At 43.1% G+C, this 142,427-nt stretch overlaps 5 protein-coding genes across 6 annotated transcripts in view; 3 read left to right on the top strand and 2 right to left on the bottom strand.

Annotated features, from left to right (window-relative positions):
* Nucleotides 1-48,414: 48,414 nt before the first annotated feature.
* khdrbs2 (KH domain containing, RNA binding, signal transduction associated 2) lies at nucleotides 48,415-84,289 on the bottom strand (the record flags this gene model as incomplete). Its single annotated transcript, XM_083658280.1, has 9 exons — nucleotides 48,415-48,506; nucleotides 50,699-50,757; nucleotides 52,112-52,194; nucleotides 58,410-58,554; nucleotides 59,647-59,777; nucleotides 66,723-66,869; nucleotides 69,261-69,377; nucleotides 75,103-75,230; nucleotides 84,199-84,289. The coding sequence occupies 9 exons, from the start codon at nucleotides 84,287-84,289 to the stop codon at nucleotides 48,415-48,417; spliced, it is 993 nt and encodes a 330-aa protein (XP_083514406.1).
* A 9,561-nt stretch (nucleotides 84,290-93,850) lies between these two features.
* On the top strand, nucleotides 93,851-100,315 carry LOC310796044 (isoaspartyl peptidase/L-asparaginase; the record flags this gene model as incomplete). The annotated part of the gene is made up of 6 exons (XM_083658200.1): nucleotides 93,851-94,037; nucleotides 95,424-95,566; nucleotides 96,670-96,833; nucleotides 97,421-97,539; nucleotides 99,038-99,148; nucleotides 100,107-100,315. The coding sequence occupies 6 exons, from the start codon at nucleotides 93,851-93,853 to the stop codon at nucleotides 100,313-100,315; spliced, it is 933 nt and encodes a 310-aa protein (XP_083514326.1).
* Nucleotides 100,316-103,279: 2,964 nt separating this feature from the next.
* LOC310796132 (uncharacterized protein) lies at nucleotides 103,280-108,045 on the top strand (the record flags this gene model as incomplete). The annotated part of the gene is made up of 5 exons (XM_083658279.1): nucleotides 103,280-103,394; nucleotides 105,074-105,335; nucleotides 107,171-107,296; nucleotides 107,655-107,984; nucleotides 108,041-108,045. The coding sequence occupies exons 2-5, from the start codon at nucleotides 105,098-105,100 to the stop codon at nucleotides 108,043-108,045; spliced, it is 699 nt and encodes a 232-aa protein (XP_083514405.1). The 5' UTR covers nucleotides 103,280-103,394; nucleotides 105,074-105,097.
* On the top strand, nucleotides 107,983-120,297 carry phf3 (PHD finger protein 3). Of its 2 annotated transcripts, none has more exons than XM_083657991.1 (13): nucleotides 107,983-109,005; nucleotides 111,236-112,124; nucleotides 112,537-112,588; nucleotides 113,152-113,272; nucleotides 114,145-114,301; nucleotides 114,394-114,510; nucleotides 114,741-114,863; nucleotides 114,958-115,099; nucleotides 115,818-116,010; nucleotides 116,101-116,245; nucleotides 116,341-116,430; nucleotides 117,506-117,701; nucleotides 117,797-120,297. In XM_083657991.1, the coding sequence occupies exons 1-13, from the start codon at nucleotides 108,065-108,067 to the stop codon at nucleotides 119,785-119,787; spliced, it is 5,157 nt and encodes a 1,718-aa protein (XP_083514117.1). In that variant the 5' UTR covers nucleotides 107,983-108,064; the 3' UTR covers nucleotides 119,788-120,297. The 2 variants fall into 2 exon arrangements, with proteins under 2 accessions (XP_083514117.1, XP_083514116.1); XM_083657990.1 differs by having other exon boundaries at nucleotides 114,741-114,869.
* A 6,962-nt stretch (nucleotides 120,298-127,259) lies between these two features.
* The window catches only part of eys (eyes shut homolog), a gene marked incomplete at both ends in the record, with an annotated part of 311,891 nt that continues 296,723 nt past the window's right edge, over nucleotides 127,260-142,427 (bottom strand). The window contains 6 exons of the mRNA XM_083658278.1: nucleotides 127,260-128,455; nucleotides 129,864-130,025; nucleotides 130,512-130,684; nucleotides 131,754-131,916; nucleotides 137,305-137,449; nucleotides 139,931-140,097. Of these exons, the coding sequence (XP_083514404.1) occupies nucleotides 127,260-128,455; nucleotides 129,864-130,025; nucleotides 130,512-130,684; nucleotides 131,754-131,916; nucleotides 137,305-137,449; nucleotides 139,931-140,097 (2,006 nt within the window). The remainder of the gene's footprint in view (nucleotides 128,456-129,863; nucleotides 130,026-130,511; nucleotides 130,685-131,753; nucleotides 131,917-137,304; nucleotides 137,450-139,930; nucleotides 140,098-142,427) is intronic.

Genomic DNA, 142,427 nt, shown 5'->3' with positions numbered 1-142,427 from the left:
ACTTGATGTCATTAGATAGAAGCTTTTTCCTTCGGGGAGATCATTTGCAGTTGAAAAAAGGTAATCAATCAATATTTTTAAAATTGCAATAATATCGTATCCTGATGTAAGTATTGTGATAAAGTAGCTGTGTGTGTGTGTGTGTGTGTGTGTGTGTGTGTGTGTGTGTGTGTGTGTGCGCGCGCATGTACCTGTGCAGCTCCTCCTTGCTGGAGTGCAGCGCCTCCTCCAGGCGGAGCTTGTCCTTCCTCAGAGCCTCGCCTTCCTTCCTGCTCTGATCCAAGTTGGTCGTGCGCCGGGCCAGCCTCTCCCGCAGCTCCTCCACCACTTTCTCCACCTCAGGCAATCTCCTCTCCAGTCGCTCCCTGTCCCCAATCTGCCGGCTCAGCTTCTTCAGCTGATCTTGCAGATCCTGGAGGGGGGTGAGAATGGCAATACTGTTACACAGAAGTTCATATTTTAATTTGAGTATATTTCAGAGAGTGTGGTGCTCCTCTGCCCGCTGAGGGAGATGTCAAGCTACAGAGTATATAGATGTCAATATACTGTAATGCATGAAGTGACTTTTTTCTTCAATGACTGTTCGAAGGGATTCTGACTTTCTGCAAGCAGAATAATGGTGTGGGCAGATTGAGCACACTCAAAGAGTGAGGATTAGCATCTAGCATAGCGTTACACTGGCATAGTGAATGTGCAGGTGACTTGCCTGCTCGTATTTCTGCAGTTGGGCTTTGTGCGCGGCCTCTCTAGCCTTGGCCACAGCGTCATTGCTGTGAATCTGACGACACAGCTCTGAAATCTGCACAACAGAAGAAGGACAGACGGCTTCGTGTGAGACACGCCTAACACAGAATCATAGTGACGGCACAGTAGGGTCACAGCAAACAATATTTGCTGCCGTGATAAATCAAACCACAGGATAGGTTATTATCTCAATTGCTCTAAAGTCAACAATGAGTGAAACGAGTTGTGTTGTTTTAAGCTCACCTCTTTGTCCTTTTCCTGGACGAGTTGACCGAGCTCCTGGATGGATCTGCCGCATTTCAGAGCGTTTTCCTTCTGCGTGCTGATCACCTTCTTGTTCTCCTCCAACTTCCCAGTCAGGGTCTGTTTTTTAATGAGTTCATAATTAGCAACTCTTCAATCAAACAAAACTTCAATACTGTGCAATTAAAAAAAATAAAGTTGTCTCTATGTACCGTACCTTGTTCTGGTTCTGGGCTCCCTCCAGTGCTTTCGTCACATTTTCATTGGTGCTTTTTGCCTGGGTGAGCTCATCCTTCAGCTGCTTATTGTCAGACTCCAAACGGCTAAGGTCACTCTGCTTCTTAGCACAAGCACAGAATACATGACAAACAAAAGAAGAAAAAAACATGAGCAAATATCAGCAAGTATGTTTAGTGACACAGGGCGGGAGTGCTATAGTGATCTGTTGTGATTTAATTAAATATTAATTTTTTTATTAATTAAATTAAATATCTGTGTTATGGTCCATTTCACTCCTTTCACTCTTAAACATATGGCATACACACACTCATACTTCTGTACTTCTCTACTACTTAGCTGAGAGACACCGACAAGTTAAAAACACCCCCCCCCCCCCAATAATGAAGGACAACCATGAATAACCATCAAATTCACCTGGCAGAATATTTGAACAGCTGCAGTGACAACATTCTGGTTAGCCTTATATGCATTCCCAGTTAAAGTCACATGTTAGCGAGCGTCAGTCATCTTATGAAACATACGCAGAGATTAAAGAAGGAAACATGCAGATAAGACCAACCTGAGCATCCCTTTGTGCCTTGTTGTCCTTCTCTCTGTCCAGCGCATCCCTCAGTGCCTACAGGGAAGACAGACAGTATCAAAGGTCACTTACTACATAACTATATCAAATCAAGAGTTGATCACTCCTCGTTCTGGGCTCTGGAGTGATGTGTTTTTATGATGCTACTGTATTGATTCAAAGACGGACTCTACAACAAGCAACTATGAACGAGCTAAGAAAAGGAAAGATGTTTAAAAAAGACTGAAGTCCATGTGGTGGCCCTTACTCTCTGGCACCAACATGGCTGATTCTGATTTGTTTTTTTTTCTGGAGCTACTAGCACACTACTAGCTTCCAGCTGCCTTACATTCAGGGCGTTGTCTCCTTTCCTCTTCCTATCCTCCAGTTCACACTCCACTTGGTCCTTTGCCTGCTGCATGTCATCAAGGTCCATCCCCTTCATCTCCAGGAGATGCTTCAGCTTCTGGGCTTCCAGCCTTTTCTTATGGTGTTCAACCTGGAGTTGGGCCAGCACTGCTTGCTTTTCCATCAAAAGAGTGTGGTGCTCCTCCGCTTTCTAAGGGAGATGTCAAGATACAGAGTATATAGATGTCAATATACTGTAATGCATGAAGTGACTTTTTTCTTCAATGACTGTTCGAAGGGATTCCGACTTTCTGCAAGCAGAATAATGGTGTGGGCAGATTGAGCACACTCAAAGAGTGAGGATTAGCATCTAGCATAGCGTTACACTGGCATAGTGAATGTGCAGGTGACTTGCCTGCTGGTATTTCTGCAGTTTGGCTTTGTGCGCGGCCTCTCTAGCCTTGGCCACAGCCTCATGACGACACAGCTCTGAAATCTGCACAACAGAAGAAGGACAGACGGCTTCGTGTGAGACACGCCTAACACAGAATCATAGTGACGGCACAGTAGGGTCACAGCAAACAATATTTGCTGCCGTGATAAATCAAACCACAGGATAGGTTATTATCTCAATTGCTCTAAAGTCAACAATGAGTGAAACAAGTTGTGTTGTTTTAAGCTCACCTCTTTGTCCTTTTCCTGGACGAGTTGACCGAGCTCCTGGATGGATCTGCCGCATTTGAGAGCGTTTTCCTCCTGCGTGCTGATCTCCTTCTTGTTCTCCTCCAACTTCCCAGTCAGGGTCTGTTTTTTAATGAGTTCATAATTAGCAACTCTTCAATCAAACATACTTTCTATACTGTGCAATAAAAATAAAAATAAAGTTGTCTCTATGTACCGTACCTTGTTCTGGTTCTGGGCTCCCTCCAGTGCTTTCGTCACATTTTCATTGGTGCTTTTTGCCTGGGTGAGCTCATCCTTCAGCTGCTTATTGTCAGACTCCAAACGGCTAAGGTCACTCTGCTTCTTAGCACAAGCACAGAATACATGACAAACAAAAGAAGAAAAAAACATGAGCAAATATCAGCAAGTATGTTTAGTGACACAGGCGGGGAGTGCTATAGTGATCTGTTGTGATTTAATTAAAAACATTTTTTTTAATTAATTATGGTCCATTTCACTCCTTTCACTCTTAAACATATGGCATACACACACTCATACTTCTGTACTTCTCTACTACTTAGCTGAGAGACACCGACAAGTTAAAAACACCCCTCCCCTCCCCCAATAGAGGACAACCATGAATAACCATACAATTCACCTGGCCGAATATTTGAACAGCTGCAGTGACAACATTCTGGTTAGCCTTATATGCATTCCCAGTTAAAGTCACATGTTAGCGAGCGTCAGTCATCTTATGAAACATACGCAGAGATTAAAGAAGGAAACATGCAGATAAGACCAACCTGAGCATCCCTTTGTGCCTTGTTGTCCTTCTCTCTGTCCAGCGCATCCCTCAGTGTCTACAGGGAAGACAGACAGTATCAAAGGTCACTTACTACATAACTATATCAAATCAAGAGTTGATCACTCCTCATAAGGTTTGGTGACCACCTACTATTATGCAGTTATTCCTGCAAAACACATATATTTTCAAGTGTATTGAAAATCAATGGTAATGATTAGCTTCACTGAGTCTTGAATATTCACCTGTTCTAAATCGGCGACCTTCTTGGATGTGTCTTGAAGTGCAGCGTCCGCTCTCTGAGCTTGCTCTCTCAGACGCCGGGTTTCTCCCACCTCTCCAGTAAGACTGTCCAATGCTTTCCTGACAACATACACAGACGAAATGAGGTGAGCGTCCAGACACATTTTCACCAGTGTGGTTCCATGACATCTTCCTGCCTTCTGAGACTGTTTGCCTGAATACTACGCAAAGTTCTGTAGTCAAAGCTTTAGAGACTAATGTAACGTTGACATAATTTCTGGGATTTTGGTACCTACCGGGGTATCCTAAGCTTCTATTAAAGGGCTTTGAACAATTATGTTCCCTTCAAAATTCCTTTCTAACAAAAACAAAACCAGGTCCCAATCAATGATACCTCTTGTGTTGAGAGTGGACACATAGTAAGGCAAATACAGGAAGTTGTTACTGTTTTGCTAGACTTAGCAATCACAATTTTCCACTTCTATAACTTTTCCAGGATGTTCATAATCCTATGAACCTTGGTTAGCGGCCTCTGGGTACAAAGTTGCTGCCTACATTCAGGTAGTAAACTAATCATGTTGGTTGCAGGATAACAATAAGATAGTTGATACCGGTCAAATAATACCAAACAAACATGACTATTCATCGCTGTGATGCTAACACTGTTAGTTTCTTGAATATGGTGGGGTTGTATACGATGTATACGACTTACGATGCAGACACCAGTAGTTCATGTTTCCCTGACAGCTCTCTCTTCATGGACTCCACCTCTACCTTCAGCTCAATGTTCTGGGGAGAGACAACAATTCCATTATAGGACAAATACAGGTGTATAGCAAAAACACTGGCACTAGGAATGAAACAAGTTGGACTAGGCACACCTAGTGGTGAACGCAGCTATTTGATTCGCTGACTTTCTCACTTGTTATCTGGTTAAAAATCAGTGAGACACAGGGCAACATTTCAGGCTCTGGCAGCCATGTCAGATAATGTACAGTAGAATGGAAGTGCTCTGGGGCGATAGATTCCCTGCCTATCAACACGAGGGCCGCAGGTTCGCGCCCCCGTGTTACCTCCGGCTTGGTCAGCCGTCCATACAGGCACGATTGGCTGTCTCTCCGGGTGGGAAGCCGGATTAAGGTTATGTGTCCTGGTCGCTGCACTAGTGCCTCCTTTAGTCGGTCGGGGTGCATGTTCAGGGCAGAAGGGAACTGGTGGGAATAGCGCGATCCTCGCACATGTTACATCCTGCCGGTGAAGAAACGGCTGGCAACTGCACATGTCTCGGAGGAAGCATGGTGCTAGTCTACAGCTCTCCCGAGATCGGCAGAGGGTGGAGCAGTGACCAGGGCAGCGGGGGGGGGGGGGGGATTGGCCAAGTACAATAGGGGAGAAAAATCAGGGGGGGATGGGGTTCGGGGGAATGGAAGTGCTCTGAATATACACATATAGACTCAGTGCAAATAGGTGTATTGGCCAGCACGCAAAAAAATATGTGTGTACTACAAAAAGATACAAGTCTTACAATACATTTCACTTCTTTTATCTAAATGGAAAAAAGAGTAGATGAACTTTCCAGGTGAGACAATGAGATTCTCATAAATACTTCTCACCCAAAAAGACAACAATACAATCACAACAATGAAACTGGTTACTGCGGCAACGTACACAAATAAAGGAGAAAAATCAACTGTTCTGAGATCAGCTCTGCAGGCTATGGGTTGAATAACGCCCAGCTGTAGTAACAGCTGGAGTTGTGATGTAATTTATTCCCATTAGGAAACAGTCACATACACATTATATGGCACTGTGAGGCCACATGAATGCATAACAAATCCATAAATAGGAACTAATATACATTTTTGCATACTTAAGTAGTATATACACACCGTTTTGAATATGTCCTCGGTGGAGTCATCACATTCCTGCCCCTTGCGCTCCTCCAAATGGTAGATCCGCAGCTTCAGGTTAAAGTTCTCCTTCTTCAGATCCGTCAATTGCTGTGTGGATAAATGTAACAAAAATATTAAATGTCTTGATTCATTCATAATTAATAACAGGCAACACAAGTTTGTTGAGCTTTGCAATGGACTCATGGCTGTTTCACTCACATCCCAAAATTCCGTCATGGTGAGATGACTGATGGCAGCTTTGATGGGCCACATGTCATCTGGCGGTGGAAAGCGGCCTCTCAGGCGCTTTTCCTTGCTGACTACGGCAGGTATGATGGTTTTATGCAGGATGGGAAGTCGCTGGCTGCCTTTCTGCAAGGCCGCAGGCTTCAACTTGCTGCGGGTCATGACGGGCGCACTAGAGAGAAAAAAATAGGGATGGGAGAAACCACATGGTCATAAGGACTGACAGGGACATTGTTTTCCATCTCCTCCGGTCCCATACTACACAAGTTTAGATGTTGAATAACTCACTCAATATAACAAACAGTTTTAGTATCACTAATGGTTATATTTTGAGAGCAAAATAGACTTGTTTGTGTCTGTTTTCGAATGTGTGTTGTTGTTTTTTTGTTTGGGGGGTGGGGGTTCATTGGCTACAGAGACCCTTTTCACGGGGTCGATTTGATAAACACAGGTGGTGGAAGCTGCACCAAACACAGTACAGTATAGTGTGCACATATGGTAATAGGCTACTAACGTTACGTCATGACAGGCACTGAGATGTCATTTTGGTAGCCTTGACGCGAGACTCAGCCTTGAAGAATGAAGATCGAGTCTTGCATCGAGGCTACCAGTCCCCGGGACCAGCTCCCACACCGTGTGTGTGAGCTGGCTGGGACTCGGGGACTTGTGTGCCTGTGCTCGATCCTTTTCCGCCCCTGGTAGTCCCCGTGACTACCAGGGGCAGGGGGGTTGCGGTGTGCACTCTGGACCGCGCCAAGTGCACACCGGCCCGGCCCACACAAGGCCGGTGGTGGGACTGCCTACACCCACCAAGTTCCCAGTCCCCGGGACCAGCTCCCACACCGGAGTGAACCGGCAGCGGTTCGTCGTCGTGTGACTACTGAAATTAGGCACATATGGTAATAGGCTACTAACGCGTACTAACATGGACGGAAAGAAAACAAGTCCGTTTCAGTGCAACGTTATTTTACATACTAACCGTCGATGTCATTTTGATAGCCTCGATGCGAGACTCAGCCTTGAAGAATGAAGGTCAAGTCTTGCATCGAAGCTAGCATGTTGGCTTGCTGGTTTTTTATCGTTATTTCCATGCTAACATTAGTTAGCATGGAAATAACGATAAAAAACATTAGTTAGCTAGCAACTGGTGATTTTACCTTCTGCTATGTGACCCGGCAGCGGCTGGTCGTCGTGTGACTACTGAAATTACGCACATACGGTAATAGGCTACTAACGTAACATTAGTTAGCTAGCAACTGTTGATTTTACCTTTTGCTGTGTGACTCGTATCTCACGAGGGAATCCATGATACACCGACAACAATTTGTAGCAATGTTTGTAGTTTTTCTCTCTCTGTCTTCTGTCTCTGCGATGCTTCTGTTCTCTCTCCGTCTCTTCTCTCTCTGCGATGCGTCTCTCTTCTATCTCTCCTCTCTCTGCAATGCACACAGCGGGTTCACGCAACCTTTATCGGCTCTGATATGCAAATGTAGAGGCGGGTCATAGCTAACGGCGCTACATTTGAAAAGTCTGTCGACTCCGACCAATCAGCAACGCGTGATTTCTAACCCCACAAAGGATAAGCAATAACCACGCCCTGTGGCGCTGGGATTGGCCAGGAGCATTGAAGCTTGGGACTAAAGCACCTGGGGTTTTTCATCTTTTAAAATAAAGATGTTTAAAAAACTATTGCTTGTTACATTTTCAGTGCTGTACCTTTTCTCTGGGTAAGAATTGAGCTTGAAATTAACGATACATTATATTATATCATATGAGCTATGAACGTGAACACAACACCGTTTATATTATTGCATGTTTTTATTGCACCGGTGTCAGGTCGGAAACGGAAGGAGTGATGACGAGGTATCTTGTAAATTTCATCCATAACAATAACGTGTGTATCGTGTGTTTGTGGCATTGTTTTGTGTAGCTATATGAACAAATAGCAAACTTAGCTATTAGTTGGATGACTGGCACTAATTAGCTAGCGAGTTTAGCTGCTAATAGCACAATAGCATTCACGTTACAGTAGTACTAGACAATAATTAGCCTAACTACATGTCAAGGGAATACAATGCCTAAAATAGTCTGTCGAGTCACAAACAGCAAGCCAAGAGCTACATTTTGTTTATGTGCCAGGAGTCAGGAGAAAATAGTGGAGCCCCACCACGCTCCAGCTTCAGAGAGAAGAAAGCAGATTTGAGTTGAGGTGTCAACTATTACTTCAAGGCAAGGGGGGATTTTCATTCACAACTTTGTAGCCTACTGTTTTGTAACGTTGCTAACTTGCTAACTAGGCCATCTACTGCACAGTCAGTACCCTACCAAGTTAGCTAAGTCCACTCATAGTAGGTTAACTTACATAATATATGATAATGATATAAATACTGATGGTGGCAAGTTGCAACATGGACTCTCCCTACAAAACCACCTGTCCGGGGCCTCGTCCTTTAGCTGCTGCAGGAGGAGGTGTGTGTGTGTGTGTGTGTGTGTGTGTCTGTGTCTGTGGCCTGCACATATTGGTACATTGTAGTTGTTTTATAGGCTACCTACATGACGACACACAAGCAAAGGTACATTTTGAGCCAGTGCCTCTGCTACTATCAGAAAGCCAATTCATGTTTGTGTGTCTTTCCTGGAGACTCTGTATGTCACATGTCGTGTGCGTGCATGTCAAGGAGCCAGGCAGCCCACGTGACCCCCTGGCCTGGTGAGGAAGATGAGCTTGAGGAGGAGGAAGGACTCTGAGCAGGCAGAGCAGGTGCTGAAGGACATGAGTGACATCACACAGGGGGAAGAAGTACTTGGAGGTAAGCACAGCAGGAACCAGAATGCTGCTGGTTCCACTCTCAGACCAGCTAGGATCATTTAGATGGGGAAAGTAACTAGCAACGCAAGCGTAACTGCTGTCTGTCTGAAGCCCCTGGCATATCATATAACGCTAGCTGCTGACAGGTCTGGTAACGTTTCCTCTCATAGTCAAAGGCAGCACAGAGCGCCTGGGCTTTCAGCAGGAGCCTTCCTTGACGAGTCTGTTTGGCGAGTTGGCGTCCTCGTGTTCTTGGCGTGAACCTGCGGCCCGTGACAAGATGTAAGTAGTTTGAACTGTGTATGTGAGTGCTGTTTTTAGTTGCGTTGGGAGGTGCAATGTAAATGTGTCTTGTCCAGTGTTGGGCAAGTTACGTTATAGTGGGCGCATTGACTGCCAGTGGGAGGAGTAGGACAGCCAGCACTGTGTGTGTGTTATTATGTGCCTTAAATGTATCTTTATTGTTGGTCATGCTGGGGGCTGTTGCAATCATACAATGTATTTTAATATATTTCTCTGTGTTGCTGGTAGGGCATAACCTGACGTTGCCAGATGGATGTAAGTTCGTTCACATTTGTTTCACAACCAACAGTTCAGGTTATTCTTTTTTTTATTTTCTTAAGAGAGAAATAAGTTAGTTCAAGAAGGGCCCAGATGGAGCCTGAAAAGGTGTGTCTTTAGTCTTTTCCGAAAGATCAAGTTCTTGATCTAACTTCTTTCTCTTAAAAAAATAAAAAAATATCTAAACTAACCTTAACTTGTACCACTGTTCCTTCAGAAGTTGTAGTTGTCATATAGACTGTGTTACATAGTTGATTGCTCTATTGCTGACAAAATGTGTTATTGTAAGTCGCTTTGGATAAAAGCGTCTGCCAAATGACGTAATGTAATGTAATGTAATGTAATGTATGGAGATCTTGTAAAATTGTGATGGAGAATTTAAAAGCAGTCTCATCTGTGATTACAGCAGAATAAAATGAAGCTAATATCACAATTCATTTTGCCGGCCCATGATACGTTAACCTGGCGAGGCAGCTGGATTCACGCAAGATCATGAGATCATGTCCCTGTCCCATCCTACCATACAGTTCATGAGATCATGTCCCATCCTACCATACAGTCATGTGAAGCAGTTCACTATGTTGCTGTGACCACTCCTTCTTATTGTCCATTTCCATCTCCCCCCGGCCCCTCTTCTCTCAATAGGTTGTGCATCACTGCAGCTCTGTCCTTACTCCTTAAGACAAGTCTCGGTTCTTTCTGTCCCCTCCTGTCTGTCCATCTGTCTGCCATGTGTTGGTCCAGCTCAGAGGGCTCCCTCCTGGACTTGGACTTTGTCCCGTGGAGGCGGGTGGTACCAAAGGACCCGGGCTACGAGCGGGACAGGGAGTCAGGCACCTACACCCCTCACCCGGAGAAGGACGTGCGGTCGGTCACCCTCCTTGCGGTCTGAGTGACCAGTCCTCGCAAGGAGCTGGCCAAGGAGCACAGCGTGAGCGTGGACAACCTGAATGGAGCTGGGCAAGCTGGAGAAGCACCAGCTGAGAGTGGGGAGCATTGGCGAAAGCTACAGGTTAGCTTTTCTCTCTCTGCTCTCTTCTCCCTCTCCTCTCCTCTCCTCTCTTCTCTCTCCTCATCCCTCTCTTCTCTTGCAATGTTTTATTTTTTAATATACTCTTAAGATTGATTTAAGTTGGTTAATTCTGTTCATTGATTGTGGAGCTAGACACATTCTCTTCAAAGTCCTCTGAGACATGTGCTTGTGAATTAGAGCTATACAAATAAAACTGGACTTGACTGCAGGGCCGACAATGACGGCCAGCTGTCCCCGGCCGCCAAGGGCAGCGTGGAGAGCGTGGAGAGGGACGACCAGCCTCCTCTCTCCCCCTCGCCCCCTACAGGTGCCTTCTCCTTCAAGCCCCGCCCCCAACACCCCTCGCCCCCTACAGGTGCCTTCTCCTTCAAGCCCCGCCCCCAACGCCGACAACATCCCACGGCCAAGCTGGCAGCAGCCAAACTGCACCTCAGCAGTCTGTTTGGGCAGGTGAAATGTTTACTTCAGTGTTCAATATTCACCTTAGAGCAGCACTTCAAACCTTTTCACACCAAGGATCCCTAAACTGCCATAAATTAGACCATGGACCCAGTGGTGTAGTGGAGGGTAGACGCAGGTAGACCCACTTATTTTTCAGTCGGCGTTGAGTCTGCCCACTTCTAAATCCACTCTGACGCGTATCCATCCATTCAAGTAGTGTGCTGCAGGTTTTTTTCTCTTTTCTTCCTAAAGGCACGGCCCGCTCCTACTCTGCCTCGATTGGCTAGTAGTACTGGGTGCCTGCTTTGGTTTGTTGGGTGAGCCAATCAGAGGCAGAGTAGGGCGGGTCCTTTCCTTTGCCTTCCTACTAGGATAAAAATGTCGGCTCTCTCTCCTGCGACCTGCCTGCCCCACCTGAGATGAGAAGATGAAGCGAACGCGAGCTACTAACCCTACACTGCCCAAAAGAAAGACTGATGCACATGATGTACAGTAAGTAGAATGTGTGGAATCGTATTTTTATTTATATTTTTTATTTTGGGCTGGGCGATATGGACAAAATCAAATATCACAATATTTTTGACCAAATACATCAATATTGATATTGTGACAATATTGTAGGGATGACTAATTGCTGCTTTCACAAAATATTGACACAATGAGATTTTTGATAAATAATCATTAGTAATGTGGATATAATGACTAAGTGGGTAAAGGCAAATAATAGATACAAACCATGCTGTCGCTTTGTGAGATGGCCTCTAGTTGGTGGTGTTTGGACCTTCAAGCCAATCACGGTGCTTTAAACAAACATGTGACGGCAAACGCCAGTCAAACGGGACACCAAGTGACTTTAAACAAACACACATTCAAATGAGAAGTGTGCAGACAGTTTACTGAGCCGCAGAGCTGAGAGGTTATGTTGTGAAAACTTTGATCAAGAAGAAACTACATTTCCTATTTCCTATTTTCATCCCATTGTGAGTACAATGTGTGCAAGTGAATTCAACTTCTATGAAATAGCTCTGTTATGAGCGAAGCTAGTCCCCTGTTTTTCTGACGTCGACTTTTTCAGACCATGGGGAACCATGTTAAAGTGATGAACATCATAGCGCTTCCCATAGATACACAGTGCAGCCCCCTCCCTCCGCTGCGAGCGGAGACTGTAGGTATCGAAATGCAAATACACCCTTTTCACGGGGGCATTTTGTGTCGAAAAGGCAGGGTAAACAGAGGTGCAAGGAAAACACTAATGAGCGTTTCCAATGTCCATGATTGGAAGTTAAAACTGAATATTGACATCACAACAGTCTAATCCTAATGTTAATTTAAAATGTGATAGTCCTCTAAATCTGGCTTCAAACGGCCACAATTTTTAAAAAATGGGCCTGAGAATGTGGGCTTCTACAAAATATGTCCCCTCCAACTTTGAAATCAAAGCTATGTCCATGGATAATACGAGGGCATTTTGGTAAACAAACCGTGTCACTGGGTGGCAACGGCAATGGAACCCTATGGAGCCTGAGTTTGAGCGTCTGACTAGCCGGCTGACCGTGTTTACAATTTAAAAACTGCGACAGTTCACATCTACACAGTGTTTTACATCAGCCAACACCAGGGTACAGTATAGCATCTACACAGTGTTTTACATCAGCTCCACGGCCTGAGGATTTACGCCACGACAGTGTCCACTGAATGAGCTCAGGGGAGATTTTTCTCTGCTGCTAAAACAAATCAGCGTCTGACCAAATGACTTAATTAAGCTGTGGCCTGGGGAGATGTGGGTTTGGGGTTGACTCTGTTTGTGGGAATGGGCTCTGGTGCGGTTCTGCTGACGCCTGTAGCGGCATCTCACCAACGTAGACCCACCATCAGTTTGGGTCTACGTTTTGTGTGAAGTCAATCGTTTTTGAGAGTTTGGTGCACCTTGGCATTTTGCTGTTTAGAAGAAGTGTGCCACTTCAGATTGAGAGCCCCACCAGTAGTATATGAATCTGGTGCCAAATGCCAACTACAGTCATATTGTACATTTTTAGGTCTTCATACTCACAGAGCCATTGTGACATCGTCAGCATCCCTCCCATGCTTCCCACTGCTGATGTCACTGTTGATGTAATTGATGATGACTCAAGCGACATCACAATTGCTTGTGTGACATCACTGATGACATCACAATAGCTCGAGTGACATCAACCTATCAGCCTAATCTTACAGTATATGTTTTCTTATCTTTTTAAATCTTGCACTGGTGGGCAGGCCAGGAGCTGGCAGTGTTGAGGGAAGATTGATATTATCAGACTGGATAATATGACAGAGAAAGCAGAACCTGATGCCTCTGCCAGTTTGACAGAGACTCATCTCTTACAGTAATAACTAAATATTGTCCTGGACACCCCCCCCAGAGCATCAGATACTACCCACATTTCTATTAAGGTTTTGCATGTCTTGGGGAATGAAATGTCACACTGACCTCTTGTGTTGATATCATGGCATGGCAGTCTAAAAATCATTTTCTAAAGAAAAAGAAATAAACAAACAATTGAATTGCAAAGTTTTTCCACTGCCTCATTTGTACTTCAAGCTGATTCCATGATACAGTAACAGTGGCGGAAGATCATATTGGACATTAAGACCATCAAAACTAAATTTAATTCACTTGAAAGCCCATCACATTGTAAAGTCCTACTGTGAAAACAGCATCACTGCCACTCAGTAATATTGTGTATGTCAACTGTCTTCAGAGGAAATAGTCATGAGTTTAAACCCTGGGTGGTGCAGCTTACTTCCATTGTACCCTGAGGTGCTCAAATGACCAATAGTGTAATTTAGTGAATCTGTATGTCATTGTGATGCTAGAATGAGTATGAAAATGTGCCTATATTAAGATCAAATGAACGTCACAGTGTCCAAATTAGACTTACTGCCAAGTCTCAAGACACTTAGTCACATGATGGCACTATTCTCTGCAAGTGGTGTACGTAAGTTCTACTCCTCAGTGATATCCATTCCTTGCTGCATTCAGCTATATTTATACAGTATATTATTCCTGTGTACATTTTCAGAACTGTCTGGTCAAAGCGACACCGTGGGGCAGGCAGGTGGTGCTGGCAGACTTCGGCCTCTCTAAGGAGGTGGAGGTGGAGTGCTCGTGCAATAAGAGAAAGATGTCCATGGTGGGATCTGCCTACTGGATGGCTCCTGAGATGATGCGAGGAGAACCCTACAAGGTACAACCTCAGGTCACCCTCATCATGAGTGCCATTTTGCATCTCCTGTTGAATTTAAACATATCATTAAATGGTGCTTCCCATCACTCCATGGCATTATCAATATTCTGTTTTAGCAGTGGGGGTTATGTGACAGTAGTGAATTAGTAGTGGAAGTGAAAATGATAGAGTCGTGCTTTTCGAAGGATTTTGACTCTACTCCGACTTACTCCTACATTTACCTCTATTATTTTTAGACATGATAGCAGTGAGCACAATGCTAGTGAATGTGTCTAGCTTTTACTGTGAAACATTCATTCTAAACTTTGCATCTAATAACTTAAAGTCGAGCTGAACCCAAGAATGACTTTTCTTTTCTTTTAGTTCAAATACCTGGGTATGCAGTGCACCTATTTAATAATGTATGCAAAACAAATCACAACAATCTAATTTCTTTCGTTTTTCACACTTTTTCACATCAAAAGTTTGTTTTTCAAGATTTCATTGATAACAGTAATTTACAGTTTGCTGACGTCACCTAGTACTATCAAATTTCTACCCCATATCAACCAATCATTTCACGACATGCAGCTGTCAATCAAATCTTCATTTCAGGATAATTTTCTCTTCCAAATGAAGGGGAAAATGGCGCCTAGTGCCTGTCATCTGGCAGAGTTTCTAGCCCATAAACGAACTACTAACTTGAGCAATTATGCAAACTAAATCAAACGGTAATGTCTAAGAATGCAAAGAAATGTAACTGGCTCGTTAAAACACGCATTCCAGGAATATTATTTACATTTATAACGATAATGGCGTGCGCCTCCGAGCCTGACAGCTTCCCTGGCTGTCAGGGGTCGTCTCTCGGAGATTCCAGGCGGGCGGGCAGCACCTATGGATCGGATTGTCCGCTCGCTCCGCACAAAGCAGCTGGCTCCCTGGTACTCTGCGGATCCCACTCGCGTAGCATGACAACAGGCTGGATCCCACTCGATTTGGGGGTTGTTGTACTGATGAGGCACTCGAGATGCGAGGGAAGTTAATTGTGTATTAAAGTGAGAAATAAAAATCTCAAGATGATACATTTGTGCACAAGAATGTATTATTTAATATCATATGGAAAAAGGGTGACTGATGTACTGAGACTGAGAAATTGAAGTGAAAGCGATGTGACAAGATGCCCCGATCTCCCTTATACCAGATGTGACAGAGTAAGCTAACTCTTTGAAACAATTGGAACCAACTTCGAAATACATATAAACTTAACCCAAAATCTGTTGTTTAACAGTTACAAGATAAGGCACCTCTGCTGCCACTCCTGGAGAATTGTATAATAGCCCAGCTATACGTGTCACTGATCAGTGATGATAGTTTGCTTGTGCCTAATTTCAGATCCATTCATTCTGGAGACCTTCGTTTACTGATCTGCTGGATGAGTTGGAAAACATCGTCCAAATCCTACCTGACTCTGACCTGAGGGCTGAAAGATGAAAACTACGTTGGAAGGAACATTGTAAACTGAAATATAATAATACAAATGTGTCTTGTCTATATTTATAAAACAATGTAAAATAAAAACTATAATATTATGTTAAGTACTTTTTCAGTGTTTTTTGTGCATGGTTGGAAAAAAGGGCTAAATTCTGTGTGTAGAATTGTTGGTAAGCTTCAGCATGGGTTGAGCACCTGTTGTTCTCATAGGTGCCATAGCAGTTTGCACATATCCCCACATGGGATTATTTTGAGTTTATTGGTTTGAAATCAGTCGTCTGCCTCAGCAGCATGAAACCAAGTGGTCCCAAGATTACAATACAGTTCCACTAAGCAGGTTTAATTGAGCTAGATTACCGTGGAAAGTAATGCGTCCAGACTAGCCAGTCTCTAAACTTTGTCACAGCCTCAATGCGATGAGACAAAATATCTCAATGAAAAGTATCCCCACTGTGCCTTAAAGAGGTCTATTTATTTGTGCATTAAACTAAATGCCGTTTTCCTCCAGCAGTCCACTCTTGCTAGCAGCAAAACTGATACTTTGTTTTGTATTACTCATATTTTTTTATTATTATAAACATTTGTTCCTCCTTGAGAGAAGAACACTGAACACACAAATATTCATCCATTTCTTTCCCATGCCCACAATCTACTTGTCAAAATTGTGTGCAGCATAATATTAAGGCCACTCCTATAATTATTTATAGTGCATGGCTTTTATTGTTTGATCAAGAAAAACAACTTGGTGAAGGTTAGGATTTCGTCACGGTAAAGAAAAAAGCTAAAAATTCAAATTTAAGTCATGGTAGAAATGTCCTTTGTAGACACTGGTAATTGAACTTGTGCTTGACATGTACATTTTGTTTCTGCTTGAACCTGCAACTTATTCCACATTTATCTGGCCTTTTGCATCTCACCAGGGAAGGTGTAATGTCCCACTTGCTCCAACACAATCTTACCTTCATCTTCTGTCAGGTGTCTCATCATGTCAATTGAATTGCCAGGTTGTCTCACACTAAGCTAGCCTAATTGCATCCAAATGTGTGGCAAAATGCTAGTCAAGGGTCACTCCACTTTAGTATTCTTGTGATGACTCCCTAGCCTGACTCCGCCAGATGGGGGCGGCATTGTTCCACAAATTCACAATCCCAAATGACTCCCTACTTCTCCCCACAAGGGTTGACACACCATTTGGGACATAGCCCCTTGAGCCCTTGCCAACTGCTTGCCTGCTTTTCTCATCAAGTGTGGGAGCCTGGAGGAAGAGGATTTACAGCTCTGTCAATGGCACACCAAAGACTGATATCAGTCAACAGTTGCTGTCACAGAATGGGGCCACCACAATCCACACATGTCCTCGGACTTTCTCTCCTTTTCTCCTCAGCCCTGCGACTGCAATCAAGCATCTACCTCCAGCTCTCCATATAGTCGTGTGATAGAGCCATTAGCCTACTTCTTGTTATATAAAGTTTTGTAAAGTAAAGTTGATCCTTAGCTTCTTCCCACTCCAGATGATTATCATTTGGTTGTATTGTTTGAAAAATTCTCCAGGTAGCACTATTGTTATCAGTAGCATATAGGACAATCCTGAAAACCCCTGATACCGGTATATACTGTAATGCAGGGGTGTTCCAAGTTTTTTTTAAATGGGGACCAGCTTAGATAATGTGAAAATACGATTATATGATATGATTGGTAGTCCCTGGAGTGCACATAGAAAACTTTGAGGGGATTTATGTGAAAATGATCAGATTAATGTTTTAGTTATGATTGATAATAGAAAATGTACCCAAAATAAATTGATTACATTATAAATACATCAATATAAAAATATATATATAAAAAATGATTAAAAAAAATCCAAACTGAGATACCGGTACCTGTTTTTGCAAATGAATATTTATGAATATTTATTATATATATATATATATATATAGTATAAAATACTGTTTTTAACTTTTTATTTATTCAGGGGAGTCTCACAGAGCAATGCTCTTTTTCAGGAGTGCCTTGTTCACATTCACACACACATTCATAACTGGATGCTGCCCAGTACAACCACAGTCTGATCTGCTGGCCACTGATCAGCTCCACTGGAGCAGTTGGGGTTAATGGCCTTGCCCAAGGGCACCTGAGTGGTGGTAATGAGGGAGGGGTAAGCGCTGCCTTTTCACTTTCCCCACCCAGATTTATCCTGCCGGACTCGGGGTTTGAACCGACGGCCTTCCCGTAACAAGCTTGCTTCTCTAACCTTTAGGCCACCACTGCCCACTACTGTATTGTGTAAGTTGAGAAATAGAGACAGACACTTCTTTACAAGTTGAAGAGCTAAGTAACTCGTTTATTTCAACAGCACCAGCAAAACATGTTGCAGAGCAAAACATATATATCCTTTTTCATGAACATGAACATGACCATATGAATAAATAAAAACATACCACAAATAAAATGTTTTGCAAAAATCAGGGATGCAAAGTAATTGAGTAAAAAAAGGTAAAACACGAAGACACAAAACAACTCAGATCTTAAGTGTCCTATTTTGCAAAACAAACAAGTTTGCATCCACGAACAATAAATGATTAACATGTCACAGTGCAAAACCATTACTTTTGTTTCATGAAGGTGACCAAAATGAACAAACAAAACACATGACCATGAATAAAATGTATTGCAACAATAAGATCAGATGAAAATGAACTTTGAGACATATACAGTACACACACACTCAAATTAAATACTGTAAGTACAGTCTGCAATCTAAAACTGTTTAAGCGTTGGAATGTGTGGCCTCCACAAAGGCTCAATGAAGGCATAAGTTAGGAGGGAAAAAGATAGAACAAGAGCTAATAAAATAGAACCTGGACATCTTGTTCTGTATACTGTGTATACTATACTACAGTATACTATACTATACTGTGTATACTATACAGAATACTAGCCTGTATGTAATGTAACAGTCATGTTGTACATTGTGACAGGAGCAGCATGACATAAGGACCTGTGACCATTTTGGTTTAAAACTGGACAATGAAATGAGGGAGACCAATTTGAGACAAGTCTGCAGGTCATCCAAGACCAAGGAGCAAAATAAAATAACTCATTTTTCCAGCCTCAGTCCACACAGGTGGCATTTTAAAATGTAACCAACTGTTGGGATCTGAGGTTGTACGAGTTATTAACGGATACAAACTTAAGAGCATAAATACAAAGGCAGCCTGCCCAAAATGGCCTTATACATTAAAATATAGCAATGCTGCATCCTGCACATAGCAAGGGAGGACCATCCGACCAGACTGTGATGTACAGTGTGCAATGATGAGTCCTGAAGCCTGAGTTAGACATACATCTCAAAGCTGCATGATAGAGTGGGTCAAGCTTGGCCAAGGAGGTGGGGACATGCAAATCTGTAAATAGTATTAAGATTTCTGTCCAGCCAGAAGCCTATGTATTTATACATATCAACAAACTCAATGGAGACACCTTCAAGTGTATTGATTAGAAGCGAGGGGGCCACAGTGTTACTTTGTGCAAACAACATACTGTAGCCTTAGTTTAGCTTTGAGCTAAAGAGAGCATGCTGCAAACTGGTCCAATCAGATTGGAGGTTGGTAACCGCAGCCTCAAAAGGAAGGAGCAGACGAATACAGGACCATGTCGTCCACGTACATATGATACACAGAATATGTCATAACATCACAAATTCCATTTATATATAACAAAAACAATAGATCTGAATCCAGAATGCATAAGATTGAGTATATTGTCTTTGTTTACGTTGGTCTGACATGCAGGACTCCAGAATCTTCACTACAGCAGATTAGAAATCTGCCTATTTAGTTCTGTAGAGTCGCCACACTTCAAAAGAGGCGTGACAAAGGTTTGTTGGACATGTCAGCTGTTGAAGTATTGACCTCGCCTGTGATTGGCCGACTTGTATAACGGCTTGTAATTTGATTGGCTCTGACAGAGGTGGCCCGGTGCCTCAAGACCGACACCGGCACAGCAGTGGCGGTTAAGGTCTTGAGGCAAGGCGCTGAAGCCATGGAGGACTACAACGCAGAGGTAGTAAAAAGATTTAAGTTAAGTTAAGTTAAAGTTAAGTTAAGGAGATATGGAGTTATGGAGAGCTGTACCACCTGGTCATGTGCCATGAGTGTTTCATTGACAGAGGGCACCCCTTGTCTCGTCAGCATGAGCCTGTATGACGTACTGGATGAGAGGGAAGAGACAAGAGTTGCAGCCCCTCACTCTCTCTCTTTCCAGATCAGGCCCATCGTGGTTCAGCTCCTCCAGGCTCTGGCAGGGCTAAAGTCAATTGGGCTGATCCACGGAGACCTGAAACCAGATACCCACTGCTGAGGCCTGGGTCTGACCTGGTAGCCGGCTGATGCTCAGTGCTGAGGTGTGGCAGATGGCTGGTGCTCAGTGCTGAGGCCTAGGAGCCTGGCCTGGTAGATGGGCTGGTCCTCAGTGCTGAGGCCTAGGAGCCTGGCCTGGTAGATGGGCTGGTGCCCAGTGCTGAGGCCTAGGAGCCTGGCCTGGTAGATGGGCTGGTCCTCAGTGCTGAGGCCTAGGAGATGGGCTGTTAGATGGGCTGGTCCTCAGTGCTGAGGCCTAGGAGCCTGGCCTGGTAGATGGGCTGGTCCTCAGTGCTGAGGCCTAGGAGCCTGACCTGGTAGATGTGCTGGTGCACACTGCTGAGGCCTGGCAGATGGTTGGTGCTCAGAGCTGAGGCCTGGACCTGGCCTGGTATATTGGCCTCAGCTGGGAAGAGGACTGCAGGTCTTCTCACTCATCCCTTGATTGTTGATGGTAGATTGGCACAGATGATTTTGCCTAAACACAAAGAAGGTATTATCAAAGGATTCAGCCAATGGCAAGAGAAACAACTTTCACTATCAAAGTAATGTAATCAAATAAATACTTGTGAAATACAAGGAAATAGCTATAACAAAACTGACACTTACTTCAAACAATGCACAAAAGCAGCCTCGTCCACTGCAGTCCAGGGTACATGAGCTTCACCTAATCACCGGTCCTTTATTGAGCCCAGGTTAGGCTGGCAGAGGCCCAATCAGAGCCCCAGGTGTTGCTGGTTAGGTGAGCTTCTCTGAGGAGGACTGAGCTGGTTAGGTGAGGTTGTCAGTCAAAGGAGGACTGAGCTGGTTAGGTGAGGTTGTCAGTCAGAGGAGGACTGAGCTGGTTAGGTGAGGTTGTCAGTCAAAGGAGGACTGAGCTGGTTAGGTGAGGTTGTCAGTCAGAGGAGGACTGAGCTGGTTAGGTGAGGTTGTCAGTCAGAGGAGGACTGAGCTGGTTAGGTGAGGTTGTCTGTCAGAGGAGGACTGAGCTGGTTAGGTGAGGTTGTCTGTCAGAGGAGGACTGAGCTGGTTAGGTGAGGTGGTCAGAGGAGGACTGAGCTGGTGGGGGGATTTTGTACAGCCGCCCCTCAAATATGGTATCATATTTGACAAAGAAACTAAAACCTAGGTCAGGGTTCGGGAAATCCAGAGTCACCTGTAGGGGGGAGGGGCCGAGGAATGGGCGCCATGGTAGGTAGATGGAGGTGCAGGGGGCACCGGGACTGGAGGTGCAGGTGCACCGGGACTGGAGCTGCGGGGGCCACCAGGACTGGCAGTGCGAGGGGCACCTGGGGTGGAGGAGGTGCAGGGTGCACCTGGAGCTGAGGAGGTGCGGGCGGCACCTACAGCGGAGGAGGCGGTGCAGGGAGCACCTGGGGTGGAGGAGGTGCAGGGTGCACCTGGAGCTGAGGAGGTGCGGGCGGCACCTACAGCGGAGGAGGCGGTGCAAGGAGCACCTGGGGTGGAGGAGGTGCGGGCAGCACCTGGGGCGGAGGAGGTGCACCTGGAGCTGAGGAGGTGTGGGCAGCACCTGGAGCTGAGGAGGTGCACCTGGAGCTGAGGAGGTGCGGGCAGCACCTGGAGCTGAGGAGGTGCACCTGGAGCTGAGGAGGTGCGGGCAGCACCTGGAGCTGAGGAGGTGCAGGGTGCACCTGGAGCTGAGGAGGTGCAGCCTCAGCTCAGTCATCATCCTGGGGAAGGATGCACAGCAGGGCCCTCACCCTGGAGACAACTCGCCTCCACTTCTTAAAAGGTCGGAACCCTGCAAGAAAAGCAATTTGAAGTTTAGTCAAACGAGCACCCTTCTCAACATTAGGACATATAATTTGAAGCAGAAACAACACATCTGAACAGATCACATTTGGCCTTGAATCTTACTTTTTTTCTTGACCTCAGTGATGGGGTCAGCGGTCAACGCCTCCTCAGCTGCCTCAGTGGGAGAGGAAGGCCCGTCAGCTGGGACAGTGCTGGTGTCAGCTGGGACAGTGCTGGTGTCAGCCAGGACAGTGACATCAGCGCTGTCATGTTCCCTGCAAGAAGTACGACAAGCAATCAAACAATCAATACATCAATCAATACATCAATTGATCATCCCTATCATCCTTCACTCCATCCCTCAAACACCTGTCTAACCACTGTCTGTTAACGGTGTTAACACAACACACACACACTGACACACACACACTTACCAAGAGCTGGTGGCGTCCTCCGGGTGCCTCATGGTGAGGAAGATGGACTGCAGAGCGTCGCTGGGCGTGGCTCTCAGCTTCGCGTCCACAGCCATCATGTGCTCCATTAAGGTGAGGAACGCCATGGCTTCCTCCTCCCCGGCTTCCGCTGCCTTTGGGTAGAGCTGCATTTACAAACACAGTCAATGACAGTTCAGTCACATTCACCTCACAGCTCATTTGAAAAGCAGCAAATGAACACTAGATATACAGTATTCATGTCTGTGTGTCTGTCTGTCTAACTGGTAGTCATAACAATTACAATACAAGACTTGTCAAGTGTCAAATGGATCGAAGGTTTAGTCTGTCAGTCTGTCTGTGAGTTTCTCAGTCTGTCTGTGAGTATGTCTGTCAGTCTGTCCTTCCTTCCATTTTGCACTTACAGATTAATTTAAACTATGAAAACCAAATCAATGCTGGTCTTGATATGCGGCTCACATAGCCTACAGAAATACTGGACGACTGGACACAGACACACACTTTTGTTAAGAAAATGGTGTAAGAGAACAGGGAGCACTTACATCACGCAGGCCATGGACGATGAGTGTACGCCTCTCTGTGGACTCGATGCCAGTCAGGGAGGTGTACTCTGCTGGTGTCTAAAGAAACACAGAAAACAGACCTGTGAGAGACTTCTTCACACACGTTTGAATAAAGAAACACAGAACATAAAGACCTATGAGAGACTTCTTCACACACGTTTGAATAAGAAACACAGAAAACATAGACCTGTGAGAGACTCTTCACACACGTTTGAATAAAGAAACACAGAACATAAAGACCTGTGAGAGACTCTTCACACACGTTTGAATAAGAAACACAGAAAACATAGACCTGTGAGAGACTTCTTCACACACGTTTGAATAAAGAAACACAGAACATAAAGACCTGTGAGAGACTCTTCACACACGTTTGAATAAGAAACACAGAAAACATAGACCTGTGAGAGACTTCTTCACACACGTTTGAATAAAGAAACACAGAAAACATAGACCTGTGAGAGACTTCTTCACACACGTTTGAATAAAGAAACACAGAAAACATAGACCTGTGAGAGACTTCTTCACACACGTTTGAATAAAGAAACACAGAAAACATAGACCTGTGAGAGACTTCGTCACACACGTTTGAATAAAGAAACACAGAAAACATAGACCTGTGAGAGACTTCTTCACACACGTTTGAATAAAGAAACACAGAAAACATAGACCTGTGAGAGACTTCGTCACACACGTTTGAATAAAGAAACACAGAAAACATAGACCTGTGAGAGACTTCTTCACACACGTTTGAACAATCTTCAAAGAATTCTGGAAGAAAGAGCCAAAGCAGAGGATGTTACAATACCTTGAGCCTCCACACATCTCCATCCTGTGTGAAGAAGTCCTCTGTGTAGACACCAGCGTCCAACAGGTGCTTCTCAGGAAGCCCCTGCGTCTCTACGATGCAGCGGATCTGGAAACGCAATACAGCATCACATTAGCATAGATGCTACATCACATCTCCATATATGGCTCTGTGGTGCACAATCCAATATAGGTATACAGTATGTTAGTTACTTACAGCATCGTACTCGTGGTCGGCGATGTAGAGGTGGTCGGCCAGGAACATGTAGGCCATGAGGCAGCCCACGCCCCACATGTCCATGGCCTCACTACCCTGTAAGCCCAGGAGAATCTCTGGTGCCCTGAAAGAGGAAGACAAGAGCCAAAGATAAGAAATGTTACAGAGAGACCAAGTAACATCTGACATGGTACTAATGCAGACACAACACCACACTATATCAGCACTAAACAATGACACCCAACTGTGAATTATAGTAAAATTCAAAATGTTTCTTATAAGCTAGAGGAATGATATACTATTCATTGACAGTAGTGCTATGAAACTCTCAATAGAACATTACCTGTAGAACAGAGAGGAGAAGATGTCTCCTGGGCTCACTGCAGAGACGGGGGTGGCCTGGCCAAAGTCAATGAGTTTAACTCTGGGCTGATCCACACCATTCACCAGCATGATGTTATCTGGTTTCAGGTCTCCGTGGATCAGCCCTATTGACTTCAGCCCTGCCAGAGCCTGGAGGAGCTGTACCACGATGGGCCTGACCTGGAAAAGAGTGAGGGGCTGCCACTCTCTCTCTTCCAGTACATCATACAGGCTCATGCTGAGCATTTCAAAGACGAGACAGGGGTGCCCTCTGTCGATGAAATACTCATGGCACATGACCAGGTGGTACAGCTCCCCATCCAAGCTGCCAATGGCCTGCAACATGGCCCGCTGGGGAGAGAAGATGAGAAGATAGCCAGGTTCATTGCAATGTTATTATAACATAATACAGTACGGTATATATAAAGTTAACTGAAATAAAAATGAAAACTAGACTTTAGAAGAAAAAAGCGAAAACTAACTGAAATTATTGTGTACTTACAAACCTATTAAAATATACAGAAAGTCTTTAGTTTTAGTCTTTGTCAAATTGGTCATCATAGTTTATTAGACTGCAATGTTGATACAGCACATACCAGTATGTAAGATGGCTCAGACTGTAACGTTACATAACACAAGATAAATAAGTGTAGCTCAGTTAGCTGTGTTTACATTAACGGCCGTTATGTATTTGGCGGAGTGGGAGACATTCCCCGATAGTGTTGATGACAGGACAGTTTAGACTTGATTCTTCACAGGATAACGCCATGTTTAAGATGTTAGCAGTGTCTGACGCCCGCATTCAAGACAACTCGGACCGCCGTATAATAATAATAAGTTTCAACACCTCCGGCCTGGACAGATTTGCGTTCACGCTGCACCTCCCGCTCGGGGGAAAACCCAAACTGTTGCTATAGCAACCCGCGTTAGCATGGTAGCTACCTACTAGTGAACAATGCTAACCAAACATGCTGAATGTTGAATTTCACACAGAGCGAAACACAGATGACAAACACATATGAAACGTTAACATTACATCATTAAGACCTCAAATTGTGTGTTAAAACGTCAACAAACGTCTTTATAATAATTTTGTGATTATGATTAACGATGCAAGTTGGCCTGAACGACCGTTCAATTCACTTTTTACAGGTCGGAACCCATTTTTTCCAGCGGTCCGAGTTGTCTTGAACAGCTAGCTAACCTAGCTAACCAGCTAGCTAGCTAACTTACATTGAGCTAACACGAACTGATGTAAAAACACACGCACACACACACGCACACCAGCTAATGTTAAACATTTTAACATTCATCATGAGAATTATCGTCGAAGATGATAAAATTATCTCTTAAAATTAACTAGCCTACCTCTGCGTTGTAGTCCTCCAGAGCCTCATCACCCTGCCTCAAGACCTTCACCGCCACTGCTGTGCCGGTGTCGGACTTGAGGCACCGGGCCACCTTGCCGAAGCAGCCCTCCCCCAGCAGGTCCTGAACCACGTAGTCGCATCCGGAGGAGCCTGTCAGCACCTCCGGAATGCTCCACGGACTGTCGGGGGTCCACTCAGCCACCTGCTGAGGGTCAGGTGGGCGTGGGGTGCTGCAGGAGCCCCAGGGACTTTCTGCCTGGATGATGGGCGGAAAGTCGCCTGGTGGCTGGAGACTCGAGTTGGAGGCGCTCGAAGCCTGGCTGCTCCATGACTCATGGCATGAGTCCTCCTCTGCTGGCCAGGCGGGGCCCCAAGGCTCGCCCTCAGGCTCGGCGCCCCAGGGACTTTCTGCCTGGATGATGGGCATAAAGTCTGGTGGCTGGAGGTGAGGTAGGCTCCAGTTGGAGGCGCTCGACCCCTGGCTCCATGAGTCCTCTGATGCGGGGGCCCAAGGCTCGGGGCTCCACGCGAACTGCATTTCCAATGCGCTACTAGTTGTCACATCCATGCTCAATGAAGAACTTGCGAGGAATGACGTCAAGCAGTGTTCAGTTTTTGTTTTGTACACCTGTCAGAGCCAATCAACTTACGAGCCGTAGACAATTCGGCCAATCACAGGCGAAGTCAATATTTCACCAGGACATGCCCTGACATGTTCTTCTTGACATTAATCTGTCTGAATTGAATTATTAACGTTAACACATTTAAATGAACCAAAGTTTTGGCTATCTGCATTTTGTGTGTGTGTGTGTCTTTGACGTACGATCAATAAACAAGCTCACTCAGAGAAAGTTGAACCCACCACAAAAGAAGAAAAGTTGAACGGATGAGTTTTAATTATTTCTTCCGTGTTGATAAATCTAGTGCTGGCTGTGCACGTTAGGCAGAGATTATCCAGCGATTTACCACCGGCGAGAGAAACGTCACAATGTTGGTTGTCAGGTGAGAAGAAGTTAGCATGCTAATGCTATGCTAGTTAGCTAACGATAGTAGCCGCTGGTCTCGGCTAGTGTTTGACGCAGATGAAAAGAACTGAGCTGTGGAAGACGACATTTTTGGGCCATCTTCGGCTGTAAGGTTTAAAATATGACATTTTAAATAAAGCAGCCGCCGGTAACAGATTCCACATCTGTCTATAAGTTAAGGCTGGCTTGACACGGTAAAACGTTCAGGCAACTATTTAGCTAACTTGTCTGTTTACATATATTTAAAGTGTGCCATAAAATTGAGTCGTGGGTGATATATCTCACTGTCGGATATGAGGAAAAACATTGTATATTCGTGTGTGTTTATAATTTATTTTGGCCATTGCTGTAGGCCCTATCTAACGTTAGCTAGCATATGCTAACGTTAACTAGCGTTAGCATATGCTAACGTTTTTTTTTTTTTTTTTTTAATATGCTAACGTTTTTTTTTTTTTATTCAAACAGACAAGTTAATTGAATATTGGAACAGACATGTGCTCATAACAGAAAATAAATTAAGATTGACAAGTATGATGGTACAAATTACAGTCGAGAATCAAGTAGCAATGACAAGAGTGAAAACAAAAACAAAACCTTATGAAATTGGGGGAAGATTTTAACACTCTGGCCTTATGTATATGAAATTTACCATATAAAATCCACAGGTTAACAATGTATTCAATTACACTATTCTCATGATCAAAGTAGGTAATGACATGTATACATTCAATCCTGATGTTATATATTTAGTTTTGCTTAGAATGTAATCCTGCATTTGAGTCCAGAACGCAAGTGAGTGCAAACAATGGTAAAATAAATGAACAAAAGTTTCAGGGTCAACACTGCAAAAATTACATTTGTTATCTACTTCAAAATTTTGATGTGTACTTCTTTAATCTTATTATTGATACAGAATCTATGTGGTGAAAGCCATGCTCTCTGCCAGTCAATGTCAGCAAAAATGCTGTTCCAGTAAGCCTTCCCTCTAGGAGTAATTTTATTTTTTTCATAGAAAATATGCTAACGTTATGCTACGCCAGCTCAGCTAAAGCATGACGTCATGTCAACCCGTGTTAATGGCTTTACAGTTCTAGCTAGCTCTGTCTGTTTAACGTTAGCTGTTATAATGCAGTCTGAACTAACAGTGTTAGCAATTAGCAGACTGTGCTGTTTGTAATGTCTCTGATATGTCTGTGCACATTTCTAGTAGTGTTGTGACGTTCTCGAATGACCCGAATCTATTGAACGGCTCTTTGCTATGAACGAAGGGAACCGAGTCCTACTTGAGAGCCGTTCGTTTTAATGTTGTGCCCAAATTTCACTGCCTGCCGCTCCCCAGCACACACACACACACAGGTTAGACTAAATTCACTGACTAAATAAGCAGATGATATGGTGTCACCTTGTGTAATGTTTACAATGCAGTTTATTGACATTAGGTCTGGAAATACTGTATGAGTAATTTAATGCTGCTGCAGTCCACATAATGCTAAATGAAATAGTGGTGGGTCTAATCAAATCTGATCCAAATCGTACCATATCATTATATTAGTGATTTCTCAGAGAAACAGTAGTGTGCGCCCCATTAAAAAAAAAGGATCTATTTTGAACCGCTCTCAGAAAGGAACGGAGCCATAAGATCCGGCTCCCTTCAAAGAGCCGTAATTCCCATCACTAATTTCTAGCTCTCTATAGCTGTTATTGTGGCCTGTGTACATTAATGCTGATGGATTGTAGCTTCTTATGCAAGCTAGCAAACTGTCACCTTAAATGTGGATTTAAAAAAAGCATATTTCTAGCTCTGTTGTGTCTGAATAGCTCAGTGTTGCGGGTAACGCATTACAAAAGTAACATATTACATGTAATATATTACTTTTAGCAGTAACTCAGTAATATAACTTATTACCAATGATTTCAGGAATATTATACCAGTTAATTTGTCAGTATAGGCTAACACAAGAAATTGGGTTTTTATTAACTATCAATGGTTTTTATGCAAATAACCACTACAGATGACAATAGGATAACATTTTGAATTTTGGGCGGTTTACACTGACTTCAAGACGGTTGAAATTATTTGTCGGGATGGTTCCGGGGGCGGCGATGCAATTCTGCTACTGCTGTTATTTTGGTGAAAGTGATACAAAAGTAGTGTAATAACTAATAAGCAACGAGTTACTCTACACACAGTAATATTATAAAGTAACTTATTACTTTCAAATTAAAGTAACTAGTAATATGTAGTATATTACATTTTGAAAGTAACTTGCCCAATGCAAGCTAGCAAAATTGTTATCATTTTAAGCTCAGAATTGAGTGAATATATTAATATTTCCTCCAATCTCTTGGTTATTCTAATATTATGATGCTTACAGATATGATACATTGCTGCTTTTCAGCTGCAGTCACTCGAGCCACTCCAGCCGAGACTGCTCTGAGCCCAGACGCTGCAGCAGCGCCCCTGCTGGCTGCCCGCAGCATCGCAGACTCAGCCCGTGGACCGGACACAGACTGACACCTAGCGGCAGGTTTGGGGAATTGCGTGAGACAAACCAGGAAGAGTTTTTCACTTCCTTTTGCCAAACCTCCAATATGCATATAAAAGAACAGTGTAGTTTAACCAAGTTCATCACAACACACCATTCAAAATGAAGGAAGGATCGAAGTGATTTCTCTCTCTGAAGCTTATGTTTCCACTCTGGTCTCCACACCGGCCGGCAGCCAATCGTTACCGCCATCACGTCACGGCTGACGGCTTTGCATAAAAGTCCCAGGGTTCCTTACGGCACATACCGGAGCACACGGAACCTAGACTACACGTAACCTGACCCAGGTCAGACCAGGTCAAACCGGGTCAGTCCTCTTCATCAGAGCCAGCCTCTGTGTGCTCCCTCCACTGCCTTCCACTGACCTCACACCATGAGTGTGGCATTATCAGTGTTGGTCAAGTTACTCGGGAAATGTAATTAGTTATTGATTACTCCTTAAAAAGTAGTAAAAGTGACTTTACTGATTACTTTTTTTAAAGTAATTACTGTAGTTACATGACTAGTTATGTTACTAGTAACCTTGTCTTTCTTTGTCCCCCCCCCCCCCCCCCCGCCCCCTTCCCGAAAAAGTGACATACAACCAAACCAGCTCCTTTTACAGCTGAATCCACTTTATTGGAATGAAATACAGGAGTCCACAATCTGCGTAACTGTAAACATAGCAGCCTCTCAAACCTGAAGTGATGGGATACAGTATATAAACAAAGCAAAGCGTTTAGATCTATGCACCTGTCTAGACTATAGACCAGGGATGGGCAACTTTAATGATAGAGAGGGCCACAAAAAAATGTCCTCGCTACCAGAGGGCCAGATTGTGACCATGCGCTTCCACCAGTAGTCTACTGTAACACCATCACTCCCAATTATAGCTACTAATTTGATGAAAAGGACTGGTAATCAAAGTTTATTATACCAACATTTATATTTTTCATATTCAAATTGAGTAATTCTTCCATTCAGATGACACCAGAAACTTTGCTCTAGCTTTAAAACAGCCCGCTACAGCAATTTGATGGGGGTACATCACCCAAATATGTGATATTAATCAGATTAGTAATGTTGCATGTGCAATGTGCATCCTGGATATAGTTTGTTACAACCGCGTTAGCTCAAATGCTAACATTAAACAGTATGTGGATGGACAATGCTAACACCATTAGTGCCATAAAAGTGCCATCATAAAAGCATGAAAACTTTTTTACGCTTATAGTTTCATACATTCAGTGCAAGTCATCATCAGAATAAGGTATGGAAAAACATACACAGTTGATTCCCATTTTAAAGACTGTTCGGTGTGAAATTGATTGTAAATTAAATATCAAATAGAAACAATTTGTAGGGCAGCCTGTGGAGGGCCTTGGTCTTGTTTAATTAGGTTTTTCACTTGTGTGGCAGAGATCATTCTCAAATTCCTGATGTGTAGGCAATGTTCTTTCTCTACAGAAGACGTCTTCTCCCTTCCTCGAGCTGGCAGTTAAGTGGATTCTGTCACACACATTAAAAACAAATCTGCAGCAGAGTGTGACACATCAAAGGGAAAATGGTAGCCAAAGCCCTTGTTAATGGAGGGGATCTGTGGAAGCAGGGAGTGTAGGATGTTAGTGGCACATATAATAATGGCACTGACAATCACCCAGCGGAGTGCCTGTCCTTTCTTCCTGCAGGGGGTGTGGTGAGACGGGCGCGGTGGAGCTTGTTGATGCCTGACACAGTTAGCGCTGCGTTGAACAGAGGGGAGATAGGAATCTGTGAAGAAGCAGTGGAGAGAAATACCTTGGAGTTCCCCTTTGACGTGACAGATTGATGAGCCGCACAGCTCAGAGCCATCCACCAGATTGCCCCGTTGACATTGATAGATAAAAAAGATTTTTTTCCATGCTGATGCTAACGGCTATAGGCTACTGCCCTACAAATCCTAACTGCAGTAACTACACTATGAAACTGAGAAAAATGGCTTTAAAGTTTTTTGACTGTCCAGCCAAATAAGTTATAGGTTGAAAAGTGATAATGCGCTTATTAAATATGTATACATACAGTATTTTTTATGGCTAAAAAACATGATCAATTATTTGACCTATGACCCCAAAAATGCAGATACTGCACTCTATCGGTGTATTCCTTAAACAGATAGCCTATATTTTATTTTTTATTTTATTTAACCTTTATTTAACCAGGTAAGTCATTAAGAACAAATTCTTATTTACAATGGCGACCTGGCAGAAGGCACAGCCTTTTGAGGGATAGGGGGTAGGAGATAAAATAAATACAAAGTTACTTTGAACAACTACGGTATATAGGTAGTACAAATTCAAAGCGCAGTAACTACAGTCTAGTGTCCTTTTCCTGTCTTGTTTTTCATGAGAAAATCATAATCTGTTTTGATTTCGAATTTTCGATACCACATTATATCTGTAATTGTTGTATTGTTTACATGTTTAAAACATTTAAATAGATGAGTAACAGAGAAATTCAGGGAATCCTGATTGGATTGTATAACTACAGAGGGATTCACAGTGAGAAGAACAAAGATTATGCCTTGGCGATTATTATGATGTGAGTAGGTGTACAAGCATTGAAGCCTTCAGGGAGCAGGTAGAAAAGTTACTAGGCTATACAATTACAACATGTCTCATTTTCTATATGAAGGAAACACCCAGGGGGCACAGGGAGAACATGCAGGCTCCACACAGAGGGGCCCTTTGGCGACCCCACCCGGGTGGTGGGCACTCGACATGCGGACGGGCACGCACTCCTTCAGCGCTCATGGCGTCCCAGGTGGGAATCGAACCCAGGACCTTCTAGCTGTGAGCTGACAGCGCTACCACTGCGCGACGGTTCCCCCCTTGGTGTCCTCTTGATGAACACTCCAATCATAGGTATGTTCTTGTCTAAAAAAAAATGCTACTGGTCATGGCTTGTCCTGCAGCTTTCATTTCAGTTGTCTTAACTCATGAGTATATGAGTAACTCTGGCACTTTATAGACATTTATGAGTTGCACCATCAAGGCAAAAATAATTGGGAGACATTTTAAATTGGGACCATAACAAATTAATGAAATCAACTTTTTTTGATGAGACTCGGTGCAGACACTGTGTTGCTGAAATGCATTGGTTTCCAAACCATTGTGTCTATGCATCAAAAAACCGTTTTTTTGGTCTTTTGAGTTCACATACAATATTTGCTATATTAAATCATATGTGTCAATGTGCATTTATTAATATGTCATTTTAGAAATGGAACGATCTGTTGGAGATGGAGAGGGGGAAACAGGGAGCGCACCTCTCACTCAGCTGCATTTAGTTAATCTCTTTCTTGTGGCTTCTCTGCAGCCCTGGGGGAATTGGGGTTTTTCACTACTGACATGCATTTTTCATCTTCACATGCTCTCTCCACTAGCACTCACTAGAGAGAATTGCAATGAGGAGCTTGAAAAACCTGCCCCATGCAGTTTTCCCAAACCCTATAATAGTCTTCCTACATACATAATAGCCATTGCATTTGTATCACAGTAAATATTATATTATATCAGGGGATTAATGGGAGAAATGATCAATCACAGAGTGAGAGGGTTAAAAAATAGGGAAACTCCTGCGAAAATTGTGTTGGCAGGCATGATGTCCAATGTGTGGTCCTTCGCTTACTTGATGTAAGTCAGTATGGCCCTCTGAAGAATTGCCCACCCCTGACCTAATAAAAAAATCTGGCTCCGTCAGATCACTCGCACAGCCCAGGGGCGGCAGACTGATGACATCATCACTGATGACATCACTAATGACATCATCACTGAACTATAGCCTCAGCCTAGGGCAATAAACTTTCAGCCCGATCGCACGTAAAACGGCATAAAAATTGAAACTGAACAAACGGAGAACAGAGTCCACATTGCCAAATTGATATATATAGATAGATAGATAGATGGATGCTTGAAATTAGTGTTAATTTTGGCGACGAAAACTATGACGAAAAATGTTCGTCGACTACCTTTTCCCCCAAGACTTTGCTGAACACAAAGTTAGCTGTTTCATAAACCTTTGTTAACCACAGACATAATTTCAAGCGAAAACCCCGATACAAAAATCCCACTGAATTTTACACATAGAAACCAGGAAGTGCAGGGACTTCTGGTTGAGCCTACAAAAATACATCATTCCTGCTGTACCATTCAAAAGAATGCAGGTTTAAAACACTTCTATATTGGCTTCAATTTTCACAAATGGACCTACCCCCTTTCTATGTAACACATTTATGTGTGATGACTGGTTTACACGTTAGGGCATGGGTGTCAAACATACAGCCCGGGGGCCAGAACCAGCCCCCCAAAGAGTCCAATCCGGCCCACAGGATGACTTTACAAAGTCATCACTAAATGATACACTATTTTCACTACCCTTGATTATAGAGAATTGCAGTTGGCTGAGATAACCATTATGAGAAAATGTGTTCTTAAAACGTACACCTGTCATCTTTTACACTAAAAGAAACTTGAGATGTTATTTATTTTCTTTTTTTAATATTTTCTTTTCAATTTCTCTGAACAATGCACAGACAAGACAAAATGCAGTTTTGTTTCCACAGAGGCAAAAAAGATGCAAACACGACCTTGACAATGAGATGCTGAATCAATAGCTGGCTGTTTTCACGCTGGCTAGACGGATCGGCCTGCCCTCATGAGCAATAGTTGCTGTAGGCAGTTTTGTCACTCAGATCGAATCCAACAATCACACACGTTTCCCTCGGCTGTGAAGGAAATACAATATATAGGTGAAACAAAACTTCCTCCGTGAGCACGTCCCTGACTCTGAATCTTCACAGCTACATTCTAGTAGTCTCTCCTGTCAAGAGGCATTTATCTGACATGACATCTTAACACTGCAAATCACATTGTAGCTACAAAGGCCTGGGCCGGGCTGGTACCTGCGATGCCTTCTTCGTCTTCTACAGCAACTGATGAGGTTCTTAAGCAGATTTGCGTTTGGCTTTTCACTGTGGAATAACCCAAAAGTAGTTTCTATTGTGGAGAGGGATGAAAGACATGAACGGGTTGTAGGTACTGAAGCTGTAATTGGCGGTATGAGATGTCAACAGCATACAGAATGTGAGGGGGGACACTGGAGTGGGTAGTGAAGCTCATTTTCCCCCTTGGCATGGTGCTTTGTTGGCTAGCATTTTATAGTCTGCCTACAGAGAGTTTACAACTTTTCAACAGCTTATTAGTTGACATTCGACAATTCCACTTTTTGGCTTTGTCTGTAGATTTTTATTTTTTTTAATTTTTTTAAGTATGTTTATTCATTTTTTAGCCATCAGAGGGGTAAACAGCCAGCAAAGAATGCAATAACAAATAACATGCCCTCCGTCCCCAGCCACCCACAACACAACACACACAATCTCCACAAAAACAACAGCAAAACACAAAACCAAACACACAAACAAAAACAAACGCACAGAGCACCCACAGCAGGCGTCTGTAGATATTTTAACAGCTTCACAGAGGTGGTCAGGGACACATGAACACCATTTACGCCTGCCATTAAAATGTGTTTTGGGTGATCAGATTGCATAGTGCTTGACCACATTAACCTGATTACATACACGTGGTATTAATAGCTTACCTGATCGGATCTCAATGTGGACACTGCACACATATTAATACCAGCCAGGTGTATGTAATCAGGTTGATGTGGTCAAGCACTATCCCATTGCAATCTGATCGCCCAAAACACTTTTAATGGGTAATGGGTTCTATAGGTAATCTGTTGAACAGTTGAATGTCAAGTAGAGTTCTCAGTTTCAGCCCGAGCCCGAGCGGACCCGACCCAGCCTGGACCCGACCCAGCCCGGCGCGGTCAGGCCCACAATTTTTGCTAATTGGTCGGGTCGGGTTTGAATTTTCAGGGCTGTTGAGAACTCTACTAATAAGCTGTTAAAATGTTATAAATACTCTCTAGACTCTGAGAGTCTGTAGGCAGACTATTCAAATCAATTGTTACCGTGCATGGTTGTGTCAGTCAAGTCAGATTTAGAAAAGGAATAAAGATAAAACAAGAGAGAATAAAAACACCTGAATTTTTTAAATATACATCACAGGTTCACAATCACATTTTGATGAAGCATGAGACTAGAGCTTATGGTTCTCTTGAGCTTGTACTTTGGAGATTCATAGGAAACTTTAAAAAAAGAAAAGAAAAAAGATTGTTGCAATTTCCTATATTAGAAGTAAAAGTGTAGCATTATTTTTTATTATAGATGGTGGTCACTCAGCACATATATGCTGCATCATTTTTCACAAACTGTAGGTACTGTTTTTTTTCTAGTATAAACCACTTCAACAGAGGACAGACAGTCTGCCTACATACAGTATGTGTTCAACCTTACAGCAAGGTAATGGACATCCCATTGTGTTCTGCCATAGACTGACTGTGATCGGCGAGATCGGCGAGTGTCAACAGAGTGAGTCATTCTATCTGAACTGGTTATTGAATGAAATATTAAACTGATGCTCTTGAATACTGTTCAAGTACCGGGGGCGGGTAATTTCATTTTCTTCATTTTAATGTGCTTTGGAGGCCTACTTGTAATTATATAAGCAACAGTCACAGGGAAGAAATGTAGAAACAGACGATGGCACGGCTATACTCGGATTCAAAACGCTTGTCAACAGGATACGTGCTTCATCTCACACATTTCCATGGAGCCGACAATTGACTGTATATTTTAGGACTCATTATATTCTGACCTGTGGCCAGCTGGTGTTATAGCGCCTGTTTGGAGCTGCTGTGCATGTTGAATCATGCAACACTGGTTCTGTTTTAGTCAGATGAAATCAAAGCCAGACAATAGACCCTTTTCACGGGGGCCATTTTGTTGCCGAAAAGGCAGGATAAACACAGGTGCAAGCAACACACTAATGAGGGTTTCCAACTTCCAATCATGGAAGTTGGAAACCCTCATTAGTGTTTTGTTTGCACCTGTGTTTACCCTGCCTTTTCGGCAACAAAATGGCCCTCCAGCTACATATTCAACCAGCCAGTCATTATACAGCCTGCGATTCAAGGTAATATCTTTGCATTTACATCCGGAGATGCTTCTTCTTCATTCACCTTAGGTGAATGGAGCCTTGGCCAGGAGAACTTGATGTCGTCAGACGGTGTCCAGCGGTCATTGGGTGTTTCAACCCTGAACCGCGACACCCTCTCGCTGGTGGGTCGGCAGTGGTGGCCAAATCACTGCCCATCTCCTCCTCATAAACAGACAGTTGTAGAGATAGCAAGTAAAGTGCTTCTGTCCATAAAAACACAATTCATAATCCAAAAGGAAACAAAACTTTAGCAACACCATGAACATTTAAAAAAGCGAATTGAATATATGTTGTTTTTCAAATTCTGATGAACAGAATGGTCATCAAAGACTGACATTGTGAGAAATAATCGTTGTTGCTTTTGGTATGTTTCTATTATTTGTAAGCGTATTTTTCATTTGCAAATAGTGATCTTAAAAATTCACGCAAGCCTACAATTAACACATTCACTGCCAGATGTTTTTTTTTTACTGTAGTTAGTTTCTGCCAGAGGGGTTTTTTGAGGATTCTGGCTCATCTTTCAAGACCCGAGGATTCTTTTCTGCTAAGATTTTGTGAACACACAATATCTCAAAAGAACTAATAGAATGTGTGCTTTCTCTGTCTAAAAGAGTTAGTTTGTAGAGTTAGTAGTTATGTAAGCATTAGCAGTTGAATACAGCATGGTTTTAGCGTCAGAAAAAATATTCAGAGATAAACGGCTTTTTGTGAAATTCGATAGAACAGTCACTTTAACCATTCATTTTTGGCTCTCTCTCTCTCTCTCTCCCTCCCCCTCTCGCTCTCTCTCTCTCTCTCTCTCTCCCTCCCTCTCTCTCTCCCTCCCTCTCTCTCTCTCTCTCTCTCTCTCTCTCCCTCCCTCTCGCTCTCCCTCCCTCTCTCTCTCTCTCCCTCCCTCTCGGGAGGGAGACGCACTAGGTTTAATCCTAGTGAGAGGGGGAGAGGGAGAGAGAGAGAGAGAGAGAGAGAGGGAGGGAGGGAGAGAGAGAGAGCGAGCGAGAGAGAGAGAGAGGGAGAGAGCGAGAGGGAGAGTTGCTTCAACTCCTCCCTCCGTGGGCGTTCTTCTTGGCTGCAGCGGCCGTCACAAGCTTGTCACCAGTCCCAGTGCTTTGCTGCTGTCCTGTGCCTGTCTGCACGGCCGCTGTTTGAGGAAGTCGGGATGGACTCGCTCGCTTCTTGGAGTTTTGGTTGAGAGAAGCTTTTGCGATTCTGGTCATATTTATGCTGCGTGTTTCAAAGTGTGTTCCACCTGTAATCTATTATGTAAATTTGCAATCCCGCATCGCCAGCAATCAGCGCGAAAACGAAAGCGTTTTCCCCCATCCATTTTCATGAGAATGGCTGGGGTGAGAATGGCGTGACAAGTTAAAAAAATGCTTGCCTTCCTCTAGTCAGGAGAGCACTGTTGCCACTTAGTGGGTCGGTGGAATGGGTTGTAAACGTTCGGTGGCTCCAATAATTATATAAGAGATGTAAAAGGGTTAGATGCACATCCCACGGTCAAAAAAAAAAAAATCATTTTTTTGACGACTCAACTCGTCGTTGGCAGTGAACAGCTGGATTGTGTTTGACGACTCAACTCGTTCTTGGCAATTAACGTGTTAATACGTAAAGAAAAATAATCTGGACTCGGTCTTCAAATGTGATCAAGTCAAATTCCTCCTTTTGTAATATGATTACCGTACTCACTATGGCTATTCAAATGAATCTTGAATCTCATGAATGTGCTTTGTCGTGGCACCTTCAAACTACACAAATGTCAAAGTGTCTGGAATGTGTGCTGTACCTTGTAGATTATGTTTGGATTGACAGATTGGGCAGAGTAGCCTACAAACAAAATCCAGGGGCAACTCTCTTTCACAGGACAGGAACCCATCTCTTTAATTGGTCATGTAAATAAACAAAACTGGAGCAGATCCAGGGAGTTCATTCACATTCACATGCGTGTTCCAATATTTTATCCTAAATGATCAAGATCAAGTAGCTAGGATACAACTCTTTTTATTGAAAAATAGGATACAGCTTTATTTATATGTCGATGGTTGTAGCCTGCACACCATATCCTATTCGCTGTTGGTTTGGTTTGGATTGCATTAGTTTAGTTGCCAATATTCTGTATTCATTATTTCTTGTCAATAGTTTTGAGAAAGACTTGTTCGAGTTCACATCTTTACCCAGAGATGTCAAACTTATAGCAATAGAGACAGTCGGCATGTGTCGGAACGCCCACAAAATGTTATACGGCTGGCGCGCGAGTGGGGTAAAACCGTCCATATATCTCAATGGGCTGACTCACCAAAGGAAGGTGCTGCGGCTCTAAACTACAGGTTTGGGGATTCTAGAGCAGAACACAAGGTGTCTATTCAGATGTGCCGTTTACTGTGGTGGTTAAATCCCTGATCGTGTCTGCCTGGGCTGGGCTAGCAGCTAAATTCTAACTTTGCTGAATGGATCGAACGGGGGATTTACCCCACCCTGACCACGCCCCCAGCCAGGCTGAGCCAGCTATCCCAGCGTCTATGACGAGACATCGCCTCAACCTATAGATGTGAATGATCTTTTAGGATAGAGTTTAACATTTTTTGGAGACATTACATTTTGAACTAGAAGAGCGCCGCAGACCTCCGCCAAGGCCAATAGTCCAGTCTGCTATGATATGCAAATTGTGTGAGTCAGATCAGAACCCTGACCCTGACCCGCCCACATCCACCCAGCCACTCCCCCTACCCACCTCTCAAACATCAACTCTCTACGACCTTCCTATCCTAGTCTGGCTTGCCAGGCTATCTCAACACCATCTACCAGCACAGGAGAGAGTCTGGCTCCACTTACCCTCACTCTTTGTTACCTTTACAACCTGCACAATATGTCATATGTGACATCACTGATGATGTCACTGATGATATTATCGGCGGTGTACCGGAATTCAAAAAAAGGTTGGGAACCCCTGCAATAGTGCCAACTGAGCAGATGTATTTGTTTCATGTACTTCATGATTTATTCTTACATTCTTTCATTTTCTCTCAAGTACCCCCCTGTATTACAGTCTACGTATCCTTAGCGATATGCATCGTACCCCAGTTTTGGAAGCACTGGTCTACAGTAAAGCACACAGCCTTCCTGAGTTCGCAGCTCAACCTGCAGCTCAAGGACGCTGACTCTGCACATCACGTCACTTCTTCTTGTTATATTGTATATATTGTAATGTGTTTTATTATCAGGCCTCATTTCCAGTGTGGCTCATCAAGCTGTCTAAACAGAGCTGAGTCTGCTCATGTCTGTGGCTGGGGGAACTGCTGCGTGGTGGAATTATCACCATGCATTGTTTTGCATCATTCAACATTTGTGGTTACACGCCTGTTTCCTGAGCCACTTTGTCTCCTTTGTATTCCCAATAGTTACATCAAATAGTGTCAAGGAAGATAAATGGTATGCTATCCAACCAACAGAGTTTCATTGAACAAACGAATTAAACAGATTTCTAAATCAGTGATTCTCAACCTCTTTAATATCAAGGACTGCTAATTTATTCCAGAGTAAACCCACAAACCCCCTTTTTTTTCCAAATATTTTATTTTGAAATTCAACATTACAACATGGTGCTACCAGGTGCTTGTTTTTGTAAAAGATATTGTGCATGGGATCCCACGCAAGGGGTCCAATGAGAGACCAGACGGGCGAGTCATCCGCTACCTCTAACCTCAGTCACTAGTCATTCTTAACCTCATCAAAGTAGGCCAAAAACGGGTCCCAGATAGTCACAAACCCACATTTGATTAGTCTCTCGGACGGACCCAAATCTGAGAATACGGGTAGATGTCATCGTCCCCCAGAATTCCATGACTGTCTGTATTGTAGGTAGAGCAATAACAGAGAAACTATGATTGTACAGAAAATAAAACACAATGCCTATGTACGTGTGTGTGTGTGTGTGTGTGTGTGTGTGTGTGTGTGTGTGTGTGTGTGTGTGTGTGTGTGTGTGTGTGTGTGTGTGTGTGTGTGTGTGTGTGTGTGTGTGTGTGTGTGTGTGTGTGTGTGTGTGTGAACGTGTGTGTGTGTGTGTGTGTGTGTGTGTGTGAACTATGTGGCTTTTTAATGACTATAAAGTTAAGCAAGTCTTTTTATGGGAGAGCTAATTTCTCCTGTTCTAGTTCTATGGACGGTGAAACACCAAAACAAAATGAACTGCAATGCTCAAATGATCAGGATTCAGAGAAAGAAACAAGCCTCCTTAAATATGCATCCAAAACTGGCTTTCAGTATTCAAATTGAGGGTTTAGAAAAGGGGCAATACGGAGCTATCATACAGTACCAACACATGTGGGAGGCGAGACGAGGTTTGGCAGCATTTGTTTTTCTACACACACCACTAAATTGAATTTGTGAATGCAGTGTTAGGTGAGGATATTTCCCTCTAAAACAATCTGTACCCATAAACAGATGCTGTCATTTCACATCACCGCTGAATTATGTTTTGATACTCAGTGTACATGTAGCTTACACAACCTCTACTTTCAATCATACAACATATTTCTCCAGAGAAAGCTACAACACTGGACAGAATCACATCTACTCCACTAGTGAGTTAAACACGTTGCCAGTTAAAATAACCTGCTGTGTGCACAGAAGATGATTATGGGCACATATTCTAATCGTGTAAAGTAACAGCTAATACATGTCAGCTTCTCCTTACCTCTGAGTAATGTGGCAGAGATCTGTGCCATCATACCTTCTTTTCCCTCCAAGTCCAATTTGAGCTGTGTGCAATGAATAGTACAAGTTCATTTCCATCACAAGACTTTAGGTACGTGGTTGCAAATGCATTCATATTTAATCTCATGATGATGAGTCATCATATTCGTTATCACGACGACGAGGAGTCTAGCTGCTGCAGAAATAAAGTTGCCAAAGATGATGAACTTGGCAAAGGTAGACAATTTGCTGCCCCAGATTTCTGTGTTGCCGCAGGCTGCCCAGAACTGCTTAACGAACGGTGGCTACTTGGTACATCGATATGGACTAATGGCACAGAGATGTCAAAAGACATCTACAAAGCGTTTCAGCACCGCTCGCTCTGACAAGTCCATTTATTGTAAAGGAAACGCAAGAACAACGAGTAATCAGAGATTTATTCTTATCCTTGTGGTAATCTGAATATGAGGGATTTTAGGAACTGGTGCATCCAGATAGCAGGTTCGAGACTTCGGCTGCTCTCCTCTCGGCGGCCGACTTGCTGTGAAAATGGAGGTTCGAGTGCTATTGGCAGCAACACTAATCAGCATCCATGGATTTGATTTGATTTGATTTGATTTTTATTTGTCTCGAACCAACAGATACAGATATCACAATAATTGGATAAAAAAGAATATATATATGTATAAAAAATAAAGAGAAATAACAATCAACAATATCATATAAAGTTTGGTCCCTTATCATATTTAAGGGATGATAATTAAGCCTTCGAATCAGCCATGTTTGGAATGGCTTCACTCAGCACGTTTCATTCAATAAATAGCACATTACTGTAGCTCGACGACATCTAGTCGAAAAGCGTGTTATTCTGAGACATGGCCCGTCTGAATAATGTATGAAAATACAACCTATTTATGGTATCGCTATACGATATATCTATAGCAACCGTCAACAAGCTGAAGGATAACCTGAGCATTTTGCTGTCAAGTTGGCACGGTGATTCTGCATGTGAATGTAAATCTAACCTCAACATTTTTTTTCCCAGACTGTTTGCCATTTCAGACGAAGACGTATCTGGTTTTTCCGGCAGATGTTCGGCGGAGCACAACCTGAGATACCTACCAGCTCATTTGCTCCACACATCCTGACTGATGAGGGACCTCCACACTTCTGATGGGTGAATACAATCCTCAGAGCGTCTCCTGGGAGCGTCTCGCTGTGCCGATGAGCAGCAGCTTTCACAGCTTTGAGAGAGGTTACAGAGTCAGTAGTACAATAATACACATACAGAATTACAACCTAAGAGCATCCATATACTATTGTATTGCACAGAGGGTGGAGAGTCAAAATTAATGAATGAATGAATTTATCTCGAACATAAAAAAACAAAAAAACAACAACAGATAAGTAAACAAACAAAACAAGGAAACATTGTCTGAAAAGGAGTACCGTAGGTAGAAATAAAACGTACATGTATATATTCCTACCCCTTTCTCACTTAACTATTAAATAACTTAAACAGCGTCATAAACCTATTTACAACCAAATATAAATATTGAGATCAGATCACACGACAAAACCATTTGGCAGCGTCAGGTTACAAAACATTAGCTTGTTGAGCATTTCGAGTCACGCTCTTCCTATTGGGGCATCAGCTTTAAAATCCGTTATTCGGTTGTTGATATCTTAGCAATAATGCGGCTAAAATGATCCTTGCAGCTAAGCTAGTACGGAGGGAATACTGTTTCCGGCTTAACTTGCACTCTTTTTCCGGGCGTCTCTCCTTGGTGTATAGCACAGAATCAGATGTGCGAACATCGAACTTACTCGAGGGAGCTTGGCGGAAGAACGATTATTTGTTATATCAATATTTCTTTTTTGTTGTTGCTCAAACCTTATCAGGTAGGCTATTCGTGCATTCCTTTATAACTGGGAACTGGTAATCTTACCGGTTCAAAGTTCATGAGCTGGGACGTGACGTCACTAGAGCTGGTATTTCCCATTCCAAACTCGTAGGAGCCTCAGCAGCCCCGACGTAAAAAATCCAAGATGGCTGATCCGCGCAACAACAGTAGTTATAATCGTATAAATGCTATTTAGCACTTCTGTCTTGTTTGTGTCTCATTAAATCAGCTGTACACACAGCACGGCCTACTTCTATCTGTGAGGACATGAGGCTGCAGTGTTTGTATGCGCAAAATGCCACGAAATGCCTTGTTATCAACTGTTATTGCTAACAATGGCTAGCCTGGCTAGCGAGTGGATCTGACCAGTGAACAGTGAACTTCCCAGCTCAACTTTTCTGCAAATGGAACGCTAACAAAACGGATGTGACGTCATTTAGCCTCCACATCCCAGTTCTTTTGCGATAAAGGAACGCACGATATATGTAGCAATAAGGCCTGTGAGACTGTGATTGGCTGGCTGTGAAGGGGTGTTAACTTCTCAACACCTCTTAGCTGTTGTCAAATCAGTGTGAACCACGGCCTCTTGGGGCTTATTGCTTAATTAACTAGCCAAATGTTCATTCAGTTTAAATATTCAGTTCCTGCAAGTGATAACTATTCCCAATACTATCCAAGTGTATAATTCATCTTTAAATACTAGCCAACAACATTGCACAAACAGACGTTATCTGCAACTAGCCAACTACTGTGCTGTGCTGTGATTCATTCTTTCTAATCTAATGAGCTTGCTGTTTTAGTAAGGCTTTGTGTCCATTGTGTCAACAGATGATTTTTTTTAGCATTAATCTAATTGCATGTTTATACTCCATTGTGTGGTTTCAGACATTTATTAATGTCGACGCTATAAAAACTGAGCACTGTAATACTTGTACTGTAGTTATTGTAAATTAGCTTTCTTGGTCATTTCAATGTGTAGGGCAATGAAAATTACATTTGAATCTCACAATGAGCTTCAACATAGACTGAGTGTTAAACAGAACAGACAGATGGACAAGTTCCTTTGTGAGCAGTAAGTTAGCGTTCAAACACTTAGGCCATGTTCAGACTAGGAGGCCAAATCTGATTGTGAACTTTAGTGACCTATTAATGACTTTATTCAGATTGGTTTTATGAGTCTGGACGCTCCAAGTCTGATTTGTGTCACTTGTCCCAAACCACATATGGAGGTAGTTTCCAATCTGCTTTCGACTGATGTGACTTGAGTGCGGACGTGCAGATCCACCAAATCTGATTTGACCGTCATGATCAAACTCATGATCAAATGCTTCTGCGCAGGAAAACCACGTCACCAAAGTACATATTTACTGATGCCCACGTCGTTACCATAGCAACCAATGCAGATAGGCTGTTTAGGTCTGGACACACAGATCCGACTTGAGAATCAGATTTGTGGCAGTGCGGACACACTCCCAAATCAGATTTGGGAAACCAATCAAGACAATGATGATTAATGACTTTAGCAGCAAATCGAATTTGCCTGTAATGTGAACATGGCCTTAGCTCCCTCTGGTGATTCACATATTATACGTCTAAATCTCTTTAACATGACAAGCAGCTGAAATGAGCATTTGAATTCACTGTTAATTGGTTGGAAACACCAGCCAGTCAGGCAGGCCAGTGTGTGTGTGTGTGTGTGTGTGTGTGTGTGTGTGTGTGTGTGTGTGTGTGTGTGTGTGTGTGTGTGTGTGTGTGTGTGTGTGTGTGTGTGTGTGTGTGTGTGTGTGTGTGTGTGCGTGCGTGCGTGTGCGTGCGTGCACTCACCTGTTGCACTTCTCTGTGAACTGACCACATCACACTACAGTATGCTACATCTGTAAGGAGAAACACAGTGGGGTTACCAACCGGCCAGTCTTGTGCACCATGAATTATAAATAAGTACAAATTGAATTCCAGACAGCATGCAGTGTGGCAGGGCATAGTCATTACATTTCATTACTGTGAAAAAAGTAAACCAATTCACGGTTTTCTAAATATCAGAGGATTTATTGAACAAATTTGGGGTTTCTATTTATATCACTGATGTGATGTTTAGTTTGCCGAACATGGTTTAAATGTGTTTTATTTAACTTTATTATGTCATTGATCACAATTTAGCAGATTTTTTTAGGATCTAGTTAGAAATGATTTTAAATCGACAGGATGGCATTTATTTGGGGTTAAAAAGGAGAGGTTTACTTTTTTAAATGGAAATTAGCATTTGTGATTGTCAAATCAGAATTATTATTAGGGTTACCTGCTTAGTGTTTAGTCTTCCTTTCAGTCCCGTGATCTACATTCTTAATGAGAGCCAGCCTTCAGGTGGACTAATCACAAAAGAGAATTCAAATGGCTAAATGGACTTCAGGCTTGCTATTTAAAGCACGGACAATTACAGAACATATACAGCTTTCTCAGGTTGAATCACAGACATGAACACAAGTGATGAGCAGAGACTGGTGAGCTGCAGATAAAAGAAACTGCAAACTAAGTATGTTGGTTCTCACTCAGTAGTAACATATGATCAGAGTGTGAATATCAGTATCCACATGCTGTCCATTATGATTCAAATATTGAACTATTTAAGGCATTATTATGATAGCATATGGGGACTTCTTACCTCTTTTAACTCCATATCATTCTCAGAGTCATGTTAGTACATCAAGTCAATCAGAATATCTGTTTAATGATGTAGAACTTAAGAGAATAGATTAAGAAAAGCAATTTATTAATCTCGAAACGTAGGTTACAGTATGTCATTATAACCAGAGTTACTTATATGACCACCATCGGAGCCCTCTGGAAGGCTCGCTTGCCTTTAACCAATCCACGTATGACACACTGAACATGTGCATGCACATCAGCCAATTAGCCAATAGGATGACATCAGGTGAAATCTCATACTGGTCAATTCAGCGACACGGTAGAGTGGCAGTGGGCTCTGATGTTTGTCATATAACTCTGGTTATAATGACATAACTTATGTTATATTTTCCAACCATCTTCTGAATCTGAGGAAAGCTGCCGCGATACCAGCATCCAACGACAGCCACCCAAGTGACTAGGACAGGGTCAAAGACTAGGACAGGGTCAAAGACTAGGACAGGGACAAACATTAGGACAGGGTCAAAGACTAGGACAGGGTCAAAGACTAGGACAGGGTCAAAGACTAGGACAGGGACAAAGACTAGGACAGGGACAAAGACTAGGACAGGGACAAAGACTAGGACAGGGACAAAGACTAGGACAGGGTCAAAGACTAGGACAGGGTCAAAGACTAGGACAGGGACAAAGACTAGGACAGGGACAAAGGGCCTCTTGAACATGAACAATGAACACAGAGCCATCTGACTAGGAGGTGGCCAGACAGGCAACACATTGACTGAATGGAACAGGATACCTTCACAGGTCCTGTATACCCGTCCGGAGCACAGAACCAGAGAAGGAACTTGATGTCCCTCAGAAAGAATCTGGCAAGTGTGTTGGGAGAGGACCCCGTATGCAGCTAGCTACCGCCGTAGATAGCTAGTTAGCAGCATCAACATTGGTAGCTTCCTCATTGATGCGACATCTGCACTGGACGGGGGGTAAGCTAGCAGCTAGCTACTGACCCCAGTAGCAAGCTAGCTAGCAGGGTCACCCCAGGCAGATAGCACACCGGCTTGGCTACTGCCGAGGCATCCATGATGGGCTAACCCGTTCCAACCTCAGCCCTCTGGTGCTGGAAGGAGCCCAGCACTCCAAGCAACGGGGAACATGGAGCACAGCGCAGCCTGTACAGATCAGGTCCTCCACAGCGCCAGGCGGCGTGCTGGAGCCCATACTGGAAGCAGGACTAGTGAAGATCCATGAAGTTCAGCAGGTGTTGTTCGACAAAGCCATTCCGGTGCCTGTGAGCAATCGTCAGTGGAGCTAAATTGGTATGAAATTTCAGAGCGCGACCCGCGTATTTATGCGGGTGATGTCATCATAGTGGCTAATCAGCTGTGGTGCATAAACCTATCAGCAGCTGAGGTGCATAAACCTATCAGCTGAGGTGCATAAACCTATCAGCAGCTGAGGTGCATAAACCTATCAGCTGAGGTGCATAAACCTACATGTATGTGGATTAGTTAAAGGCAAGAGAGCCTTCCAAAGGGTGAAGATGGTTGGGAGATATAAGTTTTCCATTATAGTTGAAAGTTATCCAAAAATCAAGCATGATTTAGCAGTAATATAAATGATCTAACATGTTCATTAATCATTTTTGATAGGTTGGTGGGTTTTCTTTATGAAACGATTTAACTGTCACCTGAAACCATGCAGGCAGGCAGGCGTTAAGTGCTGGAAACATGGACTGTAACTCAAAAGCCTTGGACTTTACCGAAATATGTCCGCTTTGTAACAAATTGCAGAAAAATAGCAGTTTATACCTCCATTTCCAGTTTATGACCACCTATTTAGAGTCTTACACATGGAGCTGTGCTGTATGTTGTTTTTATTAAATGCTTTATGTACAAGTACAGATTAAACACAGAACAAAGCACGCATTATAAATGACACACTGTACATTGCTGATTGCTTCCGACCCCAACATAAACCTTTGTTTTGCACGATCATGAGCTAACATCTTCGAATATTTATAATGACATTATAACCTTAGCAAACTTTAGTCTGTAGCATCAACCCAGTTTTTACCGTAATGTCATCAGAGTGTCAAATAGCAATCAAGTTGCTGGGGAGAGAGCGCACACATTTCCATTATGCGTTGGCCGATAAAGCTTGATGACCACTGCATTAAAGGCAATAAATGAAAAGAAATTGGAAATATTACTGCAAAATGGTCTGCATGAGTTTCTATCATCCAGGTTGCCACATTTGATGTGGAACATGTGTTCATTTTCTCTGTGTATTGTTGTAAAACTGAGTCAATCTTGTAATAATAAAAAAAAAAAAGATTAGAGCCCGACCGATATATCGGTCCACCGATATTGGCCGATAACCGATATATCGGTATCGGCCGATATGTCGGCCGATATGCCGATATTTTTTTATTTTGTATTTTTTAAGTTATAGACAGCATGTCGTGTATAGACGGTTTTCACGGAATTGGCTTGCTATGGGAACAGTTTGAACCCCATCTTATTTCCTGTCAGCTATTGCAAACATTGCAACAGGAAGTAAGCTAGGGGCAATTTTGAATGTTTATGTTGTCAAATTAAAAGCGTCTATACCGTATTTGATCTTTTTTCTTAACTCAGTTAAGTTGTTCTGTTTGTGTTTTTGTATTTCTAGTTATTTATCATTATTAAATTCCGAGTTCGGTTTACTGTTTCATTGCATTGATGTCATTTTGGACAATAAAGTTTATTGATAAGCTATAAAATATCCTCCCTATATTACATATCTCAAGTCATGTCAAGTCATATCTTTGTCAAGTGTTTGATATTTGAGGGATCATTGCAAAATAATTGTGTAATATAATGTGTATTATATAATATAAGAATATCGGCCGATATATCGATATCGGAATTTTTTTACTTCCTAATATCGGTATCGGCATCGGCCTCCAAAATCCAGTATCGGTTGGGCTCTAAAAAAGATTTATGTGCTTCATGGGGTTCTTGATCAAAAAAAAGTTCTGAGGGAGACGGATGAACAAATGAAAGGCTGTTACATTATTTTATGAGGAAATAAAAGGTCTTAATTGGTTTCAAGTCGGAGGTCAAAGATTGGGAGCACCTTCAATATCTACCATAGGGATGTTCTCTGTAGCCCCCTCTTGTCAGCCGCAGTGCTGGGGCTTTGAGACTTGGACGGCTAGCTGCCCACTCCTCTGCAAGAAGAGTTAAAAATACACTGGGAGTTGCATAAAGGAATAAGCAGCCTGTGCTTTGGGAAACAGACAGTTCCAGTCAAACCTGAGCACAGGTATATATTCCCCTCTTTTAGCCATATTCCATCTAACTAAGGACGGGCAAAATCAAGAGAGCTAATTCTATCGTAGGTACTACAGAGGCTTCTTGCTCTCTCCACAGAAAATGTATTCGATCTGTACATAAAAATACATAAAAATGGGTTGCTCTGCTGCATGGCACACAAATAAGAACGTGTTTATGGAGCAGAAATCAAATCACTGCCCCCTTGGTTTTGCTTTGGTCTGACCTCAACGCCTCGATGCACAATTCATTGTGCTGAAATTGAATGAGCCTGCAAACCCGCTGCGGCAACCAGCTTATTGCTCTTGTCACATGAAAATCTTGTAACTCCACTTTTGGTGATTTACATGTTTTTACTTGAATGAAAACATTACATATTCCTCTGTGGATTGAGAAAATTCTCAGAGTCCTTGACTTAACAAACCATTTCAAAGAAAGATCACAAATGCATAGTCGTTGATTTAGGAGCAAGGCCGTTTTTCAGTTCCTGGAAAGCTGGCATTTTGGAGATTTTTCAACTGAGAGCAGCATTACTGTATGTGCACAGCAGAGGCAACTCAATTAACCGTAACAGCTTTTCTGGAATACGATCTAAGCCTATGAGGGCATATATCCAAACGACAAAACAAAAGGTAGGATGAGTTGAGTTGTCGATACCCAGAAAGGTAGGAGGAGTTGAGTTGTAGATACCCAGAAAGGTAGGAGGAGTTGAGTTGTAGATACCCAGAAAGGTAGGAGGAGTTGTAGATACCCAGAAAGGTAGGAGGAGTTGTAGATACCCAGAAAGGTAGGGGGAGTTGTAGATACCCAGAAAGGTAGGGGGGGTTGTAGATACCCAGAAAGGTAGGAGGAGTTGTAGATACCCAGAAAGGTAGGAGGAGTTGTAGATACCCAGAAAGGTAGGAGGAGTTGTAGATACCCAGAAAGGTAGGAGGAGTTGTAGATACCCAGAAAGGTAGGGGGAGTTGTAGATACCCAGAAAGGTAGGGGGAGTTGTAGATACCCAGAAAGGTAGGGGGAGTTGTAGATACACAGAAAGGTAGGAGGAGTTAGATACCCAGAAAGGTAGGAGGAGTTAGATACCCAGAAAGGTAGGGGGAGTTGTAGATACCCAGAAAGGTAGGGGGAGTTGTAGATACCCAGAAAGGTAGGGGGAGTTGTAGATACCCAGAAAGGTAGGAGGAGTTAGATACTCAGAAAGGTAGGGGGAGTTGTAGATACCCAGAAAGGTAGGGGGAGTTGTAGATACCCAGAAAGGTAGGGGGAGTTGTAGATACCCAGAAAGGTAGGAGGAGTTGTAGATACCCAGAAAGGTAGGAGGAGTTAGATACCCAGAAAGGTAGGGGGAGTTGTAGATACCCAGAAAGGTAGGGGGAGTTGTAGATACCCAGAAAGGTAGGGGGAGTTGTAGATACCCAGAAAGGTAGGAGGAGTTGTAGATACCCAGAAAGGTAGGAGGAGTTAGATACCCAGAAAGGTAGGGGGAGTTGTAGATACCCAGAAAGGTAGGGGGAGTTGTAGGTACCCAGAAAGGTAGGGGGAGTTGTAGATACCCAGAAAGGTAGGGGGAGTTGTAGATACCCAGAAAGGTAGGAGTTAGATACCCAGAAAGGTAGGGGGAGTTGTAGATACCCAGAAAGGTAGGGGGAGTTGCAGATACCCAGAAAGGTAGGAGGAGTTGAGTTGTAGATACCCAGAAAGTTAGAGGGAGTTGTAGATACCCAGAAAGGTAGGAGGAGTTGTAGATACCCAGAAAGGTAGGAGGAGTTAGATACCCAGAAAGGTAGGGGGAGTTGTAGATACCCAGAAAGGTAGGGGGAGTTGTAGATACCCAGAAAGGTAGGGCGTTAGTGGTCATTCTTTCACACTGAATTGGTTGCAGATAATGCTGGGAAATAAGCGAGTCCCAAAAATACACTGATGGCCGTAGATACAGTACACAGTACAGACATCAAATGTCGAACCTTCACAAAGAATAATGTTAATGACACTTTTGACAGTATTCAATGGAGAGTGAGATAAATGTGGTGGTAATTTTGAGCTACACAATTTTTTAAGTATAAGCTAATAAAAACAAACAAAACCTCACCATAGTTGTTGTAGGCTTCATCACTGGTTCCATGTCCATATTCGTAATATTCTGAAATGCTAAAACAGACAGAGTCAAAATTCTGGAAAAGGAGCCACATTATTTGTATTTCTTTTTGATTCCTTTTTTTATTTATCAAAATATTGGGGCAAAATAATTTAATAACTAAAACATTCAAAGGGTAAATTGAGGGTTTTTACAACTTTTTAGAAACCCAATGATCGCTATAACCAACATAGCTAGATTAACTGAGAGACCTAAAGGCAATTTTGAGAGTTTTCCAGTTGACTTGCACTAGAATTGCTAACAAATGCTAACAAACAAATGCTAAGAATTCAAAGTGATAATAGCCTTATCTCAAAAAGTAAATTCCCCTTTATTGTTAAGAATGGCTGATAGATTAATATTAATTAATCACTTCAAATGATTAGTAAGATCATTCATTGGACCTCTTACAAGCTCTATTCTAAAGCATGTTGGTCAGAATGAAAATCTGATGATCTTGGATAGACTCAAACTAAAAGGCTACGTTCACACAGCCATCCTTAGTGCTTGAATCTGACTTGTTGCTCACATCTGATTTTTTTGTGTGGCTGTTCACACAGACTTTTTAAAAGTGGCCCATATCCGACTCCAGTGTGAACAGGTCGCAGACCTGAAGTGACCGGCATACACAGAAGAACAACTATAACGTCACACGCAGCACACTGCTGTTCTACGTAAACCCGGAAGAAGACAGCAGTAAACATGGTGGTAGCTGACGATGTTGTTTCATCTGTTGTTTACGGTTTAATTTACAAGTTATTGTGCAGTGGAAGCCAGTGAATAGAGGAGCAGATGATAGCGAGGAGGAGGAGAAAGAGAGACAAAATTTTAATGATGGCATTTTGTGGAGCAATAGCTGCTACTTCTTGCTAATACTTATAAGGTCTAAAACCTCACTTTCCCTCCACTGATTAGCTCCCTCACAGCTGTCCTCCATGTTTGTAATCACAATCTGCCCACTTGGTCCTCCCTCCTCCCGCCAGCACAGATTAGTGACGAATGTCGCTCTGGAATGACGTAAAAGTCACATTGAAGCATTAAGTCAGATATGGGCCAGATGTCTGTTCACACCGGAGTCACATTCAAAAACATCAGATTCAAATCTGATGTTTTTCCACATTTGAAAGTAGCCCAGGTCGTGTTTAAAAAAGTAACTTTCAATGTGACTTGTACTGTTCACACAGTCATGTAAAAGACTGACCTGAGTCACTTAGGGGGGAAAAGATTAGATTCAAGCACTAAGGATGGCTGTGTGAACGACGTAGCGTGACTCAAAAAGCAATTTGTTTGTCTCCAGTATTTGCCTATGTCACCAGAATGCCTTTTTAAGGATCAAACATGCATTTATGTATCTACGGTAAATCTCACCTATTTGACTGGTTGCTGTAGTTATCCTCATAGGCATCGTAACTCTCGTCATCGTACTCTTCATCGTATCCGTCATCGTAGCCCTGCGAACAACAGAGTTGACAGTGTGAGGTTGACTCCTCCCCCCCCCCCCTCTCTCTCTCTCTGCAGTCTAATTGTTTAAATAATCAATGCTTTGCTCCACAGGGGAGTTATTACACGGCCGTGATGGGAGAGAGGGAACGTGAAACAACACAGATTCATGTCAAACGGAGAGTATTGATTCAGGTTCGGCGGGCCGAGAACACGTTTTACCAGCGGGGGCCTAATTGACGTCTTCCGAGCCTTTGGCTTTGATCCAACTCAAATATAGATTTCGACTATTGATAAGCAGCTACTGAGGAAAGCAGCACAAACTGTGAGCGAGCAACGAATGCTCAATAACAATAAAATGGCAACACCAACATGAGGGAGGTGCAGCATCACGTATGCATGGTGTATTGTAGACGGTCATGCAATTGTTTTGGTAACCCTTTATTTTACAGGTCCCTAACTAGATTATGAACTACATGTGAACTACAATGTAATTAATGTGTAATTACATTGGTGTTCATTTTAAGCACTGTGGATTCTTACTGTCTCCACACAGGCCGGTCTGGAGTCCCCTGTGATTGTGATACAATGAGGATATTGTGGATTTCCAGCCCAGTGCTCCTCCTATTAAACAATCTAGTTGAAGTGTGTCATACATCTGTTTTAATAAACAGGAGAGTTCTGCACAGAGAATTTCCATAATGAATTTAACAGAATGTGAACTCAGCAGTGTATGTGATCCTATTGTTATGAAGCAATTAGTGCAGATGCGCATGTCATCTTTTAAGCTGTGCTCCAGCTCGTTAAATCTCAGCCAGGTAGATTTCATCAAATAATAAAGAGATGAGACGGCCGGGGGATTATTATCTTTTCTGCTTTTTCCACTGCAGATAGATTCAACTTTCTTTTTTCTTCAAAGCCTCCCAAAGCTCTGTGCTGCTTAATCACATTATGGTCTGTATGCTGCAGGGCTCAAGTATAAAACCAAGCAAAGCCTTTCATTTTTTATGCTAGCCATTTGTACAATTCATGGGGTGCTGTCAGGGACAGAGTTTCTATAACATTCTCAGTTTCCCCAACTTTTATCATGCGCTTTGGCTTTTCATTAAAATAAATAAAGATAAGATTTGATCTTGGGAAAAAATATCAGAGACATTAAGCTGTAGGCCAGGGATACTCAACTTGCTTTGCCCGGGGGCCACTTTCGTGAAATGATAGAAGCCCAGGGGCCAGTTAATAAATAAGCAATATACATTTTTCTGTAGCGGATTGTAGGTTTTTGGGGTGTCAGCCGGAGTTTAGTCTGACAATGTTGTGCACACCGATTAGTTAGTTAGGTTAAGTTAGTTAGGTTAAGTACATACATAAGTGCCTGGGTAGCGAGCAGACGTCAGTATTTGACAATTTAGCAGCTAAATCATAGATTATTGAAAGATATTCCATATTCCAGACTGAAATGCTACAACAGAAGTGGAGTATTGGCCAGAATGGCATGAACCTTTTGGACACTTATTCAGCGGGTATCTTGCATGTTGCGTTCAGGTGCACTGTAAAAAAGAAAAAAGGAATTGCAAATGTATTTATTTTTTGCAATTCAATCGTTGAGTATCACTGCTGTAGGCCATGGAGCCAGTCTATATAAGAAGTCATCAATCAGCTTTAAAATTCCCTTTACAATTTTCTGATGGAAGAACTTGAAACCTGAAATATCTTGTTTCTCATCTTTCTAGGGTATTAGTGGCATTCTTTCATTCATTTATTAATTCAAGCTTCTTTAGATGATCGAAAGTTGCAAAATCATCGCGATCATAATTATAAATCTTAAAGTGCAGATTAACATTATGGCCTTTCTTCTGCTGAGAGGATATTGTGGCTTAACACGGAACATTCCAGCAATATTATGCAATATGCACACAACTCAAAATATTGTCCAACAACCTACACAGTGCCATACATATGCCAACTCTGTCACTTCCACACACCAGCATCATATTCCTTGAATTAAACATAGCTAAAAGCTGTTGTGTGGTGGGCTGCGCAGACAACAAATGTAAAAAAAAAAAGGCCAACTAAAGTTTTTTTGTACTCCAAAATAAGGAAGCCATTGAGAATTGGCGAGAAGAAAAATGTGGATCTAGCTGTCAAGGATGTAAGTTGGAGTGTTCATCTTCCGTATGATCTTTGTGTGCAACACGTGACATAGGAGAACGCCAGGATAGGTTGAGGCGATGTCTCGTCGTCATAGACGCTAGGTTAGCTGGCTCAGCCTGGCTGGGGGCGTGGTCAGGGGGGTAAATCTCCCGTTCTATCCATTCAGCTAGTTAGAATATAGCTGCTAGCCCAGCCCAGGCAGACACGATCAGGGATTCAACCACCGCAGTAAACGCACATCTGAATAGATGTCTTGTGTTCTGCTCTAGAATCCCCAAAACTGTAGTTAGAGCCGCAGCACCTTCCTTTGGTGAGTCAGCCCATTGAGATATATCGGCGGTTTTACCCCACTCGCGCGCCAGCCGTTTAACATTTTGTGGGCGTTCCCACACATGCCGACTGTCTCTATTGGTGGGGGAGTTTTTGTTCCCCCTGTTTTGGGCGTGGTTTCTGAATGATGACGCGCTCCGCAGTGTCTCTATGGAAGCAGGCGTCAACACATAGTTGAAGAGTGGTGCAGTGGACAACAGTACAGTGGACAAAAGTACAGTGGACAATGGTACGAGAACTATCGCAATGGAAGAAGAATAGCATTTAATTATTCATGTGATTTAACCATTATTCATTTTAAACCAGAAGATTTACTGACGTTAGAACGGCTAAGACAGTTTGACGCTGCGACACGTCGCTGAGAGGCTGATTCGGACTGGATTACAGCTCTTCCATTGACTTCGCAGGCATTTTCACCTTCTAGTCCAGATGTGACATTCAATCTGCAACTTGATGTGGACGGATGATTGATCGCCCAATTTCTCGATGTAATAAATATGACACACTAGATGGCACTCAGCAGAGAGCACCGCTCAGCAGAGAGCACACCTCTGCACCACCAACACTCGGCAATAGACCCTTCCCATGAGGGCCATTTTGTGTCGAAAAGGCAGGGCAAACACAGGTGCAAGCGAAACACTAATGAGGGTTTCAAACTTCCATGATTGGAATTTGGAATTTTATTCTGCCTTTCCGACACAAAATGGCCCCCGTGAAAAGGGTCTATTGTCAAGATATCAGTTCCACATGTGGGATTTTCACCAAAAGTTATTAATTTCTTCCAAGTTCTACCAACTTGTTTCACATTAGGAGATGCACGCATTCTCATGACTGGGCCTGAAATGGGACATGAGATCTGCCTGTTCAAATTCTCGCCACTTTTAAGCATTTTGGCTGATGATCACAAAACCACATGGCCAAGCCACATGGCAGATCAGCTCTATTCAGCTTATTCACCACGCCCACTTTTTCTCTCTTCCGCGTTCGACGCAACGTATTTGTTCTTCCGGTTCAGCGCTAGTTGGCGGCCATTTTCAAAATAAAACGTCAGTATGAATGAAGTTTGGCAACATTCAGAATTAAGCTACACTGCGGCCAACTTCAGTTACATGTTCATAACGTTACTGCTGCGAGGAGCCGATGGCTGTACCCGGGCGGCATTTAACGTTAGTTACAAAAGCACGTCGACAGTGTTTTCTCACTGTCAGTAGCCTAACTACAGTAGGGTTTGACAGATAGCTAGTCCGACCGGTGTCAGCACAGTCAGCGCTCCCGGTCCTCGCTGCTCGTTAAAGATTTCCAATAGGCGTTATTCTGATAAACTGGTCACATATATGTTACGTTCTCACCCGACAAATATTAAACCTTTAAAACAGTTTGGGGTTTTTTTTAGCTTGAAAACAGCTTTTTGGCAAGTCTAAATGGCTGCAGTAGGCGTACTCTACTTCCGTGTTTAAAACCGGAAAGACGATTACGAAATTACGTCATGCAGAAGCGTCCTTGTATGGGCAAAGAATAAGGTGAATACAGTATATTTTTTCACTGGCCATTACAGCTCCCCTTGCTTGTACCTCCACTGGACAAAGTTTTGGAAAGATTAGCAGCTAGGCTAGCTAGCCGTTATATATACTCGTGCTGCTCAACTGCGCATGCACGAAGTTGCAAGTGTGCGCCGCACAAGCGGAACCCTCTGCCCTCTATTGTTATAGTAGTGAGATAAACTGGAAATTAGCTTTCCAGTGCCTCCATGTGGTTTGATTGGGCCAATAATGCAGGGTTTGCTTCGTATGTCCGCTGATTGGCAGAATAATCATAATAATAATTATTAATTCTTATTGCATCATCCTGTACACCTCAAAGGTAAACAAGCACGAATTTGCAATTGCTGCGACCACATACAAATTTCCAAAATGCAGGACGACAGGGGCAGCCCAGCCTACTCTCTCTCTGCCACCCTACATTTAAAAAACCCACACCGCCCCCTTTTAGCCAATCGGCATGTACACAAACACACACCAGCCTCCTAGGGCGGAAACTGTGCCCGCTAAACGCTGGTGAACTTTTTTGCGGACGGACCAACTGATAGAGTGCTGCTGGTCGCAGCTCAAAATAAAACTAACTGGAGCCGTTGTCTACAGAGGAGTCCTGCTGCTACGCTCTGAGACAAACGCTCTCACAGATAATTGAGCGCTGGTGTAACGGATACAGCAAGGTGAGATTTGTAGGGGAAAGATCAAGAGAAAATGTTCTATTCATAAATGATAAAGAAAACAAGCTCCTCTCTCTTTTCATATGGTCACATTATGCTTTCCATTGAAGTTCTGAATCGATACCATTAGGTGGAGATCAGGTCCAATTATGGACCTTCTCACGGTATCACTTTTGTGAGACAGAGTGACAACTAGACAGAGTCCATCAATCAAAACAGCCTCTGGAGAAATCCCTGTTACATGATAGGCATGTAAATGATCTATCTTCTCACAGACAAACACAGGATGTAGAAACAGATATGCATTATTGCTGATGTACTGTATGACTGACAGAACAACAAGAACAAGCCCGGCAGCATCTGGTACACTTGAGAAAAGCCCGTACGGACCTGGCTTTGTATAGAGAGGTCTTGCTGCATTCTGGCTTCCCCTCAAAAGAAAAATGAGACCCTATTTACACCTGGCATTAAAATGCATTTTGGGTGATCAAATTGCAATCGGATAGTGTTTGACCACATGAAAGTACAGGTGTAAATGCACCCAAGACACATTGAAGAGCAATGAAGACGGCTTGTGATCTGATCGGCCAAACCACCACCGGAGGTGGTCAGGGACACGTTGTGACCGCATTGAACACAAATGCAAATGCTTTCTCAATCCACATACAACAACAGTCACCTCTGTTTGTCTGCTGCTCTACTCTATGGAGCTTGGTGACACATCATAGTGGGAGGTGGGCGGCCGCGCTAATCACCTGCTAAGGTGTGCTAAGATGCCTTCAGGGGCACTTGGGTGGTTTGAGAAGTCTCTTTCTTGGAAAAAAGAGAAGCATTCAGGATCAGCCTGGCTTGGGCAGGCTTCAGCATATGTGAGAATCCGAGTTCGAAACCAAGTAAAAACATCTCCAGGTTGGGTACCGATAGAACCTGTTCTCATTCAAATATCTTGAGGTGAGAAGTCAAGAGACCCCTTTGAAAATGGCCATGCAAATTTTCCCTTGCCAAAATTTTGCCTGAATTTGGAGCGAATTAGTTAGCCTCTTAGCTAGCATGGTACCAATACATGCCTTCCGTCTTCTAGTTTCAGTAGCTTCACGCTAGCTTAGAAAATGAGCGCGCTACATCCTCTGAAATACAGTCATGCCGGCCGAGGACATCCACGATTAAGAAACGCGCAATAACAAGTGCATAATAAACATAATAAAAAGGTCAATAAATGCTATTTAAAAGGGGATGTAGTAGGTGCGTTTACCCCTCCACTACAGCCCTGTTTGTAGCCCTTGGCACTATTCTATCATTCTATTTAGTATATAACTGCGGTCAGTGTACATTATGTACATATTGTGTGGATTTCAATATTTTTCTGCTTGCCCTAATTTTCAAAACACAGGGCTGTATGCTCTAACAGGGTCTATGTAAAGCCAGATTCATCCAGACGAGACGAAAGAGGATTAACTGAAACTCTGATAAACACAGTTAAAGTAAAAGTGCGATCCTGTTGTTGCACAATGTGTGCAAAGAGGATTGGAGACTCACGTAGTCGTCGTATGAGTCATGTGTGAGTGCTAACAGCGGCGGCCTGTAGCCTGGCGTCACTGCTGCAGCCCTGCTGGCTCGCGGAGCTGCCACCTCCCTGGATGAAGAAGCTGTTGCTGCAGCCCTCGCTGTGCCTCCACGGCCCCTGCTGAAGCAAACACACGCATAAGCCCTCCCTGTGCCTCCAAACGGCCCCCGCTGAAGCAAACACGCGCATAGACGTTACATTACTTTGCCACGATTCCTTGTGCTTCACAGCAGAGATGCTCACAAGTCGTTTTTGGCAAGTCCAAGTCAAGCATCAAGTCTTTGGCGACAAGTCCACCAAGTCAAGTCTCAAGTCTTTGAGCTAGAGCCCAAGTCAAGTCTCACGTTATGGATAAGTGTTCTATCATCTGCTGCTTGCCACCCGGCCTGCTTAGAACACTCCTCACTCCTTTAGCATAGTATCAGCATTTAGTTGACGTTATTATTAGCAGACATGTCTTTAATGTTAATGCACCAACAAAAAAATGAATAAATAAAGATTGTCCACAAGTCCCAACTATCAAGTCGAGTCTCAAGTCTTTTGAGGAGGAGTCTCAAGGCAAGTCTCTCGAGTCACTGTGTGTGCAACTTAACTGCGACTCGAGTCCAAGTCCCCATCTGTGCTTCACAAAATCATTCAAACGAATGATAAAAAACCATGACAACACATGTAAAACAATAGATTGACTAAAACAAAACACACACAAAAAACAACACAAAACAGACAAGACAAAAGGGGTGGTTGGTTCTGTAGGTTCTAGTATGAAGTGGACGGGTGGGCTTGATCTAGGTCGGGCGGGAGAGGGAGGTGGGGAGAGGGAGGTGGAGAGAGGGAGAAGCTGCAAGGATTCAATGGATCTGAGGAAAGGCTGCCAGACACAATCACATGTGTAGATGGAGCCGCATAAATTATGTTTGATTTTCTCTAGTTTGATCAAAGTGAAACACCTTTTATCCAGATTTCTATTTTTTTATGGAATTTATTTGTGAGTGAATGTCAGCTGTCATAACCGAAGGTTTTCCAAGGCCAAATATGAAGGTTACCACATTATACTATCTCAATAAATCTGAACTTTCAGAGGGGGGGGGGGAATAACTTTAAGAGCTTTTCAGCCTCAAGAAGCCTCTTTTTTCACAAAAGATTCTGCTATTCAGACTCATTAAGACTCAGAGCCCAGCTAATTGCATTGTATTGTAATTAGCAGTGCACCTTGTGGTTCTGGTGGAAGCCGGTCGCGAGCTCCGTCCTCCTCGTGCGCTCTTCCCTCTGCTCGACTCATCAGAGCCGCTCAAGAAGGAAAGCTCTCTCAGCTGCTCCTGTCTGATCTCGTCATTGTAATCCTGTGGGAGCAAAAAAAAAACATCTCCTATCTCATATATGAAAAACATGTCTCATGTCATGCTCAATGCTGTCTTGGCCTGTGCAGAGCAACATAAATTGTTAGAGAAGTATAATAGTTTAAAGTACATTATAGTACTGTATCACTGTCCAGCTATACCAGACATGGGCAAAATACGGCCGGCGGGCCGGATGCAGCCCTCGGGCGCCACCTGTGTGGCCCCCGATGGAATTGCAAAAAAAAAAAGTGCACGTGAACAGTGCACCTGAACGCAACATGCAAGATACCCGCTGAATAAGTGTCCAAATGTTCATGTCATTCTGGCCAATACTCCACTTCTGTTATAGCATTTCAGTCAGGAATGGAATATCTTTCAATAATCTTTATGACTAAAAGGCTACATTGAAGTAGAAATTTAAATAATTAACTCATTGGTTTTGGATTTGTTTAGCTTCAAGAGTGCATTTTTGTTCGTGTGACCCTCAACACAGGCTTTGATCATCCCGGGCCACTTACTGATACTTGTGCTTAAATTAACCCACTCATATTCTGGTTTATTTCAAGAAAAACATTTCGGCTAGTGGAAATTCTAATTGGCTGGTAACTTTAAAATCTAGCAGCCATATTGGCAGGTGGTCAAAAAAGTTTATTTCGAGCCCTGAGAGCAGGTGGTGACATAGGAGTGAGTGAGAAAAGGATCAAATATTGGTGGTTAAGACTGAATAATGACATCACAACTGTTAATTTAAAATGAGTTATTCCTCTAAACCTGGCTTCAAATGACCCAAATTTTTCACGCTGGCACCATTCGGCCCTCAGCAAAACCTGGTAGCGAGGACTTTTTTTGTGGCCCTCTCTATCATCAAAGTTGCCCATCCATGGGTTCCGGCATGACAATATTTGTTCGGCCCCCGGCAACAATCTGGGTTTCTCATGTGGCCCCCCATGAAAAATAGTTGCCCACCCCTGAGCTATACACTAGGTTCCCTAGTCGTGTTGTTTTTCAGAACAGGGCTTTCAGGCCCATTCATTCCTCTGTCAAGACACTCGGTGCCATCTCAGTCAGAGACGCGTTAGGGGGCATCTCCCGAGGCGACATCTCACTAACTGATTCGCTCGGTGACTGCGTGTGCTGACTGACTGACTGACCTGAATTTGCTGTGTGATGCCATGGGAGAAATCACAGAGAGAAGGTGTGGAGGTGGACAAGTTCACAGCAGCAGCATACCTAAGCAGACTTTGAGAAGGAGATACAGTATGGTGACAAAGAAAGAAACTGAAGCACTGCAAATGAGTGCTGAGCGCTTTCCCAGATGTCAGCGCTACTACAGTATCTATCTACTACTATCTACTCCTGCACTCATACTGCAATAAGGGCACCTTGAGAGGATACGTGTTTGTTAAATTGAGAACATTTTCACCGTCAATGTCCAAATAATCTACGACATTACCGGTAGTTCCCAAACTGTGGGCCTCCGCCTGGTGGTCTGCCAAAGAATTGGGGAAAAAAAAGAAAAAAATGACAGACAACAGTTTTTACATACACATTAACCTTGAGCAGTTGCCGGATTGGGCTGATTTTCGGAAATATCGCAATATTTGGGAAACATCACAATTTTGAACATTTACTTTCAGAGGCTGCAGCAGGCTCAGTTTTAAAGCCAGAGTGAAGTTTCTGGTATCATATGAAACTAGAAGACCTAAGGAATCGATTTGTCATGCTAGCTTGTCAGGAAGGTAGCTAAATAACACTCCAAAGTTAGGCTAAATTTTGGCAAGGGAAAAAAAACTTTTTCAAAGGGGTCCTCTTTTTCTTTCTTTTTTTGCCTAATGCTGGCAGGTGTGTGTGTGTGTGTGTGTGTGTGTGTGTGTGTGTGTGTGTGTGTGTGTGTGTGTGTGTGTGTCCATTTTGAACCAGCTAGTAGCCTTATATTGTTATTCAGCCTTTCTGCTGCTATTGCATGGTTAAATCAGCAAATTTTATTTTATGGGGGGGGGGGGGGGGTTATACGCAGTGGAAGTGGTCCCTGGGAAATTTGGTTTGGTATGTAGTGGTATTTGGTCGGAAAAGTTTGGGAACCCCTGATCTATGGTGCACAATCTTTTTTGACACATGTAGTCGCCAAATGGCTTGGGCTCAAGCCACAACTCATTCATACCATTTCAAAGCAGTGTGAGGAGGAGACTTCAAAAGCTGGATCCGATTTTCTTTTGTGCATCATGGAAAACATTTGAAATGTAGCAATGGACACCCCTTGGTGCCAGTGGTTCTCCTCTGACTGAAGCCTTGGCTGCTAAAGGCCTTTGTAAATCTGCACAGCACAGCGTCGGCGTCTGCTTCAGCGGACATGGCTGCTATCTCTAAAGGCAGCGGGTGGCAGAGTCTTGTGGCGGCCACAGAAGGTCTGCCAGATCATCAGAGCATGAGCGTGTGCTGTCCTTCATTGCATTGAGGCATGTTCCTCGCCCCCAAAAGCAACCATCTGCAGCAGCAGCAGCAGCAGCAGCAGCTGCCATGTGATGTATCCTATCGTTACAGTTTTTTTTTGTTTTTCTCTTAAATACGGTAATTTGTTCTTGCAGAAAGCAATAAGAGGAAAGTGAGAAAATCCTACGTGGGATTCATGAAACGTGCGCTGACAGCCAGTCTCTTCTTACCTATGTGCGTATGTTGATGAATTGCTTGGCTCCTCCCACTTCTACTCACATAGGCCGGCCATAACTACTTATGGCTCATTTCCACCACATATAACAGCTCTACTCGATCTGGTCTTACTCGGCTCTACTTGATGTAGACTCTGTTTCCATAGCAAGTTTACTCTCCTCCGCCCACACCTGGTCGTCATAGCGACCGCATATCTGCCCTCCGCCCATAGCCGAAGTAAGCTATAACGTATAACGTTCAAATTAAATCCATACACGGAACTTTTAAACTGATTATGAAATACTGGTGCCTCTAAATGACCTACAGTGTACATGGGCAAATGTGACAATCGGCCAGGAGAATGGATATCACTTTGTTGTTACTCAAACTTACATGCATGCACTGCGCGGGGGACGGGAGAGGCGCTACGGGGAGAACCCCAGCGGCAACTCACCAGGCAAGACCGCGGCTTTGCTAAACCCCCGCCTGCGGCCTAGCGGAGCCAACTACAAAGGGCTTCCCGAGGAGCGGACTTTTTCTCTCTCAAAACAATTGAAAACCACCATCATGTTAAAGCTGAGCAAGGACATCGATTTTATTTCACCAGAGCCGAAGGCAGCAACACAAAATAAATAATTTCTGGAAATAACAGAAGAGAAGGTAAGCCCCACTAAACTGGTATCCAGCATTGACAGACTAGTAGATGCCTACAGTAAACACGATTCTGCCTGACCAATCAGTCGTCTGCAGTGTTTTCACATCACCGTATGGTACCGGGTCCACAGCCCTGGAACCTCAACAGAGCAGGGACCAAAAGCAGCACGACTCAACCCAGGCTGTCCACGTTTTTGATGGGTGGAATGAGACAAAAAAGCAAGACGAGCTGTGCGGGGCCGCATTGATACCAGCGGTGGAAATGGGCCATTAGTCCACCCTAGCAACCATCTACAAGCGCCCTAGCGACCAGCTGGAAACACCCTAGCAACCAGTTACTATTAACTACACCCTTACAACTGCCTAGAGACGTCCTAGACACACATCGCCGATTAAGGCTGCATGCGCAGAGGCGTCGCGAGGACAGCAAGCACAATTAAATCTTCGTTAGGAAATTCTAGTTGTTGTTGGAGTGTTTGTTTATTTCCATAAACTGAGTTTAATTACAGTATCCTACGCATGAACAACAGTAATGATTTCAAGAAAAATCCTATCATGATATTGATTTCAACCAAATCACCCAGCCCAATTTTTGGTAGTATGGAGCCCCCTGGATAAAAATGCACCAGCTGTCCCTGGATAAAGGTAACTGTCTACACTTCAAACCGCCAGTCAACTGCTCGAAAGACCATCTGCAAACAAACAAACAAACAAACAACACAATTGGTAGAATACGTAAGTGAGATCTCTGTTCAGGCAGAATTCATCACAAGTGTCACAACTTACTAATGTGCACTTCGGCCCGTGTCAGCCGCTGGTTTTCACAACAGCAGTAAAAACATCTGGGAGAGAGAGGGGAGAGAGAGAGAGGGAGGGGAGAGAGAGGGGAGAGAGAGGGAGGGGAGAGAGAGGGGAGAGAGAGAGAGGGGATAGAGGGGGAGGAGAGAGAGAGGGGGAGAGAGATGCACGTGGATGGGGCTCCTTAACGAGCAAGTGCTCTCTCCGCCTCACTCTCTGGCGATCTCTAGGCTCTCTCCTTCCCTCTCTCTCTCCTTCCCTCTCTTGCTCTCTCTCCTTCCCTTTCTCTCTCTCCTTCCCTCTCTCGCTCTCTCTCCTTCCCTTTCTCTCTCTCTCTCTCCTTCCCTCTCTCGCTCTCTCTCCTTCCCTCTCTCTCTCCTTCCCTATCTCTCTCCTTCCCTCTCTCGCTCTCTCCCCTTCCCTCTCTCGCTCTCTCTCCTTCCCTCTCCCGCTCTCTCTCAAATTTGGCTGGAAGCCAAGGTATGGCGGCTGCCATACCTTGCCATACCAAATTGACGCCCTTGCTAGGATGAGGCTCCTCCAGTGGAGAGTGTGGGGATTGCCTCTCCTCCTCCAGTAGCTCTCACACACCCTCCTTATATGTAACACGTTTTATAGCTTCACATTAAAAAAAATCACCTCTCCTATAGGGTCTGTAATAGGCTTTTACCATTCAACATACTTGAATGACTCATGGGGTGCCAGCACTAAGACCTCCATCTTCTTGGTGGTCGCTCAGGACTGAATTGAATACCCGAGATACTTATATGCAAAACACCCTCATTACAAGTGTGAAATCCACTTGTGGCTATGGGTGGGAGCTCTAGACGTCTCTTGAGCAGGTTTTGTTATCGTATAGGGTCAGATATAAAAGGGGCAAGATAATTATTTTATTAATTCAGGTGATGCCAAACTTAAAACGAGCTAATTCAAAACACAGTTTGTTCAACAGAGTGTACTGTAGGTCAGAGGCAGGAGCAGCTGAGCAGAAAATGAGGCAGCACTTCTGTGAGAATAATTTATATAATACCATGTTTTTCTCAAGGTACTGCAATGGAGCGAGGGCTGAGAAATGACCAGACACAAGTATTTATACTCTCGCTGAGGAGAGGTATGGACCTGAAACACAACAAGAATACATAAAAGCCTGGCTGATCTGAGAAGGCCAAAAGCGAGCTGACCCCTATATCATCAGGACATGATGGGCTGGAGAATATAGCACAGGAGAGCACGAATGAGGCACTGAGGCAGAAGATTAGCATTTTTTAAGAAAATGCTTGTCCAGTTTCCATTTAGACCTACAACCTACTGACCCTATTGGATTATTTAAAATGTACATTTATTCTAATAGTGTGCCTAATAAACTCATAATACATACAGTATATTCTAATAGTGTGCCTAATAAACTCATAATACATACAGTATATTCTAATAGTGTGCCTAATAAACTGATAATATGTGCAGTATATTCTAATAGTGTGCCTAATAAACTCATAATACATACAGTATATTCTAATAGTGTGCCTAATAAACTGATAATACATACAGTATATTCTAATAGTGTGCCTAATAAACTGATATGTGCAGTATATTCTAATAGTGTGCCTAATAAACTGATAATATGTGCAGTATATTCTAATAGTGTGCCTAATAAACTGATAATACATACAGTATATTCTAATAGTGTGCCTAATAAACTGATAATATGTGCAGTATATTCTAATAGTGTGCCTAATAAACTGATAATACATACAGTATATTCTAATAGTGTGCCTAATAAACTCATAATACATACAGTATATTCTAATAGTGTGCCTAATAAACTGATAATACATACAGTATATTCTAATAGTGTGCCTAATAAACTGATAATATGTGCAGTATATTCTAATAGTGTGCCTAATAAACTGATAATATGTGCAGTATATTCTAATAGTGTGCCTAATAAACTGATAATATGTGCAGTATATTCTAATAGTGTGCCTAATAAACTGATAATACATACAGTATATTCTAATAGTGTGCCTAATAAACTGATAATATGTGCAGTATATTCTAATAGTGTGCCTAATAAACTGATAATACATACAGTATATTCTAATAGTGTGCCTAATAAACTGATAATATGTGCAGTATATTCTAATAGTGTTGGGTGGACACGACAGTGTTGAGCTAATTACTAGTCCATCCTGGCCCACTGAACAGATGTGCTGTAAAAGCTCTGACTTTGTTGTAGAAACAACTCCATAAGTAGACCGGTGCAGCGCAGCTCCTCTAGTATTATAAAGCTGATTAATATTTGCAGCTCAAACTCAGCAAGGCTACACGACGTGCAGATTAATTACTGCCAAGTTCTCCAGGCCATAAGTTGGAGGAGTAAGCAGGTTGCGCCATGCTTCACTTTTATTGTGGAATATATGATGTTCTGAATATAGACATGAATATAAATCATGTTTATTTCTGTATTCTATTTTTTTCTACTGTACAGCAAAGTCATGGGCCGAGGCTTTTAAATTTCATTGTAGCTTGCTGCATATGACAATAAAGTTTCCTTGATCCCTTGATCTACTTCTTAGTGGTGTTAGTGGTGTGTAGGGTTTGGGGATGTAGCACCAAGACAATCTGACGTTTATGTGAATGCACCCCGGTTACAGAATGCTGGATAATGCAAATTAAATACAGAAATAGAAGAAAGGAATATCGTTTGCTTTGTAATATCTAATTCAAAGTCAACGTACTGTAAGCCTCGTGGAAATGGCCAAGGCGGCGGGAGATGACAGATTTTCACATGCGACTGCCATCATCTATAAGGATTGGAATAAGAAAGTAAAGCGAATGTAACTTACTTACTGGAACTAGGAATTTTTTAATCTCCTCCAAGGCGTGACTCATGCGGGAATAGGCCTCTCCAGGTGGAGCAAAGACTTCAATTAAAACGTGGAGGTCGTTACTCAGATGGGCAAACTTGGCCTCCCCACTTTTCCTCAATTCTTCCTCCTGTGAAAAAGGGAGAGAAGGTCAAGTCTTTTTGTCCACAGGAGAGAACAGAAAAACAATCAAATGATTTGCTATTTTGTTGAATACAAATGCCTTTTTTACGCATAAAAAATGTACAGTCAATCGATTAATTGATCGTTAACCTGACCAATTAATCGATTAAGGAAATTAGTAAAAATGTGCATCCCTAACTGGGAGCAGCAACTGAAGATAGCTGCCACTGTAGAAATGGGTTGTGCACCTCGGAGGGAGATTTATAAGCTTCAAAAGTTTATTTTAATTGGTTTAATCATTTTTATTAAAGTGGTGTATTGGGACAGAGTAGTGCTGTGTGACACTAGGCTTTCCTTGGGGAGCATCATTTTAGTTCAATCTTTAAATGCAGTAGTTTGCGAGATAGTAGATGAGTACTGTATAAATAAAATTAATTATTAATTATTATTAGTATACTGTATAGCTCAATTAAGATATATTAAAGATACAGGCAACACAGGTCAACTCATAGCCTCCTTAATAGAGTGGGGATAGATACAATACACTGTTCTTCCATATGAAATAGCATTCTGTGCTGTGTTGATGCGGTGGGAGATGCTGTGTCGGGCGTTGCTCCAGAATAGCTCCCCTAAGTGTCCAAATGGACGGAGATCTGGTGACATGGCATATGGTTTTCATCACCTTGATTCTCTGAAAATGATTCAGTGGCCCCTTGTGCCAGCTAGATGCATCAGATCAGGAGGAACCCTCAGAGTAACAAAATGAAGGTGATACATCAGTAAATGACAGTTAAATAAATAATTAAAGCAGCACAGGAGTGGTGCATTGTCCTGGTAGAGTTATAGTAAACCATGACTGAAAAGACAGAAAGATTGAAAAGTTGACTTCATTTGGTTTCAGTAGACTATGATCATACACACTCACGCCTATTTAAAGTGCAGAGAAAACACATTTGGCCCTGAGCATTTTAAGTAACCCATACTCCTGTGTGCTCTTCATTCAAATGACAGTCTGACATTCTTTAATGTGAAGTTAGTCATGAGAAACAACCATTATTATTTATAGTTATTAGCTACTCAGCTAGAACATGATCATAATGAGAAGATATCTAAGCCTCCTTAGGCTGTGTGTCCATATAGCGTTTTTTTCTGTGCTCCAGAAAAAAAAGATGGAGTTCGCGTGAGGTCACAGTGACCTTGAACTTTGACCTTTGACCACCAAACTCTAATCAGTTCATCATCGAGTCCAAGTCGACGTTTGAGGCAAATTTGATGAAATTCCGTCAAGGCGTTCCTCTGATATCGCGTTAGGAGAGAACACACACACACACGCGCACACACACACACACACACGCACACACACACACACACGCACGCACACACACACACGCACACACACACACACACACACGCACGCACACACACACACGGCCAAAAACATGATCTCCTCCTAATAATAATACATAGGACTTATATAGCGCTTTTCTCTAAGTACTCAAAGACGCTTAAAATAGACGACAGAAAAATAGATGCTAGAAAAGACAATGTTTCGGGCGTGATTGACAGGTCGCCTGTCCAGTAATCGCGCAGCTTGCCGATCAAGGACCAATAGCAAATAGAGCTGCGGCCACACTCCCATACTCAAGGCTTCATAACGTTGAGTCCAAAAATCACTGGGTGTACTCATGGTGACTCTGTCCATATGGTCTATTCACCTTATTCTTTGCCCATACAAGGATGCTTCTGCATGACGTCATTTCGTAATCGTCTTTCCGGTTTTAAACACGGAAGTAGAGTACGCCTACCGCAGTCATTTAGACTTGCCAAAAAGCTGTTTTCAAGCTAAAAAAAACCCAAACTGTTTTAAAGTTGTAATATTTGTCGGGTGAGAACGTAACATATATGTGACCAGTTTATCAGAATAACGCCTATTGGAAATCTTTAATGAGCAGCGAGGACCGGGAGCGCTGACTGTGCTGACACCGGTCGGACTAGCTATCTGTCAAACCCTACTGTAGTTAGGCTACTGGCAGTGAGAAAACACTGTCGACATGCTTTTGTAACTAACGTTAAATGCCGACCGGGTACAGCCATCGGCTCCTCGCAGCAGTAACGTTATGAACATGTAACTGAAGTTCGCCGGAGTCAGCTTAATTCTGAATGTTGCCAAACTTCATTCATACTGACGTTTTATTTTGAAGATGGCCGCCAACTAGCGCTGAACCGGAAGAACAAATACGTTGCGTCGAACGCGGAAGAGAGAAAAAGTGGGCGTGGTGAATAAGGTGAATAATGGTTGGGATATCTTTTGTATATAATGATGGCTTTTTTCCACCTGATCAATATAATGACATCAGCCAAACAGCCATATTTCAAACAGGCGTCAGTGTGATCATACCTTGCATTTATCCCTCATGGAACCTTTGCCAAGGATGGACATCTTTACTCCTGTTTCCTCTTGTAGTCTCTTCATGGAGTTTCCCCTCGGGCCCAACAGCTTCCCCACAAAATTAAACTGGAACACAAGAACGCAAGAACAGCAATCAGCCTCATTAGCAATATTTCTGTATGAGGACAATTATGACAAATGCTATAAAAGCTGGGCCAAAACTAATACATGTAACATGACACTAAAAAAAAAATTGGTTAATGTGTTTTTTAATCAAAAATGTTTCCTGTAAAATGCGTATATTGATTTATATAACACGAAGACGAATGTTTCTTAGCTCATTTCTCTTTAAATGCTGGAATCAGCACTGTTGAAGAAAAAGTGGAGAAAAGGTTAATGACAAAAGAAGCTTGCTGGCCCATTAGTCAAGTATTATATCAATATTCTCGCATGCTATTCACAATATATCCGGTGAGAAAAAAAGAAGTGTAATAAATGAATATAAGTGTGCTGAACGCAGCAGGGCATTATGAGGTGAGCAGGACTCTCATCTAGCGTCACGTACACCTCCATCCATCCATCCCCTTCTTGAACTGTGCCCTCGCCAGTCGTGGATCTTATTGGCGCTTAGGGTCATGCACGTCGTGCGGAGAGAACAGGGAACATGGGCACAAACCAATAACGTTCCTGAGAAGGTTCCAGGGGTCAATGCTGAGATCAAGTGAGACATAATGAGTTTCTTCCCAATGGGAAATTAAGTAATACCATCCAGATGACAAAGTATCAGATTGACGCCTCGGGGCTCTGACGATCATCTCCCACTCACTCGCTGTGCAGCAGCTAGTGTTCATATTGAGAAACGTCGCTCTGGGTTGTTGCTGGCACGATACTGTGCAGATTAGTGCTGATTGATCCAAGAGGTGAAACTCATAACACTAAGGCCATGTTCACACTACAGGCAAATCCGATTTGCTGCTAAAGTCATTATCTTGATTGGTTTCCCAAATCTGAGTTGGGAGTGTGTCCGCACTGCCACAAATCTGATTTGGGCAAGTGTTCAAGTCGCATCTGTGTGTCCAGACACAACGAGCCTATTATTATAGAAGTAGCTCCATTATGAGTGAAGTTTGCTAGGTGCACTGTGTTTCTGGCAGTGTTTGCATGTCTGCTCTCTGCTCTTCAAGTCCCCGCCCCCTGCAAAAGACACTCTCAAATCTGATTTGGGTGATCAGCGTGTCCACACCGAAGACACATATATACAAAAAACAAAAAAAACAACACACAACACACAACACTAACCTAAAGTAAACTTGTACCACTGTTCCATCAGAGGTTGTAGTTGTCATAGACTGTGTTGCATAGTTGATTGCTCTATTGCTGACAAAAATGTGTTAATGTAAGTCGCTTTGGATAAAAGCGTCTGCCAAATGACGTAATGTAATGTAATGTAATGACACATCGGTCGAAAGCAGATTGGAAACTACCTCCATATGTGGTTTGGGACAAGTGACACAAATCAGATTTGGAGCGTCCAGACTCATAAAACCAATCTGGATAGAATCATTAATAGGTCATTAAAGTTCACAAATCGGATTTGGCCTCCTAGTGTAAACATGGCCTAAGAGCAGTCAAATAGGTATTTTCTGAGGAAATTGCAGAGCATTGAGACCAAGGTTCCCTGTGCGGCCCGATCCGATCCGTGAATTAGTGCCATATCGGCTACCGATATTGGATCGGATCGGCCCCATCCCTAGCTGTGGTGGCCCTGGTGCTCTGCTGTGAGCGAGTGCTGCTGTGGCGGCCCTGGCGCTTGTCTTTGTTCACAGGAGCGGCTCTGACAGGACCGTCCTGCAGCTGGCAGGGAGCTGGGGAGCAGATGGTCGTGGAGGCTGTGTAGAGAAAGCACCATCGTTGGGCGGTGAGAAGAAGAGGCCTGTTTTCATTAAGCTAATGAATGTCTGGAGTCACTCTGATGCTCCGTGGGGCACGCTTCAGTGTTCAATGAGGTTTGAAACGATGCTATGTGATCCCCTGCAGTCTCAACACTGATAAGGATGCAGATATTAGAAGGATGGGTGTTGCGAATGCGACAATTATGCTCAGACATGTTTAGACATTGAGCAATATACTCTTATCAATGACATAATGGGAATGCCGATCTAGTTCCACGTGTTCCATAATATGGCTTCTTCATTTAGGAAAAATGTATGATTGAGATTGTTTTATAACTGCTCCGTCTCAAATTTAGGACCTGGTTCAAATATGTATGCACGCCCACGGGGGGTGGTGCATGGGGGGGAACAGGCACTGCACTAGTTACTCAAATGTGTTTATCCAGTAGCAACATGCTAACGTACACTCACTGCCAAGCCTGCTGCAGCAGTCATCCAGACACCCAGCGTTTCATCCACATCAAAGCCACTTTTTGCCGTTTGTGTCTGGCGCGGTTCGTTGACAGCCTGCGGTTGTAGATATTTGAGACCTGGGTAACGTTAGGAAAGGAGTGGTGTAGTCTTTACGTAATAATCTTTGATACCTGAAAAGGCAACTTGATTCCTCTAATATCAAAGTAGCTGCAAGATTAGTGTGAGGATATTTCTAGAAATCCTATCGAAATGTGCGTCTGATTATAGATAAGCGATAAGTGGATTAGTGTTCATGGACAGAGAACCCACCCCATTTAACAGGCCACGAGATCTCTGCACGGATGTATCCAGCTCTGATTTCATCTAACTTCTAGTCTGCAAGACGAAAATGAACGTTTCCATAGAAACAGTCTCTTTGACATTTGAGTTTTCAAAACTGAGAGGAAAACTTTACCTTGACAGACTGTTTATGCCTCTGGAGGCTTCGTCAGCTCGGGCTATATTTTGCAAAGTTTGCTGGCACTCTCTAGAGATGCCACGTCAAAAAATATACTTAACCACCTGCAGTGGTGAATGAATCAGTTCGTCCTTATTTCACAAAGGAAAATCAAACTTTCACAATAAGTAGTTTTGAACAAAGAATGACATAACGGACAGATGATTAGACGGAGACACAGGTAGATAGATAGGAATAGGCCGACAGATACAGGTAGACTTAGATAGACAGACATACAGTATATAGCCTACTTTAAGGAGGACATCAAAAGAACAAGGAGTGGGAGCTCTTCCCGAGTCTTTATGGATCTTGTCTTTGTAAGAAACAGGCTCATTTGGCTTTTCTTTATAGATTTGAGATCACGTTAATAGAGTGAGTAGTTCCTGAACACAGCTTAATTACTTTCTCAACATTGACCATGAGGAAGAAACAGCTAATTGATTTTGGTGTGTGTGTCCAGCGGGTCAATGAGCTAAGAGCTAAGGGCTTCTGTGATGCAGCTGAGTATATCTCTCTCTGCCCCAACTTTTTTGCTATTTTCAATTGTAAACGGTAACGCCTTATTTGGATACTCCGCCTATGTTACATTTTCAACAACTTATTAATTGACATTCAACAATTCATCTGTTTGGCTTTGTCTGTAGATTAGATGTAATTTATTTGTTGAGATTCAACAAATTTGCTTCCCTTCCACACACCTGCACCAAGTGTTATGTGTGTTGTCACATATTCTCTATAGATAATCTGTTAAACAGAACACCAACTAATAAGCTGTTGAAATGAAATCACACAAAATATTCTCTATAACAGTTTTCTTCATACAGTCATCAAGATACCATGATTAAAATAGCTGCTCACAGACAGGTAATATACTGTAGACTGGGTTTTTTCCAGCTTCTTAAGGTGCGTTCACACCGACCTATTTTCGCTGGCATTGAGTTTACATACAAAGTCAATGCAAACGAGCGATTGAGCGTATATACGCCCGGGAGAAAAATCGCTGGGCGTCAGAGACAGAGCGATAGGGCGAAAATTCGCTCGTCGCCTGAGATGAAATATCCCAACTCGAGCGAAATTACGCTGGCATCAGTCGCTCGCTGTAAAACGCTGATTGGCTGCCGTGTGAGAGCGAGTCAAGGATCACACTGGCTTGGAACAAACCGCTGGTTTATTGTGTGGCAACAAACCGCATTGACAGCTGATTGACAGGCTGACAGCTGACATGAAGTGAAGTCTGTACTACCGGTATAGAGCTCGCGGTAGGAGCACGCGGATAGGCTTAGCTTGTAAACAACTACGGTGGCTCGTAGTGGACAAAGATCATGACATTGCATAACGTTATAGTCCCCAGATGTCCAGATATCTCGGTGTGAACACAGCTTTAATCTCCTCAAATAATCTGTAAATATTGAATAATCAATGTTACTCGGCAGGAGTCGGCCATTGGAGAGGCCAAGTAGCCAAAGGGATTAGGCAAGCCCATAAAAGTGCATGTAAGTAATATGCCACAGTGAGTTATTTGTGACTGCAGCATCAAAGCAACAGCTAAATATTTCTGGTGTCCAGGGTCATTTTTCACATTGACGTAAATTTTGCACGTTATAAACTATCAGCTAAGCAAAATGGTCATCAAAATGCAATGTGAGCCTGTGAAGTCAGCATATAAAAAGGATTAAGAAATTGGCCATCCAAGAGAGAGGGAACTATCGAGCTAGCCTCGGCACTCATCTATTCAATGTCTTGTTTGTGGCTGACATTTTAACATTTATGCATAGGAGAAATCAAATTACAGTTGAAGTTTGTTTTTTACTCATTTTTGAATGAGCAGATGTGCGTGATTTTTTTAAACATAGCATAAACTTTTTTTTCTTTTTAAATAACCATCATTAATAAATGTTGAATTAACGATCATTTAGCCTAATATCCATACATTTTATTTGATGTTTAATTAGAACTAATTGGTGATTAGTTAATTTCCTACACGGTTTACTAATAATAGTAAACTATATAATGTAATTGACTTAATAATTACTCAATGACATTATAGTACTGTAGGTAAATTTAATCTACTTTATATACATACATACATACATACATGTGTAGGGGTGGGACAAAATATCGATACTCACGGTATCGCGATATTTCCACTTGCGATACGTTATCGATACACTGGCACCAAGTATCGATATGTTTATTAAAAAAAAAAAAAAAATTTTTTTTTTTTTTTTTTAATAAACAGGCTAAAATATTATGCTGTGTGTGGTAGTTCAAACATAGTTTCAAGTTGACGTTTATTTATGTTTGTAGTTGAAACAAAAACATAAATACTGTAGGCTACTGAATGGAAATGTTTGATCATTAATATCTACTTTTAGAAATTATATAGGTAGGTAGGTTATATAGGTTTTCTTGTTTTAATAATAATAATAAAAAGACTTAATGTGTAACTTTTCCTCCGTGGTATCGAAAATGGTATGAGTGAGTGAGTGAACTCTGAGAGAGTTCATGTCAATTCTGCTAATAAATACATAATACCTGCTTCTTGCCTTTTAGGGGTATTTTTTTCTCTTCAGTTACACAGGTATCGTGATGTATCGTCTTCCAATATATCGATTATCGCAGTATCGCTGTATCGTGATATATCGTTATCGAGGGCCAAGTATCGTGACGATATCGTATCGTGAGCTACTCAGCGATTCCCACCCCTATACATGTGTTTATTGACTCAGGATTGCCGTAGTTAATGGGGGGGGCACATTGATTAAGCATTATCTTCATTACACTCCATTATAGCCTAATGCTGCAGCAGATGTTTACAATGTTTATTTAATTTTTAAAAATTGTTCAAGTGAAAATTATGCAAATTACTAATCCCCGAGATACAGCCTCCTGCTATGTTATTTTGGCTGAATTCCATTATTTACCACAAAATTACATTTATCTGTCAGTGTTTTGTGCAAAAACATAAACGGGCTGTTGTGTCCCTTACCTTTGGATACTGTTGGATAGGAATGAGAACTCGTTCGGAGAGCTTGACATTTTTATTGCTGATGATATCTAGGTATTTCTTCATGTCACCATCTTTTCTCGAATCATCACCATCATACTTTTCAATTTCTGGAGAGGAAGAAAAGGAAAGAAAAATAAGACAAGTCAACATTTTCAACCGTTATCATCCATGTGTCTGCTTTGAAGCTAATTGCAGCATGACAACTGAATGTCACAACAAAATCCCAACCAATCTTTTTCTTTACTCCGATCAGATTATCTGAAGATGGGGTGTTGCACACTTAAAGGGATACTTGTGACTTTTTGACGTTGGGTTTGTATGAGGTACTTATCGATAGTCATTGGCCTACCCACAATAGAATGCATCCAGCGCGCTTCCAGTTGTTAGGAGCAGCAGAGCAGCTCTGGCAGGGTAATGGAGCTCTCTGCCTCTCTGACTGGGGCTCACAAGCAAAAACATAATAGACCCTTTTCGCGGGGGCCGTTTTGTGTCGAAAAGGCAGGGTAAACACAGGTGCAAGCAAAACACTAATGAGGGTTTCAAACGTCCATGTCATGACCTAAAGGAAGGCTCACCTAAACAAATTTGTCAGTGTACATGTAATTTGAGCCTATTTTAATACAACTCAAATGATGAAGCTATCACTTGTGCCACTAGGGGGATCTATCTCAGACACTCACTAATTAAAAGTCAGTGGAATAAAGGCTTATGACCCTGCAACACACCCGCTGTGCTGCTCAAACAGACTTGTTCTCTCGGTCTTGTCCATCTGTCCTTGGGCGAGTTCCTCCATTCAGACTCAAGAGTTCATTTCGACACAGCTATCCACCAACGTCTGAACTGTCCAAGGTCAATGGACCAAATGAATGGGTTTCATTTTGTGGAAGAATGTCGAGGTATGAGTAATTATAGTCCACAGGTTTGGCAAAAGTCCTTATAACTAACCAACATATTGTTTTAAATTTGATTTGGCAGAAAGGAGAGTCATGCTGCTTAGCCTGCTTAGCTAAGGATGCCTTTCTGTGTGGAGATACTGTATGACCAGGCTGCACTAACATTCTGCGTTCTTTTTGAGGTTGTTCTTTTCTTGATTTAACCCTCTGGCTAGCCATAACTCTCGCTTAATGATCCCTCAGTTCTGACATTCACTCATTACAGTTTTTGTTTTTGATTTTTCGAGGGGCACGGCGGCGCACAGCTAGAAGGTCCTGGGTTCGATTCCCACCTGGGACGCTGTGAGCGCTGAAAGAGTGCGTGTCCGTCCGCATGTCCTCGAGTGCCCACCTCAAAAAGGGCCTTTCTGTGTGGAGTTTGCATGTTCTCCCCGTGGCCCCCTGGAGGTTTCCTTCATATGGGAACCCCACACCAAAACATGCAATATCCTGGTCGCTGAGGTGGTGCCTCTTCTGGTCGTTAGGGGTGCCTGTTCGGAGGGAGGGGAATTAAAGTCATTCGTTGATATTTCTATTGTCTATTCAATCTCAAAGACCTGAATGCTACAACCTCCCAGAGCTTCAACAGCAGGGCTGTTTGTCAGCATGATGGATTTTTTATTTGATCTCCTTCACTTGTCTGAGGAAGAGCCTTGACATTAAAACACGCTGTCATTTATTTATTTATTTTTCAATGTCTCTCCAAACTTTTCATGAAAGCTGCCAAACTGATCTCAAAATGAGAAGATGAAAATGAATGTTTAAAAATGCCTCTCAGTAATAAAGGTTGTGTGTGTGTGTGTGTGTGTGTGTGTGTGTGTGTGTGTGTGTGTGTGTGTGTGTGTGTGTGTGTGTGTGTGTGTGTGTGTGCGTGCGTGCATGCTTCAGAAGAATCAGTAGCAGATGGTGGGCAGTGTAGAGGCATCACTCCTATAGACAGCCTCTGGGCTACTTACTGAAGCGAGAGTTGTATTTACTATGTGTGAGGACTTCTTCGTGATGCCATTGTAAATAATCTTACGCTATATTGTTAACAAATCGTTGGGGCTCATCTCATACTGTATACGGACAAACAAATCAAATCAAAAATAAATAATAAAATGAAAACCATATGGTTGGGTTATTCTACCTATCCCCAGGTGAGCCTGTGCAGAAAAGATGATAACAGGTAAGCCCAGCGGCGATGCTTATTCATCCCAACACCACCTGCCACTGGGTGTTAGACTGTGGCCAAAACGCTTGCTCCAGGCTGGCTGTTTGAAAGACCTCTCCGACCTCGTGTTCCCCAGGACTACGAGGTTCATTCATTCCATACACTCTGACAGGACTACGAGGTTGAGTCCATACACTCTGACTTGCAATGTGGCACTTTGTTTTTAGCAGCTGTCCCAGGAGAGCAGTAGCTTACAACAAAATATGCCTTGGAATGGCTTTTATGTGGCCTGCCTGGAAAGATAAACACAACATTGTACTTCTGTTCCTTACTGCACACGCTACTGTAGGAGAAATGTAACTACATATACCGGTATGTATATTTTGAATCAATTCTGCTTTTTAGGCAGTGTATTGCACAGTGGCATTAAGCACATATTAAAATATAGTTATAGGGGTGGAATGAGAGCTGCAACAATTAACTTTCAACTATTAAATTAGTCGCCAAGTACTTAGATCATCGATTGATCAAGGACAGTTGATTTTTTTTTAATGATATTTGTTTTCTTTCAATCCTGGATGATCTTGGCAGAGTCAAACTGCTGATCTAAGGAGTTATGGTTTTCTGATGGGCCAACAGAAAATAATGATCCAGAGACCACTTTGCACAGTAATACAGGAAGGAAGCAATACAGTAATTAATTGCTTCCTATTTCAAATTAATTATGTGCCTAAATCAAACACATTATTTCTTAAACTTGCGCTGTGCTCTCATTCTGTGGGGGGGACACTTCGAGTGACAATACAGAGCATGATGTTGACAAACCTTGTCCAATATGACACCATTTGGAATGCATTACAATTACTTTGCTGCTAAATAAGCTTTTTGTAGACAGAAATGCATTTATGCATATTTGCTACACTGCTCACCTTATATTTTTGCAATGCTAGCTAAAAGGTTGGATAACTGCAAACAGCAAAACAGGCAAGCATGAAACCAAAACTGCAGATACTCAGTTAATGAAAAAACACATTGGACACAAAATCAATGCATTGTGCACAGGCAACACACTCTCACTCCCAACTTGTCTAATACTGACTTTAACTCACTGTGAGTTAAAGAGGTACCCAGTGGGTTAAAGGGGTACCCAGTACCAGTTTAGGCACTACTACTGGGCTGCCAATGTTAGGGCTCTAATGTTTTGGCGGCAAGGGACTCTCGGGGGCGCGCTGTGGCTAAGAATGGAGGCCAGCTCTATTGCCAACTCCTCCCTGCCATCCATGTTATTTTCTAAGCTAGAGACACCTGGGGCATTAAATTATTTAAGTTTTATTATGAAAAAACGGTCAGAATCCTGAGCCAGGTTAGGAGCATTTTGAGTATACCTGATGTTTCTGTTCATACACCAATTTGTTTTAATCACTGTTTTTTTGCCCTCACAGGCAGAAGGAACCTACCATGCCTGGAGTGAGAAGGGGCTGGTTTCCATCAGAGACCTATACATCGATGGACGTATAGGTCGCATCCTTTGATCTTCTGAGGAGGGAATTTGAGTTGCCCAACACGCACTGGCTCAGATACCTACAAGTTAGAGATGTTCGATCCAAGATTCGTGACTTTGAAGTTCTCCCAATGAAATTTTTTTTTTTTTAATGTTTTATTAAGTCAACCTCACTCCAGGCATCTTATTTCTAGATTTGTGTGTCTGTTTGATGGCTGCATCAGGGTGCCCACTGAGAGGATTAGAGAGGCGTGGCAGGAGGAACTTGGTATTGATTTGTCTGAAATTATATGGGACAGGAGTCTGTCTGTGGTCCAACTCTGCTCAATTGCAGACACCAGCTGATCCAATTTAAGTCTAGGTTGCACAAGATCTACCCTTCTGTGCTACCCTAACCTTCTCACCACATGTGATAGGTCCTTACACTGGTTGCCAGTGTGTCATAGAATAGATTTTAAAATACTGTTATTAGTCTATAAATCACTTAATGGCCTAGGCCCAAAATACATAGCTGAATTGCTCCCACGCTACGAACCGTCTAGACCTCTTAGGTCAGCAGGGTCAAGCTTATTAACTGTCCCTAGGATCAAATCAAATCATGGGAAGGCCGCATTTACCCACTATGCTTCTGCTAGCTGGAACAAATTGCCTGAAGACCTCAGATCTGCCCCAACTTTACTTACTTTTAAAAATAGACTAAAGACTATTATGTTTACCGTCGCTTTTAACTGCTGACAGCTGTTTCTCAATCACTATTATACAATTGGTTTTAAAACATAGATGATTGCAATTACTGCTAAAAGCTGCAGGTCTGGGGGATGGTTCCGTAATACGGATATACTCACAAGAGGGTGAGGTGATGCGTCAGGAGGGACGCACGCGTATGGGAAGCTTAAAAGAGGACACCGTACCTAGACCTGAGTTTTATGTGTGTGTAGTCATGTTTCTTATATAGTCATGATGTCGGGGGACTAAATATAGATAAATTGATTTATTCTATTATGCAAACCCAATGAGTCCTCTACAAGTTTTTAGATATTTTTGCAACTGCTGCGCCTGTTGCTTAATGCACTTTTTATACTCTTTTATTTTTATTTTGTTGTGATGCTTTTAAATGTCCATTTTATTCTCTTCTTTTATTCTTTTATTTTCCTGTCAACCATTTTATGTGAAGCACTTTGAATTGCCTCTGTGTATGAAATGTGCTATACAAATAAACTTGACTTGACTTGACTTGACTAGGTGTCAGGTAGAGGAGTGCAACGGGACGGGACTCCCGCGGGTCCTGCGGGACCCAACGCAAATCTCGCGGGGGTGGGCGGTAACGGGCCGTCAAAAAATAAACAGCGGGTCCCGCAATTTCAGTCTCTCCTCGTTACTGCCGAGTGAGTCATCATCTCGGACAAAGACGATCACTGCGAGTCATGTGCAAGCAATGTCCTGCCTGTGAGTTGCTAGGCAACCCTGGCCGCTCTCAGCCCGTCCGCTCGGAACAACAGAGACAGACTGAAAGGAGAACCAAAAGTTTTTCCTCAGGGTTGCAGAGGGAATCAAATTAGAGATGGCAGTTACACCCAGAGACATTGAACTTTTCAAACACAGCAGAATGGCCGCGCTGGATAAGAATAGTTGACAGATTTCAGATCGCTTCATGACTCAATGAGAGGAAGATCAGGTGAACTCACTCTTCTATATAAATTGGATGGGAGATGCAGCTGACGATGTTTCAGCAGTTTAACCACCATGACTGAGGTAGATCAGAAGAAATATATGAGGATGTTAAAGCAGCAGCGTTTGAACAGCACTACATAGGAAAACATGATGTGATGTTTGAGAGAGCCCAGTATAATTAAGTACCGTGAGACCTTGCTTTTTTTTCTTCTTTTTTTCCGTGGTTGGGAGCGGGCGTGGGCGGTCACAAGTTAACGTGTTGCGGGCGGTCAGTGACACACACGTTGCGGGAGCGGGCGGTAATGGTCAGAAATCCAGTGGGAGCGAGCAGGAGCGGGATTGAAAAAAAAACAGTCCCTAGCACCCCCCTAGTGTCAGGTGTTAGAGGGTAGCCTGGGTAAACCCAGCCCCCAGTGACCTGCTCTCAGGCTTACCCTGCTTACAGTCACAAGGTAGTGACTGAGAGCAGGTCTGAGAGCAGGTCACGTGGCGGCTGGGTTTACCCAGGCTAGTTAGAGGGTACACTGTCCATGCTTTTTGTTTTTGCACTTCACTGGATTCTGGGCCAAAATATTTCATAAAATAATAAAATAACCCTTCAGCCGGAGGCGGAACTCGCCATCTTCGGCTCCCTGGAATCTTCTCTGCTCCTCCCTACGGCTGTACAACAGTCTCTGATGCAGGGGACGACTGTCGCCAAGAGACTCATTCTGAAGGAGTGGAAGTCCCCCTTTCCACCTTCTTTTCAGCTGTGGCTGACGGACATGGTCTTGGTTATACAGTACATATGGAGAGACTCAGGTTCCTGAGGACCGACACCAACTCACTTAAGACATTTTCAACTATCTGAACCTGAATGGAAACATGGCTACTGATTGAATTTTGATTACATTTGAGTGAATGATCCAGGTTACCACTGCATTTTGTCAAATTATACTGGTTAGGCAAAGAACGTTTGTTGGGCCATTTGTCACTCATGATATCTCAGACCGGATGAAATATGTAGCTGTGATGTTCTACTACAATAAACACCTATAGAAAACAATTGCCCAGAGAGATACGTTTTTCATCTCCATGTAAATTATCTGTCATTATGATAGCAACGCTGCTTTTCTATTAACTACTTGCTGCCATCCTTCCTCCTTTACTTGCACCTGATCTTGCTCTGGTTTTGTTTAACAAAATCCATCTTCTGTCTGGCTCTTATTTCCTGTTAGTGAACATTTAAGAAGCACAGAAATATAATATGATACCTAATATCTATTGTCAGAGTGCTGCGGCTTTCACTCATGCACTCATTTCTATTGCTTCAAATGTGAGTGACCTTGGAATTGAATCTTATTCGGCTGTTGCACTTATTATAAGTCATTCTTGATGAGAGTGTCAGGCAGCTAAATGTCAAAAATGTACTGCCAACGTCTGTCTTCCCTGAAATGTAATTTTGGTGCCCTTTCGACGGGCCACATGTGGTTTAGACTGAGGCCACAGAGAGCTCACGTGTGGCTTTGCAGTGGAGTTCAGTACAGCAGCTCTTCACTCATTTACTTGATTATCATCCTCCAATTATTCATCTAAATGAGCTCCTGTGTTTGCTTTACTCACTGAGCCTACTGATAAGACTCACTGAGGCTACTGATAAGACTCACTGAGGCTACTGATAAGACTCACTGAGGCTACTGATAAGACTCACTGAGGCTACTGATAAGACTCACTGAGGCTACTGATGAGACTCACTGAGGCTACTGATGAGACTCACTGAGGCTATAAGACTCACTGAGGCTACTGATAAGACTCACTGAGGCTATAAGACTCACTGAGGCTACTGATAAGACTCACTGAGGCTACTGATAAGACTCACTGAGGCTATAAGACTCACTGAGGCTACTGATAAGACTCACTGAGGCTACTGATAAGACTCACTGAGGCTATAAGACTCACTGAGGCTACTGATAAGACTCACTGAGGCTATAAGACTCACTGAGGCTACTGATAAGACTCACTGAGGCTACTGATAAGACTCACTGAGGCTACTGATAAGACTCACTGAGGCTATAAGACTCACTGAGGCTACTGATGAGACTCACTGAGGCTATAAGACTCACTGAGGCTACTGATAAGACTCACTGAGGCTACTGATAAGACTCACTGAGGCTATAAGACTCACTGAGGCTACTGATGAGACTCACTGAGGCTACTGCTAAGACTCACTGAGGCTACTGATAAGACTCACTGAGGCTACTGATAAGACTCACTGAGGCTACTGATACGACTCACTGAGGCTACTGATAAGACTCACTGAGGCTACTGATAAGACTCACTGAGGCTATAAGACTCACTGAGGCTACTGATAAGACTCACTGAGGCTACTGATAAGACTCACTGAGGCTACTGATGAGACTCACTGAGGCTACTGATAAGACTCACTGAGGCTGATAAGGGGGTACTACTAGGTTGTTAGACAAGCACTTTGTTGTAATGTCTGTGCTGTGCCGGTCTGTGACCAATAAACTTCAACAGCACAAGTCAAAGGAAAGTCTACAGATCAACACAATCTGGCTCCTTCTGTGACCTTGAGCACAGTGATCAGTCACTCTAACAGGTGCATCCATACTCAACACAATCAACAGATTCACTTCCAAATGAAAATATTTCATGTTGCAATTTTCTTTGGCTCCTGATACATTATGCATTGCAGCCTGCAGTGTAGTCAGTGATCTCTCAGAATCACAGACTACTTAAAATGTCTATGATAGCAATAAACTTAATCCTGAATAATGAACATTCAAGGTGGTGTCAAGTGTCAAGTTTGCCAAAATGCTAGAAAGCCCCTTTGGTAACACTTTATAATAACGTTAACTCATAAGTCATGTATAAGCCTTTAGTTAATGATGAACTAATCACTTACAAAACATGAATATATTTGTATATGTTTAATAAATGCTACTTTATTTATTAAAAGTTTATAACGCTAGATGACTTGCAACACATTTGTATATGTTAACATAACGTTTAAAAATCATCTACAAATATGTATTCATGTTGTGTTAATGGGTTAGTTCATCATTAATTAAAGGCTTATAAATGACTTACGACTGAACGTTATTATAAAGTGTTACCCCTACGGGTAATTAAAACGTATGCCTACTCATTTAATTAGAGACGACAACGTTGTAAAACAAAATACCAAAACCCTGACTTAAATCCCATCCTTCCTCAATGCTGGCTGGCAGCATCTTCTCATTAAAGATAAACAGCACGTTTTAAATCCAATCGATCACATAGCCTACAGTCATTAAATGTAGAATGTATAACGACTCCGTTGTCTTTTCATCATCAATAGAAACAGGCAATAGCCTAGCTGTGCCTGCGATATGAAATAGCACACAACTTCAACCCCAACCCAACCTGTTTCTTCTGAAGCGGTAGGCTACAGAACCTGCTCTCTATGCAAATGTATGTTGCCTGTGTCTGTGCAGTGTGTCGATTTGACCTTGGAGGGCAGTTAGGCGACTCAGAGGAGTAACAGCAGCTGATGCTGCCACGACTTTAAACACACTTTACTTTCTTTGCCCGCTGCATTTCTGCCATTAGAAACGCCGAAAAGTTCTGCAATGGAGCCAAGGGTGACGATTTCGCACAATATAGATCCAGTGCCATCAACCAAACGTTAGAGTCAAGGACGAAATAAAATAAATACAAAATACATACAAAATAATTAGCGTTAGTTCACTACACTTCCCAAAACACACTGCAATAATTGGTGTTTTCCGTTGCAGACACTGATGAACACATAGATCAAAATGTAATCAGCGGGTTACCTTCTGCGAGCAGGCGCATGGCGTGCACGAAGGACGGGTCCAGGCTATCTTTCTCGGCCAGCAGTTCAGGTAAGCACTTATCCGGATGCATTGTTTCTGATGACAGCGGACCCCTGCACCGCCTGTGCAGGTGAGAGGAGACGAGAGGAGAGCCGAGGCGTGCTGAGAGCGCAAGGCGGAATGCTCTTGCTGCTAAACCAGTCTGTTAGCGCAAGCAAACTCCCACCACCCCCCAAAAAAGTGTCGTGGTGTCCTCCTCCCAGCAGGTGTCTGAGCTGGCTCACTGGAGGAGGGCGATGTGACTCAGAGGGGGAGCCGCTGCTCGCTGCCTCTCCTCGGGTTGCACTTGCACCCCGCCAGACTCTCACTGGATGATGTGCAGACCGTGATGCTCCGCGGCCCCAGGCGCGGCTGGGAAAACACAGATGGTCGCTTGCAGAGTGCATACCAATCGGGCAGCGGCCGGGCCGGGGTTATAGCGGCCGCTTGGGGGGGGGGGGGGGGGGGGGGTGTTAGCCTCAAAGTGGGCGTTCCTGTGTTGACCATGCAGCTTCCAATGATAACTTCATTTGAAGTTTGTGCAGACATGTAGTGACTCAGTGACAGCTTGGTCATGCTCTATCTATGGTGTTGCGGCAACCTCAGACTTGGCTGGGCTATGAGCAAGAGTCGTCCAACCTCAGCAGGGAAGGATTCATGACATTACCATGATTGATGTTATGTGTCTATGATATCATCTGTGGGTATGACATTGCTGATGATGTCACTGATGATGTCACTGATGATGTCATAATGTATATATACGTCATCAGTTCACTTCAGTTACTGGACATTGTCATTGTGACTTCATCAGTGATTTATGACATCACCTGATCGCAATCGATACTAGAATTGAGGGCCATCTCGCTCTCCTCTTCAACCGCCATGTTTCCCAGACTTCTCTGCCCTCATGCCAGCGTGCCGACCTCCCTCGCTGCTCGACCGCGTGTTCTCACTGTGTTCATGCGTGACAGTGACATCATCAGTGATGTCATAAAATAACTGATCCGTGAGTGATGTCATCACTGATGACATCAATGATGCTGTCCTCAATCACTGATCATCGGTGTGACATCTGCGACCTGACCACTTTCTTTCTTTCTTTGGGACATGCAGACAGAGACCCTCTTAAGGGCAGTTTATAGTACAGTGATTTATGATGGTTGCGATCTACCATGATCATATTCCATCGTCGATGTTGATGCCCATTGGAAATTATATTCTATCATTGATGTCCATTGGACAATAATAATTGACGTTCAGCCATGCTCGTCGGACGATCATAAATCGCTATTCTATAAACTGCTCTTTATAGATGCCTCAGCCATAGTGGCCACGCCTTAAAAACATCATTTTAAGAGTGTACAAATATCATGTAAAACATTAAATACCGTGTAACTAATAGGCTAAACAAAATAAACCACAGACAACCCTATAGCTTAGTAAAAGGCCTATCATAAGATAAAAGAAATCCATTAAGAGTTATATGATCACTAGACTTGTCATTGAGTACCGCAGTCAGACTACTCCCTATGAGACTATTAAAGGGATATTATAGTCATTTTTCGTCAGGCGATAGCGATACCTGCGGGTCGGGTGCGCACAAGCTGACATAACATTGCTCACTTTGACATAATAAGCTTAGGCAATAATGTCACTGTAGTGAGGGATAATGCCATTATCAATGACAAAACCTACCTATAACAAATTCTTTCTCACTTTAGACAAGGCAGGCTGCAATGTATGGTGGCCCGTGAGGTTCTATTGGAGATTCCACAGTGTCCAGATCCAGGACACCTATACAATTTTCACTGCAGAGTAATTCATATTCATAGTGAACTGTGAAGTGGATCCATTACCACTGTGCATGAAGGCAGAAAGTCACTGATATGCCACAAAGTCCCATGTCACTGTCCATGGTGCTGAATGGTGCCGGTGGCTATGAGGGAAATCTTGTCCTCCAATCCACTCCCCATGGTGATTTAACATGTGGAATTAGCATTTAATAAGACTACCAACACTACCAAGATAATTTATTTTTATTAAATTATTTAATATTATTATTATTATAATTTTTTTATATATTTTATTTATTATTTTATTTTGTGTATTTGACCAAATGAGACGTTTAGCAGCCTATTGTTTGTTGAACAATTAAGCAACCAAGTTGCCATTTCTGCTGATTTCCAAGCTCACTGTGGTTAGAGAGTCAGCACATGATTATCAGGGTCAAATTAAGATTTTCACCTCCAGTCCTCTAAACTGAGATGGCCTAATTGGGACTAAATAAGGTCAATCCAAGAAGTGTTTTGTTTTTCTTTAGCAAGAAAAGTGAACAAAATCACATTACACCTCCTGAGAGCATTTTACTTTTTTCCACCAGGCAAATGCTACGCACGGACGTTCCCACGCCAGGACATCGAATTCTGCTGCTAAAATTGGGGAACCAGCAGATTATTTAGTGAGGCAATCAAAACAACTACGGTATTATAATTAACTGAGAAACCTTTATCACATCGCAAAGAGGGGTTAATGGCAAATTAATTGAGAAAACTTACGCTGCAAACACGTTTCTATTGTCCAACGTCCAGTCAACAACATAACCCGAATTCCCAAACAATTATATCATTTTTAAACAGTTACGTTTCTGTATAAATCATTACAATATGCTACCCTGAGGTGGGAATGCGTTTGGTGGTGCGGGTGCAAAACTCGGCATAACACCTGGACACTTGCGCGAGGCAGACTGCTATCGTCCCTGCAGGGACGATATAAGGCACGCGTTAAGGCACGCAAACAGTGGATAGCGCCTGTACCAAGATAGGGCCCTGTATCTCATACCAAATGCTTATCTTGTCCCTATTATCACACTGACTTGAATCCTTAAAGAGGTCGTTTGCAGCTTACAAGAGCTTTTAGCAAAAGATGCTGGTGAACACCCGATTCTACTTCTGCTTAACCTTGCTTGGTTGCTTTCTCCTCTACCCATCTCAATCATAAAGACTGTGGAAGTTAGAGATATTGATCTTAATTTATTCGCGTCACTGTCCAATGGGCATGCAGCTTTGTTACACTGGGCTAATTATCAGGTTGTTTATGCTTGTTCTCACTTTATATATGCTGACACGTGGTCATGTGATTTAGACTTACAGCCATGAATGCTTTTAGTATTTGGTTCAAATCTACAGTAATGACACAACTTGTCTGTCAAATTGAATAGTACAATTCATGTGGATTCTTTTAGAGACCGTCTATATAGCACATACACAGTATTAAGAATTGAACGTATCAAAATGTATTTTTAACATCAGGTTGTCATACTGTATTTTACACTTCTAAAGGTGACATCAAATTCCAAATAACTCATCCCAATAACCCAATAAATCATCAATAAATAATCAGTTTACTAGAGATTGCCCCCACATTCCCCCTACTAGCCCTTGAATTCACACGAATCCGTTCATGTACTGTAGCTTATATTACATTGCCATATACCGCAGGGATGATGTACTGTACTTGTGTAGGCTTACGCAGAAATCGCCACCATGCTGGTTCGTAAGGGGAAAAGTGAATGGGACTTTAGTATGGGGATTTCGGTTAAAGGATGGCTTTACCGATTATCAACCCACTTTGTATCATTATAATGAGGGGGGGGGCGGCTTTAGCTCAGGAGGTAGAGCGGGTCGGCCAATGACGCAAGGGTTGGCGGTTCGATCCCCGCTCCCTCCCAGCTGCTGTCGTTGTGTCCTTGGGCAAGACACTTAACCCTCCTTGCTCCCGATGGTGTGTAGGCACCCTGCGTGGCAGCCTGCCGCCATTGGTGTATGAATGGGTGAATGTAGACTATCTACTGATTGTAAAGCGCTTTGGATAAAAGCGCTATATAAATGCAGGCCATTTACCATTTACCATTTGACCTCCGATATATGTTTTCCACACGGAGAGCTCCCATTTCCTCCTCTGGCAAAACGCTCCGCTGTGGCGCGTTTTACATCACAACGGGACTGCGGAAACTCACACAGCAGTGTGTCGCCATTTTTCTTAGTGTCCGAATTCTAAACTGTTAATTTGATTCACTATTTAGTCCACTATAAAATACCCACAATGCACAGCGATTTCTAGTGAACAACAAATGTACCCTACATTTTCGCCGGTATACCACAATGCAATGCGGTTGTCTTTACCGAATCTGTGTAGTGTCCGAAACTCATTTTGATCATTCCCCATAATACTTCACTATATGATAAACACTATATGGGAATAGTGAGTGAGTGAATGAGTGAACGATTTCGAATGCGGCTCCAGAGACTCCCATCAAGAGCCTTAACGAGCCTTAATGACTTGGAGCTGGCTACAGTGGAGTTTCTGCAAGCGGGACAAAATGGAGTTGGATTTCTCCATGGAAAACATATAGCGAAGGTAAACACTGCCCATCTGCTTATATTAACGACATTATAATGATGCAAAGTGCAACCAAAGATGCAAACAAAAAAATTTAAACTTGTTAAGCAGCTTAGTTGCTGCAGTGTGCTTTAATCTTCTCCCCAGATTTTTTTATCCCATTTTTATCCCCCATTAGTGCTAATTTATATTTATCCTGGTTGCTGCTCCACCCTCTGGCGATCTGGGGAGAGCCGAAAACTGGCTCCATGCTTCCTCCGAGACATGGGCAGTTAGCCAGCCGCTTCTTTTCACCTGACAGGGGAAGCTTCACCGGTAGGACATAGCACGTGGGAGGATCACGCTATTCCAACGAGTTCCAAATCTGGCTTTAAACGACCCAAATTGGGCTTCAAACGGCCCAAATTGGGCTTCAAACGGCCCAAATTTTTCGCCGCCGATCTTCGGTCGCCAGCATGCGCATCGGCCCGTATCGGCCTGGCGTGCTTGGTATCTAATGCCCGGCCTGAATTATGATCCCAGTCCGCCCCTGGGTGAAGGGGTTCCTATATGAAGGAAACCCCCGGGAGGCACGGGGAGAACATGCAAACTCCACACAGAAAGGCCCTTTTGACGACCCCACCCGGGGGGTGGGCACTCGAGAACATGCATTCACAGCGTCCCAGATGGGAATTGAACCCAGGACCTTCGAGCTGTGAGGCGACAGTGCTTACCACTGCACCACCGTACCCCCCGTGTGCTTTAATCTTCTAATACAATGTTCTGTAGCCGTACAGTAAAGCAGACACACCATGGCAGAAAAGCACTTCATAGAGACAAGGTGTAAACGTGTTTATACATTGTTTGTCAATGCAGACAAATGCAAACGTTTTTCCTCACTTTGCATATAGGGAGCAGTGTGATTGTCGCTTGAAGTCAAACTCGTACATGTGATATGAATACTACATGAGACTATTCTTAAGGAGTAGTGTATATTGGATGCATGAATTCTTGCAGCTCTCTAGTGGCCAAAGCAGAAGGTTGCACATTTAAGTGCTCAAAGTCCTGCATTGAGTCCCATGAGTTCTTAGTGGACTGAAAAGTGAGTTTGTTTACATTTATTTCATACTGATAATATAGCTCAGTTTTATAAGTCACAATAAATTCATGACCATAAATGTAGACATTGTCCCGTTTCTAGCAGATACTGGGTCTTATTTATAATCCATGTTTTGTGTCTTTCAGATTCACAAGTTCAGAATGGCTGACAGTGTTGGGCTCTTTTAAGATCGAACAATAAGAAAAAAACTCAAAACATCCCTAATTTAAAGTAAGACAATATTTTCTGAATATATTCACTACAGAGATACATAAGCTTTAGGATACCGTAATTCATTATTTCAACCAAATATGTACAGTATTTTGTTCCTTTCACCCATTCTTGTCCATTTAAAGCAGCCTAACATCTTCTGCTTTGACTCATTTGCTTTACTTTATTGTTGTGGAATTAACTGTTATAGTTTTTTCAAGGAGGATCATTTTCTGTTTCCTTTCAAATGTGTGCATATTGGCTTATATCACCAAGGAGGTTATGTTGTCGATGCCGTTTGTCTGTTTTAGCAGCTGGGTTACGGAAAAACGACTGCCGATTTTCATGAAACTTGGTGGGAGGGTATAGCGTGGGCCAAGGAAGAACCTTAATTTTTGGCCCGTGCCAACAAGGCCCGTATCGGACCCGTGTCCGATACGGGCGAGGCAGAGAAGGGGGCTGTAACTATTGTGTGGATAGGAAGGTCGTAGCCAGTCGGGATTCGAGGGGTGGGTAGGGGGAATGGCTAGGTATATGGGTGGTGGGAGGGGCGTAGTCAGGAAAGGGGCGGGGCCAGGGAAAAGGGGCCATAGCTAGGGATAGGAAGGTCCCAGAGCAGTGGTCCCCAACCTTAGGCTCGTGACCCTAAGTGGGGTCGCCTGGAATATAAAATATATATATATATACTGTATATATATATAAAATAATTTTAAACCACACACAATTTATACTACCTAAGAGGTCACTTCCGATGTATTTTTTATTTTTATTTTTTGTTCTGAGTTTAAAGTGATAGGGCCCTATCTTCCCAATGCCATGCGCAATGCAAATTGGGGGCGGGCACAAGCACATGCCATGTTATAATTGTACTGGGTAGGCGTGCCACATGCTAAAGCAGGCGTTTCAGCGCTAAAATGTGGGGATAGATGGCATTATCCTATCGTCAGCAGCGCGCAATTACTTTGCGCTGAGAGCTTTGAAAAGGACCTCTTACGTGCTAAATACCTCGCTGCGGTGGGAGCGCACCGTAATCTCCGTGCATGTCATTATGCACAGCCTTGCCACGCCAGGACGTAAAATTATGCTGCTAAAATTGGGTATTAGCAGATAATTCAATGAGGCAATCAACTATAACTCACTGAGAAACTTTTATCACATCGCAAAGAGGGAAATTAATTGAGAAAACTTGTTGGACAATGGACATAGGCTATTTACCTTCATAACCCGGGGGGTCGTTGGCACCACAGATGATCTGTCAATAAGCTCTCTCCATCTCTCTCTGTCCTCGCACGAGTGAGTACACTCTATTACGCATGCCTCGCGCAAACAGCCATTGCGAGACGGGAATCTGATTGGTTTTGATTGACGTAATGCCCAGCATTGCCTGGCCAGTGGCCACACCCATGAATAATTCTGGTAGTAACCCCCTGGACTCACTGGAACGAACGGTCGTTCATCATGATGGAATGAAGCCATACACACTGCCGCTGCCTGCACAGGCTGTCCCTGCCACCCCTCCATCCGGCATGTCCTCTCCTGCTTTGGGGGCTTTACCGGTCCCCCTGGTTCCCCCGGGATTGAGGTCCGCCTCAGGCTGGGGGGTTCGGATAACGGATTGAATGGGGAATCACTGGGACATGCACCTGTAGCGGCGTTGTGTTGGTGGTACTTGCAGCAACCCATGTTAAGGGCTTGCCCCTGGGTGGATTCGAACTGCCGACCTTCGGCTTGTGAGGCGGACACGTTAACCACTGCACCAAGAGAGCAGATTAACGTGCCTTTATACTGGGGGAGTGAGTTTAACCAACCTACTCGCTACCACTCGGGACTCACGAGGAATCGGCGCTGATTCACTTCGGTTACACACCCACACAGTCCCGCAGGGGTCGGGTGATGCGACCTCCTTCACACCTTCAGGACTTTGTGATGTTTTGAGGTTGGATATGTAAAAACTAAACTAAAAACATTGTTGGCTGTCACTGTGAGGTATTGTGAATGCAAGCAATTGTTGTATTAAGCCGGTGGTTGGGATTTCTTCTATGTGTGTTTAATGTGACATGATGGGTACAGGACATTTATTTTCTCAGGTAGGCTATTGTTTTTTATGGGCTATGGAGGTAGCAGGGAGTGCCTTATTTGTTATTGGCTGAATCCATTGTGGTCATTGTGGTTGAATTCTTTTCTCTCTTCTTACGTTTTAGAGTCTAAAACGTAAAAAAAAAAAAATGCGGATTTAAAGAAAACATTTTTTCGATGTAGTTTTTTTTAAAGTTTTGGTCCAAGTGAAATGTTCTATGGTCTCTCCTGATTCTAAATATAGCTGAACCGTTTGGTTTGACGAAGTAAAACAAAAATTTATAAGCATTTTACTAAATGTCTATGGGAAAATAAATGGCAGATAAAAATATCTGGTACAGTTCTGAAGCAGGAAGTAGGCGATCACTTTGCCTCTCTATTAAAGTGAATCTTGAAGTTGAGCGATCTTGCTTTCAAAATAAAAGTATAACTTTTGTAAACATGGCGTCCAGTAAAGAGGCTTTTCACCGTGAAGGACTTTATTTTGAAACCTGGCACCGGAAGTATATATTTTTTATTTATTCTGGTCGGCTTGACACTGGTCTGCGTGATTGGAGTGTGAGGATCTGTAAAGGCAAGGAATGTTCACATACAACATGTGTCAAAGTGTTTAGGCTATGTTTATGTTATCTTTACACAGCTTGATCTATTCTAAGCAGAGTGTAGCCCGGAACGCTGAGCAGAGTGCAACCTAATATTAGCTGGTTGCGACTGTCCGAAGAGACAGAGGCTCAACTTGCTTGAGGACCGGTAGGTAACCAAGGACCAAGGTCCAATGTGTAACAGTCTGCCATCTGCAATAAGAGGTTTCATGGCTCGAAGCTAACCAAATCTGCAATCATTTTAATTCGCCTTTTCACCAGACATTCCCTCACTGCACCGCTTGTGAGACTGGGAAACTGTTTTGTATACGAGGGATCAGCCGAGCAGCATTTTGGTAAACAAACCGCGTCACTGGGTGGCAACGGCAATGGAACCCTATGGAGCCTGAGTTTGAGCATCTGACTAGCCGGCTGACCTTGTTTACATTTTAAAAACTGCGACAGTTCACACAACTTTAACACCACATGCATATATTATACATCATTCATGATCAAACTCTTGAACTCTTGGGCTGTGCTCTACTAGTGGTTCCGCATTTCTGGGTGGCAGTGACGTCACCAGTGCAGGGCAAGTGCACTTTCAAAATGTAATATACTACATATTACTAGTTACTTTCATTTGACAGTAATAAGTTACTTTACAATAGTAATGTCTGTATAAAGTAACTCCTTACTTATTACACTACTTTTGCATTACTTTAACTGTAATAACAGCAGTAGCAGAATGTCAACAATCCAAAATTCTAAATGTTATCCTTTTCCCATCTATTGTCATGATGATTGTCAGCATCATGGTTATTTGCATAAAAACACACAGTTTGATTAGGAAATGATTTAAATGTGTGCTTTGATTTAAAAAATGTAACTCAATTTGTAACTTGAGTTACTTGACAAAGTAACTGGTATAATATTACTGAAATCCTATAAGTAATAAGTTATATTACTGAGTTACTGCTAAAAGTAATATATTACATATAATGTTACTTTTGTAATGAGTTACTCCCAACACTGGATGTCACGCTGATTCGTCCTATAGTGCTGTGTTTGTGTATTTTATCTTTTATTGCACTGTTTGTGTGGTAGCCTACTACTGTAGTGGGTAGTGCAGTGTGAAGGCTTAGGGCATGGTCAACTAAAACTAAGCGTTACTGAACTGTATGCAGACAGTAAAGCCCCATTCATTTTCTCAGCCATGTAAGAGTCTCCTCCGCCTCCATGTGTCTGCTTCTTCTGCAGGGCTTTGGAGATGAAAGCTGTGATAGTTGTGCATGGTGGGGCGTGGGCCATCCCAGACCAACTCTCCAAGGCCTCTGTCGAGGGAGTGAAGGCTGCAGCGTGCAAAGGCTCTTCAGTCCTGAAGACAGGAGGGAGTGCCCTGGATGCTGTGGAGGCAGCTGTGAGGGCCATGGAGGACAACGCTGTGTTTGATGCAGGTATCCCTAGGGGTGTCAAAAATAATCGATTTATAAGATGCATCGCGATGCGGACGTGCACGATTCAGCATCGATTCACAAATGTCAAAAATCGATTATTAAATTAGTATTATTATTTATTTATTTTTATAATCGAATAAAATATAATGGAAGTACATGCAGTTGTTTATTTGGATCATAATACAATGCAGTTCCAAATGCACTTTTATTTTAAAAGTAGCCACACAGTGAGAAAAAAGAAAGTGAGAAAAAATAAATCATGTATTGGGGAAAAAAGTGATGCATCGATTGAAGATGCATCGAGATACATCGATAATCGTAATCGAATCGAATCGCAGCCCTCTCAATTGTAATAGAATCAAATCGTGAGGCCAGTGAAGATTCACAGCCCTAGTATCCCTGGTGTCGACATAAAACGCTGCAGAATTATTCTCATCATTATTCAGAGGCCGTGTTTGGATGTTATCTCAGCAACACATTGAAGGTTAAACAATACACTGCACAAGTAAGTTGCTATTAAACTCCACTTCTGTTGCACTTTTGGAAATGTAACTACAAAAACGTTACTTAAAAGGAAGGGGAAAAATCATCCAGACATTGCATGATGACCTAATATAATATAACAATATGGGTCAGACTGAGGAAACTGGAGGGCTGGAGGGACTCAGGGCACTTTTGGTGGAATGGTTATTATCAGAAATGGTTTTGACAGTTCAAACACTGGTACTGTATCTGTGGCTCAGAGAGGCAGTGCAGAGGTATCCCTATGGGATAGGACATTTATTATCACATCTTTTTGATTTCTCTAAAATTCTCACCGTTTTGTCTTCTAAAATACTCAGTAGTTGGTAAGACTTTACAATAAGGGTGACTAAGCCTTAATTAAGAATTAACTAATGTGACATTAGTGTGAGCTGGATAATGCAGAATGCAGCTCACACTAAAGTGCTGGTGGGTGCTGCAGAATGCAACTCACACTAAAGTGCTGGTGGTTGCTGGTTAAATGCATAGAGACAGTCCGCATATCTGGGAACGCCCACAAAATGTTAACCGGCTGGCGGGGGCGAGTGGGGTAAAACCGCCCATATATCTCATGGGCTGACTCACCAAAAGACGGTGCTGCAGCTCTAAACTACATGTTTGGGGGTTCTAGAGCAGAACACAAGACGTCTGCTCAGATGTGCGTTTACTGCAGTGGTTAAATCCCCGATCGTGTCTGCCTGGGCTGGGCTATCAGCTAAATTCTAACTTTGCTGAATGGATAGAACGGGGGTTTTTACCCCACCCTGACCCCGCCCCCAGCCAGGCTGAGCCAGCTAAACCAGCGTCTATGACGAGACGTGGCCTCAACCTATTACAGTTGCTGAATGTGATCTTTAATTGCAGGTCATGGAGCAGTGCTAAACTCTGATGGAGAGGTGGAGATGGATGCCATAATCATGGATGGAAGGACACTCGCCAGTGGAGCTGTCTCTTCAGTCAAGAACATTGCCAACCCTGTGTCACTTGCCCGGGCAGTGATGGAAAAGGTGTTTTTTGTGTGTGTCTTAAATAGCACTGTGGAAAAAAAGAGGCCCAGATTCAGTAGAATCAACTGCCTCAATGTAGTTACCAATTAGTTGCCTGATATTTAAGCAATATATCACGAGAGCAAGTGTGTTGTGGTGAATATATCCCGCTGATAAACTGTTATCCCACTCGGCCTGCGGCCTCGTGGGATAACAGTTTATCAGCGGGATATATTCCACAACACACGCTGCTCGAGTGCTATATTGCTTTTATAAAACGGTTTCCAAGTATGATAATATAATAATAATAATAATACTATAAGTCCGACTCCGACTGGCATGTCATTCTGATAGAGTCAGTTGAAACACTACTGTAAGGCGGGACCGCAAGAACATGCGGGTGATTTGATTGGATCGTTCTGGAGACTGAAGTTGACATTGGCCAATCCTGGCGCTTGCTGAGTAGCTGAGATTTTTCTGGAAACCCCGACAGGCAGCTCGAGCCGCAGCGCTGCATTCTCAGCGCTTGTTGAGAAGCTGAATGCTCTCTGCAAAGCTGACACCAACTAACGTTACGGGGTTAAATGCGGAGTTAAATGCGGGGTTAACAGCCTTTCTTTTGCAAAGAAGACATTAGCCCACATCTATTCTTGTACAAAACATCATTTTCTGCGAAGTATTAGTAAAGTTATAAGCGAAGATCGATTCACAAGGATCTGACAGCTGTCTCCGCCATTTTTTTTTCTACGTTGTCATTTGAGGTAAGCCTTATTATTACTCTCTTAGTAAGAGAGTTGCCATGGCAACCAATAACCCATGGCCATGGGTTATTGAACTCGGTTACTGGAATTATACAATGGCTGTGAACCAATCAGATTGCTTGATTTGAGAGAGCCGTTTTATAATGAGAGATAGACAATTGCGATCTCAGTCATTCAAAAAGTTATATAGGAGAGAGTTTATAATTTATGGAAATATCAAAACATGAAAATGTAAAATTTTCACCATGTGAAGGGTTTTTGCAAGCCACCACACATTTTTGGGCCATAGAAATGCTTACATGTTTTTCATACTGTTTCCTATTGTATCTTTTGCTTACCTTTGCGGCCGTGGGACAAACTCAGACGGAGCACGTCATGTTGACGGGCAGAGGTGCCAACTTGTTTGCAGAGAGGACGGGCGTGGTCACCGTCCCCACTGACACACTGGTGACGGAGTACGAGAGAACAGAATGGGACAAGCACAAGAAGTATGTCGCCGGAGTCACGGAGCTTTTCAACTCTCAGTGGTTGGTACAGCGTCTATTATTATTGTTTTTGACTTTCCTGTGTAAAGGAGAACTTCACCGAAAATAATGCTAATTTATTTTGCACATGATCTCGCACATACAGTATCCAGAAAAACTGTTGGGGGTTGGCGGTTCGATCCCCGCTCCCTCCCAGCTGCTGTCGTTGTGTCCTTGGGCAAGACACTTAACCCTCCTTGCCTCGTATGATTGGTATGAATGTAGACATGAATGATGGTGGTCGGAGGGGCCGTTGAGCGCCGATGTGTGGCTGCCACGCCTTCGAACCACCGGTACGAATGGTGTGAACGAATAATGATTCTGTGAAGCGCTTCGAGCACTTGGAAAGGTGCTATATAAATCCAATCATTATTATTAACAATGGCTAGCCTGGCTAGCGACTGGATCTGACCAATGAACAGTGAACTTCCCAGCTCAAGTTTTCTGCAAATGGAACGCTAACAAAACGGATGTGACGTCATTTAGCCTCAACATCCCAGTTATTTTGCGATAAAGGAACACGCCATTAGTAGCTGGAAATCCCTCCCCATTTACAAGTTGACATTTGTCTGGTTTTCTTCTCGTTCCAGGAGCCATGATACTGTTGGGGCGGTTGCTGTGGACTCGTCTGGTAATGTCGCATGTGCAACATCAACAGGAGGGATAAGAAACAAAATGGTTGGCCGAGTAGGCGATTCTCCGGTCATTGGTATGACTATTTTTCCTTTATATGTCAGTAAAACTCTTTCTGAACTAGGTATCAACTCAGAAAACTGAGGAAGTAGCATGATCAACTGCTGCAAAGTATGCAATAGACCACGAGGGGCTAGCACCATGAATGCTATGCCAACATGCACTTTTAGTTCCACGTGACCAACGTGATAGCTAGCAACAAGCTGACGCTACCCAGGAAACAGTGGGAAAGGCCTCAACAATCATGTCGGTTGGCTTGGTAAAACGTGCAGTTTACTAACGACATATTATTTTTGTCATGCCAAGGTTCTGGCCCGGCCGTCGGTTGTACAAATATGACATCTCTGGCTCATTGCGACCACACCGGTTTTATAGGAGGTCGCCTAGCCACCGATAACCTCAGACAGTTACTTCACATAATTGACGGCAGCAAAGATGACCAAACACCTGCAGGCGTCATGATTCTGGATGCCATGAAAGCTTTTGATAGGCTGGAATGGGCATACCTTTGGGCCGTTTTTGAGAGAATGCGGTCTTGGAGAGGGGTTTATCCATAATGATTAAAGTTCCCAGGCCAGCGTGGAGATATATAATCTCTCCACCTCGCCCTTGGTCTGCCCCGTGATCTCCTCCCAGCTGGTTGTGCCTGGAACACCTCCCTAGGGAGCCCACCAGGTGGCATCCTTACTGTTTTTGTCCATACATGCTTTTATCTCTTCGAGACTAGACTACTGTAACTCCCTATTCTCCTACCTCAACAAATCATCTGTGGCTCAACTTCAGCTGATCCAGAATGCTGCTGCCAGACTGCTTACTAGGTCAAAAAAGTCTTGTCATATCACCCCCATCTTAGCATCCCTGCACTGGCTCCCGGTTCATCACAGGATTAACTTCAAAATCCTTGTGTTTGCTTACAGATCCCTGCTCGGCCAAGCCCCTGCCTACATCACTGACCTCATCCTTCCCTACTCTTCCAGTCGGTCACTGAGGTCCTCTGACCAGGCGCTCCTGGTCGTACCCAGGACCAAACTAAAAACAAAAGGGGACAGAGCTTTCGAGGCGACGGCCCCGAGGCTCTGGAACGCCCTCCCCCCTGACCTGAGAGCCACGCCCTCCCCCCTGACCTGAGAGCCACGCCCTCCCCCCTGACCTGAGAGCCGCTCCCTCAGAGCTTATCTTTAAGCGTCTTCTAAAGACCCACCTTTTTAGGCAGGCTTTTAATTAGTCATTCTTAGCCACCCTTTGTTCCCTATGTTCCTTGTTTTTGTTTTATGCTTCCCCCTTCTTGTACTATTCCTGTGCCTGTATTCTTTTTTGATGCTGTTTTTATTTATGTAAAGCACTCTGTGCACTCGTGCTGTAAAGGGCGCTATAGAAATAAAGTTTTACTTACTTACTTACTTACTTACTTACTTTTGTTGTGTGCAAATAAATAAAACTAAAAGCTAATTGAATGGCTCCATTAGAAAAGCAGTTGATTTAAGATGCTCTGTCATTGTGTCTCTTGTAAACAGGCTGTGGAGGATATGCAGACAACCTTAGTGGTGCAGTGTCTTGTACCGGCCATGGAGAGTCCATCCTTAAAGTCACCTTGGCCAGACTCATTCTTTCACATGTTGAACAAGGTTAAGTATCACACTTAATAAATTGCGTCTGTAAATATGACTTCCTATGTTTGCTTGTTACAAACTCTCTAAATGGCCCACATTGGCCCACATCTCTAAATGGCCCACATTGTTGTCTTAATGTAGGGCCATTTGATTATGTTTTTGGGAACATCGTCTAAGAAAATGAAAACACCCACTGTTTGTATTTCTTAGACCAGTGGTTTTCAAAGTGGGAGGCGGGCCTCCCCAGGGGAACTCCAAGCAGTTTCAGGGGAGGCTCAGTGAATGGAAGTGAAAAAATATGACTACATCAGTTATCAAAAGGACATCGCTAGAATAGGCTAACTGTGTCTGATTTGGTTAGCGAGACCGCGAAGCGGGCGAGACCTTGAGTGCAAACAAATGAGGCACGGTATAAATGAGCATTGAAGTGGCGCTGAGGTCTTAAAATATCATGGAAGTGTCTTGAAAAAAGGCTTTGAAAAGTATTGAATTTAACTTCAGGATTGCTCCATATACCCTGTAATTAAAAAATCCGGCTCCCTCAGGTCACCCGTGCGGGTCACCCATGCTCTTTACACACCCTGAAAGTTTCAGCCCGACTGCACAGAAAACAGCATAGCTGTGACTGGCACAAAAATTGAAACAGAGAACAGAGATGGCCCACATTGCCAAGTTACATTATATATAGATAGATAGATAGATAGATAGATAGATAGATAGATAGATAGATAGATAGATAGATAGATAGATAGATAGATAGATAGATAGTGCTAGTTTGTTAGTGGATTATACAAGCTTTCTAGTCAGGCACGGTCCATTTGGTAGTTTGTATTCTTCCAAAAATGCCTATTTTTAATTCAATCTGATTTTTCTTTTGCCACTCGCGGCCCACCTGACCTGCTGTACCACGGCTCACACTTTGGGAATCACTGTGTTGGCTAATTGTTTTGTGTATGACTTGTTTTGCCCTCAGGTAAAGAGGTGGCAGATGCTGTGGACGTGTCTCTGCACTACATGGGGGATCGTGTCCATGGTGCAGGAGGTGCCATTGCAGTTTCTCCATCAGGGGAGTGGGCAGCCAAATTCAGCACAGAGCGGATGGCCTGGGCAGCAGTGGAACATGATGTTTTGTGGTATGGATTAGACCCAAATGAAACAATTAAAGAGCAGCTATCTCAATAGCCTTTTTTCACCAGACTTGTTTATTTTTCTCTCTTTTTACACACACACACACACACACACACACACACACACACACACACACACACACACACACACACACACACACACACACACACACACACTTGAAACGGTACGGTATGTATATATGTGTATGTATATATATATATATATATACATATACTGTATGTATATATATATATATATACATACACATACATAGACATACCGTACCGTTTCAAATTTTCATGATCATTAAAACTGTGGTACCGTGATTACCATGTTACCATGATTACAGTGCAATACTGTCCATCATCAACCAAAGATGGCAACCGTCTCCCAGATGCAAACGCGCAGCCTTGGAGAAATTATTTATGTGAGTGTATTAGTACTTTTTGAACATTTTCAGCATATATATATATATATATATAAAACATCCGGAAGTGCGGAACCGCAGCAGTTAACTAGTATGAGTTGTGCCAAACAAACGTACAGCATGTCATGTTAAAGTTGTGTGAAGTGTCGCCATTTTTAAAATGAAGTGAACTTAGTAAAAAGCACAGCCTGCTAGAGTGAGACACTCACGGCTGGCTCCATAGGGTCCCGTTATAAAGTTACCCCCAATAAGCCGTTTGTTTACCAACACTGATCCCTCATATTATTCTCCAAGAGCATGGTTACATTTTGTGGATTGTAACTGGTAGTGTTAATGTAATGTCGTGTGTATTCAGAGAAATAAGTCTCAAGATCTCTACTAGTCTGTACAGATGAGTCTATTTCAGCGTCTGAATTGTATATGTAAAGCCATTGCTGTTTCATACTGTATATTACAATTGTGCTGCTAATAAAGTAAATTCCCAGTTCAGTAGCATAATGGGGTTTCCTCCATATAACAACAGCATAGACTCCCACTAGAAAACATGCAGAAGATCGTCGTCTGACCAGCGGCAGTTGGAAGAAGTTGGTCCCTGGGCGTTTGACTGCAGCTTCCCACCGCTCCTGGCCGGACCATGGAGGAGGATGGGTCAAACGCAGAGGACACATTTCATGGGGCCTCCGATTGCGTGTGTGTGTGTGTGTGTGTGTGTGTGTGTGTGTGTGTGTGTGTACTGGCTGCCGTGCACGTGTGGGCATGCGTGGTGTGTCATCTGTGATGGAATATAGAGGTTTGTCCATCCAGGTTTTTAATGAATCACTTCCTACAGCAATAGCTCGCAGGATGCAGATGCAGAGTGCTGCTGGCTTTCATTCTTGCCATAAAATCAAGGACTGATTTACACCTGGGATGCAAAGACATAAAATGCAATTAACTCGCTGGTAGGGTAGAAAACCACCGGACCTGGTTGGGGAACCACTTAAGTGCTTTTGATATTAATACATGCTTTTGCTTGCCTTGCACAAGTAATAATTCATCATTAACACTGACAACAAAATCAAGTACATAAACATAAAACTTTAAAAAAAAAAGTGTTTATAGATTGGGTTTTGATTTAGAAAACAACACACAGACAGAAACTACAATAGTGGGGGGGGGTTTGGGGGGGACTAAATCAAATCAAAACAACACACAGGACATCACAGCTCACCAACTCACACATTCAAACAGGCAAATGACTCAGGGAAGACATAAAATGGAAATAAATGGTTAAATAGTAGGCATCTTCGGCTGCTCGGAGACCTCTCTGGACTTCCCCACACTCTGACACTGGGGACAACTGTTGCCAAAAAACTAATTCTGAAAGAATGGGAGTCCCCCTCTTCACCTTCTTTCCAACTGTGGTTGATGAACATGATCTCTGTCATAAGGATGGAGAGGCTCAGATCCTTGAGAACCAACTCACTTAAAAAGTTTCTAACTATTTGGGACCCGTTTCTAACCTACCTCGATGAGGTTAGGGGCGGTGGGTGACTTGTCCGGCTGGTTTCTGTTGGACGCCTTGCATGGGACCCCATGCGCGACATATCTTACAAGTAAAGCACCTTATATGGATGGTAGCACCACATTATAAGTTATAACTGTTGATATAGCCTATGTAGGCTATGTTGTTGTTTTTTCGCCCAGTTACTGTGTCCGAGCTTGTTCATTTTTGTTCATAATATATTGGAGAGAAAAAGAAGAGAAAAAAAACATAATTTCTGATTTGCAGGTATCTGACTCTGAGCCAGTACGTGCCAGGCAACTCAAACTTCTTCAGTAAAGGATGTAAAATTACCATCTATGTATATGTCTTTTTCTCTGTTTTTTTTTACGATTTTAGTAGAAGAGCCTGGTGACGCGAGGATACCATTTTTAGCAGTCCATCATCATCAGTCTTGGCGCTCTGACGCTCCATGACGCGCGCCGGCACTCCATACCATGTGCAATATAATTTTTCGGATGATGGCGAAGGCTGGAGGCACCCTCTCTGCCTGTGATTGGCCTAGCGAAAAAATACACGTCTGTGCAATAGCCTATGAGTAGGCCTAAATAAGTCAGGTACTGTATAGGGTTTGCAATTGTATCGTTCCATAATGAAATCTTTCATGCTTGTTGATTTAATGATTGTTTTGCACCTGCTGCTCACGTTATGAACAAATGCTTAGATGATAGCCTCAGCAACAACTAACTGCAGTCATGTATGAATGTTAGCTGTCCAGCAAACACACCACTAATATCTATAGGAATCATGCTTGGAAGTAGCTTACTTTTCACCCGCTGCATCGTGACATTGAATGAAAGTATTTAGGCTCGTTTGAGATACTTCTGGCTCGCCTGGAAAGAAGGTGGGAGCAGCCGAGTACAGTCAGCCAATCAGAGGCAGAGAGGGGCGGGTCATGCCTTCAGCTAGCCTTCGCCATCATGGGGAAAAAAAATATCGCATACCGTGTGCTCTCTTGGCGCTCGGAGCGGCTCGGACTGCTATTTCCGAACGCAGCCAGTGGAGCCACTACCTGTAAACATGACCCACGTGACAGCTGGCGCTGGTTGTCAAGGGCTTTGCAGCAGCAGGACGAATGACGAGTTGAGGAAGTTACTGGGAGCGAGGGACAGTTGTGCTATGTAGTCTCACATACGTTCAATGAAACACTGCACACAAGATAGGTAAGAGTCATATTTATTAAAGCGCATATTTCATCATATTAGAACTGGGAACGTGAGAAATAATGCAAGGGGGCGTGCGTGCTCATTCTAACGTTAGCTATAGCTGCTAGTTAGGCTACAAACAAACTTGGTAGGCCTATGCTAACGCGGATTAGCATGGTTGGCACACTGAGATAAATATGGTATGCATCGATCTATCTAGCAATATACACCTATCTGCTGCATAAAAAATGCTTTAATTGGCAAACGCGTTAATTGATGCAAGGAATGCTGTTTAGCAGATGCGTTAATGTCTGAAATTACGCATAGTTAGCCTTCTATGGTAACGTTATCTGCCATCCACCGATCGTGTTCTTAATCGCTAGCAGGCTAACAAGCTACTCACCAGCTAAACCTGTTCACAGATGCTACTGTTCCACAGGGACATTACATACGCTAGTAGTGTTATGACAAGTTGTCAAGATAACTGTTGGTCTGCAAGCTGCAAGTGTATTTGTGTATCTGTAGTTTATTCAATCATGGCCCAGCTAGGCCCAGCCGAGCCGGTGGGCTCGATTGCCCAACGACTGCCCATACAACACTAGCTAGCTTCCACCCAACACTGTTAGCCTTAGCTAAGCTAGCTGACCTGTCGGAAGGCTTCTCCAAGTTGGTCATAAAAACACACAACTCAGTGTCATGTAATTTACGCACAGCAAGCTTATTTGTTTGCACAGCGATATGCGAAAGTGCAAAAACCATGATGTTAACGAGTAAAATGAAGAATAGTAAGCCAGCTAACGCCAACTTTAGCTATCTATCACGTTAGGCTGACTGCATCTAACAGTAGTAGTTAATGTAAGCAAAAAAAGACATCAGTAGCTATTTAAATTTGGTTGAACAGTTAGGTTATAGTAGTTAAATCAGAACTTTGGCCAAAAATAACAAAATTACAAGTGAATATCTGCTCAGATCTTTACTTTCCCACTGCAGAGCCTAAGCTACCTTGCTTGGACAAGAGCTTAAGCTAACCAAGTATTAACATCATTATCTTCACAGATAGCTGACAGCTGTCACTCAAGTTATCAACAGGTAGCCCTTCGCCTTAAAAATACGTGGTCACCCAGGTATTGCAGGCCTGAAAGTCGGAGGTATTGAGACACATATCAGTTTGTACGTTGACAATGTAATAGTATATGTACATAACTCAGAACAATTGATCCCCCCTCTCCTAGAACTAATCACCTCCTTCGGTAAGCTATCCGGATACACAATTAACTGGACAAAGAGTGACTTTATGCCTTTCTCTGATGTCTTCACTCCCGGTTTCCTGGAAAATCTCCCATTCAAATTGGCAAAGGACCACCTCACCTACCTTGGGTTGACCATACCCAGAGATCCTAAACTAATATTTAAGTTGAATTTTGACGATTTTGTTGTAAGACTTTAATAATGTATAGAAAATTGGAAAATTCTGCCTTTGTGCATGATCGGTTTTTAAGTTACAACAGCCGCAAAATATGGTGGGGAAGCAATTCTCGGTGGGGATGCAGAACTTGGTATAATAGGTGCATGAAGGAGTTCTCTTGAAGTGACAGTAACAACAGAGTTAGAAAATGCTAACATTAGTCTACACTTTATTTACTGAAAATGTATGTGGTTGAATTATACTTGATTTTAATTTTGTGTGTTTTCTGCAGGCAGAGAAGAAGGCGGCAGCATTCATGGATATTGTGGACACTTTTAATCACTTAATTCCCAGTGATCAGTTGGACGACTCCCTGTTAATAGGTCAGAATTTGGAATGTGAAGCCAGTAATGAGTTTGGATCAGGCCTCCAGTTGGAAGATTCGCTGTTGAACATGCTGAGTGACAAAGATCCCATGTTTGGAGGATCTGCAACCTCTGTGTTTGATCTCTTGGACCAGGATGACCCCAACTTTCAGGTTGCTGGATCGACAAGTATGTGCAAAGAGAGAGAGGCTATGTCCAAAAACTGCTCTCGCACTGCATTATCCTTATAAATTCAACATTGTCGAGTATTTGTTTATTGTTTATTACGCACACAATATTCAGATTCTGACAACCCAACATTTTATTTTCCTGCAACTAGTTAGTCTATTAACTGTCACAACATTCAAACAGGCTATGTGTTATTTGAGAGTGTTAGAGATTGAGAATAGGAAATCCCACACACTGACTTCACTTAAAGGAACACTCTGCCCATTTTCAACCAGCTTTGTATCATTAGAACATCAGTAGTATATCAGAAAACTGTAAACTGTTTTGAAGTCTGTCATTTAATTTGACAGTTATTGAGTGTTAAAGTGTGGACCAGTGACATCACTGGTCCACACTAACTCAAATTAATAACTCATTAACTCAAATCAACTCTCAATGACTGTCAAACTAGATGAATGATGAATAGTTTGACAGTTATTGAGAGTTGATTTGAGTTAATGAGTTATTCATTTGAGTTAGTGTGGACCAGTGATGTCACTGGTCCACACTTTAACACTCAATAACTGTCAAATTAAATGACAGACTTCAAAACCGTTTTACAGTTTTCTGATATACTACTGATGTTCTAATGATACAAAGCTGGTTGAAAATGGGCGGAGTGTTCCTTTAAGACTTTTATTTAAATAGAGCTATTTGGCTCTATTTAAATAAAAGTCTTAAGTGAAGTCAGTGTGCGGGATTTTCTATTCTCAACTTACCTGATGCTCCTACACACCTGACGTACATGGTTTGTGCAGAGATCACCCCTCTTCTACGAGTGCTAGAGATTGAAATCACACCACTAGTTTTTAAAGGTGAATTCAGTTTTTTTTACACCCTGGACCTTATTTGCAGCTTTAAATATGATTTTTAAGTCACCCTGACAACTTCGATTTGATTAGCATCAGCAGAAACGATAATCAGTTTTGAACTGCGACCTGAAAACGGGGCATGTGAAATGCCTGTATTTATGTCTTGTAAATAGCTTATTTTCTGACACACAGCGGCTCATATGCTTATTATATCAGAGAGAGAATGAGATAAGAGCGATCTAATGTACCTCCATGCCGCTGTGTTTGCTGTCCGTCACATAGCAGCTCCCGCCATATTCCCAGCTGTTGCTTGTAATCCATATATGATGTTATTCCATACGGGCAGCCATTGAATTCAAATGAATCGTCCATAATCTTGAAATCAGATAGCCTAAATATCTGCTAGGCTAGGCAGGCTAAGCTACACAACAAACTGGATCCAAGCCAACTATGACCTGCCCCGGAAGTAGTTATTTTCTTCTTCTGTTTGGTAATACGGCGGAACAGAAGAAGAAGAAGTACATCCGGGGCAGGTCATAGTTGACTTGCATCCAGTTTGTTGTTGTGTAGTTAGCTTAGCCTTATCGGATTTCAAGATTATGGACGGGAATACGGCGGGAGCTACTGTATGTGACGGACAGCAAACCGAGGAGCCTGCCGGCGGCACGGAGGTACATTAGATCGCATATATTTTCCTCGATTTCAGGTCGCAGTTCAAAACTAATGATCGTTTCTGTTGATGCTAAACAAACCGAAGTTGTCAGGGTGAGTTATAAATCATATCTGGAAATAAGGGTGTGAAAACACTGAATTCTTCTTAAATTAAATTTTTTGTAATACTGAAAAAAGAGGTAGGACAGTAGTTGATCAGATTTGTGACAACACATACCTTGACTGATACTGTTTTAGATGATTGGATGATTTGCCCCCATTATACAATTAAACATGAAAATAAACTGCACGTATTTGTTTTTGTTGTTGCAGGTCTGGATGTCAGTTCAACATCCACTGGAGCCAGTGGTGCTGCTGGTGAGGTGACGGGTGCAGCGACTCCAAGAGTAAAGCGACCTGTCGGCAGACCGAGGAAAAAACCGCTCAATGTAGAACATGGTAAGCAGGTTATCATTCAGATTGTCCCTTCCACCATATGCACACCTGCCAACCTGCACACATTTTTCGTATCAGGCACGCATTTTGACATTTTTACGCTGGTACGATTTGTCACCTAAAACTATGCAAAAATGCGTTGACGCCTGTGAATTCGATGGTGCAAAATCCAAGCGTATCATGTGTTGTGAATTAGGCATGGGCAAGAGTACTCAGGTACTCGAGTACAAACTATTTTCTCAAGATTGGCAGGTCTGCATATGACATCTCTAGTTTGGAGGCAGGATGATGATGGTTGTTGTTGTTGTTGTTGTTTCCTCCTCCTTCTTTCTTCTCATGTTTCTTCTTCTTGATAAAACAGAGCAAGGCGGTGGACCTGCTAACATATCCACCAACATAAAGTCCATCGGAAGACCAGGAAGGAAAGCAGCCAATAGACAACTGAAGTCATTTCTGATTGAGAAAGGAGTTGGAGGCTCCCAGCTGAAGGAAGAATTATCCCAGGGCGGGCGTATTAATATTGGTGATCTTGACGTTGGATTGTGGCTCAATCCTGTTGTCGTATTGAGGCGGTTGACGGTCACAGTTGGAGGATTCCGGATTGAGCTGCTTCCAGGGCCCTGTTACACAGAGAACACAGAAACAGGCCAGTCGCTGTGCTTTGAAGACGCCGTTTTCTATGGTGGGGACAGTGAGTGTGCCACGTCGCAGGATGAGGCGGTCGGTGAGTGTGCCACCACGTCGCAGGATGAGGCGGTCAGTGAGTGTGCCATGTTGCAGGATGAGGCGGTCAGTGCACAGAACGCTGTGCCAGAGAACGCGGGAGACGCGGGCGGAGCCGAGGAGCGCTGTGCCGAAGATGCACCCCTTGGGCTGGGCCCGTATGTGAATCCGAATGATGTGCAGGCTGCCAACGGGACAGTCGTGGGGGGCGCCTCTTTGGCAGAGGCCAAACCTGACAATCTGAGTGTTTCTGGAAAGCACAAGCCTGTCGGTAAAGGAAAAGATGGCGTCAAACAGCCACAAAACATTCAGAACAACAAAACTACTTTAAGTACTAAGACCGATAATAAGGAAAAGCAAGAAATCCTGGCCAAAAAATTGCCTAAACAAGGACCGACTTCTGTCAAGAATAAGGACTTAGTTTCATGTAAACCGAGCAGCACCATTAAGGATGCTAAAGCATCCCAAAACATGGCTTCAAAACTCATCCAAACGATGAAGTCTCTAAAAGAAAAGAAAGGCATTACGTCTTTGAAAAGGCACGGAGAAAATGCCCAAACGGAGCATGGCGCTAAAGTGCAAAAGACCCAGGGCACAGGACCTAGTCCAGTGAAGCCTAAATCGCCAGTGAAGAAGACCCTGTCATCTGACAACAACCGCCTTGGAGAGCAACAGGGACCAACCAAAGCTACTCACCCACAACTTAGTCCCAAACCTGAGGGCGCTCAGTGGTCGTGGACTTCTTCGAAGACACCCGAAGGAGGGGAGGAGAAGCCCAAAGTCAAAAAGCCCGAAAAGATCCTTCAAAGACAGAAAAGTAAAAATGCAAGAAGCATCTCTGTGGAAGAGCCACAGCTGTTCATCCCAGATAACTGTGCCCCTGTGCTGAAGAAGGAAGCTGAAGCTGCCGAGGAGCAAGCTGCCAACACGGACACTGTGTGGGATGGGAGCAGCAGCTGTGGTCTGTGCAAGAAACCCCACAACAACACGTGAGTCACACCAAGCATCAATGGAGAGCCAATGAACGTCACTTCCTGCTTCAACACTGTACCAGAGATTTTCATCCGCCCATTTATTTTCCCATAGACATTTCGTAAAATGCTTATAAAAATAGTTTTACTTGTTCAAACCAAACGGTTCAGATATATTTAGAAACAGGAGAGACCGCATAACATTTCATGAACATTTCAAACGTTTAAAAAAAATGCGGGTTTTTTCTATGTAGTTTTTTAAAGTTTTGGTATGAGTGAAATGTTCTATGGTCTCTCCCGATTCTAAATATAGCTGAACCGTTTGGTTTGACCAAGTAAAAACTATTTTTATAAGCATTTTACGAAATGTCTATGGGAGAATAAATTGCGGAAGAAAATCTCTGGTACAGTGCTGAAGCAGGAAGTGACGTTCACTTTGCCTCTCTATGGAGAGGAGGAAATAAGTAACATTGTAATCGATTCAGATCGTTCACTATGAACTAGTACAGTTGCAATGACCTTATAATTGTCTTACATTTAACTTGACAGATCTCTAAAACTTTAAGACCCCCTAAAGTCATGTTTCAAGATGTACGGTATATGAAATACTCTACTTTGAATAATAATGTGTCTGATGGTTTTTCCCCACACAAAAATCTTAACTATCTTGTTCCCCTCCTTCTGCCTCATTTAAAAATCGAAAGCAACCAATCAGGGTTATCTAGAACCTAACTAGCCAATCACAGCATACAACATGGGCTTTCAAGTTCCAACACATTCTCACTCCCAACTCATGACAAAGAGACTCCAAGGGTTCCTGACCGATCTGCAGTATACTGTATGATGAGTTGGGAGTGAGAATGTGTTTGGGCTATTGGAGTGTCTCTGATGTCACAAATCAAGCTGGTTGAAAATGGCCTTTGCAATGAGCTCAGAGAAACTTTCCACTGTCAGCAGACAAGTGTGAAAACAGTCTTCTAGTGTCAAACTCTGCACAGTGAACTGAAGGAACATCCAACTGAAGGAACAAGAAGAAAAGCAGGTTTTTGACTTTCGGGGGTTTTTAAGTAACGTAATTTAAGTAATGATAGTTGGACATTAGGGGTGTCACGATACACTCAGTTCACGATACGATACGTATCACGATACTGGGTTCACGATAACGATACGATACGATACGATTTTAACAATATTTTTTTAAACTTGAATAATGACAATATATGACTGGAAAAGTAGTATTTTATTTGAAATGCACAAATACAAAACATGCTGTTGTGGGAAATTGTTATTACAATAACAACTAGAAAAAACATGAGATTGGAGATAAGGCTTATCTTGAAATAGAATGAGTTACACCGTCACTTAGATTTACTTTGAACTAAAAGGTTTCTCAGCAGTATAAATTCTCATTATGCATCTTCAGTTTTTCTTCAAACTCAAACAACAAGACTTTTCTTAGTCTATTTTTTATGCTTCAGTTTTTCCTGTCAAGTAAACAGTTTTGCCAGAAACTCAATTGAATGGTTTCTCTCCTGTATAACTTCTCATGTGTCTCTTCAGAGACTTGTTCAACTGAACTACTTTCCACACATTGAACTTCAACAAACAAAGACGTTTCTTAGTCTATTTTTGAAAAAAAAAAAATTTTTTTTTTTTGCGATATGAGATTTCATCTCAACGATACATATCGTGACGTTTTACTATCGCGAAATTTCGTGGGACGATATATTGTGACACCCCTATTGGACATTCACTCTGACTGAGTTATGATGACAGACATGACCAAGAGGAAATGTGTTAAATCACTGTGTCAGCACCAGCGGCACATTTCAGTTAATGAATGAGCCAGTATGTTTATACAATTCTAAAGGCTACATGGAGGACTAATAATAATAATAATAATTGATAGGACTGATCTAAGGAATGATGGTAGAAAATCCCTTATGCCTAACCCGGAAGAGGGTGTGACTTTGGTATTGACTGTTTTCACGAAATTGTGTTGCTAGGGAACAGTTTGAAACCTAGCTTATTTCCTGTCAGTTACTGTATTGGCAAACACTGCAACAGGAAGTAAGCTGGGGGCCATTTAAAATGTTAATGTTTTCAAGTTAAAACTGTCTAAAGCAGCAAGCATGAATTTGAATAGATTTTTGTTTCCGAGCTGTTTGGTTTGATCCGACGGTGCACGCTGGCACGGAAAAGTGCCCTTTGACAGTCACACCTTTAACGATCACACGGCTTTGTCTAGGTTCATGGTTGGCTGCGGTCGCTGTGACGACTGGTTCCACGGGGACTGCGTCGGTCTGGACCTGACCAAAGTCGGTGAAATGGAGGAGGAGGACCAGATGTACGTGTGCCTGAAGTGCTGTGCTGAGGAAAGCACCAAGGTGGAGCCGGATGTGCCGAGTGCAGCCGAGCCAGAAGGGCAAGCCCAGCCTGAGGTACCGGATAACAAGCTCCCTCCCAAGCCCATGCAGGGACCCCCGCAGACTCTCGCCTCAGGGGGGGTCAAGTCCGAGCCCAAGCAGGGACCCCCGCAGACTCTCGCCTCAGGGGGGGTCAAGTCCGAGCCCAAGCAGGGACCCCCGCAGACTCTCGCCTCAGGGGGGGTCAAGTCCGAGCCCAGGCAGGGACCCTCGCAGCCTCTCGCCTCAGGGGGGGTGAAGTCCGAGCCCAGGCAGGGACCCCCGCAGACTCTCGCCTCAGGGGGGGTGAAGTCCGAGCCCAGGCAGGGACCCCCGCAGACTCTTGCCTCAGGGGGGGTCAAGTCCGAGCCCAGGAAGGGACCCCCGCAGACTCTCGCCTCAGGGGGGGTCAAGTCCGAGCCCAGGCAGGGACCCTCGCAGACTCTCGCCTCAGGGGGGGTCAAGTCCGAGCCCAGGCAGGGACCCTCGCAGCCTCTCGCCTCAGGGGGGGTCAAGTCCGAGCCCAGGCAGGGACCCTCGCAGCCTCTCGCCTCAGGGGGGGTCAAGTCCGAGCCCAGGCAGGGACCCCAGCAGCCTCTCGCCTCAGGGGGGGTGAAGTCCGAGCCCAGGCAGGGACCCCCGCAGACTCTGGCCTCAGGGGGGGTTAAGTCCGAGCCCAGGAAGGGACCCCCGCAGACTCCCGCCTCAGGGGGGGTCAAGTCTGCCGGAAAGGTAAGGGATATCACCATGCTCATGGCTTTGAAGATGATAGAGAAGAGTCTTGTTAATGCATTTAAGACATGTAAATCTCTCATGTACACAGGTTGCTTTGTCATTTGTCCCTCCAGCTAATTCGTCCTCTGATATTAATCATAGCCAGTGTTCCCACTACATAAGGGTTTGTTCTCCTTTTTGCTTTACCTTCATTGCCTGTACAGAAGGCCTGCACAAGGGTGTCTGGTTACTCCGGTGTACTGCTCTCACTAAAACTCACATCATGTTTTGTAAATAACTCAACTTGGATACATTCTTTTACTTGTTGGCAAGTCATTAATTTGGATGTTTCCTTCATTTTGATGATATGAGACCGCTATATTGATCGATTCATGTGCTTAATATATTCTTTGCTTCATTCCTAAAATAGGACCCTGATAGAAGGCAGTCGACGGAAGTCAAATACGCAGTGCAAAAAACAGGTATTTTGTCAGTTGGGTTTGGTTCACCGCTCAATATCGGGATAGTTTCAGCAAAGTCATATCAGTCGTCACGTTGCCATTTTCTTCCGTAGTGGAAACCCAAAATAAAACTTGATGAACCGCCCTCAATTTCAGTTTGCCCTGAGTCCATCTGGCCACCTACTATGTTTACACAGCAGTGTTTTCAGCTGGCCTCAATGAAAGTGTGATGAAGCTAAAAACCTGGTAGCCTTGCGCCCTCTAGTGTGTAAAAGAGAGAGGGGCGGGGAAACCATTCTGAATGGTTGGTTCTCTGCTGCTGAAATTTCAATAATAAAAAATTACACCATTTTGCGATTGAAAAAAAATAATACTATGAATTAATATTACTATTAATTAATTACTATTACTAATTATTATTATTATTCTTTTAATATTAATGCATGATGCATATAATAATGCATGATGCATATGGTAAAAAAAAAAGTCAATCGCAAAATGGTGTAATTTTGTCTTGTATTTTGTAATCCTTTGGGTCAGGGTTTTTCCCACCTGCTCAGTAGATCCTGTCGTTCTGTCCTCAGGAGTTCAGCTGAAACGGGAGACAAAACCTAAGCGTTCATCTTCAGCTGTAAAGAAACCAGTGTCTGTGGACGAGATCAGGAGGAGTGTGCGGGATTCGTTGAAGGAGATCCTTCTGCAGCGGTAAGCATTCCGCTTCCGATTCCGAGTCACAGTGCTCAAATGAGGTCTGTTATATCCTGACATTTACAGATCCTTTCCAAAAACTTAGAATATCATGGAGAAGTTGGTTTTTAATTCCTTTCAAGAAGTTAATTCCTTTCAAAAAGTAAAACTTTCATAGATTATAGATTCATTATTTGTTTCATTTTTCATAATTTTGGCCTACAGCTCCAGAAAACCCCCAAAACAGTATTTCAAGGAATTAGAATAGTGTGAAGAAAATCAGCAGTTACTTCTCAGTTATGACTGACTCCAGCCTCAGTCCACTCACTCTGAATCTCCGCCAAATTTTTTGAATCGTCTTTGCTTGACAATCCGCTGAAGCCCACGATTATCCATGTTATTTCCATGATATTCAAATTTTTTGGAAAGGATCTGTATATGGCATTCAGAGCTATTGGTGTTAGAGAGTGCCTAAGTAACTTCCCAGTTTGGCATGGGGCCTAAGAGATTTCTTTCCTCATTCATTTTCCCATAATATGTTTATTTTTTAAATCCCTATAAAAAAAAAATGCAATTAATCTATACGTATCTTTTATATCTTTTACGAGATACCACAGAACATTTTGTCCAAGTAAAACTCTTTTTATGAGTATTTTAAGAAACATCAATGCGAAAATGAATGGAGAATGAAATCTTTCAAGTCCCTGACACACCGAAAACACTTGAAAGGACTAGCGGCAACTAGAGCAAATACTAGAGTGACAAGACGCCCAGACATGGCCCCGATGAATCGCCTTGGTGTGTCACGGGCTTTAGGCCCCATGCCGAACTGGGAAAACGTCAAAAATAATTCCATGGCATGTCAAACAAGTCTCACTTCTCAAATTTAGGTTGAAGGAATCAGACTTGAAGGTCCCACTGGAGAAAGCCTCTGATGTGGCCAGGAAGACGGAGAGAGAGCTGTTCCACATGTATAAAGACACTGACAACAAATACAAAAACAAATACAGAAGCTTAATGTTCAACCTCAAAGATACTAAAAATAATGTAAGTACATTGTTCAATGTTTGCATTTTAAATCAGATTTGATTAGAACAAAGTTAAACTTCATTCTGTGCCTTTCCATTTCAATATTGTAGGTCCTATTTAAGAGAGTTCTCAAAGGGGAAATTTCTCCTAGTAATTTAATTCGAATGAGTCCTGAAGAACTGGCCTCTAAGGAATTGGCTGCCTGGCGACAAAGGGAGAATCGACATGTAAGTAAAATGCTCTAGTCTTGCGTTTCTTTCAAATGTGAATTTTATTATCAAATGAGCTGAATTTGATACCCGATTGCTCAAAATCATTACTGCTATGTAACTAAAGCACAGTATTGACTATTATTGAAGCTGTTACCCATTTTATGCTGCAAAAATTGAGAGTGGATTTATAGTAATGGAAAACGTTCAGTAATTTCCAAAAATGCAATAAACTTCTAATTTGACAGACAATTGAAATGATTGAAAAAGAGCAGAGAGAGGTAGAGAGGCGACCCATCACTAAGATTACCCATAAAGGAGAAATTGAAATCGAGAGCCAAGAACCAGCGAAAGCAACTCAGCCCATTGAGGTGAAGGTAAGAGACAGTTGGAAATGTTATTCTCTATCATGTTTACACTTTAATTTGGTGTATCATTGAAAAAGTTTTGTTTGTTTGTCTTCAGCTTGAACCTGCTCCCAAAGTGACAGAAGTCTCAGCAGAACTTCTGCCCCTGGAGACGATAGAAGCGAGCCCCAAGACCAATAAAGATACTACGGGCCAGCACAAGTCTCACTTATTTGACCTCCACTGCAAGATCTGCACAGGTAAACCTTTACATGGTCAAGATCTGCATAGGTAAACCTTCACATGGTCAAAACCCCTTCATCTTAAACATTAAAGGCGAATTGATTTTTTTTTTCAGCTTTAAATAGGATTTTTAAGTCACCCTGATGAGTCCGGTTTGATTCCCATGCACTGAATGATCATTTGTTTTGAACTGCGACCTGAAAACGGGACATGTGAAATGCTTGTATTTACGTCCTGTAAATAGCTGGTTTTCTGACACACAGTGGCGCATATCATTATAGAGACAATAAGAAAATGAACAATCTAACGGTGTTCACCCTTGCACTGCTGTCCATCACATTGTCCCAACCCCAATTTTTTGTACTGAGTGATACGCTTTCTAAAATGCTCATATCAGAAGTGTTCTCTGTTTGTGTTCACAATAGTGATGTCAGTTAGATTTGGTTAGGTCAGAGCTATGGAATATTAAAACATCCATCTTTGCTCCCTACATCTGCCTTTCTTACCCCAGGTGTGCATAAACTACAGGTTAAGATTTTTATTTTTTATACAAAAATGTGAAATAATTATTGGTTCTCGTATCATCAGCCAGGAGAAGCAGATATTTATCGGTTACAGTATCATCGTATCGGCTGAAAAAAATCCATATCGTGCATCCCTAATTCTTAACTGTCTCACAATGTATTGTTACATCCCTGTGTAACATTATTATTATGACCCCCCCTTCCCCCCCAGGTCGTATGGCGCCCCCTGTGGAAGAAGCATCAACCAAGGTGGTGAAAGTTGCCACTACTGTAGTAAGGAGGCAGTCAACCACCAAAACGGAAGAGACTAAGTGCACAACCCCGCCTGTGAAGGACGACGACCTGCACCTCACCGTTTTAGAAGAGAGCTTCCGTAAGGCTAAATCCTCCAGCTCTGAAGGAAGGTATGTACGCAGGCAGACATCTGTGGCGCTGTGTGTGGATGATCTGCTGTCTCCATGCTTCATTGTGTCCATGACATGAACTTCTCTCAGGTCGGAGTATAGAGGAAGAGAGGAGGAGGCTGCGTTCCTCTCCAACCTGCAGTCACTGTGGAGAGGATTCCTTAATATGCAGGCTGTGGCAAAGCTTGTGACTAAAGCATTTCCCGTCTCTGGCATTCTGGACAACTTGACTGAGGTAAAGTGCTGATGTGACATATATTGAAGAGTTTGAAAGGCTGTTGAATGCAAAGTCCGACACATTCAGTCCTCATGCTTTGATGTGTATCACAGGATCTTCCAGACAGCATCCAGGTTGGTGGTAGGATTAGTCCACAGATAGTGTGGGATTACTTGGAGAAGATCCGTGCAACCGGGACAAAAGTGAGTACGGTAACCATATACTGCTATTAGCTTATAACGTTTGTTCTTAAATGGAATATCCAACCTCACATGTCACTTATTTGATTGCATGTGGTTAAATCAGTCCTTATGACCAAGAACAATTCAAGCTTGAATCCAGACAATTTCAAGTGTAATTTGTAATGTCAAGACACTTCTTGGAGCTACTCCATTGATAATGAATTTAAAGGAGATATATTCAAAGTTAGAATGTTTACTCTTGCATCTAAATTAGCTTTATTGCAGCCACTACTACGACTGTAAGTGCCACTAGCACATCTCAGTGAGAAAATGTCTCAATATCACTGCACAAAATGGTGTCTGTGGGTCATTTTTATTTTTTATTTTTTTATACAAGTTCTGAAGTTGAATGATGCTGAAAATGATCTAAAGTGTTGTCAATTTGTTTCAACATGTCTCAAATACTCCTAATCTAATACAATATTCACTAGTTCAGATCCTGCACAGGCACAGAGGTCTTCATGGTCAGAACTGCAGCCAAGTAGAGCCTATAATCCTCATGTTACATTGCACAGTGATATGTGAGAAACAGCCCATTAAAAGTGACAATGAAAAGCCATTATGTGCAGTACTGCAGTTTCAATCTGAAACGACCATATATCGGCACACGAATACAATCACCAAACTTGTTTTTACTGAATGTAAAAAGGCGTTTCAGTTCTCAGCCCTATATCCTACTTTCTCTCTCTCAACACAGCACATTTACTTGAATTGACTAAAAAGGAACGGTTAGAAATCAAAGTTTTACCACAGGGGTCAAGAAATGTGATCAAAACACGGCCCAGTGGACTGACTTCTTCATTTCATTTCTCTCCCTGGCTCTCGATCCTGCCAAGCTTTAAACAAATCTTCAGGTACGCGCTAGTGGTTGCGGATGCCTCGCCCCCGATGCGCCCGGCTCACTAGAGTGACCATGAATTGGACCTTAGTATCTTGCTCATTGTTTTGACAGGGATTCAACCTGAGAATGGTAGTATGTAAACTGGGGCTGAATTTCTCCTTTAACTTGTACGTCCTTTTTGATGTTTTCTTACAGGAGGTGTGCCTGATTCGTTTCTCCCCTGAGACGGAGGAAGATGAGATCTCCTACACCCTGCTGTATGCCTACTTCAGCAGTCGGAAGCGTTTCGGGGTGGTTTCCAACAACCTGAAACGAGTCAAAGACATGTATGTCATCCCCCTGGGTGCCACTGAGAAGGTTCCACACCAGCTTGTTCCTTTCGATGGTCCAGGTAGGATGACCACTAAAGATGAATTGGCTCTTGGTTAAGTGCATGCATACGTTTCTGGTGTTTCAGACTCTTAACTTGACCTTGTGATTTGACAGGCTTGGAAAACAACCGTTCCAACCTCCTCCTTGGATTGATCATCCGCCAGAGACCTAAACGAGATTTTCTCCCGGTGGACGTGAATGAAAGTGCGAAGATTATTCCCGAGAGCACGCCCCTCACCGTTTCCACCAATGATGCCCGCTTCGCAGAGGAAGATAAAGCTTACCTCTCCTCCCTGACTGCTCCGCGTAAAAAAGAGACGGACAAACCGCTCAGCATTACCGAAGACGTTGACGAGCCAATTACGGAATCCTTGGAAGAAGAATTTGCATCGGAAGAGGGCAATGACCAGGAATCCCAAACACTGCGCTTTCTCCCAGGTGTGTTAGTCGGCTGGGGTGGAGAGTTACCACCCCTGCCAGATTTTAGCGACAAGCCTGTACTGCCAGCTGATGACCCTCAGAAGACCAAGCCGGCTCCAAAAGAAGATCCGTCAACCCCTGGAATCTCCAGCAAAAGTCCCACAGCTAGAGTCATGTCGCGAGACCGCTTTGTCATCAAGAAGAAAGAGCCGAAACCTGTGAAAGCTGAACCGCAGCTATCCAGCCCCACTGCTGCATCCGTGGCGGACAACTCGTCAGGAAATGACCCTCAGAAGACCAAGCCGGCTCCAAAAGAAGATCTGTCAACCCCTGGAATCTCCAGCAAAAGTCCCACAGCTACAGTCATGTCGCGAGACCGCTTTGTCATCAAGAAGAAAGAGCCGAAAGCTGAACCGCAGCTATCCAGCCCGACTGCTGCATCCGTGGCGGACAACTCGTCAGGAAAGGAAGTTGCAGCGGTGACCCATTGCACGTCACTCTCTCTGAAAGATAAGCCTCCAGATGTATCAACTGAAGCGTTCTTGGCAAGCTTGTCAATAGCTGCTAGTGGGAATGAAGCTAGCAGCGCCGTCCCAGCAAACAAAGGAGATGTTAGCCTTTTGTCTGATACGGAAAAAGCAAAACCTGAAGGGAATCCCTTGTTGGAATCAAAATCCCAGTCGGCCTCAGATCATACAAACAGCCCCAAACCCCCTTTGAGCGGGATATTGAAAAAGTGTTCTGCATATTCCACTGCGAGTGAAGATAAGAAGACAGAAGTGGCAGAGAAGGGCGAAGCCGGCCACCCGGCTCCTTTGGATCCGCAACCTGTTCCCGTGTTGAGCGGCACCAGAAACGAGCACGTTCCACCGTTTCACCACAGGTACTCTCACCTCTCTCAGGCAGAGCACAGACCCGGGGAAGACGTTCAAAGTCACCGTAGCTCACCCTATGGTGAAAGAGAAGACCCTGCAGGAAAAACTACCGCTCCACCCGGAGAAGACCCTGTCGTGTCCCCGACTGTCCCTATGGTATCTCCCAGTGTATACCTTCCTTCAGTTCAAGTACCAGAAGCAGCGCGCTATGCGCCCGCGCTCATCGAATCCTCCGAGTTCCAACGCGACTCTGTAATGGTCCCAACATACAGCGATGCTAACCCACTGCAGCAGCAGCAGCAGCAGCAGCCGCCTCAGGTACCCGGTAGCTACGATTACATTTCTGCCCCCCCTGCTGACACGTTTTCAACCCCGCAGACAGAGGATCCCAATCACGCTACACCGTGGGCTCAGGACAGCGGCGCGGCACCGCACGCCATCCCCGGACTCGACTCGTACCCCGACAGCACCTCGGAACCGTCGGACCGACCCGAGTCCTCGGCCGAAGACTACCAGCGTGCGGACGACGGATACAGCGACCCCTGGGAGAGGCCGCGACACACGGACGACAGAGAGCACCTGAGCGGCCACAGCAGGAAGAGGAGGCACCACGAGCGCGAGCGGGGGAGGAAGCACGAGCGCAGCCACGAAGATAAGCACAGAGAGAGGAGCAGGCAACACGCACACTCAGCCGAGCACCACGGAGAGAGGCGGAGAGACCGGCAGCACGGAGAGCGACACAGACACAGGCACAGACGGGACTCTGATTATGAGAACGGACGGAGAAGTTCAAAAGACAGTTACTCATGACTTTTTTGTACGAACCAGTCTGCAGCTGTTATTGTGCCATTTTCTTCCTGAATGTTCATTTTGTTATTTACGTGACAGCGAAAACTTGAGAAATCAGTGGGATTACCAAGAGAACCTTCTATCTGCTCTTTTTCAAACCAGTAAGAATTTGGTTTGAAGTTCACATTTTTTAACCTTTGACTCTTATTGTATATAGATCTCTGCGTGTTGCATATTGAGGGGCTGCACTGACCACAAATGCTGTGTTTGTGTTAAGAAACAGCGAATGTTTTCAATTTCATAAAAACACAGCACAAATGTGAACTAGATGCTGAACTTTTGATTTTGTTTTAGTTGAGCTCAATGATTTGGCATGAATAACACACGGCTGCAAACAGTTTAACCGAGGAAAGAAATCTCAACAGCAGCTTCTGTTCTGTTTTTCCACCCCCAATTTTATTTTATTTTTAAAATCGTTCAAAATATTTTATAAACTTAATTTCTATTGAACATGTTTATGTACAGTTCGTAATAAAGCTAATCTTTTTCTATTGTTGATTATAATGACTTTTGATGTTCCTTTGGAAAAGTATTAGGTCGTACCCAGAGTCTTATTTTGGCAGGTAAATAGACTCTGGGACAGCCGTACCTTTTTTGAGGCTTCCTGTACAGCGCGGATCTCCCCCCCCGGTACTTCCACTTCTGCGCAGAGGTGTCTTTTAAAAACATACATTGTGTCGCTTTCATTTTAAATGCCAAACGTCAACATTCTTATATATTCACTATCGTTCACTATATATATATATTATATATATATATATATATATATATTCACTAGTGTTCGGGACCGGAACTCTTATATTCGCCGGTACAACAACAGAGCGGCGCGAAGGCGGAAGTCCCGGGAGGAAGATCCGCACTGTACAGGAATCCTCAAAAAAGATGCGGCTGTCCGAAATAGACTCTGGGTTCCCAGATTGGGAGGTCTGAAACGAACGGTTAAGAATATAACTGCTTTATAAATACTACACAAAACATGATAGACTAATCTGTAGTAGGACATATAATACACACATTTGAGTCTTATCAAAACGGAACCAATATCAAGTGATTGATTGTTACAAGGGATATTTTTTAACTATCATTCCTGTGGGTGAGAGACAGACAGAGAAAACAAATGAGTTGGCCCAAGATCATGTGTAAAAAGGTCTACCTGTCTGGTTTAACCTTTACAGCGGGCTCTTCACCAAACCCTCTGTTTTCTCTCTCTCACTCTGTCGATGTCTCTCACCCACAGGAAAGCCAGGCAACAAATGTTTTACGTTCAGCTGTAAATCAACATTAATCTGCTGTGTGTGTGTGTGGGGGGGGGGCCAGAAAGTCTCTGAAAACCTTTAATGGTTAAAGATGATGTTTTATTGATTCTTTTTAACATGCAGATAAGTGATTTTCCTTTTTTATTTGAGACCCCCCCCCCCCCCACATTTCATTCTTTATTGACAGACGTATAAGAAAGACAGGTGTGGGAGAGAGAGAACATACAGTATGCAACAAATGAGCACAGGCTGGATTTGAACCCGGGTCACTGTGAAGGACAGCTTACATGGTACACACTCAACCCAGTGATCCACTGGGGAGCCTCTTCTCACCTTCATTTTAAAGTAACTAGGGTTTCAGCATCATCGTGATGCTAGTTGCACCTGTGCTGGATAACGCTAATGTCACATGAGTTAGCGAACACTTTCTAGCTGACGAGTTTGGACAGGCTCTGCTCTATACATCGATATAGGTTGAGTAGCCTACACTGACCATGTTCGTTTTCAGAGAGCTCGGAACACAATGGCTGCCATTCATGCTTCAGTGTCAAGCTCCTACAAAATAAACATGAGAAAATGTTACAAAACTAAAGGGCTTCTCCCTCCTACTTTCTGCTACTTGGGTAAGAGTTATATAGTGTAAACAAGTATAGATTTGGAGGGTAGCTATTTACAGTTTGGACTGCACAAGTCTACTTAGACAAGGACAGATCTTACAGTTCTAAAGAACTATGAAAGTAGGGCTACACACAGCTCCTGACAGAACAAAGAGTCAGCAGAGCAGCCATCATCAGTGGCAATGACTTCAAGGGGTGGCATCCCCAAACCCATATAACAGTGCAGCAACAGGAAGTTGGTGAAATATAATGTTTGGGGCTATCATTAAAACTGAATTAGCTACAGAATTTAAATGTCTGTCATGTGGTCACATCATTCCTTTCCTCAGTGTGTAATTGAACAAAGAGTCCTCATTATACACTCCCAACTATGTTGACTCTTTGCTGTGTTCTGTCAGGTAGGAACTGTGTAGGCCTACTTAGTTCTTCAGAACTTGAAGATGTGTTATCTTGGTGGACCTGTGCAGTCTAAACTGTAAATAGCTACTTCCAGCTCTACACTTTTGTACACTAACATCTTACCCAAGTAAAGTAGGAGGGAGAAGCCCTTTAGTTTTTTGTAACATTTTCGCATGTTTATTTTGTAGGCGCTTATAGGTGAGAGCTGTCTTTTATTTAATCCATCCTTTTCTTAGGTAAGTTTAAGGTTGGGGATTAGTTTGTTGTTGGGGCCATGCTGTGCTCTGAAACTAAACCTGCGACTTGTGAAGGTTTGGGTGATCATCCTTGGGAGTGGGAAGAGTGGGGGCACTTTCGAGCCGGTTCCTAACATAATTGGGGGCTCGTCCGCTTTTCTCGTTCGTCAGCACGTCGTCTGAGAATATATATATATATATTTTATATGTTTGTCTGGTGGGCAGTCTTTGTGCAGGTGGTAAATGGTGTGCATGGAGCTGAGGAAGCTCATGGTGGTAAAGCTGGTGGAGATGTTTGTTGGAGGAGGAGCCGGTCAGAGGGGACCAGTAAGACTCAGGAGGGGCGTGACAAGGCAGGGCCGTCAGTAGCACCGTTTCTCCTTTTTCTGTGTAGACTATGCTACCCTACAAGAGTCCCGTCTCCGTACATAGACTTGCCTGTGACTCTGACTCCCAAGCCGTCTAAATCAGTGATACAGACGTATTTACAAGTGTCACAGAAACATTTCAAAGCCACATATTGAGAAGAAGGGTTCATCGCTTCTCGTCGTCTGGGTTAGAAAGCTCGACGCTGCTCATAAATGCCTCTTTTCATCTGAAGTCTGTGCTGGTGATATTTTTTCCAGGTTAGAGCTCCCAGCCGTCAGAGCGCTCAACAGCGCCACTCTGGCCGAAAGCTCGGTAAAAAAATATCACCAGCACAGACTTCAGATGAAAAGAGGCATTAATGAGCAGCGACGAGCTTTCTAAACCCGACGTCGAGAAGCTATGAACCCTTCTCAATATGTGGCTTTGAAATGTTTCTGTGACACTTGTAAATACGTCTATCGCTGATTTAGACGGCTTGGGAGTCAGAGTGACAGGCAAGTCTATGTACGGAGACTCTTGTAGGGTAGCAGTCTACACAGAAAGAGAAACGGTGCTACTGATGGCCCTGCCTTGTCACGCCCCTCCTCAGTCTTACTGGTCGCCTCTGACCGGCTCCTCCTCCAACAAACATCTCCACCAGCTTTACCACCATGAGCTTCCTCAGCTCCATGCAAAGGCACCTTGACTAACACCATTTACCACCTGCACAAAGACTGCCCACCAGACAAACATAAAATATATATATACACACACTCACAGACGACGTGCTGACGAATGAGAAAAGCAGACGAGCACCCAATTATGTTAGGAACCGGCCTCGGGGAACCGGACCGCAACACAAAAGTGCCCCCACTCTTCCCACTCCCAAGGATGATCAGCCAAACCACCATCACAAGTTCACAAGTAGCAGGTTTAGTTTCAGAGCACAGCATGGCCCCAACACAACTAACCAATCAAACTAATCCCCAACCTTAAATTTACCTAAGAAAAGAATGATTGATTAAATAAGAGACACAGCTCTTACCTATAAGCTCCTACAAAATAAACATGAGAAAATGTTACAAAAAACTAAAGGGCTTCTCCCCCTACTCTCTGCTACTTGGGTAAGTGTTATTTACAGTGTACAAAAGTGTAGATCTGGAAGGTAACTATTTACAGTTTAGACTGCACAGGTCTACCAAGATAAAGACACATCTTAATAAAGTTCTGCAGAACTACTAAAGTAGGTCTACACACAGTTCCTACCTGACAGAACACAGCAGTCAGCACAGCAGCCATCATCGTTGGGAATGAGGAGAGCAAGGGGCGACAGGATGGCATCAACTGGCTTAAATGCTCTCCACCAGCCAATCAGCCAGCAGCAATCCAACACCTGACCAGGCCAATTAGGATGAACACCACCTGCATCTCATTTCTCAATCACACACAGAGGAGGAAAGGAATGATGAACACATGAGAGAAATATACAAGGACTGAATGTGAACATTAGCTTCTGTAGCTAATTGAGTTTATAATGACTCAGAGCTTGGGACACCTTGTATATTAGCCTGTATTATCCCATACATGTAAAAAGCAGCTGTGATGGCAAAAATTAGGCTTACAACATATACAGTATATAAAATATGTGACTGTATGTGTGTTTTGTACATGATTAGTTCATTAACTATGGGCTTAATTATAAATGAGTTATGACTGAACGTTACTATAAAGCACACATGGGCAACATACGGCCCCCTGTGTGGCCCGCGATGGAATTGCAAAAAAAGTTTTTTTTTTTTTTTTACAGTGCACCTGAACGCAACATGCAAGATACCCGCTGAATAATAATATGGAATATCTTTCAATAATCTTTATGACTAAAAGGCCAAAAGTAATCTTGTGTAAGAAATGGCTGTTCTACATTGAGGTAGAAATTTAAATAATGAACTTGTTGGTTTTGGATTTATTTAGCTTCAAGAGTGCATGTTCGTGTGACCCTCAACACAGGCTTTGAGAATCCCGGCCACTTACTGATACTTATGCTTAAATTAACCCACTCATATTCTGGTTTATTTCAAGAAAAACATTTCGGATAGTGGAAATTCTAATTGGCTGGTAACTTTAAAATCTAGCAGCCATATTGGCAGGTGGTGAAAAAAGTTAATTTCAAGCCCTGCAGGGAGAGTGTGGTGACATAGGAGTGAGTCAGAAAAGGATCAAATATTGGTGGTTAAGACTGAATAATGACATCACAACTGTTAATTTAAAATGAGTTATTCCTCTAAACCTGGCTTCAAATGCCCCAATTTTTTCGCGCTGGCGCCGTTCAGCCCTCAGCAAAATCTGGTAGCGAGGACTTTTTTTGTGGCCCTCTCTATCATCAAAGTTGCCCATCCCTGGGTTACGGCATGACAATATTTGTTCGGCCCCCGGCAACAATCTGGATTTCTCATGTGGCCCCCCATGAAAAATAGTTGCCCACCCCTGTGTTAGAGGGTACACACAGGAGAATACTGTCACAGAGGACTAAGAGATGATTTACCATAAAGAGTAAATGTGGAGTGGCACCAGAGTTTTAGCACAGGTTATCAACCACCACCACCACCCAAGCTGACCGTCCTGATTGTACCTGAAGGAAGCCTCACTTTCATGTGATCGAGAGACATAGACAGTGAGAGAGAGCGAGACTAAGAGAGTTCGGCCAAAATCCCGCTGCAAAAAGTTTGACCTGTCTGGTTTTTAAACTGTTACATTTCAGCTGTCAATCAACATAAAGCTGGTCTGTGTGTGTGTGTGTGGGGGGGGGGATTTCCAGTAGAGTATTGTGACACCTTGCCCTAAAGCCTAAAGAGTAAATGTGGAGTGGCACCGCACCAGAGTTTTAGCACAGGTTTAAGCAACCACCATATATTATATATATGTTATATATCTACATTTAAAATTCCAAACAAATAACTTTTTAATGTATGCTTTTCTGGGCTGATACAGCGTGCTCGTCCCCCTCTGTCAGACATTACAAAACTTGAAAAAAATTCATTAAAAGCAGATGTCACTTCTCTTTCCACCATCATCTTTAGAAAAGGCAGGTGATGTCACTTCCTGGAAATGCTACAACTTTTGGAACAGTCCATTATGTCATGTTAAGGGGTGTTTTCGTTAAAAGTAACAGGGTTGATGATAACATGGATACAAGACTATATTGTTCTTTTTCTCATCATTTTACACACTAGTGCAGTGCCCGTTCCCCCATGCACCACCCCGTGGGCGCTGCTGCTTGGTCTGTTGCAGTTGCCCATGACATGATGTAGGCATGACGCAGCCTATTTCTCCATTAACCAAGCGGCTAGTCTGCCTGCCTCCCTCACCGAGTTTATAGAACTCTGTCAGGCCACCACCAAACTAGTTTTCAGCTAACGTTATTCAGCGCGTGCCTGCTTGTTAACGTTATTTCTTAGTGTTTCCCAAACTATGGGTCGGGAGTCGGGACTCCGTTTGGGTCGTGGGTCGCCAACTGGCCGTCATGGCGACTCATTACAGTATGTTTTTTTTGGGCCCAGGGAGACACAACATTTATCTTTTGGATCCCAAGATAAAAAAAAAAGTTGGGAACCCCAAACATGAATTATTGTAAACTCAGCGTAAGAAATGAACGACATGAAAATATTTATCAAACTTTACATGACTTTTCCCAAAGTTTTCCAGGGCCTGTTCAGTTAAGTTGCAAAATAGTCTTAAAAACCAAGATGGAAAAAGAATCGTGATAAGATTGTGGATCGTGGTCCTGCCTGAAAAAATCGTGATATGATATTTTTGCCATATCACCCACCCCTAGGCTAGATCTATGAAGAACTACACACATCACATTAATATCCTCTTTATGATGTGGCTTTACAATGATCAAAAAAAATATTGTCTCATATATTCTGCATACAGAATTCAGTCAATACTCTTTTAAGAACATTCACATATCTAAAAACAAAGACTGAACTGACATATCTTTGGAGGACTCTCTCTCTCCCAATTTATTTATTGACCAAGCAAAGCAGGGAAATCAATGTACAACCTTATTTATACTGTACTGTAGTATGTGCCTATCCCAACAGCAGAACAGCGTAACAGTCCGGCACAGCAGCTAAATCAGAGGTGCCCAAATTCTTTCGTATGCATGTCCTCCCGTCTCTCACCATACATGTATTTTTAATTGAGGATGGGAGAAGTATGTGATGAGAGCACACTTGAGTTTATTGTGAATTTAATTAATTTTTATTTTTTATTTTTATTTAACCAGGTAAGTCATAAAGAACAATTAATTAATAATATAATTAATTTATAATTATAAATTATAATAATTTATAATTGTATATTATAATTAATAATTAATGTGTTACTTAGTGTTATTACAAAACTATACGATTATCTGCCATTTTTTTTCTCTTTTCTTTCTTTACCATTAACTATTTCCAGAGACTTCCCTGAAAGACACAGCGACTGTGTACAGTGTACAGAAAGTGTCTGACCATTTTTAACAGCTGAAATGTTGTTTTTTGCGCCTGGCTATACAGTTACATTCTCAACTACTATTGAGTCCCCTCGTAAACATTAAAACCTTCACTATTTTGGAGAAAGAGTAGCTGCTTCTGCTCTTGATACAAGCAAATATTTCTGAGCTTCCCTTCAAAGCCGTTGGAGAACAGCCCAGATGTCACAGTCGACACATTTCTGTGTAATTCAAATCCTCCAAAGTAAAAGTGTCCTGCATAATTCAAGGCTACATATCGCTCAAATGGGTCCACATCTTCAAACAGGATTCTCTTATTGTTCAAGAAAACGTCAATAATGGTGCTGTTCAAAGAGATGTTAAGATGATGCCATGTGTTGCAACATAGTGTGAGATTTCTGAACGTTAACGGAAGGGAAAGTCTTTCTCCCAGATTGACTGCAATTTTAAGGTGGCCATTTTGGAGTCCAGCTGCGAGGTAGTCGTCGTCGTCGTGTTCCGCCTTTCCCATCCACATCATCAAGCCGTGGTTTGTGCTGGAGTGGAAGCTGAAAGAAACCTGAGTGGACCTTAAATCCCTCCTGCTGAACCTGGGGTCCCAGTGTCTCACATAGGAGGTTCCCACAAACTTCAGAGTGTCCATTGCTATTTGTCTGTCGCAGTGCCTCCCCGCCCATCCTAAAGGGCAGATACAGCGGTACGAGGTCACACTGCTAGGAGTGCACGAGGAGCCGTGTGTGCAGAGGTTTCCGACACAGTTGACAGACTGCTCACACACGGGGCCGGTCCACAGTGGGGGGCATACGCATAGGAATGAGTCCGTGCCGATCGCCCTGCAGTGACCCTGGTTTTGGCAGACCTTGTACCCGCACGCAGTCCCATCCCAGTCGCCCACATTGGCCCCGCTCAGAGCCCCCTTCTCCGTCAGCTCCAACTCTCGCCCGTTCACAATCAGCTCTCTCATGCCGCCGGTGAAGCCCGTCGGCTCGTTTTGGGTGGCGTCCGTGGAGACGGAGCTGAGGGTGGACACGCCCCCGACAAAGACGTCCGTCCCCACATCGAGCGTGGTCATCCCCCCCTCCGTCCTCTTCTGGGTCACTTCCCTCTCGTCCAGAATCAGGAAGCCTCGGCGACCGTGTCTGCCCGCGGTCACCCTGTGCCAGGTACGCCCGCTCCAGTCCACCCTGTGGACAGACTGCAGGACATGGGTGACGTCCCCCAGGCTGTAGCGCAGCTGGACAAACCCTGATGTCAAGGAGAGGCAGAAGAAGTCTCCTGTGGGGAGAAAACAAAACCACAAAATGTGAAGCAACGCATTTTCTTAATTTTAGGTGGAAATTATTTTGGGCAGAGTGTCGCAGAGTGCCTGTGTATCAAAAAGTCAATTTAAAGCTTATTTTAGAAATGAGTCTTTAGAAAGGAGGTATTCCTGATTTCCTGACACTAAATTAATGGTTAGTTTATGCTTAATAAGCACGAACTAATCCTTAGTTAATGTTTATTACCTCTATCCTACTCTGTCAGGACGCCATGTCGGGTCGCATGGAATTCAAATGTGGTCACCTAAAATTTCTAGTAATTGATCAATATTCAATACAAATAATTATTATAAGCTGCGACCAGCAGCTCTATAAGTCACTCTGTCGGTCGGTCCACAAAAAGTTCACCACCCTTTAGCGGGCACAGTTTTCGGCCTAAGAGGATGAAATTTGGCATGGAGGACGAGTGGGAGTGTGTTTGTGTAGGTTTGTGTTCATGCCGATTGGCTAAAAGGGGTGGGGGTCATTTCGAAATGCAGAGTAGCGTGGGCTGCCCCTGCCATGCCATCCTACATTTTGGAAATTGGCATATGTGGTCGCAGCTATTGCAAATTAGCACTTGTTATATAATAAAAACACACAATTTAAAACAAGTAAACATATCCTACGTTTTCACAAAAACGTCAGCTAAATGACAAAATGTAGTATTAACAGAAAAGTCTTTCTTCAGTAGGGAGGTGGCCTGTTCAGTGATATGCTGCAGGCAGGAACTGAACTGTAGGCCTGTTAGTGGGGTCTGTGTTCACCAGATATAGCCCATATTTGTAGCCTACTTAGCTCTTCTTACATTTTCATTATTCATTGGTAATTTCATTTCAGCCTTGTAAATACAAGCTCACCTGGACATATCCTGACCTGGGAAAATAAACTCCTCACTTTGTGCACTAATCTGTGGCTCATCCTGCCTATTCTGCCTCTGGCTCCTGTCCACAATAATAATGAAATATCCTAAAGGTATGGTCTAAATTGAATGTTTACTTGTAACATAGTATTACAAACTATTACATGATCAAAACAAATACATTTTTATCCGAAAATTGTCCGTGTTTTCAATGTCGGGTCACTAGAGTTGTGTGACATCAAAGTGGGGTCACAAGCCAAAAAAGCCCTGCCCTGACCATCAACTAACCTTCACCCTAATATTAAGTAACCCAAATAAATATTGTATAAATGAATACCTAGTTAGCATGAACAACATTATTAAAACGTTATAGACTAAAGTGGCTTGTGTCACTGTAAAGCACTGTGTCACTGTTTTGAAAAGTGCCTTATCAGTTACATGTGTTATTATTATTAATTGCATTGGCATTCTGCAGAGATGTTCAAATGAAGCTGGCCTTAGATAAGGAATGGGACGTCCTTACCAGCTCTGGCACTGAGATGCTGTGCGGTGTAGACGAGGATGCCATCTGGTGATAAAGGCTGGAACTGCAGCTGCACAACAGTCCTGTGTCTCATGCTCATAGGTGGGAAAGACATCCAAGACGACTGGTTCCCACTGAAGAACGGATCACTGATTGCCACGGCTGAAAAGGATGCAGAAATATAGCAATAATGAAATAGTTGAATCGTGAGAGTTGTCTCTTAGCAGGGTTGCCATTTAAAGAGAAAAAATCAAGTACGTGAGAGTGCAAGTGCTTGAATTGAATCTGTGAGTTTGGGTCTTGTCCTCTCTGTAAGGTTAATCTCAAAATTGCTGGACCAGGTTTGATACACTTTCTTCCTATCTACAGTATCACTGCGTAGGCTACAAGCAGGAAAGCAGAGGGTTTGAAGATGGCTTTGAGTTTAAGTTAAGTGTTAATGATTCGCATGTGTTAAGCATGACTGGCAACACATTTGCATTAGAGAACTTATGAGACTTGTATGTGAACATCTCTGAATTATTGGCCTGTAGTTTTGAACTGGGCTAATTTGTCCTTGGAAAAGTGCGTGGAATCTCATTACAAAAGAGTAGCCAAAAAAAAAAAAAAAAATCATTGACAAGGACAAGATTGATTGAGGACTCTGACCTTGCTGGCAGTAGAGCCCCGCGGTGCCCAGGGGACAGTGGCACGTGTATCCGTTTGGGAGGGGGATGCAGGTGGAGCCGTGAGCGCACATCGGCGGGGGGGTGTGTTCCATGTCACACACCGACACGGTCTCAGAGCACAGCGCCCCCTTCCACCCAGACGCACACTGACAACTGCACAGACAGACAGACAGACAGACAGACAGACACACACACACACACACACACACAAACACATACACACTCAGACACTTGTCATATGGATGTTCCTTCACCATGCTCCATATAATATATAACTAATAATATATATATATAATAATAATAATATATAACTGATTAGATACTCAATGAACACAAATATAGACAGGGAGAGACAAAGTCACATGTTGGGACACACCTTTCATTATTAGCCATTTTGCTTTAAAGGCTTATGCTTAAATGTGTGACATTTGTTTTTTAGATAAATACTGTAAATAGTAGATGCCTATGAAATTCTTTCCAGAGTCTTTGCCTTTCCATCAAGGCAAAGAACGAGTATTTTAAAGAAACTGAAATATAAGATGGCTGTGATTTACTTAACACTTTTTTGGCCACTGCATAATTCCAATTGAGTTCTTTCTAGTTTTCATGTCTTTGCAAATAGGAAAAGGAAAGAAAAAAGCAAATGCATGTGTCCAAGCTTTTGACTGGTAGTGTAGGCTAGCTACATGTCTCATAATTCATTCAATTTGATGAGATTTTGTTTCCGAGATTATTTCTATTGCTAGATATGATTTTGTCCAAATGTGGGATGTGTAATGTACAGTAGGTGGAGAGACAACAGAGAAAATACCGTATGATCATAACAGTCGTTTTTCTACAAACTCTAATTGTGTCAATGAAATAATAATGGTGAAGTTTAACAATTCATCAATTTGCTGGGCGACCCTGTGGAACCCCCTCAAGGACCCCATGTTGATACTACACAGATGAGCTAAACACAAAGAATCGGTGTGTCATAACACATACTACACAGATGAGCTAAACACAAAGAATCAGTGTGTCATAACACATACTACACAGATGAGCCAAACACAAAGAATCAGTGTGTCATAACACATAGTACACAGATGAGTCAAACACAAAGAATCAGTGTGTCATAACACATACTACACAGATGAGTCAAACACAAAGAATCAGTGTGTCATAACACATACTACACAGATGATCTAAACACAAAGAATCAGTGTGTCATAACACATACTACACAGATGAGCCGGAGTCCACGCACATCCCTGCGTTCTGGCACTGGACATGGTCACACGGGGTGACCCCGCACTGGCCCACGCTGCGGCCGAAGCCCGGCTGGCCCATCACCTGGAACTTCCCGTCTCTTCTGGTCCGGAACTGCACATCAAAGATGCAGCCTTTAAAGAAGAATCAAAGCGGCATGTGAGAGGGATCTCTTTCATGTCTGTGAGATCATCTGAGTAAACACACATTTCCCCTTTATGAATATCAAAGCCAACAGCTGCACATGCTGAACTGTAAGTCATTCAAATCCTATTATGCTTCATAAGGCCAATGAAAATGAAAACAAGGTGTCAACAATGTCGTGTTTGATGTGAAGATGACTTTCAGACTTTTTTTTTTTTTTTATGAATTTACCCCCTCCCCCCTTTTTCCCCAACTGTAATTGTCCTCTCTCCTGCATGATTTTATTTATATAAAATAAATACAATCTAAGCACTCCCTCCTCTCTACTGTATGATTTTATTTATATAAAATAAATACAATCTAAGCACTCCCTCCTCTCTCCTGTATGATGGTATTTATATAAAATAAATACAATCTAATGGCCCAATTCCACAGCAGCTAGTAGCGCGGTCCCGCTCCGCTCGACTCGACTTTTGGTCTCATCCCACCGTCAAAAACCGGCCCAGCTCGGTTTGATTTAAGGCCGAGTCGTGCTACTTTTGGTCCCTGCCTCGTCGGGGTACTTCGGGCTGGCGAGTAGGTCCCAAATGGTGACGTAAAACTCTGATGGCTACTGATTGGTCAGAGAGAATCGTGTTTACTCTGTCTACTGACTGTCAATGCAATGCTGGCGGCTGCATACCAGTTTAGTGGTCTTACCTTATCTTCTGTTATGTATATTTCCATCAGTCTTTTGTGTCGCTGCCTTCACCTCCGGTGAAATAAAATCGTGGCGGGTGTTCAATTGTCTGAGAAAAAAGTCCGCTGCTCGCTCAGGGAGCTCTAGCTGAGTGCAGGCTGCAGCGCTCCGCTAGGCCGCAGCGGGTGTTTGGAAGCCCCGGTCTTGCCTGGTGAGAGGCTGCGGGGTAGAGGCTTCACTCTGTTGCGCCTCTCCCGTCCCCGCGCAGCGCATGCCTGTGATATCATTCTCTTGGCCGATTGTCACATTTGCCCATGTACACTGTAGGTCATTTAGAGGCACCAGTATTTCATAAACAGTTTAAAAGTTCTGTGGATGGATTTAATTGTAACGTTATGTTATAGCCGAAGGACAGATATGCGGTCGCTATTTTTAGACGACCAGCTGTGGGCGGGGGGGGGGGGGGGGGGGGGGGCAGATGATCCGCGGTGGAAGCAAAACGTCCATAGGGCTGATACGATTAGAGCCGAGTGGTGACGAGCTGTACAGGGCAGTAAAATGTGGTGGAAATGAGCCATAAGCCACACATGGGCAAAATACGGCCCGCGGGCTGCATGCGGCCCTCGGGCGCCACCTGTGTGGCCCGTGATGGAATTGCACAAAAAGAAAAAGACATTTTTTTTTTTTTTACAGTGCACCTGAACGCAACATGCAAGATACCCGCTGAATAAGTGTCCAGATGTTCATGTCATTCTGGCCAATACTCCACTTCTGTTATAGCATTTCATTCTGGAATGGAATATCTTTCAATAACCTTTATGCCTAAAAGGCTACATTGAAGTAGAAATTTAAATAATTAACTCATTGGTTTTGGATTCTTTTTAGCTTGAAGAGTGCATTTTTGTTCGTGTGACCCTCAACACAGGCTTTGATCATCCCGGGCCACTTACTGATACTTATGCTTAAATTAACCCACTCATATTCTGGTTTACCGTATTTCAAGAAAAACATTTCGGCTAGTGGAAATTCTAATTGGCTGGTAACTTTAAAATCTAGCAGCCATATTGGCAGGTGGTCAAAAAAGTTAATTTCAAGCCCTGAGAGCAGGTGGTGACATAGGAGTGAGTGAGAAAAGGATCAAATATTGGTGGTTAAGACTGAATAATGACATCACAACTGTTAATTTAAAATGAGTGAATGAATGAGTGAATGAATTTCACACAAGAATTTCACACGTGATACTTGTACCATGGAGTGACAATAAAAATCTAGAATCTTGAATCTTGAATCTTGAATCTTGAGTTATTCCTCTAAACCTGGCTTCAAATGCCCCAAATTTTTCGCGCTGGTGCCGTTCGGCCCTCAGCAAAACCTGGTAGCAAGGACATTTTTTGTGGCCCTCTCTATCATCAAAGTTGCCCATCCATGGGTTACGGCATGACAATATTTGTTCGGCCCCCGGCAACAATCTGGGTTTCTCATGTGGCCCCCCATGAAAAATAGTTGCCCACCCCTGATCTAAGCACACGCACTCCCTCTCTCCTGCATGATTTTATTTATATAAAATAAATACAATCTAAGCACACTCCCTCCTCCTCTCTACTGTATGATTTTATTTATATAAAATAAATACAATCTAAGCACACACTCCCTCCTCCTCTCTCCTGTATGATTTTATTTATATAAAATAAATACAATCTAAGCACTCCCTCCTCCTCTCTCCTGTATGATTTTATTTATATAAAATAAATACAATCTAAGCACTCCCTCCTCTCTACTGTATGATTTTATTTATATAAAATAAATACAATCTAAGCACACTCCCTCCTCCTCTCTACTGTATGATTTTATTTATATAAAATAAATACAATCTAAGCACTCCCTCCTCCTCTCCTGTATGATTTTATTTATATAAAATAAATACAATCTAAGCACTCCCTCCTCTCTACTGTATGATTTTATTTATATAAAATAAATACAATCTAAGCACACTCCCTCCTCCTCTCTACTGTATGATTTTATTTATATAAAATAAATACAATCTAAGCACTCCCTCCTCCTCTCGCCTACATTAGTCACTGGCATAAACAGGATGCAGGGGAAATAAATGTCATGCTCCTTCATGAATATTCATGTAATGATGCTGTCTACTCTGCACTTGGCAGACTCAAGTGATGCTTGCGGTACTGCAAATATAGACCATGGACCAGCGAGGCAGATGCATTGGGAAGATGATCAGCGTGATCAGTAGGGCTGTGGCGATTCACTTATCTCCCGATTCGATACTATCACGATTCTTGGGTGCCGATTCAATTTATATTGCGATTCTTAAGTATTGCGATTCTACGATTATTGCGATTCGATATTACGATTTATTGCGATTTTTGTTTATTTTTTTCTTTTCTTTTTTCAGTTTGTTTGCTTTTTACACTAGATTAGAACATGGGAAAAGTTGAATCATACACTAGAGACTGTATATTATATATCATGAGTAGGGCTGGGCGATATAGTTAAAAACAGGGGCGGACTGGGATCATAATTCAGGCCGGGCATTAGATACCAAGCAGGCCAGGCCGATATGGGCCGACGCGCGTGAAATTTGGGCCGTTTGAAGCCCAATTTGGGCCGTTTGAAGCCAGATTTGGGCCGTTTGAAGTCCAATTTTACAATGAGATGCACCCACTTTAAGTGTAATTATTACTTCAGACTAACTAATAAAGTAATAAAACCACTAGTAAACCAGTAGGCGGCGCCTGGCCTGCTGTTCAGTGAGTGGCCTGACTGCAAGCACCCAATTTTTTTTTTTTTTTTTTCGATTATCGATTCTGGAATAAAAGATCGATTAAAAAAATCGTGACATTAAAAATCGCGATACTTAGGTGAATCGATTTTTTCCCCCACCCCTAGTGATCAGGTTACTTTTGTTTTAATATATTGAATGTGGTAAAGGAACTGAGACACCTGCGAACGAGGAGAAGCTGTATCTGTCTGCAGACGCTGTTTTTCCGTCTGCAGTTTATCACATCATTCAAAAAAAGCGCACATGCCGAGTGTAAAACTCGACAAAAAAACGAACAAAAACAACAACAATTCAATTGTTTTAGGCAATATTCTCTATGGAGTGCTAATGGCAAACTTTCAGCATCAAAGAGTGTATGGGGTTCAAAACGTGGGACATCGACATTAGTTTGTTTATAACAAAGACACAAAACGATGATCTAGGCCAGTCGTTCTCAAATGGGGGTCCGGGGACCCCCAGGGGTCCTAGAGGGGGTTCCAGGGGGCTCCCCAGCCAAAAGGGGGGTCATTTATTTTGGCTATAATTCCATTCATAAGTAACACAAAGACAATTTTGGTCATGGGTTTTATACACGTTCTGTAATAAAACATCTAAAAGCATCAATCTTATTATCATATGGGGGGCTTTTGTCATTTTAGGGGTTCTTCATGTGAAAACATGTGAGAACCACTGATCTAGGCAGCCTGATATCTGCATGACAGCAGTTTGGCTTCATGCATGAGGATTTTAATAGACAGGTTCATCAAAACAAACCTCCCCATTTCTTCTTGTTATTTGATCACCGGCTTCAAATTGAGTAACGCAGATTGTCTCCCCACGCGGCCACAGCAGCACCTCCTCTACCACCTTTCCACATGGGAGTGTGTGTGTGTGTGTGTGTGTGTGTGTGTGTGTGCGCGTGTGTGTGTGTGCTGATAACTGGGGACCGGAGTGCATTATCAGTGTGTTCACTGCCAGCCATCATGATTGTGGCTGGAGGAAGGTCACACAGATCTGATTAGACGCTCATAGCTTCTCATTACATCCCCCGGCCAGAAAGGTTAGGCGTCCGCCACTGTGGCCTGCCTCAGCTGCTGCTGCTACCCAACACAGTCGCATACAGCACAGACACCGCTGCTTCACCACAGCTAGGAGTCCCAGAGGTCAACGATGAATTATATAAACAAGCAAATGCACAAAATTGCTCCAGTCCTTTAAATATGGAGAAAAGAAAAAAAAGAGTCTTGTTCACCTCTACTGGACGTGCCGTGATATTTTATAACAGCTAATATCATAGCTACAGTATACTGGAGGGACTGCGGAATGACATTCATAGTTGTTGTCATCATTACTGTTATAGCGATATTACTCCGCTGCTCTGCACATAAGCGCGATATGAATGGTCCCCAGAATACAAGCCTACACTCAGGTCACCTGGGAGCAAATAGAAGTGATGTTGATGATGACAAAGATCATTTGTACGGTACCCTTGTCCAATGACTTACTGGCATGGATTTGCACACAGTGCATAACTTTATGGGCGTGAACTGATTAAGCTCAAAGCAGTGTTGTGGCCTCATAGCCAGCCCTGTAACCTCCTGTGATTACAGCCCCTCCCCTCTGTCTGCAGGGGGGAGGGGCTGTAACCTCCTGTGATTACAGCCCCTCCCCTCTGACTGCAGGGGGGAGGGGCTGTAACCTCCTGTGATTACAGCCCCTCCCCTCTCTCTGTCTGCAGGGGGGAGGGGCTGTAACCTCCTGTGATTACAGCCCTCCCCTCTCTCTGTCTACAGGGGGGAGGGGCTGTAACCTCCTGTGATTACAGCCCCTCCCCTCTCTCTGTCTGCAGGGGGGGCGCGGATCCTTGGAGTGCAGCTAAAGTCGCGCTGCTGATTTGTAATAAATCTATAGCGGTCTTACCCTGAAAGCCATTACGGAACCTGGAGCCAGGGGGCAGTAGTTCAGGGGTATACTCGTTATATCCACCTACATAGAGCTGGCTGAAAACATTGAGGCCCACCAGGGCTCCCGGAGACGATCCTGTCCTGTTGCGTTGTCCATCGACCTGAAAGAGACAAAGCAAGTAACATGTCAAAACCTGCGCAATAGACCGATTTCGGAGCAACCGTTTTGAGGTGGTAAAGCGGGAAGTAAAGCAGGTGTAACCACCATGCCATTAACGATGGTTCCCTTCCATTTAGGTGTTCCAGTGCCAGGGACCTCATTAATATACCGTAAATTCCGGACTATAAGACGCACCGGTGTATAAGCCGCGGGACCAAAATTGACTATTTTTTTCTTCTATAAGCCGCACCGGTCTATAAGCCGCGGGTGTTTTGATGTTTAATTACCATATGAAAGGGTTCGTGCACAGAGAGGAATGTCGGGAAAGCGATGGCTGTTTGGGGAAGCTCCCATTTATTAACATTTCAACAAAACAAAACAAAAGTCAGGTCACTAATCCCCAGACAAAATCACACAACAATAGGCTATATGTGCAGCAAACCTGTAACCAGAGAAGTCAAGTCACTAATGCTCGTCTTCCTCTTCTTCCTGCGTACTGAAACCACCAAAGTCCTCATCTTCAGTGTCGGAAACGAACAGGTTCAGGGTGGCTTCGTCAACCACTCTCCTCTCTCCTTCATTGTCACTCAAAACCAACGAACTCCTCTTCATCTATAGCTGTGTTTCCATTACAGTTTTTCGCAAAAGAATTGCGATATTTCTACAACTTCGACAATGTACAATTGCGACTTGTAGGCGTTTCCATTGAAGTTGCGTTTGAGTGATTCCCCGTTGCAGCAGCTGCCACAGTGATTACGCACGGGGATCTGCCCCATATCCCGTCCCCTGCATGCTCAAATCCAACCAATGGTCAATGGAAATCCCAACATGAAGTTACAATGCATATAAACGAGCCTGATTATCAATTCAAAAGAAAATGAGTCGCAAAATGTTGCTGGCTGCGTGAATGCAGTCAGCGCGACAGGCAGAGGAAAAAAGGTAGCCTAATAGCCTACAACTGGTCCGATTTAGAGATGGAGGGGGGAAAAGGCTGATTTGGTTCTATAATTGCACCTGAAACGTGTGCAATGTATTAGCCTACTCACAGTCACTGTATTCACTTCAGACAGCACCACCGCACCAGTGTGTGCTTTTCATCCTCTCATCTCGCCGCTGTGCCAAATGCGCGCACACAGGCAGCCTGCTGTCACCATGGACCGATTTCTGCCATTAAACATTATCTAATTTGCCCGGCTACGCTTTTGCACAACACTCGTCTTTCTGCTAGGTAGCGTTGCTTCAAAGTTTTCCACTTGCTGCGGAGGTTTTGACACGGCTATCGAACCTTACTTACCAAACTTATTTTCCGCTCCTTTTCCAAGGGATAATATGGGTCACATGACGTGCAAATGCGAAAAATGTGTTTCCATTACACTTTTGCGATAAACTGCTATATCGACACGTCTGAAAAACCACCTCATGATCATCTACTGCTCGTTCTCATGCTGTCGAGAACGAGCAAAGCTTTTTTTTGGTGAAAGAATCCTCCAGGGCGCTTCTTGTTAACAGTCCGAGTGAGTGGCAGGTCGAACGTCAAAGGCACTTAATCCATATTTATGATCTGCTCCGGTTCGATGGAATATTCCTTGATCTTCCTTTGTGTGAATTCGCCGAAGTTTGTGATTTTCTCCTGGTAGTCGGGGGAGGGAGTTGATGGGCTTGTGGCCGTTTGCTTACCGTAATTACCATATGTAAGTGGTCACGCACAGAGGGGATTGTCGGGAAAGAGATGGCTGTTTGAGGAAGCTCCCATTTACCGTATTACCGTAACATTTCAACAAAACAACATAACACAACACCACCGTTGTTTATTTTTACAGTGCACACAGTGTCCGCGGTGTGGTGAAAAGAGGGCAAGAGAGGAAATTAAAACAGAAGTGGATTTATAGTTAGAAAGAGTGCTAAAAAGAGAGATTTTTTTTTTTTTTTTTTTTTTTTCTGAAAAAATCCATAGATAAGACGCACCGTTATATAAGCCGCAGGGGCCAAAAAACGGGAAAAAAGCCGCGGCTTATAGTCCGGAATTTACGGTAATTGGTTACACCTGCTTGAATCCGTGTGTGTATATATCACACACACACACAGGTATAGAGGAACGTACGCACATCCAGCTAATATTGGTGCTGAGCTAAACTGTATATAACAGAAAATCAATGAGAAAAGACACTGACAAAGATCCAACTCGGCTAATGTTTCGCAGCTAGCGAACGTTACTATCGCCGTAACCTAGCTAGCAGCTAACTAGCTGTATTATACTGATGACGACACTAGCAGGAGACGACGGTAAACACTACCGCAAGGCACTCTGGGTATTGTGGTGCGGAGCTCCCATTTGCGAGGCTAGGAGACTAACTAGCTACCATTTGTTTTCTCTCTTTTCTCATAACTGGTATTAACGTGGTATACGCTAAATATACCACAGCTGTGAGCCAATCACATTGCTTATATCTATTGAAAAGTCACGCGTGTGTAATGAGATCACCTTTAGCCACCCTGTTCTTTTGGATCTGCCAAAGACGACAGTGTGAATGTTGAGCTGCTGGTTCAGTCGCTCACTGACGATGGTTCCCACACCTGAGCCAAGGTTGAATTTATGGACAACTCTGCCATTCCGTATCCCCAGAACAAGGAAGTCATCTCCATCATCACCTGGAAGATATATGAACAAAATTTCCATGAGCACTCATGAACAAATAAAATATCTTGCTAATAATAATAATTGCTAATAATATAACTAATAAACATATAAACAACAAAGTATGCAAAATACATAAATTGGAGACAGCAGTGTTGCTTAAGGGTAAAGTTTATATTCGCAATTGTAGTTTTTTTTTTTTATCATTACTATTATTATAACATATTTAGCCTCTGTACTTGTTTTAATTTCTGGTGCATTTCATTTTTGGTACATTGATCTTCACCATCAAGGACTGAACAACCTGACGCTGCCCCCATCTGGCAGTGTCAGGTAATGAACTACACGCTTCAAAGAAATACAAGCTTCTGGGTATTTTTAATGGCATGTCTGAGGATGACACTCCATAGCCCCGTTCCAATACCCATACTTGTACTTCTTTCTTGTAGTATGTACTGCCGCTGCCCTCACAAAGTATGGATTGTAGTGTGCAGCATGCATGCAAAATGCATACTATTGGGACACACTACATCTGTCGTCACGTGAGCTTCCTGAACTCCGACCTCTTGCTCACTTCCGCCGACGTCCGCAGCGCCACATTTGAGTTTTATTTTTATTTTATTTTTATTTTTTATTCAATAAACAAAGTCTGGCAGTAACAAACAGTACATTATACAAAAAATTCAGACTAAACATTTACAAAATTGGAACAGACAATCAAATAAACAAAATAAAATAAATAAAGCAAAAACATTAAGTCAGAGATCTAAACAGGAATCAAGATATGCATGTTTTGGTACACACCATGCTTGTTTGGTTTTAACATATTTCAAGGCTTTCTTAAAGTTAATTATCTCATTCATGAACACGCAGCTCAGTCAGTGCGACGTAACTCCAGTAGGTGGCGGTAATGCACAAAAAGTTGTTTGCCAACCTCCATAAAACATTAGAAGAAGAAGAAGAAGACATAACTTCCTGCTGCGCAAAGGATTGTGGGGAAGTTTGGCTGAAGCAGCATGCATCGATGCATACTCCGAAATAGGAGCTGATGTAGTACAACATCCTGGTACTCTTGGCATACTGCATCTGACATACTATGTATTGGGACATACTAAATCTTTTTTTGCCTACTAAATAGTATGGAAGTATGGGTATTGGAACGGGGCCTATGAGACCATTATCATGTGAATTGCTCCTATTTGATCAATTTTTACCTTTTTTTTTTTTTTTTTTATGGAAACAGCGCCGCTCACTCCCGTGACAAGTCCTTCATTATTCACATGGCTCTGGTTTTCTTCCGTTTGTTATCTCAGGAGAAAAGCAGGCAAGTGCAGGAGATCCACAACCCTCGTGTTTTGACTCCGTCTTTTAATTAGATATGCTGGCGACAATTACACGCCACTTAACCGCCACCAAAGCTGAGCCGAGAGAAAGCAAAGCCTGATGTACCTCGACGGGCCGCCGACAGCATCACAGTGTGTGCGCCTACAGGAGATCTCAAAGACTGTTTAAATGGAATTTACTTTAGAGTTATGAGTCGCTTGCATTCACTGCCAGCGATGCTCCTCTTGAAAGTCACAAACAATAAGAGATTAGACGGGAATCGGCTAATTGCTGGATTGCGGAGAGACTGATCACGCGGACGTGTGAAAATGTGCCAAGGGAAAAAAAGCCAGAGGAGTCCTCTTGATGAAAAGATCTGAGAGGACGGTGGCAGTAGATGACACATTTACCATATACACAACATGAATGCCAACAGACGGCATACAAAGTCAAATGTGTACAGTGGCAGCCACCTCCCAGCCGGCTGCCATACCAAAGAGCTGGACTTTGTTACACATACTGTAAGGGACATTTCTTTAGACAAACTAAGGACATCTATATGGTTATTAAGAGGTTGGATTAGTTTAAGTCATGTTGTGTTGTGCTGTGTTATGCCTGATTATTTCACATTTGACATTTAACTGGATGCTACTTTTATTTTTAGGACCTGATCACTATGTTTTGTGTGCTGCTTAGAGGGAGGGACAATAGCTGGGAGGGGGGTAGGGGGTGAATTGTAATGGAATCTGTCCTGTTTTGTATGCTCCTATCCTATGCATGTCATTCACCCCCTAAAGGGGAAACATCAATCCATCAATCAATCAATCAAAAATAATTAGAACTAGAAGAACGACCGCAACGCGGACTTTTGCCTCCGCCATTAGTTAATTCTACAGTCCAAATCGCCATTTGAGGCAAATTGGAAGAAATTCCGTCAAGGCGCTTGTGGGATGTTGCGTTACAGAGCTTGAAAATCGGGTGTGTGAGGTCACAGTGACCTTGGACTTTGACCACCAAAATG

This window comes from Poromitra crassiceps (assembly GCF_964638095.1).
Source record: "Poromitra crassiceps genome assembly, chromosome: 22".
NCBI classification, from domain to species: domain Eukaryota; kingdom Metazoa; phylum Chordata; class Actinopteri; order Beryciformes; family Melamphaidae; genus Poromitra; species Poromitra crassiceps.
This window is presented reverse-complemented; position numbering and strand designations above follow the sequence as displayed.

Excerpts from the sequence above, each read along its gene's own strand:
- phf3 (XM_083657990.1), top strand. The coding sequence starts at position 108,065 with ATGTTGCAGGATGAGGCGGTCAGTGCACAGAACGCTGTGCCAGAGAAC. Across the intron at positions 109,006-111,235 it reads AAGAAACCCCACAACAACAC|GTTCATGGTTGGCTGCGGTC; the intron begins GTGAGTCACACC and ends GGCTTTGTCTAG. Across the intron at positions 112,125-112,536 it reads GGGTCAAGTCTGCCGGAAAG|GACCCTGATAGAAGGCAGTC; the intron begins GTAAGGGATATC and ends TTCCTAAAATAG.